A 121,896-nucleotide genomic window follows, 5' to 3' on the forward strand; every position below is an offset into this window, starting at 1 on the left:
GGGCTCCGCAACGGGAGAGGCCACAACAGTGAGAGGCCAGCGTACCACAAAAAATAAATAAATAAATAAATAAACATGTTACCTGCATACTTCAAACTACATAGTCCCAAAATACATGAAACAGTTCTCTATAATGAATCAAGTACCTAAATAATAAATTTTTCGTAAAGTAAAAGCTCACCATATACTCTCTCACTGAGAAAAACAATGAGATTTGGAGTAATTGTTAAATGACTTGGCTATAAAAGAATAGGATTTATTGTCCTACAAAAGCTAACTTTTTGACGGAATTTACTCTGTTCATCTCACGAGAAGAAAAATAAAATCAAAGCAAAGTGTCTGCTCTTGTCCTCCAGTGCGAGTCAATGTCATCTGAAACCTTCTCATTACTCTGTAAAGGCCGAATCCATGGACTTGCACCAACCACTATACTTGAGTACATTAGAGGAGAAAAGGAAAAGGCAAGACGTGTGGTTATGGACGTGTGGTTATATATTGTCCCAGCTGACATCACTGTGACTGGGGTTCACCCATCTCCTGAACCACAGCACAAACATTAATACATTGTGGGATATAATTCCTGGTCCAACTTAAGTAGTTGCTTAAAGTGGATTCTACAGTCTCTAAAATTCTCTGACCTAAATAAAACAAAGCTCAATAACTTTTGATTTTATTTAAATTGTCACATTGCCATCTTGTGGCTGCAGTTGGTAGAAGAGGCAACTGATGATCACTGATGCCTCTCCCTCTGCATTAACCTTGGGTTTGAACTTTGAACTTGAGTTATAAGGGCATGATCTCATCTCAGCTGCCTGAGTGAACCACTGAAGGCTAAAAATGCTCTGTTGTTCTGACTGGGAGCTCTTGGATCTGATAGAGGACAGCAGACCTTCTACATAATATGGGGATGTGACTGCTGAGAAGGGAAGTCTTCTCCTAAACTAAGTATAAAATAAATAGAAACGAAGTTAAAATCTGAAAAGGACTTGGTATGAAACATCATGAGGTCAGATGTGCCCAGGAGCATCTACTACTTTCTCTAACTCAGACAGTTACAGAATGAGTGCTTTTCAACAGCACTAACAGATTGACATCCAACTCATGGAGCTGCAGATAAGTTTAAAGTAGAAGCTACTCTAAGCAAAGTCTCCCTGATTAGCTGATTTGAGAGCTCCACTAAAACATATATAATTCCCATGCCCGCTTTATTGCCTTAAATTCCCAACCTTATTTTGAGGGGTTTTTAAAAAATCTTTATTTGAAACAAAAATGGTATGCCCTAGTATGGCTGCATATTAACGTCTAATTATATTTTCCTGTGGATTCATTAATTCACCAAAATTTGTCAACTTTCGTATCGGCTCTAATTGGAAAAGTGTGAATTTTGTAAAGTAGAGGTTGTCTTTCTAGTATACTCCTGAGCAGAGAAATTTTCAAGAGAAAGAAAATGCATCTGCACGACCAAATAGGCAGTTTCTGCTAAGTTAGCTGGAGAAGAGCAGGGTAAATAACGGTCTAGGGAGCCTGGGAGGAGGGAAAGAAGAACAAAAGTCAGGGCAGGGCATTTCAAGAAAAGTTACAGGATCTGGAATACTTCATTTTAGACTGCCTTACTTGGGGTCTGCTTTATAATCTAGGACTCATGACTATCTCTATGATACTCCAAGAAAACCTGGTAGAGAACAAGAGGCAGTTCCCAAGAATCTGGCATCATGGCCAAAGTGAGTAATCACAAGGCTGAAGAGATTCAAAGACCTTCACCTTACCTGGTAGAGCTCTTCTGCTACGGAATGCTCCAGAAACACAGCTTAGCTGCTCTACAGATACGTTATTATTTCCCAAACCTTATTCAACATGGAAGAATTCTGCTGATTAATAACTTCAAGGCAAGAAAGAGTTCTTGCTATTTTTCAACTTGCCTTGGCTAGTCATCAAACTGTGGGGAAGATGTAAACTGTTTATTAGGTTTAAAGTGCCATTCTCCATTTCCTTTAAATCCCTAAATTTCCACTAATCTTAAAAATATTTTATGTTCTTACTACAGTCCTCTATTCACTCAAAAGATGATGACTTTTCTATTTTTTTTTTTTTTTTTTTTTTTTTTTGCGGTACGTGGGCCTCTCACTGTTGTGGCCTCTCCCGTTGCGGAGTACAGGCTCGGGACGCGCAGGCTCAGCGGCCATGGCTCACTGGCCCAGCCGCTCCACGGCATGTGGGATCTTCCCGGACCGGGGCACAAACCCGTGTCCCCTGCATCGGCAGGTGGACTCTCAACCACTGCGCCACCAGGGAAGCCCAGAGATGATGATTTTTATAATCAGTAGAAATACATCTCTCTATCTCCACTTCAGTAAATGATTTATACCCCCATATTTATTGCCTACTGTTAAAAGATACATAGTCAAGATTATAATGTGGAGAACATTTGCCGTCCTTAAACGCATGGATGCTCACTTTAGAAGTCACAGAGCTATCAGATAATGGCCTACACTTTGATCATTATGGTAATTGCCTGACAATGGTCAGCAGATCACGAGAGACATTTGGAAATAAAATTACAAAATTGACTTGCTCTTGAAATAGAAGGAAACAATGAAGAGAAATCATTTTAATAGAAATAGGAATTCTACTTATCTCAAATATGAATCCTCTGAGGATATTCATATTAGGGATTTAGACAAATATCATTACAAGGCATTTTTGACTTAAGGAAACTGAATATAACCTATAAAGAGGAGACATTCTGAGAAACTGAAGCACTGGCTTCAGTCTTAATAGACATCTTTATTTGCATCTAGTAGTTGCTCAAAGGAATGAACTCCAGAAAGTGAGACCACTGGGTCAATTATAATTTATAATTTTTACATTGCAAAATTTATAAAACACCAACTTAGGTGAAACTTAAAATGTACTTGTGCATATTTCTGTTACTGTGCTGCAGAAGCCTCAGCTTAAGCCTACCTTGTGTCCTTTGCTAGGAATCAGAGTTGGCTAGGCATGACAGATATCTGAGGAACGAGGTGGGCAGTCAGGTAAGTTTTGTGACCTGAGCTGCTCCTCATGAGAGAGATGGATGCACCAAGTCTTAGCCCACCCCCACACCGGAATCTGAGCCACGTGGTAAGGGGGGCTGGAGGCATATATAACTGAGCTATATTCATGACATTCTAGGTTTGGCTCTAGTCTTTCAGTAAGAAAATATAAGCTTGAATCAGAAAATCAACATTCTCCCCAGTTTCTGATAAATACTCAGCATAGTTCCAGGGACTGTAGGACCCACCACTTTGGGTCCCAACTTTGTATCAAAATCTAGGTTCTGGCACTGAAACTGGCATTATCAAGGTGGCCATCAGCTAAAGTGACAGACACATACCCATGTTTTTCACAGCCAACAGCCATCATGGAGACAGCCGGAGCTGCAGAGGAAGGATAGGGCCAGTGTTCACCAGGTAACTGAAGAAAGACAAGCTGATCACCTCTTCTGTCCTCTCCTCCTCTTCTGGGGGCTTGGCATGAGTGGCATTATTAAGAGCAAGGCTTGGGCTTCCCTGGTAGCACAGTGACTAAGAATCCGCCTGCCAATGCAGTGGACACGGGTTTAAGCCCTGGTCCGGGAAGATCTCACATGCCACGGAGCAACTAAGCTCGTGTGCCATAACTACTGAGCCTGCGCTCTAGAGCCCGTGAGCCACAACTACTGAGCCCATGTGCCACAACTAATGAAGCCCGGGCACCTAGAGCCCATGCTCCGCAACAAGAGAAGCCACCACAATGAGCAGCCCGCACATCGCAATGAAGAGTAGCCCCCGCTCGCAGCAACCAGAGGAAGCCCACGCACAGCAATGAAGACCCAACGCAGCCAAAAATAAATAAATACATTTATGAAAAAAAAGAACAAGGCTTCTAATGTATAGCAGCAGCCTTTAATTAAGCTGACATCTGATAAAGTAATTTCTCTAGCCTGGAATTTTACCTTGTTACAAAGCTATAGCCTAGCCCCTCCTAACTGCTTCATCAATATGTAGAGCAGTATAGGTGCAGTGACTCCCCCAGGCCTTTATCAAGAGAAAAATGAGTATTGCAAAGCAAGACTAGCCCTTTGTGTGCTAATCTTCCTGTATCTGCATAATTGCCATCTTATTCAGACCCCAGTTTTTATTATTGGTGGTTTATTAATTTGAAAAGCATGCAGTCTAATTTTGTGATCATCAGTTGAGTTCACTATGTAAGCTCTGAAAAAATTACACATTTGGTCTGACAGTACAACTGATATGAAAATCACAATTGGTTAATGAATATAGAACAATTGGATAACATTCATTTTTCTGATTACTTTCACACGTTTTCTTCAATTGGTTTTACTATTATCACATATTCCTTTTTAACTTCCATTTACCAAAACAGGAAAGATATAGACGCTAACTTGAATAAGGCTCAGAATAACATGAGTATATACATCTACAGTTGCCCTGAACAACAACAAGCAGGAAGCTGCTGGTGTTCTGGCTCCATTTGGGGCCTTGTTACTGATGACTAACACTCTTCAAGTCGCAAGATACACAGATCTGAAAAAAGTTTGTAAACTCTCAGCTACCCAAGAAAATTCTCAAAGTACATGAAAGTCTAGTTTTAATCCTGGTGTCTTGCTTGTCTTCTCATGTTGCCTTTCTCTCAGCAGAAGCCTGAATTGGGTGGGTGAGAAACGCACTAAGTATAGGATGAAGAATAGAGTTAAAACTGTAAGACACTGATGAAAGAAACTGATGACACAAACAGATGGAAAGATACACTGTGCTCATAGATTGGAAGAATTAATATCGTTAAAATGACCATACTACACAAAGTAACCTACAGCTTCAACGTAATCCCTACTTAAATACCAATGGCATTGTTCACAGAACTAAAACAAATAATTTTAAAATTTGTATGGAAACACAAAAGACCCCAAATAGCCAAACCAATCTTAAGAAGAACAAAGCTGGAGGTGTCACACTCCCTGATTTCAAACTGTGCTACAGAGCTACAGTCATCAAAAAGTATGGTACTGGCACAGAAACAGATACATGAATCAATAGAACAGAATAGAGAACCCAGAGATGAATCCACCTTTACTTGGGCAATTAATCTATGACAAAGAAGGCAAGAATATTCAATGGAGAAAAGGCAATCTCTTCAATAAACAGTGACAGGAAAGCTGGACAGCTACATGCAAAACAATCAAAATGGACTACTTTCTCACAACATATACAAAAATACATTCAAAATGAATTAAAGACTTAAATATAAGACTTGAAATTATAAAACTTCTAGAAGAAAACATAGGCAGTATGCTCTTTGACATCTTAATAGTTTTTTTTTTTTGGATATGTCTCCTCAGGCAAGGGAAACAAAGCAAAAATAAACAAACGGAACTACATCAAACTAAAAAGCTTTTGTAGTGTGAAGGAAACTATCAACAAAATAAGAAGGCTACCCACTGAATGAGAGAAGACATTTGCAAATGATATATCCAATAACGGTTAATATCCAAAATATACAAAGGACTCATAAAACTCAACATCAAACAACCCAATTAAAAAACGGACAGAGGAACTGAAGAGACATTTTTCCAAAGAAGACAGATGGCCAGCAGGCACATGAAAAGATGTTCAACATCACTAATCATCAAGGAAATGGAAATCAAAACCACAACGTATCTCCTTACACCAGTCAGAATGGCTATTATCAGAAAGACAAGAAATAACAAGTGTTGGAGAAGGATGTGGAGAAAAGGGAACCCTCATGTACCACCGGTGGGAATGTCAATTGGTGCAGCCAGTATGGAAAACAATACAGAAGTTCCTCAAATAACTGAAGGTAAAACTACCATACAATCCAGTAATTTCACTCCTGGGTGTTTATCCAAAGAAAATGAAAACACTAATTAGAAAAGATATGTGCACCCTGATGTTCATTGCAGCATTATTTACAATAGCCAAAATATGGAAGCAACATAAGTGCCCGTTAATAGATGAATAAAGATGTTGTGTATATATACAATGAAATAATTCTCAGCCATAAAAAAGAATGAAATATTGTATTTGTGAAAACATGGATGGATCTAGAGGATATTATGCTTAGTGAAATCAGTCAGACAAAGACAAATACTGTATGATTTCATTTACATGTGGAATCTAAAAAACAAAAATAATGAACAAACATAACAAAACAGAAACGAAGTCATAAATACAGAGGACGAACAGATGGCTGCCAGAGGGGAGGGAAGTAGGGGGAGGAGAGAAATAGGTGAGGGAGATTAAGAGGTACAAACTTCTAGTTGAAATAAAAAAGTGTCACAGGTACAAAATGAATAGTGTGGAGAATATAGTCAATAATTATGTAATATCTTTGCATGGAGACATTGCTAAATAGACTTATTGCTCTTTTTGAAATGTATAGAAATATCAAATCACTATATTGTGTAACAGGAACTAACATATGTTGCAGGTCAATTATACTTCAAAAACAAGCAAACGAATGCCTAGAAAAAGACATCAGCTTTATGGTTACCAGAGACAGTGAGTGGGGGAGGAGGAATTGGATGAAGGCAGTAAAAAGGTACAAACTTCTGGTTACAGGATAAGTATACTAGGGATGTAAAGTACAACATGATAAATATAATTAACACTCCTGTATGTTACATATGAGAGTTGTTAAGAATAAATCTTGAGTTCTCATCACAAGGAAAAAAATTTTTTCTTCTACATCTTTAATTTTTATATATATGAGATGATGGATGTTCACTACATGTACTGTGGTAATCATTTCATGATATATTTAAGTCTAATAATTATGCTGTACACCTTAAACGTATACAGTGATGTATGTCAATTACATCTCAATAAAACTGAAAGAAAAAAAAAGAATAAAGCCAAGACTGGGCCGGATGACAACCTAAGCAAGTTGGAGAAATTTGACTTTGACCACAGATAACCACTAAAATGCGCAAAGGCAGGTATGATTGAAGGTTAAGAGTGAATTTACCTACCCCAGCAGGAAACTACAGAAACCTATCTTGCTATGATTCTCAACTCCTGACTGAAACAACAGTCTGCTTCTCACCTCTACCCTCTCCCCCACCCAAGCTCAAAAGGCCATCCCAGTTTTGCAAATTCCACATAGACTAGGCAACCACTTTTTCAAATTTTACTCAAGACATATTATATTTAAATATGAACCATTCAACCAAATAATTCAGGGAAGTCAGAAAAAAAATCTAAGCCTCTAAATTGTCTTATGCTATGTCTAAATGCATAGACTAAAAGAAGTCAAAATTGTATTCCACGATTATGAAAAAAACAGAAAAATTCTCATCCCCACCTAATATTAAAAACTATTCCTTTTCCAGTTAGATTTTTCTGACCTTTTTAATAACACATTTCCCCTTGTTATTGATAATCGACCTCACAATCATAGTCATTTGTAGTTTAGGAGACATAGAGTCACTGAAATTGATTAAAACTACATGTTTCTTTTCATTCTATGGCAGTAGCCCTCCTCATCGCTGCTTTGTCTAAGATTTTCTTTGTAAAAATCACAATTTCACTTCCCACCTGCAAAAGTGTACTTAACTGAGCTCTAAAGACACAAATTTGTTTTTGCTTTTTATTGTGTTTCATTAAAAAATTAGAGATTTTATATAAATTTCCATCAAAAAATCTTCATTGCAGTTTAGTTTCTTTAATTATTAGTGATGGAAAGTGGTGCCTTCACACTATTATGAAAAATATATTTTGATTAATGCTGGCCATCTGGAATGGTCTTGGAAAATATTAAAGTAAGGAATAGGATTCCTTTAATCAGCTCCATCATCTTTCCCCATGTGTTTACGAGTTTCTTAATTTTTCTGGTTCATATTTTACTTCAATGTTTTCTAATCATTTATTGAACATTTCTTTTAGGCCTAGTATGTAACATTTGGCATTTAGGGAAAATATTCCATGAATACATGAAATTTGTATTGATTACACCACATAAAATACAACATACAGCTAGTGGTTCTGCTTATTTACTGAATTATTTATATCAAATTAATTACATAAAGATTATTTTGGTGCTTATTATATGGCAGGTTCTCATTTAAATTTTATCTACATGACCAGTCACAGATTCAATTTTTTTAGTCTCCAAATACAATTATATACCTGTATAAATTCTTTGTTTCCTTATAGAAATTTTCATCTTCTATATTTTTATTTTATATTATTCAACATTAGTACTTCCATTTGTTATTACATAATGATTATTGTTATTGTACTTTATTACTTGTTATCCATGCTTTCTTTAATTTTAGTTTAATTGAATTCAGTTCACTATATCTTTCATTGGTATTTAATGTTTTTGTCAAGATCTCTAGCTTGTAAATGCCATGCTGTTGAAATACACTGGTTGTAAACAGTCAAATCTGAGATTCTTTACCATCAAGCAAAAAAGTCTGGACCACTTATACTCTCATTACTATAATAATTACATTAAAATTGATTCCAGTTTTCCCATTTGATGCTTTTCCCTTCCATGTTGGCACTTTAAAAATTTTGTTCTCATTGTATGCACTAGAATATATATTTTTTACTTTTCACAAATATTCTAGATTTCTTTACTACTGATAATTTCAAAACACATAATTCACAAATATTTTAATAAGTTGTATATTTGTGAAAATCTAATAAGAAAAATGACTTTAAATTTACTTTTATAAAGGGCCACTATAAAGAAATGTCTTGACTAAACGTGAAGATGGTGGAGTAGAAGGACGTGCTCTCACTCCCTCTTGTGAGAGCACTGGAATCACAACTAACTGCTGAACAATCATTGACAGGAAGACATTGGAACTGACCAAAAAAGAAACCCCACATCCAAAGACAAAGGAGAAGCCACAGTGAGACGGTAAGAGGGGCACAATCACAATAAAATCAAATCCCATAACTGCTGGGTGGGTGACTCACAAACTGGAGAACACTTATACCACAGAAGTCCACCCACTGGAGTGAAGGTTCTGAGCCCCACGTCAGGCTTCCCAACATGGGGGTCTGGCAACAGGAGGGGGAATTCCCAGAGAATCAGACTTTGAAGGCTACTGGGATTTGACTGCAGGACTTCGACAGGACGGGGGAAACAGAGACTCCACTCTTGAAGGGCACACACAAAGTAGTGTGCATATCGGGACACAGGGAAAGGAGCAGTGACCCTATAGGAGACTAAACCAGACCTACCTGCTAGTGTTGGAGGGTCTCCTGCAGAGGTGGGGGGTAGCTGTGTCTCACCATGAGGACAAGGACACTGGCAGCAGAAGTTCTGGGAAGTACTCCTTGGCGTGACGCCTCCCAGAGTCTGCCATTAGCCCCAACAAAGAGCCCGGACAGGATCCAGTGTTGGGTTGCCTCAGGCTAAACAACCAATAGGGAGAAAACCCAGCCCCAACGAACAGAAGACAAGTGGATTAAAGTCTTACTGAGCTCTGCCCACCAGAGCAACATCCAGCTCTACCCACCACCAGTCCCCTCCCATCAGGAAACAAGCCTCTTAGATAGCCTCATCCACCAGAGGGCAGACAGCAGAAGCAAGAAGAACTACAATACTGCAGCCTGTGGAACAAAAACCACAATCACAGAAAGACAGACAAGATGAAAACACACAGAGATATGTACCAGATGTAGGAACAAGATAAAACACCAGGAAAAAAACTAAATGAAGTGCAGATAGGCAATCTTCCAGAAAAAGAATTCAGAATAATGAGAGTGAAGATGATCCAGGACCACGGAAAAAGAATGGAGAGAAAGATCAAGAACATGCAAGAAATGTTTAACAAAGACCTAGAAGAATTAAAGAACAAACAAACAGAGATGAACAATACAATAACTGAAATGAAAAATACACTACAAGGAATCAATAGCAGAATAACTGAGGCAGAAGAATGGATAAGTGACCTGGAGGACAGAATGGTGGAATTCACTTCTGTGGAACAGAATAAAGAAAAAAGAATGAAAAGAAATGAAGACAGCCTAAGAGACATCTGGGACAACATTAAATGCAACAACATTCACATTTTAGGGGTCCAAGGAGGAGAGAGAGAGAAAGGACCCGAGAAAATAGTTGAGATTATAGTCGAAAATTTTCCTAACATGAGAAAGGAAATAGTCACCCAAGTCCAGGAAGCACAGAGAGTCCTATACAGGATAAACCCAAGGAGAAACATGCCAAGACACATAGTAATCAAATGGGCAAAAATTAAAGACAAAGAAAAATTATTGAAAGCAGCAAGGGAAAAATGACAAACAACATACAAGGGAACTCCCATAAGGTTAACAGATGATTTCTCAGCAGACTCTCTACAAGCCAAAAGGGAGTGGCATGACATATTTAAAGGGATGAAAGGGAAGAACCTACAACCAAGATTACTCTACCCCGCAAGGATCTCATTTAGATTTGATGGAGAAATCAAAAGCTTTACAGACAAGCAAAAGCTAAGAGAGTTCAGCACCACCAAACCAGATTTACAACAAATGCTAAAGGAACTTCTCTAAGTGGGAAACACAAGAGAAGAAAAGGACCTATAAAAACAAACCCAAAACAATTAAGAAAATGGTAATAGGAACATACATATCAAAAATTACCTTAAACGTGTATGGATTAAATGCTCCAACTAAAAGACACAGGCCCGGTGAATGGATACAAAAACAAGACCCATCTATATGCTGTCTACAAGAGACCCACTTCAGACCTAGGGACACATACAGACTGAAAGTGAGGGGATGGAAAAAGATATTCCATGCAAATGGAAATCAAAAGAAAGCTGGAGTAGCTATACTCATATCAGATAAAATAGATGTGAAAATAAAGAATGCTACAAGAGACAAGGAAGGACACTACATAATGATCAACGGATCAATCCAAGAAGAATATATAACAATTATAAATATTTATGCACCCAACATAGGAACACCTCAATACATAAGGCAACTGCTAATAGCTATAAAAGAGGAAATTGACAGTAACACAATAATAATGGGGGACTTTAAAGCCTCACTTACACCAATGGACAGATCATCCAAACAGAAAGTTAATAGGGAAACACAAGCTTTAAATGACACAATAGACCAGATAGATTTAATTGATATTTATAGGACATTCTATCCAAAAACAGCAGATTACACTTTCTTCTCAAGTGCGCATGGAACATTCTCCGGGATAGATCACATCTTGGGTCACAAACCAAGCCTCAGTAAATTTAAGAAAGTTGAAATCATATGAAGCATCTTTTCTGACCACAATGCTATGAGATTAGAAATCAATTACAGGGAAAAAAACGTAAAAACAGAAACACATGGAGGCTAAACAATACATTAAATAACCAACAGATCACTGAAGAAATCAAACAGGAAATCAAAAAATACCTAGACACAAATGACAGTGAAAACATGATGATCCAAAACCTATGAGATGCAGCAAAAGCAGTTCTAGTAGGAAGTTTATAGCAATACAATCCTACCTCAAGAAACAAGAAAAATCTCAAATAAACAATCTAACCTTACACCTAAAAGAACTAGAGAAAGATAAACAAACACAACCCAAAGTTAGCAGAAGCAAAGAAATAAAGATCAGAGCAAAATAAATGAAATAGAAACAAAGAAAACAATAGCAAAGATCAATAAAACTAAAAGCTCGTTCTTTGAGAAGATAAACAAAATTAATAAACCATTAGCCAGACTCATCAGGAAAAAGAGGGAGAAGACTCAAATCAATAAAAGTAGAAATTAAAAAGGAGAAGTTACAACAGACACCACAGAAATACAAAGCATCCTAAGAGACTACTACAAGCAACTCTATGCCAATAAAATGGACAACCTGGAAGAAATGGACAAATTCTTAGAAAGGTATAACCTTCCAAGACTGAACCAGGAAGAAACAAAATACGAACAGACCAATCACAAGTAATGAAATTGAAACTGTGATTAAAAATCTTCAAACAAACAAAAGTCCAGGACAAGATGGCTTCACAGGTGAATTCTATCAAACATTTTCAGAAGAGCTAACACCCATCCTTCTCAAACTCTTCCAAAACACTGCAGAGGAAGGAACACTCCCAAACTCATTCTATGTGGCCACCATCACCCTGATACCAAAACCAGACAAAGATGCTACAAACAAAGAAAATTACAGGCCAATATCACTGATAAATACAGATGCACAAATCCTCAACAAAATACTAGCAAACCGAATCCAACAACACATTAAAAGGATCATACACCAAGATCAAGTGGGGTTTATTCCAGGAATGCAAGGATTCTTCAATATACGCAAATCAATCAACATGACACACCATGTTAATAAACTGAAGAATAAAAAGCAAATGATCATCTCAATAGATGCAGAAAAACCTTTTGACAAAATTCAACACCGATTTACGAACAAAACTCTCCAGAAAGTGAGCACAGAGGGAACCTACCTCAACATAATAAAGGCCATATATGACAAACCCACAGCAAACATCATTCTCAATGGTGAAAAACTGAAAGCATTTCCTCCAAGATTAGGAACAGGACAAGGATGCCCACTCGCACGACTATTATTCAACATAGTATTGGAAGTCCTAGCTGCAGCAATCAGAGAAGAAATAAAAGGAATACAAATTTGAAAAGAAGAAGTAAAACTGTCACTGTTTGCAGATGACATGACACTATAGATAGAGAATCCTAAAGATGCCACCAGAAAACTACTAGAGCTAATCAATGAATCTGGTAAAGCTGCAGGATACAACATTAATGCACAGAAATCTCTTGCATTCGTATACACTAATGATGAAAAATCTGCAAGAGAAATTAAGAAAACACTTCCATTTACCATTGCAACAAAAAGAATAAAATACCTAGGAATAAACCTACCTAAGGAGACAAAAGACCTGTATGCAGAAAACTATAAGACACTGATGAAAGAAATTAAAGATGATACCAACAGATGGAGAGATATACCATGTTCTTGGATTGGAAGAATCAACATTGTGAAAATGACTCTATTACCCAAAGCAATCGACAGATTCAATGCAATCCCTATCAAACTACCACTGGCATTTTTCACAGAACTAGAACAAAAAATTTCACAATTTGTATGGAAACACAAAAGACCGTGAATAGCCAAAGCAGCCTTGAGGGAAAAAAACAGAGTGGAGGAATCAGACTCCCTGACTTCAGACTACAGTACAAAGCTACAGTAATTAAGACAATATCGTACTGGCACAAAACAGAAACGTAGATCAATGGAACAGGATAGGAAGCCCAGAGATAAACCCACACACCTATGGTCAACTGCTCTATGACAAAGGAGGCAAGGATATACAAAGGAGAAACGACAGTCTCTTCAATAAGTGGTGCTGGGAAAACTGGACAGCTACATGTAAAAGAGTGAAATTAGAACGCTCCCTAACACCATACACAAAAATAAACTCAAAATGGATTAGAGACCTAAATGTAAGACTGGACACTATAAAGCTGTTAGAGGAAAACATAGGAAGAACACTCTTTGACATAAATCACAGCAAGATCTTTTTTGATCCACCACCTAGAATGGAAATTAAAAAAACAAACAAACAATGAAACTTAAAAGCTTTTGCAAAGCAAAGGAAAATACAAACAAGACAAAAAGCAAGCCTCAGAATGGGAGAAATTATTTGCAAACTAATCAAGGGACAAAGGATTAATCTCCAAAATATATAAACAGCTCATGCAGCTCAATATTAAAAAAGCAAACAACCCAATCCAAGAATGGGAAGAAGACCTAAATAGACATTTCTCCAAAGAAGACATACAGATGGCCAAGAAGCACATGAAAAGCTGCTCAACATCACTAATTATTAGAGAAATGCAAATCAAAACTACAATGAGATATCATCTCACACCTGGCAGAACGGCCATCATCAGAAAATCTACAAACAACAAATGCTGGAGAGGGTGTGGAGAAAAGGGAACCCTCTTGCACTGTTGGTGGGAATGTAAATTGATACAGCCACTAAGGAGAACATTATGGAGGTTCCTTAAAAAATTAAAAATAGAATTACCATATGACCCAGCAATCCCACTACTGGGCATATACCCAGAGAAAACCATAATTCAAAAAGACACATGCACCCCAATGTTCATTGCAGCACTATTTACAATAGCCAGGACCTGGAAGCAACCTAAATGCCCATCGACAGGTGAATGGATAAAGAAGATGTGGTATATATATACAATGGAATATTACTCAGCCATAAAAAGGAACGAAACTGGGTCATTTGTAGAGACATGGATGGATCTAGAGACTGTCATACAGAGTGAAGTAAGTCAGAAAGAGAAAAACAAATACCGTATATTAACGCATATATGTGGATCCTAGAAAAACGGTACAGATGAACCTGTTTGCAGGGCAGAAACTGAGACACAGAACAAACATATGGACACCAAGAGGGGTAGCGGCGAGGGGCAGTGGTAGTGGTGGGATGAACTGGGAGATTGGAATTGACATATATACACTAACATGTATAAAATGGATATCTAATAAGAACCTGCTGTATAAAAAAATAAAATAAAATTCAAAAAAACAACTGTCTTGTCACATATTATAACAAAAATGTCATCAGAAATATAGTGTTGAATTCAGGCTGACTAAATTTAAGACTGTGTGATATGCATTGTCATTGATCTTTACCCTTAGAAAACAATTCCATTTCAATAGCAAAAGACATGTGCATTAGCATTACAAAGAACTCTACCTCCCCCTTGTGTTTACCATGTTTTTTGATGGGTAAGTTTATTTACTTAGTCATGACGCTGGACACAAATCTATGGCTTCATCGTGATTCCCCATGTATACTTATTTCTCTCTCACAACAATGGTTGCCACATCCTTGTTACTTCTCTATTTCTATCTTGATTAGGCAACTGTTGCTAAATTATCTTAATTCTCACTGTCATCTTACACAAAGGAAATCAACAGTGCTCTGAACTTTACTTCAAGCAGTTTATATCATTTACAGTCTTATGATGTAGATGGCTACCTTTTCCACAAGTGCAAATCATCTTTCCACTGTTAAAATCGAAAACAAATGAGACCAGCCTCGAAAATTCCCTGAGCAGACAAAACGAGTTTAGTCATATAAACAGCTTAATTTAGCTTATTTTGCAAGACTACCTTAAACAGAGTCATTACTTGTTTGTCCCTCTGGAAATCATAAGCAAAACTTTAAACAGTTTCCCAAGATTGATATGAAGTAACCACTAACCAATTCCCTGTCATTTAAGATTCTAATATCATAACCAGTCACTGTGAATAATCAAAGTCACAGCCTTCTCACTATGCTGCTTTATAACAATATACCCTTCAGCCTCATTCCATTTTTTAGTTTGCTCCTGATTCACAAACTGCCTTTCGGTGTGTGCAAAATAAGCTTTGATTAAGTACTACTTCGTTGATTCGCTGGTTTTACCGTCGTTTTTTTCTGAACTTTTGACACCACCTCCTCCAAAATTCATGCTTTAAAAATATCGTTGTAGGAATTCCACCTCTAACTACAGAGGATTAAGTTGTATCAGGTCAACCTTCCTATGAGTAAAACATTTCTGACAACATCAAGGACCTACAATTGCGGGCAAGACGGCGTTCTAAGATATTTGTGGCAGACCGATGTCAAAAATGCCCCCAGTTTTCCACTCTTCCCGTGTGCACCCACTCCCTTTGCATTTGGACTTTGCAGACCCTCCCATTAAAGGTGGAATCGTGTCCCACACCCTTGGGTATAGAGGTGGATTTGGGACTTGCTTTTGGCCAAGAGAATGCAACTGAAGACATGCTGTGCCAGTTCCAAGCCTGATCCTCCAGAAGCTTTTGAAATTTTCTCATGGGTGCCCACCACTGCCACGTTAACGTCTTTAATGAATGACACACACGTAAGATGAGACATGTGGAGAACAGCTAAAGTGCCCAGGCTCTCAGCCAACCAACCTTCAGAAGCACAACTGTCTAGTTACTTGTAACTGTTTAAGATAAACGAGGAAACCCAGCTCAAAGAAAAGAAGTCCTCGGCAGAGTCCAGCCTAAACTGCAAGCCTACAGAATCATCGTTAAATAAATGTTTGGTATTTTAAGCTGCTAATTTGTGGTGTGGTTTGTTTCACAGCAGTTGCTACTAGTGTGATCCTGGAAGAAAGGAAAGTACAAAAACCGAAGTCTAGTGAAACTATCCTTCAACCAGAAAGGAGAAATATATTCTCAGACAAAGGAAAATTAAAAGAATTTATCACTAGAAGACCGACCACTGAAGAACGGCGAGGCCTCCCAGGCGCCCAGGAGCGACCCTGAGCCCCGCGCCCCTTGCCCCGCGCTCCCGCCCCAGCGCCGCCACCCGCCTCGACCATCTCCCACCTGTCCTCGCGCCTCTCCGGGGCCAACGGCGCGGTCGCAGTCGCTGTCCCGCTGCAACGTGGCCTTGTCTTTCGGCCTGGCCCGGCCTGCCGCCGGCGTCCATCAGGCTGGATCTGAGCTCTCCGCGCCGTGCGCCGACGGGAACAAGACCATCCGCTGCAACAAGGAGCAGCTGCGGGGCCTCCGCCTCCCTTCGCCCGGAGAAGCTGCACCACCTGGAGATGCTGAACGTTAAAAGTTGCCTCTGAGAAAACCTCCCAGAAAAGGGGAAAGTTTTGAAGACGTATGTACTTAGTACATCTTAGTATGTACTAAGAAAACCGAGAAATCAAATATAGAAGAAAGCACCATTTCAAGTCAAAAAAAAACAACATAGAATTCTCTTGCTTAAAACAAGTTAATGCTTGAGATGGAATGATAGGCATTTGACTTGTTAAACAGCCTGTTCCTGAACCAAAACACCTGTCACCACTATGTCTTAAAAGTTTCAGTCTCCAAGTTAGCATTGAATACTTACTTTCTCTAGTAAGAAAACCACACCTTAGATTGGAGCAAACTGCAGTTCTAGGGCAATCAGAGAAGTTACCTAAGGATTCAGCTCTCTCCTCTAAAGCTCAGCTTCCCAGCAATAGATGATTCAGGTACAGGGGAAGCGCAAACTAAGGTGCTTAATCTGTGCTCATCATCATTTGCTGTGAATTAAAATTAAATCTATATTCATGCACTAGACCCAACCCTTACTCCGCTGTATAATCTCACTACCGAGGATAAACCAATCATCCACGACTGACGCTGTTACTGACAGGATTCTTGGCCTCCTTAATCAATAGAAATTGACCGAGGCTGCGCAAGAAATTCAGGCAAAGCTTTATTGGGGCCCCTGCTGCAGCAGTGGGGAGCAGAACAAGAAACAGTTTCCTTTGCTGCCTGGCTCCCCTGGGGAGTGGGGGAGCTTATTCCTTATATGGGGTGAGGGTTGGGGTGTGTCTAGGGGGTCAGCCGGAAGGGTGGCTTAGGTGGTCTGCCCACCCCTTAAGTGGTGTTGTGTGCAGGGGCATGCGCAGTACCCACAGGGGGGCATGTCACTCTCAGTCAACATCACCAGAAAATATAAAAAAGAAATCTTTCTTTTTAATATCCTGTAATAAACCATAGTAGAAAAGAATATAAAAAAGAATATATATATGTATATGTCTAACTGAATCACTTTTCTGTACACCAGAAACTAACACAACGTTGTAAATCAACTATACTTCAATACAAAATAAGAAATCTTTCTCTTTTCTAAGAGTCTTGCCCAACAGTTTTCTCATTGCTACAAAGTTGGTGGAGTGTCTCTTTTCTGCTGGAGAGGAAGAGATACCAGAGATACCAGAGAAGAGACACACATGCTCCTACTTGCATGCTAGGAAGTAGATTCTGGACAGCTGAATTTTCATCTGTCCAACTGTGTAGCAGCTGCAGTGCCCAGTGTTCCAAGTATGCCAAGTTGACGCAGGATTAATTCTGTCAGAGTCACTTCTACCTGAGCTAAAGAGTTGCCATGTGTCTGTTGCACATCTCTATTAAAAGCTCTGTGGTGATACGGTCGTGATGCTTTTATTGAACTTTCTTACCCTAGCACATGCTTCAATAGTTCAAGGAACTTGAAAGATGCTTTTCACTTCTTCCTTTCCCTTACTCCATTCCAATCTTTACTCCCCACACTTAAGTAAAACATTAGTATAATAAGAATTAAAAGTCACAAGAATCCCACACACACACACAAAAGAATGGCTATAACAGTTCTTCAAAGACAAAGCAAATGATAAAAGAAAGAATCTTGGAGCATCAGGAAAGAAAGAATAGTGGAAAGTGCAGAAAAATGGGTAAATGCAATAGACTATCTTTCTTCTCATGAGTTTTCTAAATCATATGTGATGACTAAGATACAAATTTTAATGCCAACTGATACTCAGGACAGTGATGCTTAAAAATGGAAAGAGTAAACATCCTCAGTGGAAGTAAGTTTTCCACCCTTCACTTGAAATGGTAGAGCGTTGATACTGGTAAACTCTGATAAGTCAGACATGCATACTATAACACTCAGCATAACCCCTAAGAAAACTATACAAACTATACACTCAAAAACACTATAAATTAATCAAGATGGAATCCTAAAAAATGTTCAGTTAACTCACAAGAAGGAATGAAAAGAATAATAGAAGAATGGGAAAAGGAAAACAAATAAATAAATGGCAAACTTAAACCCCAACATATCAATAATTATCTTAAGTGTAAACGACTTAAATACACCATTTAAAAGGTAGAGATTAGCAGAGTGCATTAAAAATAAAACAAAGAGAAATGTGACAAATGACATTAAGGTAACATCAACTGTAATGTTATCTTGATAAGATGTGAAGTAAATGTCACATTACTTCAGTGGTATTTCCCCCCAAACCCATAACCCCAGTCTTATCTTGATTTAAAAAAAATAAACATACCCCAACTGAGAGACATTCTACAAAATATTTGGCCACTAATTCTCAAACCTGTCAAAGTCATCAAAGGAAGGAAATTCTGAAAAATTCTGAGAAAATATCACAATCAAGAGGATCCTGCCAACAAACACATGAAAGAATGCTCAACATCATTAATCATTAGAGAAATGCAAATCAAAACTACAATGAGATATCATCTCACACCGGGCAGAATGGCCATCATCAAAAAATCTACAAACAATAAATGCTGGAGAGGGTGTGGAGAAAAGGGAACCCTCTTGCACTGTTGGTGGGAATGTAAATTGATACAGCCACTATGGAGAACAGTATGAAGTTTATTTAAAAAACTAAAAATAGAACTACCATAAAACCCAGCAATCCCACTACTGGGCATATACCCTGAGAAAACCATAATTCAAAAAGAGTCATGTACTGCAATATTCATTGCAGCTCTATTTACAATAGCCAGGACATGGAAGCAACCTAAGTGTCCATCGACAGATGAATGGATAAAGAAGATGTGGCATATATATACAATGGAATATTACTCAGCCATAAAAAGAAACGAAATTGAGTTATTTGTAGTGAGGTGGAAGGACCTAGAGTCTGTCATAAACAGTGAAGTAAGTCAGACAGAAAAACAAATACTGTATGCTAACACATATATATGGAATCTAAAAAAAAAAAAATGGTCATGAAGAACCTAGGGGCAAGACAGGAATAAAGAGGCAGACCTACTAGAGAATGGACTTGAGGACACGGGGAGGGGGAAGGGTAAGCTGGGACAAAGTGAGAGAGTGGTAGTGTATATATGGACATATATACACTACCAAATGTAAAATAGATAGCTAGTGGGAAGCAGTCGTATAGCACAGGGAGATCAGCTTGGTGCTTTGTGACCAGCTAAAAGGGTGGGATAGGTAGGGTGGGAGGGAGATGAAAGGGGGAGGAGATATGGGGATATATGTATATGTATAACTGGTTCACTTTGTTATAAAGCAGAAACTAACACACCATTGTAAAGCAATTATACTCCAATAAAAATGTTAAAAAAAAAAAGGATCCTCAGGAAACATGACTACTGGATGATCCTGGTAAAGAAAACAACATTAGGAGAAAACTGAGGAATTCTGAGTAAAATATAGATTTTAATAAATAATAATGTCACAATATTAGTTCATTAATTTTGACAAATGTACCTTAATAGTTTCAAATACTAATAGGAAAGAGTGAATGGAGGATCTATGGGAACCCTCTGGTTTACTTGTAAATTTTTTGTGCAAAATACTATAAATCTAAAATTGTCCTGAAATTTAAAAATTTTAATAATTGAATGATCAAATGATAATCTATTGAAATGACTGTCTTATACGCTTCCTCCTTCATATCCTAGATCTGACTGTTTTATAGCAGTCCTAAACTAAGCAGTGCTCATGTGTCACAGCAGAATGTTGTAATGCAAACTTCATTGTAAGCTTCAGCTTGATATTTAGAAAGGAACACTCTGCCAAAAATCTTACTGCAATATGTTTCACAGTACATGTGTACATCATATGTCATTGTCAATATGTCAATAAAGCCAAATGCCACACAACCCCCAGACTCCCTTCTATGAGGCAACACATTTACAGTTATCGAAACTGAGTTCATATTAACCACCAGATAAGTATGTGTCTACTAGCTTCTCAAAGAACCCACTTATAGGTGGAATGAAGTCAATTAAGTGATGCCTGGCCTCAACCCCTTTGAATGGTTTTGTTGATTTTACAGTTGGGTTAAATTTGAGTGGGATAATTGATTTATATGTTGTCATGTCATATGTATCAGATCTGCAGACCATTTCTCCCTCTTTCTTTGTGGTTTTAAAACCAACAGCACAAAGTGCACTTGGGGCTTTGCTTTTCATAGCTAAGACAGGTATAAGACTGAGCTGAAGGGATGGAGTTCATGGCTCATTTCACTACACATTATGAAACACTTATAGGATAATAACCATTTTCAATTACACCCAGTCAAGCAGCAATATTCAAAAATGATTTTAGTAAAATCTCATTCCTATTCTTCCAAATAAGCAATGCTTTTAATCTAAAGTCATATTTTTCAAAATGGAATCAAAACTTCCAGGGACATCTAAGTTTTTGCCGAGGTACAGAGCTCTGAGGCAGGCCTATATCTTTTTTTTTTTTTTATTCATTTATTTATTTTATTTTTGGCTGCATTGGGTCTTCGTTGCTGCATGCAGGCTTTCTCTAGTTGCGGCGAGCGGGGGCTACTCTTCGTTGCAGTGGGCGGGCTTCTCATTGAGGGAGCTTCTCTTGTTGTGGAGCACAGGCTCTAGGCACATGGGCTTCAGTAGTTGTAGCATGCAGGCTCAGTAGTTGTGGCGCACGGGCTTAGTTGCTCCATGGCATGTGGGATCTTCCTGGACCAAGGCTCGAACTCATGTTTCTTGCATTGGCAGGCGGATTCTTAACCACTGTGCCACCAGGGAAGCCCGGGGCCTATATCTTGAATCTGTCAACAATTCCTATGTTTTCTCTCTCCATCATTTCTTTCTTTGCTGCCATAGCGATCCTTATTGCTTTATCGGTTCATTGGTGTTGCCATACTGTCTTTTCTCTCTTTCTTCCTCCTTGGTCTTCTCTCTTCCTCCCCCTACCCCTCAAACACACCCACAGGCATCCTTTACTTCCTCTCCCTCTAAACTATAGCACATAAAGAAACCAAAGCTGAACTTCAAGAAGAAGTTTGTTCCGCTTACACAGGGTGACCTTAGGGGCAAAGGAAGCTACTCATAAACACGTAATGACACTTGTGCAGCAGCAGGAGTTCTTATCATGCAGATGGTCCATGGAGGACAGATATGAGCAAGGCACCTCACCCTGCAGTTCACACACAGCCAGGAGTTGGGCAAGGAGCATAAACCAGGTTAAATGGAATCACTCCCTGGTGAATTTTCTGTTGCTGTTGATGGAAAAAAGCTTCTTCCTCTCAGGACCTGTACTAAAAGGACACAACCCCAGGCATGCTTGAGGCCAGGCCTCTCATCCAAGGAAGAAGCCTGAGGGCATGAAGGTGGCACTCTGAGAAAAGAAGTGATGAGATGCAAAGAGAGAACCTTTGTTACATACATTTCCTAATTTGAGTCTATGAAGACAAAAGAGCTTTGACCTTGCACAGTTCTGGGCAGGAATAACCTGAGACCATGAAAACCTGCAAAAGACAACATGAGAGGCTCTATGGGAGCTAAAGGATTAAAAATACAGATCATGAGGACCCACAATTAAACAACTAAAGAAAAAGATCACTAAAGGAAAATGAACATTACTGTTCCATTTTAGGGATGATTTAATGATTGAAAACCTTTCATGGTCTTTACCACTATGTTAAACTCTAAATAATAAAATCTGAATTCACCAAATAGGGTTATTTATATTTTTCTAAAGACTTCTGCACTTTCCATTATAAATTATGATTGAATTACTTTAACAGTGAAATTTTCTTGTGTGTTAAATGATATAAAACAAAATATTAAAGTGAAATAAAATAATGTATAAGTAAGTACTTACTGGACAAATGAAGAGTACAGTACTTTACTACACAGAGGATGATTATAAGCAGCTTCTTAATTGGAAATAATATTAAGATATGAGGTTAAAGTAGTTACTTTTTATAGTACATATGGTAATAGCCACAGGGATGAGCTATTACAATAATGAAATTTCCTCCTCTTTAGTTTTTAGAGCAAAATATGTACTCATTTTTCACAATGTTGGAGATACTGTTTTGTTACCTGCAATTCAGTTCTCAACAGATACTTTGTTTTTCAGTTTTATTTCTTTCATGCTGCTTGCCTCCCACTTTCTAGTCTAAGGAAGTCAAGGAGAAATATATGAGAAGTGAAATAGTTTTAAATGAGTCACATCATTTAAGATTATAGGAGGAAATAAAGTCAAGAAAGTCAGAGTTGTTAGCTCATTGCTCTCAGAGCAGACCATATACCTGGAAGGGATTGAGAGTCTTCAGGACATTCTCAGAAGTTCTCCTTCGTTGATTTCCCCACCTCTGCCTGGGGCCAGACATCAGGATGATTCACCTCAGCAATCCAAAACCTCATCAGAGATCTAATAAAGAGGGCTTTGGGTTTCTCATTATCTTGACTCATTTCCAGCAGAGAGACAGATCATCCAGAATAAACTGACATGTGTAAAAGTATGAGAATGTAAGTAGATTGGATCAGAACCATTACTGTCATCAGAGTGAGGGGGTAGCCTAGTATATCAGAGCTTTTCATAAAATGCAGGTGTTACACACTGGGTGTAATTGTGTGAAGCTATTCTTTATAGTGGGAAAGTTATCCTAAAAAAGTAGAAATTTATTCATTAAATGCATAGATTGATGGCCCACAATTCATACAAACTTTAAAGTGATAGCCCACTGTTGCATCTTATTTGTTATATTTAGGTCTAGAGGTCTTATCTTCCCCAATGTAATATACATGAAGTAGTATTTCTTCCCCTCAACTCTACAACTTAAGTCACTTAGAACACAGAAAATTATTATTGCATGGAATTGTGGTCTGAAATCCTACTAGGGTTTGTGGTAATACCCAAAAGTTTTCAATCTATAGTCACCAAGTCATAAAAACAATCTTGTTTGGTGAGTTCTCATATGTATAATATCAGAAGTTAATAAATGTCATCACAAATGACTGTCCCTTCCAAGTTTATTTTCCTGCTTTCACCTCACTCTTTACTCGTCAGCTAGCAGATTTACTTGAAGTTTTTGTAGTGAATTAACCAAATTGAGCTGAAATACTGCTCCAGGTGAGAAGCTCTGTTGTGTCGGCCAGGGTGGCAGTAGTGGAAGACTTGAGAGTTAATCAACTTCAAGATATATTTTTGAAGATTAAGAGGACAGTATTGCTCGTGGTTTGGACATGGTTTGGTTGTGATGTGGAAGGTGTCATTTACTGAGACTGAGTGACTATCAAGTTTGTGGGAAAAAAGGGGTTTAGGATAATGAAGTTTGATACAGAGGTCTATTAAACATTCAAGTCCAGAAGTCAAGAAGGCATTTATAGTTATTGAAGCTTGAGTTCAGCAGCACAATGAGCGCCTGAGATATAAAGTGGGGAATTACAGGTATAGAGATGGTATTTGAATGTATGAGATTAGATCAGGTCATCCAGGACCTGAGTGTAAATTAAAAAACTAAAGTGCAAGAATGAGTACCAGGTGCTCTGATATTTAATGATTCAGGAGAGGAAGAAATCAGAAAAGGAGTCTGAAAAGGAGCTACTAGTGGGTAAGAAGAAAAGTGTGCAGGGTTCTGAAGAATGTTGCAGCCCAGAAGTCAAGGAAAGAAAATATTTCAAAAAGGTGACATAGATCAACAGTGTTAAATGTTATTAAGAGGTCTAGTAAGAGAATGCTGTGGATGGTGCGTTGGGCTTCAAAGATGGAGATCACAGAGCACTTACATAAGAGCAATTTTAGTGGAAAAATGGAAGTGAAACTCTGATTGGAGGGGACTGAGGAGGGAATAGGAAGTGAGTTAAGGGAGAGAATGAGAATATATAATGCTTTAGGGGGGACTTTGGCTATAAATGGATGAAGCAAAAGTAGCTAGAGGGCCATGTGGATTTAGGAGGATTACTTTTAATGGGAAATAATATATTACATATATATATATATGCATACGTATAATTACTGTATAATATATAGCTAATATTTACCCAGTAGAGAAGAAGAAATCAAAAATGATGAGGAGTTATGGGATAATTACAGAAGGTTCTTGATGTTAGAGTGCATAGTAGCCACTGGTCACATCACGGGCAGACTTGGTTAGGAGCTTGGACTATTCAACCAAAGTAACAAGAGAGAAAGCAGAGTAAATACATAGTGACACAAATAGGTGTGCAGATTTGCAGGTGGAAGATAAGACAGCTTCCTTTGGATTGCTCAGATTTTTTTCAGGGAAATAAGAGATTAAATTAGCTGAGATTAGGAATGGGGAGAGTGAGTAGAGGTTTGGAGTGAGATGAGAATAGCGGAAACAGTTTTCTTGGAAGTAAGAGACAGCATGGATACCCTACCTATAAATATGGTTGAGGAATCCATGCTCCTGCCCACATCTTGCCCATCACATGACCAATGGATACCATCTACTCTAATATCAAGAACCTCTACCAATTATACCACAGTTCCTCAACATCTTCAACTTCTCTTTCCCTACTAGGTAATAGTTTGTTTTGTTTTGTTTTGTTTTGTTGCAGTACGCGGGCCTCTCATGTTGTGGCCTCTCCCATTGCGGAGCACAGGCTCCGGACGCGCAGGCTCAGCGGCCATGGCTCACGAGCCCAGCCGCTCCACGGTATGTGGGATCCTCCCGGACCGGGGCAAGAACCCGTGTCCCCTGCATCGGCAGGCGGACTCTCAACCACTGCGCCACCAGGGAAGCCCCACAGTATTATTCTTAACATGTCTTTCTGATTTACTTTTCGCTTATCTAGATCATTCATAATCATAATGTTTTACTTAATTTGAGAAAAAGAGAAATAATTCATGTGAATATTAGCATTACTAGGAAAAACAATGTAACGCTCGACTCTTCAAATGCCTATTTACTGTCATTTATTTATATAAGTAGGAAAAGTGAGCCACGTGAAACAAGTACAATGTTTGTTGAATACCTCCTGATTTACACTCTCCTGTTTCTAAGCCTATTTCTCCCTCCCAAGGCCAACCTGCCAGTAGGATCTCAAGAAAGGAAACAGAATTAAATATGATTACAGAAAGAAGAGGTTGATTTAAGAGAATTCCTAGAAGACAAGATGAGAATGGGAAGTGCCCCCAAGTCCCCTGAGTCTCTTGAGATAAAAACAGGAGACATGAAGGTGGGAAGAAAGGTCAACCTATGCCCTCATTTTTCCTTTCTGGAAAATTCCTGCTGGGAATGGTAGATCCTGAGAGTAGGAGAGGGGGAGAGAGGATGGTGACATGTTTACCCAGGATACTCAGAGAAAGGCTGCAAGGCTGTAGGGCATGAGTCAACAAATCTTTTCTGTAAAGGTCCAGGTATTAAATAGTTTAAGCTTTGTGGCCTATATCATCTCTGCTGCAATTACTCAACTCTGCCCTTGTAACATGCAGGCAGCCATGGACAGCACATAAATGAATAAGTGTCGTGGACCAATATGTTTCTTTACAGTATCAGGTGGCAGGTGGATTAGACCTAAGACTGTAGTCTGGATATCTCTGCTCTAGGGAAGCTGTGCATGTGGCCATGTTCAACCTGGCATGTCTGGAATCCTATGTCAGTATTGGCAGAGGGAAGCAGTTAGAGAGATAGCCTAAGGTAGCCCCCTTCCGGACCGCCTCCAGCTGGGGTGCTGTGGAGGGACGTCAGTTTTGTTACACCCTGGTAAAGAGATAGACACGGGGTACCATCAGAAGCATGTGGGACTGGGATCAAAAGAATGCTATGTGTAGGGACTTCATGGGACCGTTCACCCCAATAGGAAGTTTCAGCACAATGCCGTGTTAAATTAATTAAACAAGGAGGCCATTAGACTGAAGTGGCTCTAATGCCCTGGCCGCCTATGTAAGCAAACCAAAATTTAAGCCTATAAACACCTCAAGGTTACAAAATTGAAACTTAAGGACAACCAATCACAAAGAGACAATGGGCTTTAAGCTACAGATAATCAATAATTTCCTTTCTTTGTGTACACCTTTACTCCATAAGAATCTTTCCCCAAGCTCCTGTCAGTAGAGCACTCCTAACCACTTCTGGTTTGGAGCTGCCCAGCTGGAATCAATTTTTGCTCAAATAAAGTCTGAAAAATTGTATTATGCCTCAGTTTATCTTTTAACAGCCCAAACATTCATGGATCCACCACAGCAATCACTAACTCAAGGAATATATAGGACTAGTCACTCCACAGCAGAGACCAGAGAAAATCAAGAGAAGAATCATTTGTTTCCACAGACCTTGTAGCCTGACATCACCATAAGGTCACATGAGCCCCACGTCACATGTACCAGAAGGCATCTTGACAAACAGCTGGGGATGACAAAAGTATTTTTTTTAAATGTCAAATCATCTCTAAGAGAATGTTACCAAATTATGTAGAGAAACTGTTAAATTGCTGAATTTGAACGAGTTTACTGTATTGTAAATTAATAATAGTAAGGGAGGAGAGGGAGGACGTGAGACTTGTGTTCAACCCTACAGTCAAGGCATTGCAAGGAAAGCCAGACAAATTATAGGAAGAAAAGAGACACTTTAAGTTGAGCAGATCATTATCAAAAATAAATATTCCACCCTATTATACAATTTCACACAGGGTATTTCTTATTCCTTGAAAATTTATTTTGTGAAAAAAGGATGTTAGTCCAATGCCTAATCCTCACAATTCTGCATCCTGCCTACGTATCAACATAGAAAAATAATCCCTACGCAACTTTTCATCTTTAGATCAAAGACTGATACAAGGCTTATATAGATACAGGGCTTTTTTCCCTCTAATAGGAGTAGAAAAATTGAACAAACAATGTGAGCCACAGAAGAAGAAAAAATATTCAAATAGCTCGATTTATTTGCACGCTTAGGAATTTACTTTCTCTTAATACTAGCTTCTCCATTCTAAATTTCAAATGATAAAATGCAAATTTAGGAATACTAGGGAAGATCAAAAGGATTTTTAAAGTACATGACTCTAATCAAAGCTAGATGATACATTAAACTGAAAGCCAAAGTTTGATTTGGTGAAAGTAGCTTTTCCATTTCTCAGCAGGCTTGGCCTTGCTTTTATGACACTGACGTACTGCCTGCTGCACTAAGAAGGCACTTGGCCTTTGCTTTAGATTAAGCGAGTCTGGTCCTCACTCCTGATGGCTCTCCCATGTCATCTTTGTACCATCGGGATGTTATGGAAGAAAATACAAAGTTGGTTCATATCATTCTAAAGGCAATCTTTCTTTAATTATTCATCGATGGGCCAGTTTCTAAAATATTATAACTGAAGATAGAAATTAAGATCCATTTTCCCAGATGACTTGTAAAATATCAATGACAGAGATAAGCAACAAGAAACTGGAAGTATGGCAATGCTTTAGAGCTAGAATTTTGTTTTATATTTTCATTATTTCTAAAGTTTCTCTATTAAGATGTACCTTTAAAGGCTTAGTCAATGATGTCAAGAACTTCCCAGAAACCCCATGTCCTGTAATTTTATGACTATAATAAACTTTTTGCAAAGACCCCTGCTATTTATTTAATTATTGATTTTTTTTTTTTTTTTTTTTTTTTGCCACAGAAGAGGCGGCTCATTCCTGAAAGCAGAGATTCTGACTTGATTTTTTTAAGCCATCAGAATATTATGAAAAATAAAAGTAACAGATCCCTGGATCCCTAAACTTACAGGTAACTAACAGTATATGAAAGAACAGGACTAAATATTCAAAACAAAAAATAAATACCGTATTATTATGGTAATTATTATTACAAACAAAAATTTATACTATATTGTTATGATAATACCACATTTAGTTATATAAATCCATATCTCTTCTCATAATTTCAGCCTAATTGAAGGGTGAGTGGCATGCAAGCATCTAGGTTCTGATCTATGGCTACTCTTAACAAATCCTTTAAATCTCACCATTAAATCAAGAATGATGACTGCATTTAAGAATTCCTTTTAGGGACTTCCCTGGTGGCACAAGTGGTTAAGTACCCACCTGCCAATGCAGAGGACACAGGTTTGATCCCTGGTCCGGGAAGATCCCACATGCAGCAGAGCAACTAAGCCCGTGCACCACAACTACTGAGCCTGTGCTCTACAGCCTGTGAGCCACAACTACTGAACCTGTGTGCTGCAACTACTGAAGCCTGCGCGCCTAGACCCCGTGCTTCACAACAAGAGAAGGCACCGCAATGAGAAGCCCGTGCACTGCAACGAAGAGTAGCCCCTGCTCGCCACAACTAGAGAAAGTCTGCATGCAGCAACGAAGACCCAATGCAGCCAAAAATAAAAAATTAAAATAAAAAAAAAGAATTCCTTTTTATTTAAGGGCATAGCTAATTAAAAATAAAAGAGTACCCTTAATCAAGATCTCCATTTCCTCATATTTATTCCTCTTAACTACATAATTCCACAGAGTATAATGTGTCTAATCATGAGAAAAGAAAGACAAATCATCAGACCTTTCTTTTCAAGTTTTAAATTTGGAATTTTCAAGCAATTTTGTTTTCAGGGATAAGGAAAAACAGATGCTTCTCCAATTTCAAGGCTGTAGCCAGATCTTTAGTATTTTCTTGCTAAGAGAGTTGTGCAGAGTAGGAAGACAAAATCTTGTTGAAGCCAAGACTTTCCTCTTTCCTTTGAAAAATGTTAGTCTCATAAAGAGACTATTTTAAGTGTGATGAGGTAGGGAGAGAAAGAGCCAGATCTTCCAGAGGGTTACGACCCTCAATATTGGGAAGTAGTAAAATGAGAAGTAAACCTAAGTAGTATAACGAGAAGGAAAAAGAAGACAAAGTAATGGAATTTTCTCCTCTCTGAGAAGACAACAGTCCTGCAGAGTACCTCTAAGAATTTTCAACATTTTCCAGCCCTTCACATTTGTCATATGAAGCAATAAAAGCCAAGAGAATGGATTGAAAGGGTAGGGAAAAGGTCACTTGGAGATTAGGGGAAGATGAAAAGGCTTCTGGCAGAGAAAGCAGCATTCCTATTTCCATTCTAAATTCCCTGTGTGTGGCAATGGCTGGGTTAGTTATCTTTGATGTAATACAACTTCATTTTGGATTAATTTTGTGAAGAGAGGTGAAAGTTATAAAAGGTAAATAGTGATTACAATCGATGTACCTCATATTGCTGTTTCTTTCAGTTTATCAGGAAAAAAATGTCAAATGTTGTGACATAACCTAAATGATTTCCTATGGTCTTCTACTTACCCAGGGTTTCTGTTAGTATGCAGTAAATTTTATGATGGATGCTACTATTTCTAACTATTGAAACTCATTTCCTGAACTATGCCTAGTTACAGAGCTGTTCAGAACAATTATTTACTGGATTTAAGGCTTCCCCATAAAAGATACCTTTCATGTGTGTTGTGTGCAGGGAAGAGAAAGTGAGGTCTTCATGTTACTGTGCCGACACAGCTCTAAAGTGTATTCATTCATTCATTTTATAGTGGTTAGTTTGAATAATAGTCATTTAACCTTCTCAAATCTCTGTTTCTTCATTTATTAAACCCATCTCAGGGGCTTCCCTGGTGGCGCAGTGGTTGAGAGTCCGCCTGCCGATGCAAGGGACACGGGTTCCTGCCCCGGTCCGGGAAGATCCCACATGCCGCGAAGCCTTTAGGCCCGTGAGCCATGGCCGCTGAGCCTGCGCGTCTGGAGCCTGTGCTCCGCAACGGGAGAGGCCACAACAGTGAGAGGCCCGCGTACCGCAAAAAAAACCAAACATCTCAAAAGGTTCTGTGGACTAAAGGAGTTAATATACGTGAAGACACTTGGATTGGTTTCAGGAACGTACAGGTTTTGAATTTTTCTAAACTTTACTGATTCATTAAGTAGGAACTATGAGACAAGTGATTTGAATGCACGCAAAGAAATATATGACGCGTTCTCTGCCCTAAATTTCTGAGGCACATTCATGACTGGGTCAGTTGCAGAACTTAAAACATGACCAATAAACTTGGCACATACTAGCATTCTGTCCCTGACAATGATTTACGAGGGGTCCCTTACATACTTCCTGCCTGGGCCATGGGGAGAATTTCCACCAGGAACCCAGAACTGTTTCAGCACTAACTGGCCAGCAACAGCAGTGTTCTTTCAGTTCAGGAAGACTCAAAGTCACCTGGGCTAGAAGACTGTGAAAGGTACCTGCATCAAGTTCCACCATGCTTCCCTCCTCTCAGCGCATGGTGCTCCATCATCATTCTAGTCATGACCTTGCTTTATTGCTTAGGCAAAGATTACTAACAGGTCATGGATAAGCTGTATAGAAAATAGCAAGCTCATAATAAATATGCCGTGGAACAAAATCACTGGCAGACAATGCCCTGGTATAGGAATTAGGTGGATAGGGGACCCATTCACTAGATCTCTGTGACAAGAAATGTAATTTTTATGATTTAAGGCAGGGATTTTCACATCTTGTTTAAAAGAATGAACAGTATGATCAAAGAAATGCATGTTTTATGCTAGCACCATGAGCACACTTTGACATTTCTTTTCATTTCCTGACAAATGTTTTGCAAATTTCTCTCTAATATTTCCATAAATCAGTAGCTGAGCATATAAAATTGTGATTACATAGTCTCTGCAAAATCGGAGAAAAACTTCTTTAGGTGACTAACTTCAGGATTTTCAAAAGTCTGTATATTTTACACATTTTAGTTTAAATTATAAGCAATCAACTTCCTGGCACTTCCATCCTGCTCCATACCTGGGTCAAACCTGCTTCCGTGACCAGAGAATTTCCTCAGGATGCCAGCAAGTAAGACAACGGACTGTGTAAGCTCCTCGGGGTAGGCTGAGGGAGGTGGCTGGGCACTGACAGTACCCTGGTACAGTAAGGATGGTAAAGAGTCCAAAGTATTTAGGATGGTTTGAATTTGTGTGACTTGAGGCAAGTAATAGAATAAGTATAGTCAGAAAAAGAGCAGTGTGTAGACTCTAAACCCAGTTTTGGTAGCACTGGGTTTGTGATGCTAATGAAACAATCGAAAACGTGTGTCTGGGACTTGAGAACTGATTTGGGTCAGTATTATACAGCATAAACAAGAAGACAGACTGCGGGGGAACTCCCTGGCGGTCCAGTGGTTAGGACTCCACATTTTCACTGCCGAGGGCCCAGGTTCAATCCCTGCTCGGGGAACTAAAATCCCATAAGCTGCGTGGTGCAGCCAAAAAAAAAAAGGCTAGGAACAGGAGAAAAATTGGCATCTAGGAGACAAAAAGAGCTGCCCCTTAAAAAAGAACAAGCTTAAAGGTTGAGGAGGAACCAGATATTAATGAATTGGGTTTTATTGGCATAAAACTATTGGCATAAAACATAATAGTATTATGCCAGTTTTGCTATATTAGAATTTTTTATCCAAGATAATTTGCTTCTAATATTAATTTGGAGATGTAACAAAAGTTTATGGAATATTTGGTTTTGCAATATTAAGTTTCATCCATCACTGATGTGTAGGATTGGCTATAAGAGGAAATGTGCAGACTAATTTTTACAAAAGTAGGCATTGTTTCCTGAGACTTGAGTTTTCAAAGATTGCTGAAGAAATATTTCTTCATCTTTCAGAAAAAATACCCTCTGGAAAGCCTGAGAACAAATGTGAAAAAGTTATGTCAAAACTAGGTTTTATTTTAGTTAATTCCAAGTGAGTGAAAATAGGTATTTTGTTGAAAGCTAGTTTGTAAACTTAGTTATTGTATTCATTATCACATACCCCATAGTAACAGTCATTTGGTCCAAATGACTTTCCCTTGCCTTTGTTTAATAAAAATGCTGTTCCAATTGTTCCTTCTTCAAAAATAACCTGTAATAACATTGCCACTGCAAAGTCGGCCACTGTTGGGATTGCAAGGGTTGCTCTCCTGATCAGGATCAAACTTCAAGTCCAGATGCCTCGCATTTCTGTGACTAGAGAAAATATGATGCAATCAAAGCATGTCAGAAATGTACCAGCAGGAGGAAAGAGAAAAAAGACTATGAGGTCCTTTTGGGGAGATTCTTTAGGCTTATTATCTCACATGCTAGTATCTTAGAAGCATAATGAACAGTTTTCTTTTTATTAGTTTAATGATAAATCTTCTGATAACTAGATATTACGTGAATTCAGTGATGATTTTAGTAGATTCTCATTTTCTCACCTTAGAGCTTAAGGCTGCTTATCAGTAACAAAGAAAAATAATTACTTTGATTTTCAATTTTAATGTTACTTACACACTTTTTTAATTAACAAAGTTGTGGAGCACATAACTTTAATGCACACATTGAGCTAAAATTTATCGCATGTGAAAAAAATCACAAAACTTGCCTTTCTCACCAACTCCTGATTATTTTCCTGCCATAAGCTGTGAGTATTCAATCAAATAACTTTCAGGTTGTGCTTCTGATCATAAAAATGAAGTATTCTATTTCCATGTATTTCTATTACTGTGGTCAAGAAATTTTTTAAAACTCAGGATTTGAATTCTATGAGGGAAAGAAAAAAAGTGTGTGTGTGTACGTGTGTGTGTGTGCGTGCAAAAGTTTGGAGGTCTATTTAACCATTCCATAGCAAATGCATTTAAAACTCAGTAGCATAAATGCTAGAAAGCACTGAATTTGTATCTATACAAGATGGAAAAAACTTGGCAAAGAGTCAAAAGCCTTTTTGCATTCCCTTGACTGACTAAATTCTTCCCTTTTTAGCTGATTATTCTGGCATCCTATGCAGACATAATGTATCTATTCCAAATTTTTAGACAAATAACAAATTTCAGAAAATCTTCAAACTGTGTGTTTTACTTTGAGATCCATCAGTCTCTGTGCATCTTTTTCATAAACACATAGGAGAAGCAGAATGAGAGGACAGAGTATGAAAGTTCTATCAAAGTTTAGGCAATTGTACTGAAGGAAAATTTTAGACATTCCACTGAAAGACCCACAAAACTCTTTGTAGGTCAACGTTTTTTCAAAAACAATCTGTTTTCCTGTATGGATCAAGAGGCTTTTAACTTTAATCTTTGTATACATAATATATACACAGAGTTTGAAAGGTCAAATAGTGCTGAAAGCTAAATGAAAACAAGAGTTTTTGTGAAATGTCAGAGAAAGACAGAAAACTGTATGATTTCAGTTATATGTGGAATCTAAAAAACAAAACAAATGAACAAACATAACAAAACAGAAACAGAGTCATAGATACAGAGAACAAACAGGAGGCTGCCAGAGGGGAGGAAGCTGGGAGGAGGAGAGAAATAGATGAGGGAGATTAAGAGGTACAAACTTCCAGTGACAAATGAGTCATGGGTAGGAAATGTACAGTTGGGGAATACAGTCAGTAGCTATGTAATATCTCTATATGGTGATGGATGATAACTAGACTTATCATGGTGATCATTTTGAAATGTACAGAAATACCAAACCACTGTGTGTAACAGGAACGAACACAGTGTTGTAGGGCAATTATACTTCAAAAACAAACAGGCAAACAAACTCAGAAAAAGAGATCAGATTTGTGGTTACCAAAGGCATGGGGTTAGGAGAGGGGGAATTGGAGGATTGTGGTCAAAAGGTACAAACTTCCAGTTATAAGATAAATAAGTACTGGGGATGTAATGTACAACACGATAAATATAATTAACACAACTGTTACATTTGAATGTTGTTAAGAGAGTGAATTCTAAGAGTTCTTAACACGAAAACTTTTTTCCTACTTCTTTATTTCTGTTTCTATATGAGATGATGGATGTTCACTAAACTTTTTGTGATAATCACTTCATGATGTATGTAAGTAAAATCATTATGGGGCTCCACCTGTGTTATGTTTTTTAAAATGCTCTGTGGTCAGTTTTTGGCAAACACTGTCCTGCAAGGGAGAGTATCTTTCATGCTTTTTAAAAATTAGTATGTTCTTCCGTGATTACTACTGGATGATTTTTAATGCCACTATTTAGTCTTTATTCCAATATAATCTTGTCCCCTTAAGGTTCTGCTCAAAATTTGTTATTCCTTAGGAATTTTTCTAAGATTTCAATCTCAGGTCTATGAAGTTGGATGACATGGTTTCAAAAATATTGGCAAAGAAAACTTTTAATTTTCTTTTGATTTCTTTCATTTTTATGTTCTAAAATCACTTTATGTCCTACATAAAGTACCACATCTACCAGATGTGGTACTTTAAGTACCACATAAGTACCACATCTACCAGAAAGGTTGTATTGCATACCACAATTGTTTCTCTCTTGGTAACTGATAGACTCATCAAATTTATCTCCTCTGTCTGATGCAACTTCTACTGCATTCAAATCCATTTAAAGATATTGGCCTGTCATATTATTTTTCATAATATGGAAAGAAAGAGTAAATTAATCATGATAGTCATACATTAGAAATCTATGAGGTTGTTTAAAAACTAGGTTAGATCTATCTAGAGAGGTACTGACGTTGCCCATGATATAGTAAATGAAAGGGGGGAGAAATAGTGCAAGATTCGTTTTACAGTTTTATAAAATTAAATAGACAAATAAATAAGAAAACCCTTGTGAATGTGTGTGTGTGTGTGTGTGTGTGTGTGTGCCTACATGTAGGAAAAAATTAGAAAGCCTATGCCCTATTACACTAATTAATTAGGGGAGTTAGATTGTGAGGGGTGGGAAAATCGAGAAAAGAATGGTGAAGGGATGGAAAGATTATTTGATTTGTGTCTATAGCCATATAAAAATGTTATAATTTAAACCAGAACAGAAAATATCAATAAAGCATAGTCTCCTGAAAGAAAAGTTCCAGGACCTTACTTGAATGTGATTTCTAATGTCTTACAAATTTTAACACGCAGGAAGATTTTTTTTCTCATAATTTAAGCATATTTCTTCTTTGTTAGTCTTTTTTTTTTTTTTCCTGGCTGGGTTAAAGCTTTATTTATTTATTTATTTAACATCTTTATTGGAGTATAATTGCTTTACAATGGTGTGTTAGTTTCTGCTGTATAACAAAGTGAATCAGTTATACATATACATATATTCCTGTATCTCCTCCCTCTTGCGTCTCCCTCCCACCCTCCCTATCCCATCCCTCCAGGCGGTCACAAAGCACCGAGCTGATCTCCCTGTGCCATGTGGCTGCTTCCCACTAGCTATCTATTTTACATTTGGTAGTGTATGTATGTCCATGCCACTCTCTCACTTCATTCCAACTTACCCTTCCCTCTCCGTATCCTCAAGTCCATTCTCTACATCTGTGTCTTTATTCCTGTCCTGCCCCTAGGTTCTCCAGAACCATATATTTTTTTAAGATTCCATATATATGTGTTAGCATACAGTATTTGTTTTTCTCTTTCTGACTTACTTCACTCTGTATGACAGACTGTAGGTCCATCCACCTCACTACAAATAACTCAATTTCGTTTCTTTTTATGGCTGACTAATATTCCATTGTATATATGTGCCACATCTTCTTTATCCATTCATCTGTTGATGGACACTTAGGTTGTTTCCATGTCCTGGCTATTGTAAATAGAGCTGCAATGAACATTGCGGTACATGTGTTAGTCATTTTTTAAAAAAAAAACCTTCTTTCATGAAGTTGTGGAAAGTGTGATGAGATACTGAAATCTGGGTGCTGAATTAGACTCTCAGGCAAACCATATACAATGAGTTTTTTAAAATAATCTAAAAGAATAGCTGTCATATCCATTCTAGATACTAACCTTGTCCTTTTCCTGGCAACTCACATAATCCTTGTTAGATTCTTCTTTGTCTCTAAAATCAGTTTTTAAAAAGGAGTGTGATATCTGCCTTCTAACTTGTAGAAGGTTGTGGTAATGTTATGGGATACAAATGATCTCTTCAACATATAAAAAAGTGAAAATGCCTATAAGTATAAATCTATGATAATCATAACTTGTTTGTAATATTTGAACCAGGTAAAAACATGGAAGACTACAACCTTTGCATCTAGGATCATATTCTGAAACTAAGCCCAAGATCTTAGAGAAATATAATTAAAAATCCCCTCCCTACAGGAGAAGACAGAAGGAAGCTACAAGTACAAGTTTTCTAAAGATTAAATGCTCTTAGAAAAGGGAGGGAAAAGAAGTCTCTTTCCTTATTCCCACAGGGAGAATTAAGCATCTAATTTTTAATTTGTATTTGCTCTTTACATCCCAGTATGCCACAGCAAACTCACAAAGGCCCAGTGGGATATTTAAAGTTTTTAAGAAAACAGCACTACTCAGTATCTGTTGTACTCTGTACAAGCTGCCAGCTTGAGAAATTCAAAGTCTTAATATTTGATTGTACTATATTCCTTTAGATGATGTTATTTGCAAAGATGGGTTTTCAGCAATCACTATGATAATAAATGCAAGTACCTGTGAATATCAGTGTAGGAAAGGAAACAAGGATGACAGTGTCCAATCCAATTCCAAGCTTTGAGAAGGTATGCAGTGTCCAACAGGTGCACACATTAGTAATTGTGATTACTGAAGAATGAAATAAAAATATAATTGTTCTTTAAATTTATGTGTGTTGTGTTTTTCAAATAAGTATTAAACTTTTAGGAAATAAATAGTTATTAAATTTTGGACCTATCTTCCTATCTAGTTAATAAACACAGTTGTTAGCTGTTTCTTTGGGTCTAGATGTGCCATGAAAAAATTACTGAGACGCTAAGTTTGTTGTGAACTAAGAAAGTTTGGGAACCTCTGGATCAGTACCTAATCTCTGCAAAATTACTGTGTAATACAGGAGTACAGTAAACTCAGCTCAGTCTATGCCTCTTTTCCTCATAACTTAAATGGTAGAAAGGAAGATATTTGCTCCCTCCCACTCTCTGAGAGTTAAGTCCATATTCATTAAAATGGGAATAATTCTAAGACAATCTTAATTTTTTTATCTAGGACAGATCAGAGATGGCACCAAATTTAAGTTTTATTTCCCCTCACTAATGACAGGATCCACTGCTATCTTTTTTTCTTTTCCTTTTTTTTTAATGAATTCTTTATATATATATCCTTTTTTTTTTTGGCCACACTGTGCATGTAGCATAGGCATACAGGATCTTAGTTCCCTGACCAGGGATGGAACCTGTGCCCCCTGCAGTGGAAGCACAGAGTCCTAACCACTGGACCATCAGGGAAGTCCCACTGCTATCTTGTCATAGGAATAATAAAGCATATTATTCACATTTATATATGCATGAGAATGAATTAATGAAAAAATTACTTTCCACCAAAATGGAGACATCCACCCGACAGAGGGCCAGACTTCTTGGGCCTAACAATTCACTGAAAATTGAGAAAAAGCCCTGACAACGCATTATTTCATCAATTAAACAGTTATTAATGTGTAAATCCAGCAGTGTTTTGATTGGTGAAGAGGATATAACATTGGAAAAGTCTGTCTTCACCTGGATAAGCATAACCTAGTGCTTTAAGGTTTCACGTGTACAGATTGTAAACCTGCAATGTAATTAATTATCTAAACATTAAAGAAAAAAAAGGAAAAGGAAAGAAACAGAGAAAGACCAAAAAAAAAAAAAAAAGACTAACCTGTATACCACTGATGTGTCTGTGTTCTCTTATAATACTGGATTCATGAACTATTGCCAACCAAGGTCATTCACTTCAACTGGAATGAAACACGATAGCAATGTAATTTTCTTAAGCTCCTATGTGACCTTCCTTCCATGTGTTACATTTTCATCCCTCATTGCTTTTGTCTCATTTCATGTCTTCTATTATAAGGGGCTTTAATATGCTTACTCCCCAGTCTCTTACTGGCCCACATTCAAACCACTTACTGTAAGTAATTAGCTTAGTGTGTCTGAGCCTGTGTTATCTATGCCTGCTCTGTTCACAGCAGTCTTTTATGTGTATTCTTCTTATATCAGAATTTTAAAGAGTCAAAATAAGCCACAGTGTCCTCAGCAGACATTGGTCCTATTTTTTTCAGTTCCTAGCAACTAACGGCTCTGTTACACTCTTTGAGTAAAAACACAAATCCATCGACAGATGTATTGTTTAATTAAAAACTAAAAGGTTAAGTCAGACTAAAATGTATGAAGGGCTACTATATTACAGAGTCCCTAAGTCCAAAATGAAATACCAAGCAACTATAAAAATATGCTATATAAAATGTGCTCAGAGAGGATTTAAGGAAGATTGAAATGAAGTCAAAGAATCTGTATCCTTTTGACAAATACATCCTCAGCATTTCCCTCAGCTTGACTGATCTTAAAAAAGTTTCTTCCTGACTCTAGGCCCTGACTTCCCTTTTCTTAGAATATTTACTTTTAGAAAACTGGTGAGTGTAAATTTTCTCTGCCCCTTTGAGATGTAAACTTTTTAAAAAGGTTCTTGCTATTTTACAACCTAGGGATGTCTTTTTCAAGGATTTAGGAGCCTTTCCTTTGAAATGCATTATCAAGGAAGATAACAACCCTATTCATCCCTCCCTCACCCATTTCTGTGTAAGGATAGGAGATTAACTTCAGTGGGCTCCTTGCTCTGAGTTGTAAAACTATCTCACTCATGAGAGAAAGTTTACTTTTCCTTGGGTTAAATAAAGCCCATTGGCAAACACAGGTGGCCTATATCTTCCCCTCACCCCACCTCTTACAAACCACACCACCTTTTCTTTCTGCAGAGCTGAGTTCAGACTGAATTTGGTGTTTGTCTGTCTCTCCCCTATTGCAACAATCTTGAATAAAGTCTTCCTTTCCTGTTTAACTTTGCTAGAGCAATTTTTGCTTTGATACCCTAATGCCTGATAAAATTATTAAAAAAATATTCAAAATCATTGATTTTATTTCATAGTTTTTTCCCACCTCTGACCAATCAGCTGAGTACTGTGGAGCTGGGAAATAAGAATTTAAGAGAATAAGCATTTCCACTGACAGTTTATATCATCAAGTAATTCATATTTCAGATTATTAAATTATCATACATTCATAAAATAATGTTTGAAAATAAAAATTAAGCCAAGAAATTAAATTTAGTGTATTATCGTTCTTGATTGTTTAAAATTCAATTGTCTCTTGACAATACATATAGATAATGAAGAAATAAAAATTTACTCTAGATGTAGACATGGCATTTTGTTTATTCTACTTTCACATAGTATGACCCAATACATATTTATTGAAGAAATTTAAAACTGTGTTTGTATGTTATTTTTTTTCCCTTGAAATTATAGTCATATGCACTATTTGTTGCTAGTTTATAATCAGTTGTAGAGATAGGGATTGTTTATGGATTTAGAAAAGGATGCTGACAGGTTTACAATGCAAAGGCAGGTGTCTGGGATTCAGCTGGATCCAGTCATCAATCAAAATAGAGAAAAGGAGAGAGGTAAGAAAAGAGGGAGGGGCAGGGCAGATGGTGAGTTCAGCTGCTGACAAATTGAGTTTATGATGCCTGTGATTTAGCCCGAGAGGTGTCCACTAAAACCCTAAATATTTAATGGCTGATCAGGGCTGGACTTGGGCATTTGGAAAGCAGGAGGGAGAAAGATAATGTCCTACAGAAGGGGAAACTCTGAACTCTTTAGATGTGAAAGAAATGGAACAGAGAGAGATTAATATATTCCACAGAACAGAGGAAAATTGAGCAATGTCCTAAGAAGATCAGGGGGCCTTCAGAATAGAATGAAGGGACTAGGTTGGTAGATAACTGTTTAAAACGACCTCTTTTCCACTGAAATGGAATGAAAGATAAACGTTAATTTGTAAACAGGGTGTAACGAGATGTAAACAGAAGCTGAGAACAGTCCTATTTAATAGTCTCTGTCTACTCTGAAAAGCAAAAAGCACTATCACCTGTGGAAAATGAGGTTAGGATGCATAATCAGGGCTTTGAAATGTATGTTCCTTGATGGAGACAGCTCTAACTGAACCAGTTGGGGCACAGAGCAGCGCAAATCATTTGTGATCAGGCATTGCTTTGTAACGTTACATCAATCCATCACCTTCTGAATCACTAACACAGCTGTCACTGCCCTGCATGACTTGTTGTGTCGCTCCCATTGTGTGTTCTGGTAACAATTTGTAACACCATATTACACTCCCATATATTTGTTAACTGTAAGCACCGGCTTGCGAATGGGGGCTGAGAGAGGAGGGGCTCTACTTCCATGTTATCTGTGTTATGCTTGACATCAATCTCCTCTACAAAAAATGCCTGGTAATAACATTGAACTGTATTTTAATATAATTGATTAAATACAGTTCTATTTACTAAAGTCCACAAGCCCCTAAGGAATACAGACAGATGGCCTCTCTCTCCATCTCTTTCTCTTTCTCATTCCACCCCAACCCCCAATTTTTAGGGTTCCTGGCATTAAGTAAACTGTCAATAAACGTTTCTGGAAGCTGAATGTTCTGACTTTTTGTTTAAACCTTTAATTGCTTTACTTTTTTTTTTTTTTTTTTTGGTACTTGGGCCTCTCACTGTTGTGGCCTCTCCCGTTGCGGAGCACAGGCTCCGGACACGCAGGCTAAGCGGCCATGGCTCACGGGCCCAGCCGCTCCGCGGCATGTAGGATCTTCCTGGACCGACGCACGAACCCGTGTCCTCTGCATCGGCAGGCGGACTCCCCAACCACTGCGCCACCAGGGAAGCCCTAACTGCTTTACTTTTGAGGAGAGTAACTTTAGTCACAAAACTGCATACTAAAGCCCCTATTGGCTTAAAAAGAAAACCTTAAGAGGCAGTTTTGTAAGAAAACTACATATAACATAATGCATTTCTTGGCTAGCCAAAAAGCGTTTGAGCATTATAAACACAACTGGTATCTCCTTTTAATAGCAAGTATAAATATGAGAGCATATTATTTATGTTCTCAGCTCAGACTTGTTCTTTTTAATTCGATTTTGAGAAGGTCTTACAGATACTGATGGGATGAAATGCCAGCCTAACAGTAAAAGAATGTTAATAATTTCAGGATGTACAGAATTCATGCTTACCCATGGAAAGACAATCTGAACAAAATTTTGAAATTTATTATTTTGGGGTTTTTTTTTCTATGCTTTTTAAGGATCAAATTCTTTTTATGAAAGATAATTTAAATAGCTTTTTGGTATTTTAAAATAAAATATAGAATAATATGAAAAATTCACTCTTGGTCAATATCTGGAGACAAAACCCATGAAATCAGAAATATGTGCCGTCGTATTTCTAACCGGGTAAAGTCAGCATAGTGAAAACCGTTCTGCTGCATTTGCCAAATAATTCTCGTTAGTTACTGAATAGTGTCACTTCTAACTGGAAATATTTCCAATGATCTGCATGAGAAAAGAATTCTGGCAAAATTACTAAAAGGATAGGAAATGAATAAATGAAAATGTAATTTTTACCAAAGAGCCAGAAAGAATCCTCCATCAAGAAAACGTTCACCTCTTGCACTGTTGGTGGGAATGTGAATTGATACAGCCACTATGGAAACATTATGGAGGTTCCTTAAAAAACTAAAAATAGAACTACCATATGACCCAGCAATCCCACTACTGGGCATATATCCTGAGAAAAACATAATTCAAAAAGAGTCATGTACTGCAATGTTCATTGAAGCTCTATTTACAATAGCCAGGACATAGAAGCAACCTAAGTGTCCATTGACAGATGAATGGATAAAGAAGATGTGGCACACATGTACAATGGAATATTACTCAGCCATAAAAAGAAACAAAATTGAGTTATTTGTAGTGAGGTGGATGGACCTAGAGTCTGTCATACAGAGTAAGTCAGAAAGAGAAAAACAAATACCATATGCTAACACATGTATATGGAATCTAAAAAAAAAAAAAAAAGGTTATGAAGAACCTAGGGGCAGGATGGGAATAAAGACGCAGACCTACTAGAGAATGGACTTGAGAACACAGGGAGGGGGAAGGGTAAGCTGCGACAAAGTGAGAGCGTGGCATGGACATATATACACTACCAAATGTAAAATAGGTAGCTAGTGGGAAACAGCTGCACAGCACAGGGAGATGAGGTAGGTGCTTTGTGACCACCTAAAGGGGTGGGATAGGGAAGGTGAGAGGAGGGAGATGCAAGAGGGAAGAGATATGGGGATATATGTATATGTATAGCTGATTCACTTTGTTATAAAGCAGAAACTAACACACCATTGTAAAGCAATTATATTCCAATAAAGATGTTAAAAAAAGAAAATTAAGAAAAGGTTCAAAAAGCAAACCACCTTTACTGTGGTAGCCAAGCCAACACTACCACCTGCTGGTAAAAATATAAATTGCAAGCCTGGAAAGGCTATGAAAGGATTTTAACACTTTTTCTGGAGACCAGCTTATTTTCATGTCTAAGTGCCTTAAATTTGCTTACCGACTATAACTTCATAAAATATAATTTTAGAATTATTATTCTATTATTATATTGGGTAATCACCTAACTAAAATATGTGTTTGAGGTTTTTTGTTTGTTTGTTTAAATCTAATAACCTCAGCATGTTCCAATGAAAAAGAAAAAGCCTAAGCTTTGGAGCCAAAGATACCTGGATTCAAGTTCTAGCTCTGACACTTATTAGCTTTGTGGCCTTGAAAACTTAATTTCCCTAGGCTTTAGTTGTCTCACATGTGAAACAATTGATAGGACTGTAGTGAGTATAAAATGTGTAACATGTCCAGCTCATTTCCTCATACCCAAGAGATAAACAAAACTGATATTTTCAATAAGCAAGAGCAGCCTCATTTTCACTAGAATTTACCTGATCTTTGCTATGTTTTTTTAAAGTGTTTTCATGAGTAGTGTTACCCAACAGGTTTGCTGCTTATAATTTTCAGAACGTCAAATTCCTTGTCAAAGACCTATGGTAATTATCATTACACCACTTACTTATAGAAAGAAGAAAGCCAACAATAACCTGATTTACTCTAACCAAGGCAAAAGCAGGATGTATATAAAGCAAGGGAAAGAGAGAGGAGAAGGAAAAAAATTCAGATACATTTGAATCAGTGATGTATTTTTCCTTTCTGTGGGCAAGCTTCTGCTTTGCTGACAAGTAGCAAAGACCAGCCAGTGTCCTGTCATTGGGAAACCAGATGGATCAGTTTTTTCCATATTCTTTAAAGGATCTCAGGAATATTGCTGAGGAGCATGTGCCAGGATGTCTTTGTTTTATGTCTGTCAATGTCTTTCTCCTCTCCACTTAGTTATGTCAAATCTGCTCTGTTTTACTTTATTTATCAGAATTTCTCATGTCCCATCACCACATGATGCCATGCACTCAACCCCACTATTCTTGGATCCCTCCATGAAACAGGCTGTAGTAAATGTTAGGTCCACATTATTACTGAAGTACCTCCCTAATACTAGAAAAGGAGTTCATCAAGTGCTGTCTCTAATTTTTTATTTCTGAAAGGAATAGCCCTGGGAAAATTTTAGAACAGGTAATTTCTCTCCATTGCTTTCCAACTTACTGTCACCCTTTCTTCCTCAACTCACTTTACTGCATCCCAGAGTAACACATGCTTCTGTGTTTTTTTGTTTTTTGTTTTTTGCGGTACGTGGGCCTCTCACTGTTGTGGCCTCTCCCGTTGCGGAGCACAGGCTCCGGACGCGCAGGCTCAGCGGCCATGGCTCACGGGCCCAGCCGCTCCGTGGCATGCGGGATCTTCCCGGACCGGGGCACGAACCAGCGTCCCCTACATCGGCAGGCGGACCCTCAACCACTGCGCCACCAGGGAAGTCCCTGCTTCTGTGTTTTGAGAAGAAAGCCCCAGCAGCAAAATTACCCAATTATTTCTTCTTTCTCCTTTACTTTCAAACCAAACTTGTATTTTCTTAGAGACCAAAATTAGAAATAAGAAAACATAATTAAATCACTGACCACAAAATGCGATTCATGCTCTTCCCCCATCTTCCTCAATGTGTTAGTTCATATTCAGAAGTTTCCAGCCCTGATTTCACTTTAACAATCACCTAGGAAATTTTTAACGAATTTAATTGGTCCTGGATGGGGCTTGAACATTGTTTTAATGTTCCACAGGTGACTTCAATTATAGTCATCTTAGCCAACAACTCAATCCAAACACTAGTTAATGAATTTCAAAAAGTTAAGAAATAAATATTTTCACAGGTTAGAGAGGAAGAAATATACTAAACCCATAATGTTTATTTCCTTTGAATAAGTAAAAGGATACAAAAATAGTACAGTAATTCAAAAAGGTGAAACTCATGAAAAACATTTTAATCCCATTGTTACCTTCAAGTACATTCTGCAGGATCTGCTAGCTCTACCCCTTGAAAACATTCTTGGATAGATTCCATAGCTATGTGGCCATTTTTAGGTATCAGAAAGGTTCCATTTCTCTCTGGCCCCCGAATTAGAACTGACTTGTGGAAAAGAGTCCTAATAAGAGCAGTAGGTTAAATTCCTCACTACAGATGGGCCCCAACTTACGATGGTTCCACTTACCGTTTTTTCAACTTTAGGACTGAGGTAGGAGATAGATGGGCCCCTGGGCTGGACAGCTGGTGTCTGTCAGGTGGAGTAAAACTGAAGCTTTGTTCTCACCCAGACAATCCAAGACAAAGCTAGTCGCAGAAGCTGAGCTCTGCTCAAGTAAAGAGATAAGATGACCACTCCTGAGGTCAAGGAAAACTTCCCTGTCTGCACATGCGCAGGAAGGCTCCCTGGGGGTCAAAAAGGGAGGGGCCGCCACCCCATAATAAGTGTGGATATGCACCCACAGGCCTCTGTGGTGGGATCCATCTTAGCAAACATTTGCGCATGCATGTTGGGGAGGATCCTAGAACAGGTCACATGTGGGAAAAAAGAAACAAACAATTGGCCAAAGTAAACAAAGACCCGGAAGGACTGTCCTATGTAAGTGATTTAAATCACCTCTTTCCTGCGCTCCTCATTTAGGACGCCCACGCTCCGCTCCGCGTGTGTATCTCTGCCTAGTTTCTGACTTACTGAGCTCCTCCTCAGTAGAGAGGACGCCCACACCCTTTCTCTCCGGGTGTGTATCTCTGCCTAGCTTCAGTCCTAAACTGTTTCTCTGTGTGCTCTCCCATACATTGTGCTGTGTCTTTAATAATAAACATTGTACCTGTTTTTACAGTTTTTGCCTCCTTGAAACATTCTTGCTTTCAAATAGGGGAAAGAGCCAGGGCCACTTTGCTTCTAGCCTCCAGCCCCTGGTGGTCTAGTTACTAGGATTCCTGGTTTTCATCCAGGCTACCCAGGTTCAATTCCTGGGCAGGGAACTAAGATCTCTTTTCAGGACCACTCACTGCCGTCTCTCTGAGATCAGGATGGTGGGAAAGTGATACTAATTCAGTAGAAATTGTACTTCGACTTTTGAATTTTGATCTTTTCCCAGGCCAGCGATATGTTGTAGATACTCTGCTGCCACGTGGGCAGCAGCCGCCACAGCTCCCAGTCACGTGGTCACTGAGGTAAACGATACAACCATTTTGTACTCATACAACCATTCTGTTTTCACTTTGTGGAATTCAGAATTCAATAAAATCAACACTTTATTATAAAGTAGGCTTCGTGTACAGGATGTTGCCCAACTGTAGGCTAATATGTGTTCTGAGTGCCTTTAAGATAGGCTAAGTCATGATGTTTGATAGATAGGTGTATTAAACATTTTTTTGACTTACAATACTTTCAACTTACAGTGGGTTTATCAGGACATAACCCTGTTGTAAGTCAAGGGAGATCTTGACTTTTCATCTTCTGTATTCTTGTGCACTGAGGAAGCGGTGGAAGGAATAGAGGAAGAGAGGCGAAAACCTGACACCACCAGGACCTACATAATTTTCTCTTGACTAGCCCTGGCTGACCTCCATGCCCTCCATTATGGCAAGTCTATAAAAGCTGGTTTAACAATGGGGTGCAATTGTGGGTCAATACTGACATCTGAAATTATCAATTCCCAGGCAGGCTGACGCTCCCTTGAGTTGATTTCTTACAGACCTACCCACCTTACTTTCTTCCTGTAGTAGGCCCTCATAGCAGGCAGCTCTTTTGGGCAGAGTCCCATCAGGGCAGCTCGAGAATGTCACATTTCATGGCATCTCATGATCTCATGGCACATGGGAAATTCTCATTTTCAGATGTTATGAGTGCATCTAACCCTCTGAGGCTTCCTCTCTTTGCATTGTGATCCCTCAGCTTAAGCCAGGAACCCAGTTCTGTGTTCCTGTCCTGCCTTAACATGTTGGGGTACATACTCCATTCTGACGGGAGGGACTGAACTCAACAAACATCCAAGTAAGGAGGAGATACCAGCCTCCTTTCTTAGAAATACCCTCATCACTAGCGTGATTCTCTTAGGCTTTCTCATTTGACTTCGAAACACCCAGCAATAGTTGTTTTTTTAACATTGTTTCTAATATCATTTCTTCTTTGCAAATCAACTCTTTGGGGGCATAATTTACTATGGCAAAATGTACCATTTTAATGTGCATAGTTCAACAATTCAAAAATAAAACTACCATCATAGTAAATAGTTCTGCCACGCCCTTTTGCAGATGTGGTATTAACTGATTTCCTGGTTTAGGTCATTGTTCTATGGATATGTAAAATGTCAATATTAGGGGAAGCTGAGTAAAGCTTATAGGGGAATTGTATTATTTTTACAACTTTTTAAGAGTCTAAAATATTACAAAATAAAATTTTTAAAATAGACAAGTTAAATCTAAAAAGAAAAAACTAGAATGTCAATTCTTGATAATCTTTATAAGCTATATTCATTTTAGGTAAAATTCTAAAATGTTTTGATCCAATTTACCAGATCTGTTTTTGATTTCTTAGTTATTTTTCATCACTCACATGTAACATATGTTAATGTTTATTGTTTGGGGTACATACAAAAAAGGCTAAAGGAACCTGAATGTGCTATAGTGAGGGGAAAAGAATATTACATCTCAAATTAATGTCCAATTTGATTTCTTTAAAGATATTGTACTGAGAATTTTGATAACCCAAGATGAATTAAATATAACCTTTCCAAGACACATTACTTTTGGTGTCAGATACTTCACAATAAACCATCTGTAACACATATCCTACTCATATAAATCCTATATATTCATCTGTCTTACATGGAAAATGTTATATGAAAGAATTTTAGACTATATTTCATAAGGAATGGCTTATATTGAATTAAATACATCCATTGAGATAGCAGAAATTACTGGATTAATTAAATTACATTCACCAACTTCAAAAGTACAGATTTTCCCTCTCCCAGCCATCAAATGTATGTGTATACATAAACAGAGACAAATCATATTTCAAAATCTGTGACATTTAATAAGGTTAAACACTTAAAACAAACTAATACAAACATTTTGATATTTTAAAAATATATATATATTTTCCATAATTATTTATAATAAAGAAAATCTTGAAAAAATAAGAGCCAAAATTTTACTTGTATTTTCTGTCACTTTACATAGCTAAACAATTATATACAGTTATTTCCATGTATAAGAGTTTTACATTTGTATTTCCTACAATTAAGAAAATCCAAATGTTAAATTTTAAGACATATATCCAATTATGTACAAAAATCACCATAGTCAACTTACAGATTCAAACTTACTTAAAAATCATTATAAACTATGAAAAATACATATTATGAAAAATTATGTTCTAAGAGTAGCATAATACCAACTCATATAATCTAGGTAAATCCAAAAGTATAAACAATGTTTATAAATTACAGTAGTGTCTATACTGCCCTATCATAAGAGGAGGTATTCTTTGTAAATATGTATGTTATAAATAAAAGTCTGACTTCTTTCAAGTGCCAAAATTATTTTCACTTTAATCATTTTCATTTAAAGCTTTGTAAAAATGTTTATCATCTTTAAAATTGAGTATGCTGAATACAGTGAAACCCTTGATAACTAAAAATCATTATGAATGCCAATTATTTAGTGACTTATTCATCGAACTATATCTACGAGTGGGGTGATTTTTTTTCTTTTCTCTAAATTAAGTGGCTTTAGGCTAATATGTTTTATAATTATTGTTTCCTCTCTTTCTGTTGTTTCACATCTCTAATAATGAGTTCCTGAGGATTTGCCATTATTTTACAGCTAGAAAATGTTTCAATTCCCTACTTCTACGTATAGGATATAGAAAGCCTAAAATCTCCTTTTAGCCTTGGCTCGAAGAGGAATTCAAAATGTGTCCGTCTGGGTGGGAGGGAGACTGCTTCTGAATTGAGGTATCACGTGTTTGCTCCCCTGCCTACCTTGAACTGTCTCTTTGGTTGTTATGAATTTCCTGCTTCTCAAATACCTGGGTTTTTGACCACCCATCTGGCTTTGATCTCTGGTGTTTATATGTTCCTGGTTTATGTAGGTCTGTCCCTCTGATTCCTGACCCACTGCTCCTATAATTCTCTAATATTCAAGTGTGCTTGCTTGCCTAACTCTAATGCATTCCTTCTTGCATTTCAATTTATAAATGCTACTCATTTCTTGAATCATCACTGGCCACTAATTACCACCAAACATAATCTCCTAAACTCTGTGAAGTACTAATGCTTCTGATCCTGGTCTCCTATCAGGCCTTTACTCTGTTTGTTATTCTGATCACAGTGTATATAAAACACTACTTGTAAAAAGCTAACCTAGGAAAAAGCTGATAATGAATCTTATTAAATTAGTAGCCGTATTTTATGAAATTTCAAATGGGTATGAACTTCAGCACTTCTCTTAATCAGTAAAATTCTTGACCAGGTAGCAGTTATTTTTATTGATGTTCACTGATCTATCTCCTCCACATTCTGAGTAGACAAAGTTGGCCTAAGTCTGATCTGAAAAAATGGAATTATAATGTTATCATATATGTGAAATACTTAATCTTTAAATAAGTGGATCAGTTAAAGAGTAGAGTTCAATGTTTTAATCAAACAACAATAATACGTGCCTACTATGAGCAAAGCACTACTGAAGTGCTATAAGGAATGTACTAGGTGATCAGTTTTTAAAATGAGAAAAGTTAAAGGTGATCAGTTTTGAAAATGAGAAAAGTTAAAGTACTGAGTATACAAACATTGATCAGTAGTTCATTAAGAAATCTCTTCAAAGAATATCAATAAAATGCATGTAAGCCATTAAAAAAAAAGAGATCTTTTCCTGTCTAATTGGCACTTTTCTTTACTGAAGCTGGCACATCCCTCTGGAAGACATGTTATTGAATAAAACTATCACAGAGTAATAAGAGGTAAGTGTTAAAAATCAGCAATATCAACAAATCACTTTCTGGAATTCTTGAGTTAAAGTGAAGATATGTGCATACAATGCTAATATTTCTGAATTCACTATGTACTGGGACACAAAGAAGGTAATTAACCAATATTCTAATAGTTCAGTAACTTTCTGTAATAAATCCAGGACAGATTAGTATATGTATATTTAAAATCAAATAATATTATTTAGATGGTTTTAAATTCATGGTCTTTCAATAACAGTTCTTGAAACTTCGAACATAAACTTGATGAATCTAAATTTTTACACCATAAATTTTCTAAAAAAGCCCAAACTATTGACAATGATAATTAAGATAAGACAAGTTGTAAGAGGGATAGAAACATCACTTTGTTTTTAAAATGTAAACTTTTAACTAATCATTGGTTTTATGTTTCTAGTATAGTTTATTAGTTGGGGATTTCGTACCTAGATGTATCTCTGTGTGTATATGTGTGTGTGTGTGTGTGTGTGTGTGTGTGTGTGTGTGTGTGTGTGTTTTGAGGCTTCTGATGGGCCTTGAAGGCACAGGTCTGTTTCTTATATTAAAACAAAACCAAATTAAGAGTCCATACATATACAGAAAACACATTTAATTATAAAATATCAATTTTTAAAATATGATTGTCCATATTGTATAGTTAATGCTGCAGTGACAATGTGTATTCTTACAGATGGAGGCCAATTTTCAATCTTCTTTTTTGCTGTTTTACCCATCATTCCCTGCTTTGCTGAGATCACATTCTAATGAAACCGTAGTCACAACTGAATCCTGATTTTGATATGGCACATCTGTGCCTAATGGTGGCGGTTTATACAAAAAGACTGCAAGCCCATTGAAGAAAACGGTGGTAATTTTACAAGTAACACCTAAATATAGAAACAAATATTAATCATGCATTTGGGCCTTTAATTATTACAAAAATTAATTCTCATTGAAAAATTCTTCATGAGTAGAAACTCACTACTTAAAGAGAAGTATATAAGCAATTAGTTTTATGTTTTAAATTTTTAAAACTTTAGTGAGAAAGTTGCTATTCTTCAGTAGAACATCTGTCCATAATTCAATGAACTAGTCCTTATTTTCTTTCTAAACAATGAAAATGTACAATAATTATTCTATTTTTGGTTACAATAATACATTCTTAACCAAGGAAAAATAGCTTATGACATCCTTGAACCTGAATAATAAGTTGCAACATTTTCATGTCCATGATGAAAAGTAATTCTAAAAATAAAAAAGGCTTTGGAGTTCTTAAAAGAAAGCCTCTATGGGAATATATAACATTCAATACTCTTCACAGGCTTCAATTTGTCTTCAAAGAACTCTGATTTTAAGCTCAGTTATTTGAAGAAAAACTAGTTCTGGTCACAGTACAAGCATCAAAGTGCCAGCCAAATAAATTAAATGACCTCACAATATGGTTTTTGCAGTAGCTAATTTGTGTTAATCATTAATATTTTACTCAAACGGTGTATTTGAAAAACAGGAATACTCACTGCGCTAGCATTTCTAGATTTATAAGAAGAACAATTACATAGGTACTACTGTTACAATGTTCTTGGAATATTTAAAGGTATATATGTTTTGGGGAAAAAAAGTCTCATATTCACTACAGAGTAGGTAAAGGAACAATTCGTTATCTATATTTTTTGGACAAAAAGTACAAACATAACCAATTAAATAAATTTTTAAGCATAAAAATACACTGAATAAAAATGTTTTTTAACAGGTAAAAGTGATGGGAAGATTAATTTTGCCTATTCTAGTCAATATTTATCTTCTCATTATTTTGCTAGATTTATATATTTATTTCTTCAATGGATAATTTATTATTCTGTCATTATAAATTCAGACAGCATACTATGGATTTAAACACATGTAGGAGAAACAAGCTATCTTGATACATGTGTGAAAATAATCACACCACAATCACAATGAAAATCACACATTATTTTAAATACACACACACACACACACACACACACACACACGCAGTTGACTCTTGAACAACTCAGGGGTTAGGGGCACCGGCAACCCGTGCAGTCAAAAATCCTCATATAACTTTACAGACTGCCCTCTGTATTTGCGGTTCCAGATGGTGGATTCAACCAACCTGAAGACTGTGCAGTACTGTAGTACATATTTATTGAAAAAAATCTGCTTATAAATTGACCCGAGCAGTTCAAACCCATGTTGTTCAAGGGTCAACTCTGTATGTGTGTGTATTTATATCTAGAATTTCTCTATTTTTAAATACTCTAATTTCTTAGGTTGTTTTTTTAAATTTTATCATACTCTTTCAAACTAGATGCATTGATCTGTTTCCTTATTCTTAATTTTCATTGATTGCTTAACCAAGACTATGGAAGACAGACTACCAAAGGCAAAAAGGGTTAAACATCATGGCTAACCTTGTAAACCATAAAAAGGTTTTTCACAACTTGCCTTAGAGCCAGAAAATACTTCCCTACCTCAGCTCTGTGTGCTTTCCAAAGCCCAGGTGCCTAAATGATAATCGTTTCAGTTTCTTAGAATTCTCTTTTAGCTTTTTGTTATACTTTCCAAAAAAAGTTTGAGAGAAGTTGTTAAAAGAAAATTATGTGATATGTGATATGATGAAAGCTAAAATGTTACTCTCTTCTATTTTAGACTGAGCCTCGCAGACTCCAGGTAAGACTTTTATAATATGCTATGATAAGTGATCTCGGCTTCAGGACTATAGGATAATCCAAAAGCATGGACTGAACATTTCAAAAGCTAAGTAAGTAACAATAAGATTTTTTTTCTCTTGACATAATCCATTTATTCTAAAGATATCAAAAAGTCACCACTTACTTATGGCCACTAGCATATAGGCCATCTTGATGTTATTATAAATCCAGCAAGCTCCTTTAATTCCACATTCGTTGATATCCCAGAGAATACATGTGCTGTCTATTGTGATGCCAAATATAATAGGCCCAGGTATTGTGCCTAGAAGAATTACATGTGAAGATTATATATAAGTGATTATATATATATATATATATACACATAAGTGAAGATTATAGTTTATAATTACAAATTTTTTATATATGATTATGTATATATTTTATATAAATATAGGTATTAATCTGCCCATATGCAAATCAATCAGTTCATGTACAAGTAATAGGAATATAAAGAAACGCAGATAAAACATTCTAAAATAATTATACATATTATATATTTCTAATCAATTCAAGAAATTATTTTAATAAACATCTCTGTCATGTATTGGGTTAATATTTAGTTAAGTAAATATTCTAACTCACTGCTTTTCTAATTTAATAAATGTCTTTGAAATTAGCTATTATACTTTAAAAAAAAAAAATTATTGATGCACAGAATAAGTCTCCTAAACTACAGCATATATATTACACGTGTGTGTGCGGGTGTGTGTGCATGTGCAAGTAAACTAATGTGGGTGTGTGAGTATACATATTTATATATATATATACATACATACGGTGACATAAATGTGCATGGGAATGTACATATGTACATGCACACAAACATTCACACTAACATGCCTAGTTCACCATTAATTGTGCAACTATGGGCAAATCCCTGAATCTCTCAGGTCCTTAATTTACTCATCTAAAAAACTGAAAAGTTGGTCTAGGGGATCTCTTAATGTTTCCTGCTTTTTATTTTTATAAATAATCTTAATATTATGGGTATAATATTATACGTAAAATTATACACACATATAATTACGTGTAAGACATGTTTCTGCCTTATTATTCTTCCTACATCTGGAACCTTAAAAATTTTCTGGCATAAATTATTTCTTCCATCAATTCTTAACTAGATACAATATTCACAGCACAGTTTTTATTGAAACATATAAATTCATCATTTTTCAATGCTAATGTAACATAATTATGTCCTAAATGGAGTTAAATACAGAGAGGAAAAGGAATTACAATAGTTATAAATAAGATTTTATCATAATTTATGTTGGTGATGGGTTTTATATGAATAGAAAAAAAATTATGTCTTTTACTTGCTCTATTAGAAATGTGTTGATGATAATATGTTATATTTTAAATAAATATAATATACTCTTTAGGATTATATTTGCAACAGAACTGGAAACAACAGTTAACCAATCAGGTAGGTGAAAAGTAAAGTCATTATTTTCCTATGTGATATATAAATAATGCCACATCTTAAATAGTGAAAAACAGCTCTGTTCAATGACAATTGCAGAAACTAATTGCAGTTCCACTGCAGTTAAACTAATTGTTTTCTTGGCACATACTGTAAGTGAATAAATCAATAACAGTAATGAATAAAAATAACCAACAGTTACCAATGCATTAAGAAAAATGGCATACCTAATAATCGAAGCAACACACACTGTATTCCCAATGCTAGAGACCGCTGCTTTTGATTAACACACCTGGATATATTAAATGCATATAAGACAAAAAATGGTAGTATAGTATATTTACTCTTTGAGCAAATTCATTTTTGTAACAGCTTAGCATTTCTAGATTAAAGCAAATACTATACACATGAAATAAACAAATTATTCATAACAGCTTATATACAGTTCAACCTTTCTGGAATTATAAGAGAAGAAAAATGTTATCTCAACTAAAATACTGCAAATAATACCAAAAAGGAGTCAAATGAGTTTTAACAAATGTATTGAATACGTATGAATTTTAGCAAATGTAAAGAAGAAAGGACATTCATTAACAAGACTTCTATTCGACTATCCCATAAGTTACAAGTCATATGGCTTAAGTTGCAAGCAAATAATTCTTATTCTCTTATTAACTTTGAGACAGAAATCATACCTGTGAGTTACGGTTACAAATTTGAGGTAGTGTAAAACAATTTCTGATGCTCAATTTGATTCAACAATAATTCTTTAAGTAATAACTCTCAGAGATGAATGAGACATGATGTTGGCACACAAGAGAGTTAGATGGGAGATAGAAGAGATCAAGTAGTCTTTAAAAAAAATATACGTAGGTAGAAAGCGACATAGATGTAATAGGTGTTATGTTAACAGACTTAATGTTTTTAGACAAAATCTCTGAAGCTTCTGTTTGTCAAAAAGTATGTGAAAAAGCAGTGAGTATCAAGGAACAAAAATTGAAGACGGAAAAAGCTAGTTTGTTAGGAAAGATATCGAAAGGCTGATGAGCTTATGGAAGGGCAAATAGGAAATATTTTTACAAAGGGGTGTGGAAGGAAGAAGAGCCAATGAAAGCACAAAACACTGAAGAGCCAGGGGACAGCCAGCATATTTTACTGTTTACAGGAAGGTTTAATATCACAGCACCTACTGTATAAGACAGAATGCACATCATTCTGATTCTGACACATGTGGAATGCACTGCCATTTCCACCATACTCAAATGCAAATGATTATAACTCCAGCTTACAACCGAAGTCTCATGAAAGAAGCAGAGAAACTAGCATCGAGTACATGCCAAGTAGGCAATGTTAAGACACTTTCACAACCATGATCTTGTTAAAGCCTCAAACATCTTGGGTTCAATGAGGTAGCATTCCCAATGCCACAGAACTAATGATCTTGTAAGGGCTGAATTAGTATTGGAACCAACAGTCAATATAAACCCCAAATAAATCCCTAAGTCCATTTTTTTTTCATTCAACATGTTGGCTTAGGGATGGCAAATTTCACAATATAACACATACCTTAGGATAGACACAGTTATAGGAGTACCAGCCATGAAGGTAAAAACAATTGCAGCAAAGAAAATGCCAAGGAATACAGGCAAGTTTTTACATTGACTTGAACACTTCCCAGCTTGAGCTTCAAAACTAAAACTTGATGGAGTAGGTGTTACTTCTGTTTTTCTTTCAATACATGAACAGTTATAATATACCTGGAAATATTAGACATAAACATACTAAAAGTGATTATCTTCAAAACATATTTTATCATTGCAAATTATGTGAGTTTTAGACATGGCAAACACTTACACAGTCTTAATTCATACACATCAAATAGTGATAAGAAACAGTAATAACCCTTAAGAAATCAAGCAAGTGAAAACAAGGGGCCATAGTTACAAAGCAGAATAATCTGTATTTGACTTTTGTGTCCATTATTTTAACTTGTAACCTGTTATTGATTCATGTCTTATAAAACAAATTGACAAGAATATAACAATTAGATGATCTCACACATTCTAGGCTGCTTTCAATAGATCACAATTGTTCAAATAGTTTTCCTAACTTTCTTCTTTTCCATTATTAGGACACAAAGAAAAGCATGCATAGTGACAATCTCACTATCTATGCTAGTTTGAAAGAACTAACTATAATTTTAACAATTGCCACAGTAAATTAACTAATACATTACAAGAGTTTGGGGAAAAAAAAACTACTTTCAACTAAACCTTTTTACTATAATTTTCTGAACTTTTTGAATTGTTTTACCAAAAGCAAACTGGATCCTTCTTAAGATGACATATTTATGATAATCAAAAACTAGAAGTTATTATGTTATCCTGAAGGCTATTTTTTATTAACATATTAACTATTTAATATATATATACACATATATATGCACATATATGTATACATATAAATTAATAATATGAAATGTTGGAAAGTAACATGTTTAAAAATCACAAGTATTACTTTTGTAAGAAAAGAGTTCAGGTATTTGAAAAGTTAGGCATAATCATTTTTTAAAGGCTTTTTACATCTCAAGCCCATCCTTACTACAAATCTTTTTATATGTTTAAGGCCTCAGTAAAGTCAGAGCAGAGCTAGAGAAGTCAAAGTGAAGTGGTGCTTTTACTGTCCCAAAGGCCAGAGACCACTGGTACTGATTCAGGAAAATCAAATATGCAGGTGACATTCCTAAAATGAAATATTACATACTCAGCAATCCGATATGTCAAGTAATGAAATAAAGTAGCCTTTAAAATTTTTAAGAAGGAAAACTGAAAACAGTATTTTGTATCTTAATGAAGCTTTACAACTCTCTTACATAAAAAAGTATACATTTGCCTATAATATAGATAGCTGCTAGTCAACATCTGTTTTTGTAGTTCAGATCACTGGTAGGAAATATATTCTATTTCTGTGAACAAATGTGCATAGATATTTATTACATTATTATCAATGCATTTTGCCTATCTGATATATTTCATAAAAAGATCCTGTGAAAAAATGAGTTGTTACATGGACTAACTAGTTGGACATAAAAAAGCCAGGTCAAAAAGAAAATTTGGAAGTCAAAATAACTTGCTTTTCTGAAACAATCCCTAGAAGACAATTTATTGTTTAAAATGGTGATGATAATATTTGGTGACAAATATAAATATCGAATTAACCATGTCAAAATAACCAATACCATTTAAGTGTGCTCTGGGTATTAGATTTTTTATTTATTTACTTATTTATTCATTTATTTTGGTTTCCTTGTGCAGGACGGTATTTGTGTCTATACATTTTGCTATGTGAGTAAAACCTTTCCATTAATTTAATTCCTTGTCATAATCTTCTAATTAGAGTTAGTCAATAGCACTTATTGATTGATGATATTTTATATACAGGAAAATGCTACCTACTTATCTGCCTCTCAAAGGAATAGTTTACCTTCACCTATGATATGTATTATGCTCACTTGTGGAATCTGATTCCTTATAACTGACACAAACACCTAATTTTCTCAACCTGTTTTGAAACTAAAGCAACCCCAGATGTCCACTGGTTTGAAGGTATGGTAATCGTTCATTAAATTTTCACAGGAACTTTATGGTAGTTATTTAGTTAGTTTTACTCCAAGGATTAAAACTGCACGTCAACCCAGTCTATTAAGTCTGCTATGATTCACCACATTTTTTCTGGCATATTTTTCAATGTTCTTAGACAACTATTTTTAAGTCTATAAGCTAGGTAATATGAAAAAAAATGTATACTGTTTCTCACATTCTGGTTTACCCCTAGCAGAAAGATGAAATCCTACATCTCTGTTGAGATAAATGTTTGATGTATTTATTACACACAAAATCATTAAAGATATGTATACATATGTACAGACATATAGTTATGTGCATATATATGAACATATAAATGTGTATAACCACACACACACATACAGACATCTGTGTTAGTTCTAAAAGAAAGCTTAAGTACTGTTACAGGTTATTTCAATTAATGATTTCTATTTATGTAAAAATCTTTTCTTGCAATCTTAAAGTTATCTTTATATAGGAAAAGGAATGCCATTTCACTAATACATATTTCAAATATCCAAGATTGTGCTGTTTTGTCATATAATTCTTACATACCTTATTCATTGTAGTCTCTTATATCATATTACATATTTCCCTCAGGTCTTTTTAAAGTTATCACATTATCTATTAATGCATAACATTACCTATTATGTACTACTAGTAATGTGAATATTATTTCTTCCCAGGCTATTAAATTTAACGAAGATAAAATCTTTAGAGTGTAGATGTAGTACAACAAAATTCTATTGGATTTTCTTAAACCATTTAATTGTATTAAAAAGAAATCATATTTAGGTAAACTGATATGCATTCTTTTTTTAATTTTATTTATTTTTTGGCTGTGTTGGGTCTTCGTTGCTGCGCGCGGGCTTTCTCTAGTTGCAGCAAGCGGGGGCTACTCTTCGTTGCAGTGCACGTGCTTCTCATTGCGGTGGCTTCTCATATGTGGAGCACGGGCCCTAGAGTGCGCAGGCTTCAGTAGTTGCAGTGCGTGGGCTCAGTAGTTGTGGCATGCGGGCTCTAGAGCACATGGGCTTTAGTAGTTGTGACCCACAGGCTTAGTTGCTCCGCGGCATGTGGGATCTTCCCGGACCACGGATAGAACCCGTGTCCCCTGCATTGGCAGCCGGATTCTTAACCGCTGCACCACTAGGGAAGTCCTGATATGCATTCTAATCCACAGCTAAAAGTAAACTTGCATTTGAGAACAGATTAGTGATCTGTATATATTTTTAATGTGTCCATGGTGTATCAATTAAAAGCAACAAATATTTACTGTGTTTTTATTATATACACCGTACTCAGTAAGAGTAAGAGAAGTTCCCTGACTTCCAGCGACATAAAGTATAGTTGAGAAAAAATAAAACAATGTAAAAAGGTAAATAATATTTCACTTCTATAACAGAAGTGATGTTATAAAGATGTATGTGAAGAACTGCTAAATTGATTTTTCAACAGTAATTGAATGTGAGGTATAAAGGAAGAAGAATCTTTTTCATATGGAGTGGTCAGGGGCCTTTTTTTTTTTTAATTAAGGTAAGAACACAACAAATTTTAAGTGTACGATGCATTATTGTTGACACAGGTACGATGTTGTATAGCAGATCTCTCGAACTTATTCATTTTACTTGACTGAAACTTTATGCCTGGCTTCTGAATGGAGGAGGTGGGCCAGGAAGGAAAGACTAGGCACAGCATAACACCACTAGAGGGATAAGGAAGGGCATCAGAAATAAACATACTGCCTCATTAAGGTAAAGGAAGTAAGGTAAAGTAAGGTAAAGACCCAAGTTACCTTTGGATGTCTTTTGGAAACAGAATTTGTACAACCTGCATAGCAGGGAGAAAAATATTGGATTCCATTTCCTCCACAGATAGGATAATAATATGATCGCAGGCAGTTACAATTGGCATTACAAGGAGCGATCAAGTTTCCCAGTTCTCCTGTCCTGTCAACAAGAAATAAAAGATGGGTAAATTATCTATGTTATAACTTTTAATGGACAGTTCAGAAGCATTGTTATATCTTGCCATTCAATCATTTATTCACTTACTCAACACTTCATTTAATTACTGAACAAATAAAACAAACAGAATGTCTACCTTTTCACATACAGCTTAATTAACTTCTTGTGGAAGAGACAGGCAGTAGAAACAATAGCTATATAATATAATGTCTGTCAGTGATTTAAAAAACATAGGCAGAGTAAGCAAATAAAGCAGTTTCTCATTTGGTACCAGATAATTCTTTTTTTTTTCTTTCTTTCTTTTTTTTTTTTTTTTTTTTTTTTGGTGCGGGGTGAGGGAGGGCTGGTTCTGTGGGTTGTACGATATTTAGCAGCATCCCTGGCCTCTACCCACTGGATGCCAGTAGCATCCCCTTAGTTGTGACAACCAAAATGTATCCAGACACTGCCTAATTTCCCTGGGATGTGAGTGAAATTTTAAACCTGGAAGGATGAATACAATTGTAATCTTCAGCATACTCACTTTATCAATGGGAAAACTAAGTCCCAGAGAAATTAATTTACTTTTCTTTCTTTTCCAAATATAATACTCCTGGTTCCCAGGCTCGGTGTTGTTCCATGCTGCCTCTTAATAGGAGGAACATCTTTTAAAATATAAAGGGTTACCCTAGGCAAAGATACTTCTCCAATCCCTTATTTATTTGTTCATTAAACCAATATATATTGAGCAAGTGCTAGGCCCTATGCTAGGTATTGGGACTACAAAGCTGATAAGACAGTCACCATTCTCAAAGATTTCACAGTCTAGGAGTAGAGTGGACACAAATTTATACACTAATATGGTTATAGACTGTGGTTATAGATATCAACAAAGTGTATTTTATATATCTGCACTGAGGAATGACACTTAAAACAAGCCAAAGTTTAGATAAGAGGGTCTGAAGGAGCATCTGTCTGAGATGAGTCTTAAAGAATGAGTAAGAGTTAGCTGAGTAAATGGGGAAGGCGAAGGGTACTTCAGAGAAGCTGATAAAAGTCAAAAGGTGAGAAATAACATTCTATATGGAGAAACATGAATGATGTCTGAGGCAGAGAGTGATAGGAAATGTAGTTGGAAAAGAGTCATGGACCAGATTGTTGAAAGCCTCATGGGCCTTGTTAAAAAACAATGGGCTTTAACTTAGTTTGAAAAAGTAATCAAGTATTTTAGACTGAAAAGTGGCAATGTGAAAAGTACATTTTAAAGAAATAACCCTAGGAGTTATACAGAGTTTGAATTTGGAGGAAGGGGACCAGTTACAATACCCTAGGCAATAAATTATGATAATGTGTAGGAGAACTAAAATAGAATTTTGATTTAAAAAAACAGATTTGAGAAATATTTTGGATGTAGAATCAGTAAGATTTGGTGTTTGGTTGACTGAAGATAGGAACAGGATGGAAAAGTCAAGAGTGACTCCTAGTGTCTAACTTGGCATTTTGGTGGAGAAGAACTAGTTCTGGGGAAGAGGTGATGGGTATGGTTTTATACATATTGAGATTAACAGTCTCAAATTTGGTGAAGAAATCTGGCCTGGAGCCAGGTATCTTAATATCCATTTGCATATAGATGTAGCTGAAACTCTGAGAATGATAGATCAACCATATAAAGAGTCGAAGAGTACAGAGAGGTCTTGGGAGTTCATTTATTTCATGAATACGTAGTGAGCTCCAATCATGTGCTAGACTCAAAGTGGTGGAAATATATCTAAAATAAATAAAGAAATAGAGATAAAGATAGAGGAAGGAAGGGAGGGAGGGAGGAAGGAAGGCAGGGAGGGGGAAAGAAAGGAAGGGAGGAAGGGAAGAGGGAGGGAGGGAGGAATAAAATTCCCTGCAACCATGAAGCCAAGTTTCTTGCAAAGGGGATCAAAAACAGTAAATGAGCGATTTATCTAAGTATCAGAAGATAATAACTGCTATGCTGCAAAATGATGATACCTAAGGAGTAAGTGGAGAACAAGCAGCTCATGAAGGAAACAGATTAAAGAGAAGAATATAAAACAAATGGGGAACAAATCAGTAGGGAGTTTGAAGGAAAGGGTGATCAAAGAGTAAATTTTAAGTAATTCATCTCTCTGCTTAGAGTCTCTCTGTCTTCAAATCTGTTCCACAGGCTGCTGCTAGATGTCTTTGTCAAGCATGATTCCATTCATGAAAGCAATCAGGATAGTCTCTGCCCACATCTAGTTTACAATATAGATGTAGAAATAAGGTGACAGAAAAACTATCCCTGCAACTCTAGAAATAGCCTCAACACAATAATTTTTGAGTTAAAAATTTCCAATATATAATCCCCATATTATTGATAAATGATTACTAAGAACATGAAAGTTTAAGACAGTCTGAGGCAAACTACAGTAGAAACAAAGAACTATAGAATATATTCTTTATTATCAAGGGCTAATCACCTTAGCCTACACATCTTCTAAAGGTTTATTTCATAAAGTAAAGGGGAAACTATTACCAGGAAAATAGCCAGTGCTTGTGAAGTTTATTAAATTTTCTTAATATATACATATTATTTTTTTAATATACAAAATATCTTAAATTTTTAAAAATTGAATATTAAAAATATTTAAAATATATCATTTTGATTATATACAAAATATATATAATTTAAAAAATACACATAAATGTGTGTTTATGCATACATATATGTATATATGAGAAACATGTTTATCACGAATAGCTGAATTTAAACATTAATGTCTTATTTGAATCCAAACTATTATTCTATAATTATGTTTCTACAATAAGCAAAGATTTCCCTAAATCTACTGCAACTCCTTGATAGACATGCCTCTTTAAGGCGCTGTTTCAGATAAGCAATGAAATTCTAGCTATAGGTCAGATAGGGAAAAAATACTGTGTGTACTTACTACAAACCCTGCATCTTCACAACCTCTCTTTCTCCCACTTCACTAAGGAGGTATTTCTTGAGTTTCTTTTTTTTTTTTAATTAAGGGTACTTTAATTAATTAGTTTATGTATTTTTGGCTGTGTTGGGTCTTCGTTTCTGTGCAAGGGCTTTCTCTAGTTGTGGCAAACGGGGGCCACTCTTCATCGCAGTGCGCGGGCCTCTCACTGTCATGGTCTCTCTTGTTGCGGAGCACAGGCTCCAGATGCGCAGGCTCAGTAGTTGTGGCTCACGGGCCTAGTTGCTCTGTGGCATGTGGGATCTTCCCAGACCAGGGCTCGAACCCATGTGCCCCTGCATTAGCAGGCAGATTCTCAACCACTGCACCACCAGGGAAGCCCTCTTGAGCTTCTTAGTCTGTTCTTTCATTGTACTTTTTCTTATACACATGTTTCTTGCATAAGGTTATTATGACTAAGCTGTCCATGATGTGGACATTTTAATATGCAGGGCACATAGCTAAATTAAGAATCTGGGACCACAGAGAAAAATGATCTGACAGGGCTTCCCTGGTGGCGCAGTGGTTGAGAGTCCGCCTGCCGATGCAGGACACATGGGTTCGTGCCCCGGTCCAGGAAGATCCCACATGCCGCGGAGCGGCTGGGCCCGTGAGCCATGGCCGCTGGGCCTGCGCGTCCAGAGCCTGTGCTCCACAACGGGAGAGGCCACAACAGTGAGAGGCACACGTACCACTAAAAAAAAAAAGATCTGACAATTTCACACCTCCACTGTGACTTCAAGCCTTATCTCTTTATTAATAGAATCTACACACACACGCACACACATCCCGTGTGTGTGAATGTGCGTGTGTATGTGTGTATACTCACTTTCAGTTTTTTTTCACCACTGAGAATGTGTATGTAATTAAGCTCTGTCTCTATGTCCCAGACCTTGATACCTCTCGATGACCAGCCCCCACATGTACCTCAAACTAACACCACTTCACTTGCTTTCCCTTCTGATTAGGCTAAGGCCACTCATCTGGTAGTGACTCTTGCTTAAGGTAGAAAATATCAGATGGATTCACATCCACATCATCTCTGCATCAAGGTGATAGAGTAGTATTAAACTATCCAGAAGTTTCTGTACTCCTAAAAGGAACATACAAAAAAAGTGGTTTCTTGGGGTACATTTGGGTAAAGTTTATAGGTGTCAGTCAGTTTCTGCACAACTTACCTCTATCTATCTTTCGACCTTTCCAGGTATCTTTCTACTATTTCCAGACACATGACCTAAGCGCCATTCAAACTGGTACCTTCACTTTCTAGCATTTATGCTTTGGCTTAACATATTCCTTTGCCATTCCCTCTCTCCCAAATCTTTCTCTCTCAAGCTTTTTGTATACTTAGAGGATATTTTAGCCCTATTTCTCTATTATGCCATGAAGCCATTCCTAAATCTAATTAAAGAAACTGAAAAGCTCTTTTTAATTCCATAGCCTTTTATATCTCTCACCACCTAATTCATTGTTCATTCACTGTTTTGTTTCCCAATCTATCCTGCTACCCTGGAAACTCCTTTAGAGTAGGAATTTTGCCATAAAAGTCTGCCAGAGGAAGCAGTCGACGAATTGTTGAACAAATGTAATGGAGCTGGACTAAACATTGCTTTCGAACATTTTTCATTAATATAAAAGAATGACAGACATGAACAGTAGCTACAAATCATGATAATTGTTACTGGCAAACTTTTCAAAACAAACTTTTCCCTTTATTTAGGTTATCTGAATACCATATTAATACAAAATTAGAGAGTCCTTGACCTGGAGCACCATCCCCTTCAACAGTCTCAAACACATATATTCAAACAATTAAAGCAGCACCGTGGGCCATAAAACACACCGCTGGGCAATGTCCTACAGCCTGATCCTCTGTTGTGGCTTAGGATTTCAAAGCAAAACAAACAAGGCAAGGAAAGATAAAATGGTCAAACCAGTTATAGGTAGAAATATGTTTACAGGTCATAACAACAAGAAGTTATTTATTTCTCTATAATAAACATGAACTTCTAAAGTAAACACAACAGTGATTAGTATCACCTAGTTTTAGCTTCATTTTAATTTCTCTACTAGCCTATTTTCAATCCATCTAATAGGAGAATTTCACCATAGGGAGTTTTAAAATTTAAATCAATAGGAACATATAATATGAAATTCTCCCTAGGATGTTGAAATCCATTACGGACAAAAATTCTGTAATATTAATCTTTGTATCCCCGAGAATAGTACTCAGTACAGAATAGTTGTTTCTTAAATTCTTTCTGAAAAAATGTCCAACTATTAATATGATATCAATTATTGAAACTAAAAGTAAAAACTACATATTCTTACATAGGAAAAGCAGCCTTCCAATTTTTTTTAAAAAGCCAATTTCTTATCATTTTATTTAAGAAAGCAAATACTTGGAAATACACACATAGTTTATTACTCTGATATTAATATCAAAAAGCAGTGAAATATATTTACCCATTATATGATTCAGATACACCTGCAAATGGCTCATTTTCACAGTTGGCATAAACAAATACAAAAGTCAGTGTAAGTGCAGTTATAGACATGAGCAAAGCGAACTTCATTATGTTTTTACACGTCATTTTGAATTTCGAAACAAGGATACCACCTAAAATCTGACCAAGAGCAGCTCCGGGAATTAAAACAGTCCCTAATGAGAAAGAAGACACAGTGAGAAAACATACACGTATACTCAGTAATTTATACCAACAATTGGAAAACATCAAAAACAAGTAGTACTATGGTTTTAACATATGAAGCACTCATGTGATTTAGAAACAACATGAGTAAATGAGTTAACGGCTATATTAAGAGATTAATAAAATTAATGTTTTGAATATTAAGATTAATATATATTCGCTTTACCTCTGTATATAGCATTTGTATCTCTCAAATTCATACAATAGATTGTCTAATGTCAGAAAATTGGAAACGTTTATCAAAATCAGTGTAAAGTTTAAACTTCAAGGAGTGGGCTATCCAAAATTTTATGCTATTTTAATAAATATCTAATGTGGTAAAGTAAGATTATTAGATTAAGCTAGAACAAAGAAAATGTTTTACCTGCAAGGATAGCTGCAGAGCTGGAAGACAATCCAAACTGATTTTCTATAAATTTAGGTAAAAATGTAGCAAATCCAGTAGTAACTAAGGCTTCTGAGCAAGTTGATAGAACTAAACACATAAAGACAGTATTCCTCATCAAATTCTAAAGAAAAAATACAGTTCACCAAATGAATAACTATGATTATACTGCAAAATGCAGCATTAGAATGGTAGGTACCATGATGAAATAGCACATTTTAAATACACACAATATAATTATTTGTAAAATTTCAGCATTTTCTTTAGCACAAAAGTATAAATACTGATCACTAATAGTTTTATACATACGATGTTGAGAAAATTTACACATGGAGCACCTAGAAAATTGACAGATGATTAATCAGTAGGGTGAATGTGCCTTGATCATATGCAAGGGACCAGGGAAAGGAGGTAGAAGCTGGCTTGGAAAGTTCTCTTCCCCAGTCTTACTATATATCTCCATACAATAAATCTACCCCATATTCGATTTTTTAAAATTGTGTTCTGAATCCCTATGTCCAGTAAATGAAGAATTGACTGTGAGCAAAGATGAGAGTGGTCTCTAAGTATCAAACTTTTGGTATTGCTCCACAAGTATTGCTCTCAGTAGTTAAGAACCTTAGGTATAGAGTTAAGCAATTTTCAATAAGGGTCTATATTGCTGGAGTTCTCAGAACCTTATTAATCTACCAGAGGGGAGTGTAGAGATTCAGTTATTTCACAATATTTAACCATAAAGTGAAAAACCACAAAGTATAGTTCTAGAATATTCAATGCAAAAAAATTTAATAAAACTGAGCAACACACACACACAAAGGAGTCACAAAAAGGCAAGATAAGAGATTTAGAAGTCAGGGCCAGATGATCGAACATAAGAATAACAATAGTGACAAAAGGAAAAAAAGTACCTGAATGAAGAAATGCAATAATTTTTAAAAATAATGAGTAGAAAATATTTAAGTTTTCAGATTGAAAAAGATAATGGACTCCAAGCAAGGATTAATGAAAAATGATACATATTTAGGAATAAACTAGTGAATTTCCTGAAATCAAAGAGAAATGAAAAAATTTACAAATTTGCAGATAGAAATAACTAAGAATCACATTAACTTGAAACTTCTCAACTGCAACATATTTAACTAGAAAAGAGCCAAACAACATCTACAGACTACTAGAATTAAAGGAGTATGATCTGAAAGTATCCATCCAGTCAGAAATATCATTCTGACATTCAAGGATACTTAGATGGCATCCTATCTGAGAAAAACCAGCAATAAAATGCTGTATCTATAGAGATCTGAATCAGAATCAAGATCTCAAAGCATGAGAACATAAGGATAAAAAAAGCATTGGTGAGTAATGACTCTTGATACATATAAGAATTTATAAAATAAATAGTAATATATGAAATAGAACAGAACTACTATAAAAGAAAATAACAGTAATTAGAATTAAAAATTATAAACAATCTCAGCAAAACACAAGAATGTGCCTGTATGGAAGAGGAGGAAGGAGAGTTAAAAAGTAGGATGAATGGAGTAAAAACATGTTAAGGCTTTCATTTGAGGAGGGAAAAAAATAATGAAAAGTAAATAAGTTCAAATCTTAAAAAGGTAAAATTATAAATTCCCTTAAAGTACAAAACTTTTATGATGCTAAATAGAAAGAATACTTATCTGCCGAGTTCAATAAAACAGACCATAACACTTTTGTTTCTTTAACCTCAAATTCAAAACAAGTAACCACTAACCGCCACTTCTTTCACAAGGGAAAAATATTGGTTTGGCATTCTCAAAAACATTTACAATTCAATGATAATTGATCCATCCATTACACAAGGGAAATGGCATGGGATAATGGACTACATGCTAACGTGGAACCACTGAATATTGATATTGCCAATAAGACAACTCATGTTCTTCCAACCGATCTACTCTGGAATAGTTTTCATTTACTCAAAGCACAATACAATTAAATCTGAAGAGGTTTTTATAAGAGCTAGAACTATAGTAAATAAGCCAGCAAGAGTGCATTATGATAATATTTGTGTGTATGGATATACTGTTTACATATATTTGTAATATATACATATATCTACATATGTATGTGTGTATAGTTGTGTGTGTGTGTGTGTGTGTGTGTGTGTGTACAGTGTTATTTTACCTTTAGAGCAGCTGGAAAATCTTTAAAACTTTGTCCAAAATTCCCATCTGTATGTTGTAAAGAATTACTCTGATGAATCTGGGAAGCTTTTCCATCTTGAATTTCTGCTGTACCTAAAAATATAGTAAATTTACCCGTTCTATCTTCTTGCTTTCTAATGATTTTTCTCATCCTTTATGCATTAAACAAAGAATGTTTAAAGCTTTTCTCTTCTACTCTAGTTCTAACATGTTTTTTAAATGAAATAATATTTACTACCTATTATCATGTCTAATTTTTAATAATAGTACCGTGAATAAATCTGAGAAAACAGTCAATACATAGACTCATAAGTTGGATGGCCCAAGGTAGAAAGAAATCAATGAGTCCATCTACTTCTACTCTGCCTACTTTTCTTCTGCCCATTTCCAGAAGTTAATCATCTATCCCGTTACATCTATTCTGTTACATATAACAGAAACAACTAAATGCCTTCAGCCTGGAGAAAAATACTTCTATAGATACGTATATGAACCACATGATTATAAAGAAAATCTCACAGACAAAGGAATAGATATTCTTTTCTATTAATCTTTTCTTTTAGGACAGATTTTTAGTATTGAAATTTGGTGAAAATAAGTATACAAGGGCTTCCCTGGTGGCGCAGTGGTTGAGAGTCTGCCTGCCGATGCAGAGGACACGGGTTCGTGCCCCAGTCCGGGAAGATCCCACATGCCGCAGAGCGGCTGGGCCCGTGAGCCATGGCCACTGAGCCTGCGCGTCTGGAGCCTATGCTCCACAACGGGAGAGGCCACAACAGTGAGAGGCCCACATACCGCAAAAAAAAAAAAAAAAAAGTATACAAAAGCATGACTTTGGTGACAATTGAAAAAAAAGTACTTGTACTATCATTAACAAATAATTAACATCAATAATTTAAAGCCGATTGGCTCTTGAAGTTACTAACTGAATACAAACTAATAGTTTAAAAGATATTATATCTCACATAAACATAAAGCAAGATTCCAGATAACACATAAGATATAAATTTAATAAAGAGGTGAATATGTACAGTTTTATTGGGTATTAAATGAAAATAAAGAAAAACCATGAATATTAAGATTGTTACCCAATATTTCCTAAAATAAAGACAGATATTCAAAAGTTTGCATAGGCAGACAACTGAGATTCTATTAAAAAAAATAGTGAATTTTCTAGGGTTCTTAGTAATAATGTAGAAAGCAACACTTGGCCTAGAATTGGAATAAAACTCCCTGGTTTTAAAGAAAATATTTTTACCTGGTAAGTGTTTTGGAAAGCAAGCAAAAGGTATTATCAAAGACCAGGCAAAGAGCCAAGACATAAGAAATCCAATCCACCATGCCCCCAGCCATCGTGGATCATCCTCAGTGATATCAATGCTATATGACAGAAAAACAGGAGGTAAAAGTCAACTCTATCTTGTTAATTAAAACTCAGTCATGATAATTATATAATTTATCATTCAAATGCATATATAGAGAAATATTATTATATTATCCAAAATTTCTAGTGGAGCCATTTTGAAGAATCACAATGGATAGCAGGCATAAATGAGAGCTCTAAGAATAATGATTTACAAAGTATTCCACATGGCAAATACAACAGAAGTTTTAAATATTTAATAGTAAATATATGTATGTTGACTATTTGAAAGCATGCATGGAATTTCTGAACATTCTTTATCTAACTTTGGCTACATTTTTCTTCTCTGAATATTATAATATATAGTATATATATAGAATACTAAATACATCTCACAGCGAATCACTGATTTTTGTTAAACGCCCATACACTATGCCCCAATTGTGGCATTCATTTGAATGTAAAATTCTTCTTAAAGTGATAATATATTAACAGTTTGTTATAATGGTTGTCATATTTTTATATCAACAGGCTCTTCCTCAAAACACATCATTTCTACAACTCATTTCACTCCACTGAAATTAAAACCCAGCTTTCTGCTCAAGAGCTTCCTCTGTACACCTTTTTATACAGTCTGGAAAAGATTAACCTAGGGCTACAAACATCAGTATCTTTGTATTGTACCACCTTCTGAAATTTTTTATTAACCTATAGTCTCTAAAAGATTAACCTAGGGCTTCCCTGGTGGCGCAGCAGTTGAGAGTCTGCCTGCCGATGCAGGGGACACGGGTTCGTGCCCCGGTCCAGGAAGATCCCACATGCCGCAGAGCAGCTGGGCCCCTGAGCCATGGCCGCTGGGCCTGGGCGCCCGGAGCCTGTGCTCTGCAACGGGAGAGGCCACAACAGTGAGAGGCCCACGTACCGAAAAAAAAAAAAACAAAAAAACAAAAAAACAGATTAACCTAGTCTCTAAAAGATTAACCTGGGACTAACAAATCACATACTGTGACCACATTTTCTTATTCATTGCTCACAGTCATGCAAAGGACTGTGAAGTTACAGTAAAATGAGAAAATATGGCCTCAGCAAAGGCCACTAACTTCTCTATTCAGGAAAAGGAGATGGTAACTCAGTGGGTAAGAAGGGGATTTTGGAGTCAAAAAGATCTACTTCATTTCATGCCTTGGCCACTTACCAAGTTCTGTGTATCAACTACCTTATAAGATTATTAAGAGGATTAAATAAAATGGCATGTAAAATTACATTACACACAAAACCTATGTTGTCTAGAACACAGTACGGGATAAATAAACATTACCTATTATTATCCTCCAGTGTTACAGTTGTTAAAGCTGAACAGTTGTGATCTCTATATTATCAGAGCTACTATAGCACTTAGTCTGAGAATCATAAACTCTCGAGACTCTTCAGGCTATCTACCTACAGTTAAATCTATTGAAAGCACAACTAATTTTAATTAAACTATTATTTTTGAACAATGCACAAGGTACTGGTTATGTATTTTGAAAATTTTCACCATCTAACTATTAAGCATCCTTATTTGTAAATAAATACTCTATACCAAGAGATGGTGTGGCATTAATTCGTGAAGCAATGCAGCCAAAATAGTACATAAAAATTGTGTGTATTCAGTTTTGTTTCCCGAAAAATCCCTCATGATATTCTGAAGAAATATTATAAAAATATTCCGTCTATGGTACTAACATGATTCAAATAATATAAATCTAAATAAAAGAAAAATAGATATTGCCTTGCCTTTGTCCCAAATCAGCATCAATGTACATGGTTAGCAACTGTCCTCCCAACACATAGCCAACAGCAGGGCCTAAAATTGACATGGAATAGCCAATTCCTAGAAAAAGAACAAAGACAATGAAAAAGGTCATCTGTGGAACTTTGCTTTGAATGTCTGACAAATGAAGAAAGAGAAATATTTTACTATAGAAAAACAAAATGATTAGAACTATATGAAAATTACACATATTTGTCAAGGAGCTTAAAATACATAATTCAATGTCAAATTTTTTAGACTACAATAGTGATGGCAACAAATAACAATAATTATAAATTTATGAAAGTTATATCATGTTAACTCACAGCAGGGGTAGTTCATCTACTATTACCCTTTGTGAACAGTGATAGTAATTACGGGCTACAATTCTTACTGAAGAAAACAAAGTGAAATGAGAAGGCTTTTATATTCTATACACATTCCAAAAGCATTCTATGGCAGCTGATTTAAAACCTGGATCTGGTTCATTAGTCTGTTTCTTAAAAGTAAACCATTAAACTCCTCTTAGTGAATCTCCCATTTTAACTTGCAACAGAATTAAACTGACCTTATTTCTCTGATATTTAAAACTTTGCCATATATAACTTTTTACTTTTTGTTAAAAAATTATGCATACATCAGTATCTTCATATACTACCACCTTCTGAATTTTTTTATTAATTACTGAGATTCTCGTTCTCATACACAAAAGAAAAGGAATATACCATACACAAAGTGAAGCATACATCAATGGTAAAAATGACTTATGTACTAGATCAAGGCTCCAAAGTAGAGGTCATTCAAGATGATCTGAAAACATATAAGAACTTTTATTTATCTATCAACTACCCTAATTTATATTATAACTATATATATATATATATATTATTTTTTTTTTTTTTTTGTGGTACATGGGCCTCTCACTGTTGTGGCCTCTCCCGTTGCGGAGCACAGGCTCCAGACGCGCAGGCTCAGCAGCCATGGCTCACAGGCCCAGCCGCTCCGCGGCATGTGGGATCCTCCCGGACCGGGGCACGAATCCGTGTCCCCTGCATTGGCAGGCGGACTCTCAACCACTGCGCCACCAGGGAAGCCCATAACTGTATTTTTGAATGTAAAAAATGTATTGGTAGAAAATTTTAAGTATATAATTTATAAATAAGTATATATATATATATATATATATATATATGACTCATGCTCAAAAAATTTTATAGCTAAAAGTACATGATTAAAAATGCTGGAAATCTGGAAATCAATGATTCCCAAATTATCTTTGGTGATAGATCCTTTTATAAATTATTTCCAAAAGGGTTTAGACTGATACATTTGTAAGAATACCTTATAAGTTTTGTGGAAGTATAAAATTGCTATAGGGCTTCCCTGGTGGCACAGTGGTTAAGAATCTGCCTGCCAGTGCAGGGGACACGTGTTCAGGCCCTGGGCCGGGAAGATCCCACATGCTGTGGAGCAACTGGGCCTGTGCGCCACAACTTCTGAGCTTGCACTCTAGAGCCTGCGGGCCACAACTACTGAAGCCCGTGCGCCTAGAGCCCATGCTCTGCAACAAGGGAGGCCACCACAATGAGAAGCCTGTGCACCACAATGAGGAGTGGCCCCCACTTGCCGCAACTAGAGAAAGCCCACGAGCAGCAACGAAGACCCAACACAGCCTAAATAAATAAATAGATAGATCTATTTTAAAAAATTGCTATAAAAGTTTCTAAAAGTTTATTTTCATTTTTTGACTTTCTTCATGTTAGCATGGATCTATGTAATTCACACTGAATAGCACTATCTATATCACCTGCTTTCTCAGTCCTCAGCAATTACTCCTTGGTTAACAATAAAGAATGCTTTGCATATGTTCACAAATATGTTCATAAAAGAAATATATCAAGAAAGCAAAGAATTTAAAGTTTTCAATTGATGAAAGGTGAATTTGCTATGACCCCAAAATTAAAAATTCTGGTAATGGTGGATGGACTATGGTAGACTAGCATTTCCAACCAAATTGCCCACTAAGAAAAACTTTTAAAAACTGTAAAACTTATTTTTAGATATAAGGCAGATAAAAATAGTGAAGGACCACTGTGTTAAGATTCTTAAGAAGAGAGAGATTTAACAAAAATTGGGACTGATTTTTTTTCCTGGGTATGTTGGCTAATTCTATAAGAGGCACTGGGAGGGTAAACTGTCTTTTGCTAGTCTCTAGGAAGTAGGGAAACAAAAGTTGCAGTTTAGGGAGTAGAGCTTATAAACTTTCCCTGTCCTACATTTTAAGTTGGCTCCTACGAGGCTATACTCTAAAAGCAAGGATGAGTTAGAAGTAGACTGGCTCACAGAGTAAGTGCAGTTTAGCACTTACTCAGTCCCTGAAATTAGATAAAGGGCATCCCAGACTGTAGTGTTCCCATGTACGACAGAGGTGGGAAAGTTATTAAAAGACACACAGAGTGATTCTGAAAAAAAATTCTAGAACTATAAAATGCATTTGTCACAATAAAAATGAAATGGATCCACAGCAGATTACTTAGAACTGAACTGAGTATTACTAAACTGGAAAATATATTATTAAATCAGTAAATATTTATCAACAAGCACAGAAAAAATACAGGATAGAAAATACAGAAAAGACAGTAAAGGAGAAAGAATACATTAAAAAAAAACAAAACCCACAAAGGCCTACCATACATGTAATTGGAGTAACTGGAGTCCCAGGAGAGGAGACAATAGGGCAGAAGTTATATTAATAATCATAGGAAATATTCCAAAACCAATGAAAAGTATCAAGCAATACATTCATGAAGTCATATAAGTTCAAAACAGATGAAATAAATGTAATCTTTCACCTATACACTCATAGTAAATAAAACAAATGAAAATCAAATACCAGAAAAGAATCTTAAAAATGGTAAACATACATAAGAAACAGTGGAAGTGAATACAGTAGAATAGCACTTTTAAAGTACTGAAAGAAAATTAATGGCCAACTAATTATCTATTCCCAGTAAAAACTAGATGAAAAACTAAGAGAATTCATCACAAGCAGACTGTTCCAATAAATTAACTCAACACTGTTCTTCATGTTAAAGGAAAATGATCCCGGACTGAAACTCAGAGTAGCAAAGGAAAGAAGAGCAATAAAAAAAGGTAAACATGTGTATAAAAGTGGATCAATATTTTTAAATAAAACAATAATACTTATTTCAGGAATTTAAATATAGAAGGGATTACAGTACACAGAAATAATTGAATAAATGTTGGGAAAGGAATAAATTTAAAGGGTTTTAAGACCTATGTGATGATTAGGAATGTGGTAAAAGTATCAATTAACATTAGAATTTCATAAAATCAAGTTTGCATATAAGGTAATTAGCAGATGAACAGTAAAAGAGCATATACCTAGGAAGTTAATGGAAGGGAGAAATGAAATAATAAATATTAAATTATCAAAAAGAAAGAAAAAAGGGCAAGAAATAAGAGTGCAGAGCAGATAGGAAGCACATATTAAGATGAAAGATTTAAACACAAAATAACATTAAACGAATTTAAAAGTTCAATTAAAGGACAAAAATTGTAAACCCCAAAAAAGCATTTAAAGAGGAAAAGGTTGTGAGGCTAGAGATGCTGTGTAACCACTTTTTTCCTTCATTCTAATAGGTAGCAAATTTTGACTGTTTTCATTTTGCCCATGTTTGCCTTGTTACATAAAATTGTTTCACATAGAGGAAGGCATGCTACCAGTAATATATACTATTTTAAAAGAAATAAAGAAGGGAGGAAGATTTTGGAAATGGGGAAATGTATACAAATATAAAAAGCATACGAAAGGATTTCAATCAACAAAACCTAATTACCCAATGAAAAGTATCAGTTAACTGAAATTGAAAAAAAACTAAAATGAGTTTCCCAGTTTTGTTACTTTTTGTTTTTTTCCTTTACTCTCAAAAATTACCATTTAATGAATTCCTACAGTAGAAGAAAAAGATAAGGTAGCAGGCCTTGTGGCTGCTATCTTTAGAAAGACCTGCTTGCAAGTTTGGCTTTTGTCTGGCACCTGGGATCTTAAATGTCCAGAGGGATGCCACAGTTCCCTAACTAATAAAGGTGGCTCACTGTGCTCAAACTGTTCGTATAAACAATGTGGTTTTGTTGAACACTTGTATTCCTTCTGAGAGTCTAGAAATTTTCTATGTGCAAGGCAGAGGGTTCCTACATGATCAACTACCAATAAAATCCTTGGGCGTTGAATCTCTAATGAACTTAGCTGGTAGAAAACATTTCATACATGTTGTCACAACTCCTGGCTGGGGGAATTAATTTCAATCCGTAGGGGGCTCCATGAGGAGGGAGTGGACTCTTGTAAGCTTGCAGCTGGTTGTCTCTACTTCACCTCATGTACCTTTTCCCTCTGCTGATTTTGCTTTGTATCTTTCTGCTGTGATAAATCATAGCCCTGAGAACTGTCAAGTCCTAGAGAATTTCAAATCTGGGATGGTCTCGTGGGCCTTCACCCCACCTTCCCATGCTTAAATAATTTTTGAATAACTTCGTATTTTGTGTGTTACTAAAATATAAAGATTGAAGTTGTTTTATGAGAAGTACTGATTAGAAGCGGACCTCAGAAAGAAAATCTGTGAACTGGAAGAGTGAAAAGCATCACTAGTAGCTAATTGAAATAAAAGCACTGTTAAATTAGTAAATGGAGAAGTTGTACAGATCAGCCAGAACGTGTAATGAGAGCATCAGATCTTGTGGAGAGACCAAAGCAAAGCAAGCAGAGAAAACAGGTAGAAGTGTAGTGGTTTCCATATTAAAGATGAGCCTAAGAGATTAGTACCCTCTATCAGGGCTGCACTGAACACACTTGGCTTCCAGTGACTACGGCAATAGGTCTTTGTTATAGACTAAGAGTTTGTGTCACCCCAAAATTCATATGTTGAAACCTAATTCCCAATGCAATTGTATTTGGAGGTGGGGCCTTTGGGAAGTGATTAGGTCATAAAAGTGGAGCCCTCAAAAAGGGACTAGTGTGCCCTTAAAAGAAGGCCCCAGAGAGCTCCCTTGTCCCTTCTGCCATGGCTAAAAGTCAGCTATGAACCAAGAAATGGGCCCTTACCATATACTAAATCTATGGGCACCCTGATCTTGTATTTCTCAGCCTCCAGGATTGTGACAAATAAATTTCTCTTGCTTGGAAGCCAAATAGTCTATGGTATTCTGTTATAGTAGTCCAAATGGACTAAGTCCCCTACATTAGAATAATAGACTGATAAAGTGAAAATTCATGTGCAAATAAATTACACATTAATTTGGATGTAGGGCCATGCATGGTCTAGTTAACTCTACCTTCCAGGAACTTCAGGGATGGAATTTAAGAGAAACTTGTACTGCTAAGTATTAGTTCACAAAGGAAGAAAATTGAGTCATACATAAAAAGCATTAATCTGAAATAGAGAACTCCACAGCAGTTTCTGAGTACCATTGTGTGGTTTCTTTTGTTGACTCTAGTCAAGTCCACGTAGGATGAAGTAAGTCAGTAGAACAGCAGAGCTCTATCCCCACACCTGTGTAAATTAGCCTGGGGTACATTCCAGCAATCTAGACAGCCTACTGCTTGGATGGCACTTGCAGGAAGGCTGGCATGCCCCCCACAGGAAACAGAGCAGGATGTCAATAAAAATCATAACCGCATTCAAATAAAGGACATGATACATCAGCATATAATTAAACAAAAAAAGTAATATTGCATTTACCAAATGTACATAACTATGAAATCATAACTTCTTAATAAGTGTATGTTATGCTTTACTTATAAATTAAACAAGCAATAAGATAAAATGACACCGAGACATTAACATTACAGAGCAAACTTACCTATATAGAGAGAAGATTTGTGGGTGGGCACAGAATCATCAATAAAGGCTGTTCCTAGGGTATAAAGAGGAGTTCCTCCTGTTCCCAGCAATAGTTGTCCCAAAATAAAGACATACAAGTAGTAGAAAAGTGAAGAACTTGAAGCAGTACAGGTGGTTTTATTCTTTGCTGTTAAGCATGTATCTTTAGGGGAAAAAAAATTGTGAATTTATCAAAATTTTAGCTAATAATTTAAATATCTTACAAATTATACTTGCCTAACATAACCTTCCTTATTTCTTCCAATCACTTCACTTTGATTATACATAAAATATTTAAAAATACATACATTATTAAAAAAATTTATGAAACATTACATCAAAATTTAGAAAACACAGAACAAAACTGAGAAACATTACTTAAGAACCAAAATTAACAAATTGTGTAAACACAAGTGAATTAAGTGGTGCCAGGGAAGGACAGTTTTCAAATTGAAGGGAAAAAACCCACTACACTTGATTTTTTTACAAGTCATAAATACAATATGACAACCGTATTGATTTTTTCTTTAAAAAGATTTTTTTTTTGTTACCACCATATTGATTTTATCAATCAGCATCTTAAACACATTTGAAAAGTGTACTTAGACTATAGGATATTTTGGCCAAAACAGTAATTCTCAATATTCACTACATGAGACTCCCATGGTGGCACAGTGGTTAAGAATCTGCCTGCCAATTCAGGGGACACAGGTTCGAGCCCTGATCTGGGAAGATCCCACATGCCGCTGAGCAGCAAAGCCCGTGCGCCACAACTACTGAGCCTGCACTCTAGAGCCCGTGAGCCACAATTACTGAGCCCACGTGCCATAACTACTGAAGCCCGTGAGCCTAGAGCCCATGATCTGCAACAAGAGAAGCCACTGCAATGAGAAGCCTGTGCACCGCAACCAAGAATAGCCAACGCTCGCTGCAACTAGAGAAAGCCTGCGCACAGCAACGAAGACCCAACGCAGACAAAAATTAATTAATTTTTAAAAATATTCACTACAAAGCAGTAATATTTAGAAGTTATGTCTACTTCATTTTTACAGGTCAAACTATTTTATTACATTTATATTTTGAAGCAATCTTTGGGTCCATAGGATGTTTTTTTGAATATTTTAAAAGGAAAAATTGTTATCTATTTTTTTCTTTTTTTCCTTTTATTGAAGTAGATTTACAATGTTGTGTTAGTTTCTGGTGTTTAGCAAAGTGACTCAGTTATACACACATATATATATATTCTTTTTCATATTCTTTTCCATTATGGTTTATTACAGGATATTGAATGTATTTAGCTCCCTGTGCTATACAGTAGGACCTTTTTGTTTATCTATTTTTATATAGATTGTATCTGCTAATCCCAAACTCTTAATTTATCCCTCCCGCACCCGCTTTCCCTAAGGGGGGTAACCCTAAGTTTGTTTTCTATGTCTGTGAGTCTGTTGCTGTTTTATAAATAAGTTCATTTGTATTGTATTTTAGATTCCACATATAAATGATATCATACGGTACTCATCTTTCTCTCTCTGGCTTACTGCACTTACTATGGTAATCTCTAGGTCCATCCATGTTACTGCAAATGGCATTATTTCATTATTTTTTATGGCTGAGTAGTATTCCATTTTATGTATTGAGTCTTCTTTTTCCATTCATCCATCAATGTACATTTATGTTGCTTCCACATCTTGGCTATTGTAAATGGTGCTGCTATTAACATTGGGGTACATGTATCTTTTCAAATTAGTTTTCTCTGAATATATGCCCATGAATGGAACCACTAGATCATGTGGTAACTCTGTTTTTAGTTTTTTAAGGAAACTTCATACTGTTTCCACAGTGGCTGCATCAATTTACATTCCCACCAACAGTGTAAGAGGGTTCCCTTTTCACCACACCCTCTCCAGCACTTGATATTTGTAGATTTTTTAATGATGGCCATTTTAACCAGTGTGAGGTGATACCTCATTGTAGTTTTGATGTGCATTTCTCTAATAATTAGTGATATTGAGCATCTTTTCATAAACCTATTGGCCATGTGTGTGTCTTCTTTGGAGAAATGTGTATTTAGGTCTTCTGCCCATTTTCTGATTGGGTTGTTTTTTTTGTTATTGAGTTGTATGAGCTGTTCATATATTTTGGAAATTAAGCCCTTGTTGGTCACATCATTTGCAAATATTTTCTCCCAGTCTGTAGGTTGTCTTTTTGTCTTGTTTACAGTTTCCTTTGCTGTGCAAAAGCTTATACGTTTGATTAGGTCCCATTTGTTTATTTCTGCTTTTATTTCTCTTGCCTTGGGAGACTGACCTAAGAAAACATTGTTACAATTTATGTTAGGGAATGTTTTGTCTATGTTCTCTTCTAGGAGTTTTATGGTGTCATGTCTCGTACTTAAGTCTTTAAGCCATTCTGAGTTTATTTTTGTGTATGGTGTGAGGGAGTGTTCTAACTTCATTTATTTATATGTGGCTATCCAGCTTTCCCAACACCACTTGCCGAAGAGACTGTCTTTTTCCCATTGTATATCCTTGCCTCCTTTGTCGAAGATTGACTTTAGGTGTGTGGGTTTTTTCCTGGGGTCTCCTTTCTGTTCCACTGATCCATGTCTGTTTTTGTGCCAATACAACACTGTTTTCATTACTGTAGCTTTGTAGTATTGTCTGAAGTCTGCGAGAGTTATGCCTCCAGCTTTGTTCTTTTTCCTCAGAATTGCTTTGACAATTCTGGGTCTTTCATGGTTCTGTATAAATTTTAGTATTATTTGTTCTAGTTCTGTGAAAAATGTCATGGGTAATTTGATATGGATTGCATTAAATCTATAGACTGCTTTGTGTAATATGGCCACTTTAACAATATTAATTCTTCCAGTCCAAGAGCATGGGATATCTTTCCATTTCTTTAAATTATCTTCAGTTTTCTTTATCAATGTTTCATAGTTCTCAGCATATAAGTCTTTCACCTCCTTGGTTAGGTTTATTCCTAAGTATTATATTTTTTTAATGCAATTTTAAAAGGGATTGTCTTTTTACTTTCCCTTTCTGATATTTTATTGTTAGTGTAAAGAAATGCAACAAAGTTCTGTATGTTAAACTTGTATCCTGCTACCTTGCTGAATTCTTTTACCAGTTCTAGCGGTTTTTGTGTGGAGTCTTTAGGGTTTTCTATATATCATATCATGTCATCTGCATATAATGATAATTTTACCTCTTCCTTTCCAATTTAGATACCTGAGAAATAGTTATCTTTAGGATTTGATTAAAATCTTTTTTAAAAATCACATTCAGTGGCTTCCCTGGTGGCGCAGTGGTTGAGAGTCCACCTGCTGATGCAGGGGACACGGGTTCGTGCCCCGGTCCGTGAAGATCCCACATGCCGCAGAGTGTCTAGGCCTGTGAGCCGTGGCTGCTGAGCCTGCGCGTCCGGAGCCTGTGCTCCACAACAGGAGAGGCCACAACAGTGAGAGGCCCGTGTACCACAAAAAAAAAAAAAAATCACATTCAAAGCCTGGGTATTAAAGTAAATCCATATTTCCTAAACTCATCATATAATATTAATGAACTAAGAGATTTGTTAAAAATATATTTCCAACCCTTTCCCTTTGAATCTGGTGTAGTATCCAGGAATTTTCATTTTAACAATGGCCTCAGCTAATTCTATTTTCATTTCCTTGATATCAGATCAAGATTTATTATTTCCTGATTGATGAGACATAAGGCCCCTAAAGCACCAATCCTGAATATTCTTTAACTGGTTCACTGTCATCAAATTTTCAGATGCAAATTCTATGCATAAAAATATATTTTTTTAATTTTGTATTTAAAATATACTCTATAATACTGTATATATTCATGTTATAAGAGGTTGATGGATATTTTGGCAGAAAATTTATTTATATTTATAACTGGGCTAGGTCTGCATTATTTGTGATATTTCCCTGGTCATGTCAAACATTTGAATTATAATTCTTGGTTTCAATATTCACTTTCCTGGAGGTAGTAGATTAGACTAACAATCTCTTATTATTTGCTTTGTTATTTGCAAATTGTTCATTTTGCAAAACTGAACATATGTACATGCATTATTTTCTCCTATTTCCTTTTTATAATAGGTAAATTGCCTTTAGGAAAATATCTTTCTGTAGTAGTCTGGTAGACTTTTTGATTATAAGAGTATTCTGTGGGGTTTTGGTGTTTTTTGCTTCTCCCAGAGGAAGTAATCAATGGGTTTCAACCTGCTTGTTTAAATAAATTTTAAATAAAACAGAAGAATACCAAGAAAAAAATCCAAGCTCTCCCTTACCTCTGCCTGCCTCTATTTATGCTCTCACATGTCACTTAGATGAAGGCAATAACCCCTGTTAACAGTTCCTTTGATCATTTTTCAGACATTTTCTCACACATTCACATGCTTTATATCCATTTACATTTTTACATATGTATGATCATATGAAACATACTATCCTTATATTCAACAACTTCCAGTTTTCACTTCTTATGTCCTAGAAATCCTTGATGTTGGAACTTAAAGCTGTATTTAAATTTCTTTGTTGGCACTGTTATAATATTCCACAGCATAAATGTGATTTATTTACCAAGTCCACAACTTCTATTTTTTTTTTAAGTTTGCTTGTATGCTTTTTTTTAACATCTTTATTGGAGTATAATTGCTTTACAGTGTTGTGTTAGTTTCTGCTGTATAACAAAGTGTATCAGCTATATGCATACATATATCCCCATATCCCCTCCCTCTTGCATCTCCCTCCCAACTTCTATTTAATAATAATGTAACATATATTATTAATATTATATTATACATACATTTAGGTCAAAACAATGTTGTGATGAATATTTTTAAAATTTATCTTGGCATATTTGTGCAAGCCTATCGTAGGACAGGTTCCAAAAAGTGGAACTGCCAGGTCAACGTGTATAAATATTTATATTTGATTTGCCAAGTTGCCATAACAAAGAGTTATAAATATGTCCATTCCCATTAGCAATGCAGCAACACTTTTGAAAAAATCTTCAGTGAACTTAAGTATTTTTCTGTATGTTTATTGGCCACCTGCATGTTTTTCTGTGAACTAACTTCTCAAATTTACTTCAGAGCTTCTGAGTTTGATATCTGACTTATAAAAGTCTTCCCTTTCTCCATGATTACATATAAAGTTATTTATGTTGGGCTTTATCCTAGCATTTTTACTACTTTATTTTTTAATTCATATGTAATATATTTTAGTGGGAAAAGATAGGGATTATAGCATTGTGTTGGATTAACCAAAGAGTACATATTTTGTTAGATTTCCTATGTATGGGTTTATTTCTGGATAATCAGTTTCATGTCACTGATCTTTGCAGTCCCTCTCCACAGATCTGTTTTAAGTACTTCAGCTGTCTAAGGTTTGTGGGTATCAATATTTTAGCCCGGCTATATCCCATTTTACAGTACTACATGAAAGGCTGTAACAGTTAACAGATCTTATTTTATCATTTTTCCCAAATAAACAAGGCCTAAGATCTACTTATGAAAACTACTGTATCCAATATATTACTCTCTCTGCATTACTTCTGAATAATTTCCTTCTTTTATTTTTCCTAGAATTGATAAAAATTGATAATGAGATGTCGAGCCACAGAAAGGCATGGATGTATCTTAAATGTTTATTGCTAAGTGAAAGAATCCAGTCCACAAAGGATACATACTTTATAATTCCAAATATATGACAATCTGGAAAAGTAAAACCATAGAAATAGTTGCCAAGGGAAGAGGGGAGGGAGGGTTGAACAGATGAACCACGACAGGATTTTTTTTAGGGTAGTGAAACTATTCTATATGATGGTTTGATTGTGGATGTACGACACTAGTCATATATTTGACTAGTATTTGTCAAAATACATTGAACTTTATAGTACAAAGAGTGAACTTTACACAAATTTTTAAAAATCATTTGAGGCCAAAAGTTTCCAGGAGGAAAGGCAGAATGTGACAAAAGGACCTAACTGTAATACAAATATATGAAACAACCTCACTAAGGAGAGTGGGGGTAAGGGTGCTGACCTAAGTAACTTTGGAATGAGTGGAGTCTGCAAGACTAAAGTCAAAAGTAACTATATATAATCACTGTATTCTAGATGATAAAGTTATTTCCCATTCCGTAATTAAAGAAACCAGGGCCCACTGGAGAAATAGCTGATTTTAGGACTGGAGCAGGAAATATATAGGATGAGCCTGCAGCACCTCAGAGTGCAAGAAAATAAGGAAAACAAACAAAAATATCTGCAATGATGGAGGTATGTCAAAGGTACACAGGAGCCAGCCGAAAAAACTCCAGGTAGACAAAGCTGGAATAATTTGAGCAACGAAATAAAGTTGCATTGGATTATAATCTAATGTAAAATATAAATCCATGCAGCCACACTGAAAAAAAATAATTGAATAAATAAATAAATGTGGGAGAAGAGACAAATGTCTAACGCAGAATAACTCCGAGTAATTTATGTAGATACTGCATCCTCAAAGAGATGGCACATAACACTCCATTTCTGAAATGTTGGGTGCACATAGTGACTTTCTTCCAAATCAAATAGTATAGAAAGTAGGAAAAGAGTTACTTCACAATGGATTAACCTGAAAAATACTACCTGAGTCAGGTGATCAAGGTTATCATCAAGAGTGATAAGTGATGTTGATAGCATGTACCCTTCATATGATGTGATGAAAATGGCATTTTGCTTGTGTGGTCCTCCCCCTGAAAATCCTATAAAGCCAGTCTAATCACAGGAAAAACATCAGACAAATCCCAGCTGAGGGACATTTTACAAAATATCTGATCAGCACTCCGCAAAACTGCTATGGTCATCAAAAAAAAAGAGAAAAATCTGAGAAATTATCACAGCCACAAAGAGCCAAAGGGACATGACAACTAAATGTAATAAGGCATACTGGATCAGATCCTAAAATAGAAAAAGGAAACAAGGTAAAACTAAGTAGATCTACATAAAGTTTGGACTTCAGTTAACAAGTAGAAAATTTAATAAATGATGTACCAATATTAATTCATTAATCATAAGAAATGTAGCATACAAAGTAAGATGTTAATAATAGGGGAAAATGGTTGTGGTATATATGGAAACTATACTATCTTCACAATTTTTCTGTAAATCTAAAACTGTTCTAAAAAGGCAAGTTTATTAATATTTTTTAAAGTATAGAATAAAACAGCCAATTACAGATAAAGGCTTAAACTTTCATAAAAATTAAAAATAAATAAATAAATAATATAAATATACAGCAGCAATTTTTATTAAGCAGATACTACCAGAAATGCCAAAATAGACATAAAAAGTTAAAACAGCAGACTAATTTTCATCTTTCCCAGTCCAAGACAGCAAATTGTTAAAAATAAGCAACAATAGAGCAGGCCTAAACAGTATAATTAGTACCACTGAATTTAGGAAAACATGTCAAATTCTACTTTCTTATAAAACTGTGTCTTCCATTTTTAGGTACCATGGACAATTCTAAAAAAACCTGACCAAATATTATGCAACAAAAATATCAGTATACAATCCAAAGAGTAAATAACAGTAATACTCTATGACCAAAATGGAAAAAAAAAAAAGCTAGATACTTTTAAGACAACAGAAAATGAAAAGGCCCTTCTATATGGAATTCAAAAAAATTAAAAACTCTATTAAACTATTCTTTGATCAAAAAATTATAATTACAAAATTTCTCAGAAATAATACTAGAAACAAACCACATCGAAATTTATACGCTATAACTAAAGTAGTTCTTATAAGAAAACCATCTCATTGAAACAAAAAAAGACCCCCAAAAAAAGAAGTCAAAATAAAAAACATATAAAAATAAATTGCACATTAATGAGTTGCCCCCAGCACTAACACCACTGGCACTAGATGAGTTTATCCTAGAATAGCGATGGAGAAGATAACATGCAAAAGAATAACTAGGAAAAAGAAATATCTAGGAATAAACCTACCTAAGGAGACAAAAGACCTGTATGCAGAAAATTATAAGACACTGATGAAAGAAATTAAAGATGATACAAATAGATGGAGAGATATACCATGTTCTTGGATGGGAAGAATCAACATTGTGAAAATGACTCTACTACCCAAAGCAATCTACAGATTCAATGCAATCACTATCAAACTACCACTGGCATTTTTCACAGAACTAGAACAAAATATTTTGCAATTTGTATGGAAACACAAAAGACCCCGAATAGCCAAAGCAATCTTGAGAACGAAAAAAGGAGCTGGAGGAATCAGGCTCCCTGACTTCAGACTATACTACAAAGCTACAGTAATCAAGACAGTATGGTACTGGCACAAAAACAGAAAGATAGATCAATGGAACAGGATAGAAAGCCCAGAGATAAACCCACACACATATGGACACCTTATCTTTGATAAAGGAGGCAGGAATGTACAGTGGAGAAAGGACAGCCTCTTCAATAAATGGTGCTGGGAAAACTGGACAGGTACATGTAAAAGTATGAGATTAGATCACTCCCTAACACCATACACAAAAATAAGCTCTAAATGGATTAAAGCCCTAAATGTAAGGCCAGAAACTATCAAACTCTTAGAGGAAAACATAGGCAGAACACTCTATGACATAAATCACAGCAAGATCCTTTCTGACCCACCTCCTAGAGTAATGGAAATAAAAACAAAAATAAACAAATGGGACCTAATGAAACTTCAAAGCTTTTGCACAGCAAAGGAAACCATAAACAAGACCAAAAGACGACCCTCAGAATGGGAGAAAATATTTACAAATGAAGCAACTGACAAAGGATTAATCTCCAAAATTTACAAGCAGCTCATGCAGCTCAATAACAAAAAAACAAACAACCCAATCCAAAAATGGGCAGAAGACCTAAATAGACATTTCTCCAAAGAAGATATACAGAATGCCAACAAACACATGAAAGAATGCTCAACATCATTAATCATTAAAGAAATGCAAATCAAAACTACAATGAGATATAATCTCACACCACTCAGAATGGCCATCATCAAAAAATCTAGAAACAATAAATGCTGGAGAGGGTGTGGAGAAAAGGGAACACTCTTGCACTGCTGGTGGGAATGTGAATTGGTTCAGCCACTATGGAGAACAGTATGGAGGTTCCTTAAAAAACTACAAATAGAATTACCATATGACCCAGCAATCCCACTACTGTGCATATACCCTGAGAAAACCAAAATTCAAAAAGAGTCATGTACCAAAATGTTCATTGCAGCTCTATTTACAATAGCCCAGAGATGGAAACGACCTAAGTGCCCATCATCGGATGAATGGATAAAGAAGATGTGGCACATATTTACAATGGAATATTACTCAGCCTTAAAAAGAAATGAAATTGAGCTATTTGTAATGAGATGGATAGACCTAGAGTCTGTCATACAGAGTGCAGTAAGTCAGAAAGAAAAAGACAAATACCGTATGCTAATACATATATATGGAATTTAAGGGAAAAAAAATGTCATGAAGAACCTAGGGGTAAGACAGGAATAAAGACGCAGACTTACTGGAGAACGGACTTGAGGATATGGGGAGGGGGAAGGGTGAGCTTTGACAGGGCGAGAGAGAGTCATGGACATATACACACTAACAAACGTAGTAAGGTAGATAGCTAGGGGGAAGCAGCCGCAAGGCACAGGGATATTAGCTCGGTGCTTTGTGACAGCCTGGAGGGGTGGGATAGGGAGAGTGGGAAGGAGGGAGACGCAAGAGGGAAGACATATGGGAACATATGTATATGTATAACTGATTCACTTTGTTATAAAGCAGAAACTAACACACCATTGTAAAGCAATTATACCCCAATAAAGATGTTTAAAAAAAAAAAAAAAAAAGAATCCGCCTGCCAATGCAGGAGACCCGGGTTTGAGCCCTGGTCCAGGAAGATCCCACATGCCACAGAGCAACTAAGCCCATGTGCCACAACTACTGAGCCTGCGCTCTAGAGCCCATGAGCCACAACTACTGAAGCCCACACGCCTAGAGCCCGTGCTTCACAAGAGAAGCCACCACAATGAGAACCCTGTGCATCGCAAGGGAAGGGTAGCCCCCACTCGCCACAACTAGAGAAAGCCCGTGTGCAGCAACGAAGACCCAATGAAGCCAAAAATAAATAACAAAATAAATTTATTTTAAAAAAAGAAAGAATTAACAAAGGAATAGAAATCTGATTAATAAAATGTAATAATAAAATTCACACAAAAATAAATCCTTTGAAATATTCAGTAAAATAAACCACTAGCTAACATAATGAGGAGAAATTACATATATACAAATAATACATGAAAAAAGGAAATAAACTATGAAGAGAAGAAATTTTTTAAAAATCACAAGAGACTACTTAGAACAAATTACTAGCATATTAATTTGAAAATCTAAAATGGTTAATTACCAAGCCCAGATAGTTTCAGAGATGAATTTTACCAAAACTTTATACATTAAATAATAATCATGACAATAATAATAAATGATAAACTTAACACTACTTAATCTATTCCAGAACATAGAAACAAGATAAAAATTACCAAAATATTTTTACTGATTACAAATTGATAATAACATGTGAAAAACATTAACAACACCAAAGAAAACCATAGACCAATCTCATACCTGAATATCAACGCAAAAAAATCATAAACAAAATATTAGCAACAAAATCCAACAACATATATGAAAAATACAGCATGTCTTTTTAAAGAAGCACATTAGGAAGTCTATTAAAATTTAACATATTAGATCTAATTAGAAAAATCAAATGATCAGTTTCATAGATTTCAAGTAGAAAACTGACAAACTGACAAATGTCAACATAAAATAGGAATAGACATTTCTTTAACATGATCAAACATATAAGTGTGTATACATACACGTGTATGTATATGCACACATACAGACTGCTAAAATCAGGAGTAAGACAAGGATGTGCCCTAACTCTGCAACTTTTCATATTGTATTGGAAGGAAAGAGAAAGGAACTAGAGGCCTATGAATTGGAAATCAAGAGGTAAAACAATTTCTATTTGCAGAAATTATAATTGTCTTTTTGGAACACTTAATTGGTTCCAGAACCAATGGAAAAACTACTAAAAACAATAAAGGAATTTAGTAAAGTAGTAAAACATAAAATTAATTTTGAAAGAGATAAAAAAAGAATATACAAAAAAATAAGTTAGCTTCACATGCATAAGTTAGATGACATGATGGTAGAAATACCAATGTATAGTAAGAAAGATCAACTAAATACACTTAGAAATAAATGTGAACATCCTATATGAAGAATACTTGTCTACCTAGCATCATTGAGAAGCAAGCAAGGTGGGACAGAACAAGGAACAGTATGTCATAGAGGCATGGTGCCAGAGAAAAATTCTAAATCTGAACAGAAATCTTTCTATGTGGGGAAGAAATAAAAGCTAAATAATTTATTCAGAAGGAACATCTGTCTCAATCAGAGAAAATCCCCACTTGTCCAGACAGAGTTCCAGTCCCTCTACTGCATGCATACTATGTTATGCAGGACTCTAAAGTGGTCCCCAAGATTCCCCATCCTAATTCCTGGGACTGTGAATATGACAACATCACACCTAATTCTGTTACAGTGGCAAAAGGGATTCTACAGAGTAAGTTCACCTTACTAATTAACTAACTTAAGTTACTAATCGGTTGATTTTGAATTAGTCAGAAAGGAGATTATCTGGCTGTGCTCAACAATCTAATCACATGAGCACTTTAAAAGCAGAAAGCTTTCTGTGGCTAGCAGAAGCAATGAGAGAAATTTAAAGCAAAAGGGCTCTGTGAACCTTTGCTGCCTTTGAAGATGGAATGTGGGGAGCTTCTAGGAGCTGACAGCAACCCCCACTGACAATCGTCAAGGAAATGGGGATCTCGGTTCAACAATTACAAGAAACTGATATTTCACGACAGTTTAATAAGCTTGGAAAAGAATTCTCTAGAGCCTCAAATGAGAATGCAGCCAGCTGACACCCTGAGTTTGAGACTCTAAGCAGAGAACCCAGAGCTGTGCCAGACTCTTGAACTATGGAGTGTGTAAGATAACATATTTGTGCTTTTTCAAGTTGGTAAGTTTGCGTAATATGCTATGCAGCAAAAGAAAGTTAATACAAACATCTTACAAAAAGCTGGCCAAGGAATAATTCACTTCATTCAAAGGTAAATAATAACCAAAAAAGAAAAGCAAATGCATAGCAGAACAATTACCATATTGCCATCCTTTAAAGTGATAGGAACAATTGCTTCCTAAAATCAAAAGGTGAAAACAGGGATTTAATAAACTCATGAATGTGGTGAGATAAGGGATTTTAAAAAAAGGAAAAAAAATGGGCTGAAAGAACTCTGGAAAAACATCCCCAAACAGAAATAAAAGTCACACTGCAATGGACAAGAGAGACTAGAGACTGAGAATTACAAGGACAGACAGAAAAGCCTTGAGAAATACAAACAAAATTAAATGAACAAAACCTAAGACTTAAAAGATTAGAGAGAAAATTATAGAAATGATATTCAGACAAAGAAAATAAACATGCATAATCAATCAGAATAGAAAAAATATATATATATTCAAAGGTAAAACTTAATAAATGAAGACTGATCTATAATTTTAAAAGGCATAGAAAAACCCTGGAAATTTTGATGCAGAACTTTCAACACTAAAAGTCACTGAATTTTAAAGATGAAGAAAGACTTCTTTGAACAGGCAGGAAAAAAGATAGTCACTTAGGCAGAGAAAAAAAAAAAAAAAAACCCTTAGCTGGCATCAGACTTCTTTAAAGCAACATTAATCCCATAAAGGCAGTAAAGGAATGACAAAAAAAATCAGTGAAAGATAATGTGGCTCAGAAATTTTACACTCAGCCACACTCTTATCCAAATATAAAGGCAAAAAACAAATATTTAACATATTTAAAATCTCATGGAATTAACCTTTCCTTTAAAAACAAACAAAAAGAACACTTACTAGAGGGTACATTTCAGCTTACCACGAAATAGTCATTCAGAGATGCATCATGGGGACCTAAAGAAGACTATTCATCTTAAGTAATATTAAATAATTTATTAAATTGTGTCTGTTATAATACAGCTTTACAAGATAGATAGATTTACCCCCATATGAATTCTGAGGTATTATTGCTTAAGGAAACTATCTGACCCTCGAATTTCAACTCCTAACGTGAAATCAAAAAATTTCTGACAAAATACTTAACGCTAAATTAAAGGCATGTGATTTGACAATACACCACAAGAGGGAGCTTCTATGTTGTTTATGAACACAGAGGAGTGTTGCCAATAAAATTAAGGCTTAGAATTTTACTTAATGAACAAACCAGTGTCTAGTCCTGCCCAGTAACATGTGCAGGAACTAAAGGCAAAAAGGCAAAACGGCAAAAGAAAATCCATATACCAGAATATTTAGAAGTTAAATATCAAGCTCAGTGCAGCCCTCACCCTCACCTAGACATCCACAGCCTGCTCCCCGCCAAGCATTTACCTTCAACACCTATAAGTTTAAAGAGACCACCTTTTCCTCTGGCCCATCTTGCTACCAGGGGCAGGGAAGGATGTTGCAGTCCTGATATGGTATTCCACTCCCCTAGCCACACTTTTCTGACAGTATTTCCAGGAGGTGCCCGTGCCTCCTGAGAAGCACTGTTTTCTGGGGAACCCGGTTGTCTAATTACCTGCGTCAGGTACTTTGAGGTGGCTAAATTTAATGAAAAGCAACCTCTCTTTCTCTCTTCCCAGGAAGTGACTGTAATTTTCTCCCCCTGGCTCCACTTCCCATATTCAACCCCCAGCCCTGAAAAGGGAGAAGGAGCTGCTGCTTTTCTTTAAACTTGACCGTCCCCAAGTCTATGTAGCAGCTTCTGGCCTGGGGATGGTAGCTCATCCCTACCTCCCTCTCCTATAACCTCTGTTCACTTATCCTGTGTACCAATCTTGCAAAAATCTTTCTCACGAAACTTTAAGAGAAGAACAAATTATCTTTGAATTTCAGTGTCTGTGATATGGGTCCCTCTAAGCACAGGGCTCAGGGCAAGACTTTTCTTGTCCGGACCTAAGGGCAGGCAGCTGGTGGCAGCTTTGATAAAGAGGGGGAAAAAATACTCTTCTTGAAGGTGGGGAGCAACACTCAGAAGTCCAGACTTCCCTTGCCTGAGACAACTGATACAGGAACAGGAGATAGGCCAGGTGGCAGCAGGGAATTCTTGGGCTGCTTTGGTTCATAAAAATAGATAGCGTGGGTGGGAAGAGGCAGCACAAGGAATCTCACAGACAATTTAGGACTCTATATTTATGGGTGATAAAAAGTTGAGAGAGCCTTTGCCTGTGCAGCTAACCCACCTGGGATGCTGACCTGATCACTCACCTCCCATGGGAACCTAACTCAACCAATAAAGTGATTTTTCAAAAAGAAACCTATCACGGCATCCATACAAAGATGTTGTAAGAAAAAAGACCAACATACTTTCATTAAAATTAAGATTAGGACACGGACCACAGAAATATTTTCATGGAGCAGGTGAAAAATGTGAACACATCATAATGGCAAAGCAGAAATGAAATAACTTAGAAAAGAAGTGGTGAGAGGAAGAAAGAGGATATGAAGCTTGCACTGGTAGAACTCAGAGAAAAAAGTAAAAGGGAAAAACTAAAATCTCATAGAAAGGAAGATAAAATTGAAAGGGGTACAAGAGTGAACGAATTGAGAAAACACAGTAACAGGCACGTAATACAGAAATTAGAAAAGTGAGTAAAATGAATGATAAAGAAAAAAAGCAGAGGAAATGCTAAGGATATAAGGTGGCCAAAGAAGATCATACATACACATAATTGAAGTATCTGAGGAAAAAAAAAAACTAACATCATGGAACAAAATACTCAGATATGTAGTTTAAGAAAATGTCCCTAAAATGTTAATATGCATGTAAATCTATATACTTCAATCTGCATAACTGGGTGCCAGGGAAACATGACATCAACAGTCATCACCAAGATAGAGCTTAAACTGGACTTTGAGGAGACTCCAAATTTCATAGACATATGGACCCTTGAGAATATTCTTGGTAGAAAATATGAGCAGTATATTATATATCCAGTGTCACAAGCACTTCTAAATGATTTCAGAATACACAGGTGGAAAAAGGCTGCTGAGAACTTAAATAATATAAGAATGGATAAGAAATTCCCTAAAAGGCAATGATCAAATTACGAATGTAAAAAAGAGAAACAGTGAAGTCACAAAAATGAATAATACCTTGTGCCAAATAACATATTAATCTTTAACTACAATTAAATCTATCCTATTTTACTCACATTGTATTGTTCCAGAGGAAAAAAACTATAAGCTTTCACATACACTTCCTAGCCTAATCTTTACAACTTTCTGCAATCATTTTACCAGTGAAGAAACTGAAGCCCGAAATCACATGCTATGCATAGTCAGATTTTGCAACACAGCCTAATAATCTGATTCCTATTCTTCTGATCCTCCAATATATACTCCATGATCTTTGAGCTATAATTTAATGAGCTGAACCATCATCTAAAGAGGTACAAAGGAAGATTTCCCCAAGTATAATTTATAGAACCCTAGGCTTCTGAGAATTTCCATAAACAAAATGATGCTTTGGTCAAATTAGTTTGGGAAACACTCTATTATAGCACTTCTCCTCTTAGATTAATAAGCATGCATTTATATGTAATATGATAAAGTTTTATACATTATTTATTGTATATTCAAGTTACTTTTTTCCTCCATTGATGTCTAACAGCTCACAGACTAGTGTTCCATAAAACACACTTTGAAAAATACTGGTTTGAAGTATGACAAAGGTGTCAAGTAAAACAAAACAATCCTAGATAATTAAAAATTTTAAATGTAACCCCTGTATAGACAGACATAAATCTTAAAGGGTTAGTGTTATCAATGATTGCTTAATGATTCATAGTGTCAAGATTCAGGATTTTGCTTCCCACCTTTTCTATTACTACCCATCTCCTTTGGAGTGAACATATACTGTCACAGATGTAGAAACTGTGAGGATGGCTCCAAATCTCAATTTTGAACGTCCAATGTCTTATGTTCTAGCGTTATATTTCTAATGCCAAATTTCTACCTCAAAATCTAAAACAAAATTCACAATCTTCACCACAAAACCAACTTTTCTACCTGATTTTCCCATATGTGTTCATAACATCCATTTTCTAGTCATCAAGTTTAAAACACAAAAAGCATTCAATAATATATTCCTTGTCTATAATGACCATATCATATGCTTTTCCTACTGATATCATACCCATTGTTCAAGTCTAGCTAAAACTCCACTTCCTATTAAAAGCTCTCACCTGAGTTGTCCAAAGGAAACCCTTTCTTCATTTACTAGTATCTTTCTTCATTCAGTGACAATAAGCCTGTATGACTCACTAGGTTCTTGATTACCATGCCTTACTTTTACCTTATCCTCATTTATGTTAATAGCAATAATAATAGTAGTAATACTTATGGGGTGCTTATCTTATACAAGGTCCTTCACTGGCATACATTATCTTCTCTAATCCCCAGAAAAAATCCTATGAAAGAGATACTATTATTTTCCTCATTAACGATGAGTAAAGTCAGGATTGGATTAACTTCAAAATCTCTAAGATTTAAGAGCCTATGTATTTAAGAGATTCATCTCATGGTTAACAGTGACAAAGTAAAATTAATCAGTTACTTAAATAATTTGGGACGTAAATTCAAAACATTTCTGTAAGAGCTTCTGACTATCAAGATAGACAAAAACTTTTGATATAAGATCTAACAGTCAACCTCCTTATGGTCTCTAAAATACAAACTCCTGACCTACCAGGCTATTAACCCATTAAAAGATATGAAAACCAGAATCCAACATCATGAATATAATAGGAATGACCACAAATGCATAAAAAAAATTTTAACATTAGAAAATTCTATGTATAATCATATACCAAGAAATTTGAAAATCTCTTAAAATAAAAATATTGACTATAAATGATATAAAATTTGAATGAAGATATGATTCTGGAATAAATTGAAATGGGAATCAAAAGTGTACCTCAGAATCAACATATCCAAAATGGTTTTTCTGGAGAATTTATATCAAAGCTCCATCAAAAAAATCAATCCTTGTGTGTTATTTAAATTGTTCCAATATAGAGAAGAAAATAAAAAGTTTCCCAATTTGTTATGAAGTATTAGCACAATTTCACTTCAAAACAGCAGTCATGGGCTTCCCTGGTGGCGCAGTGGTTGAGAGTCCGCCTGCCGATGCAGGGGACACGGGTTCGTGCCCCGGTCCGGGAAGATCCCACATGCCGCGGAGCGGCTAGGCCCGCGAGCCATGGCGTCCAGAGCCTGTGCTCCGCAACGGGAGAGACAGCAACAGTGAGAGGCCCGCATACCGCAAAAAAAATAAAAATAATAAAAATAAAAACAAACAAAAACAGCAGTCATTTGTAAGGAGGAACTTACTTAAATCAAAATATTTGTTAAAATACTCAAGTTAGAATATGTGTATGGATATTTTTACGTATTAGTTAAGGTTGCAGTAGGACACAGACAAAAGAGATAACTGAAGCAAATTTAAAAGTTTTGTATGGATGTGGATTGTTTTATGGGTGGATTTTTTACAAAGGCAGAGTTAAGGGAACAAACAGTGGGTGCTACTAGGCAGTTACCGAAACCCTGCAGCAACGTGGCCTTAGGTAGAGACACACAGCAACTCCCACACTAGGTCTTGTGGGGAGCACACCAGGGAAATAAGCACAAGAACCTCCTTCTTCCCCACATGCAAACTCCCACTGGCTGAACCCAGCTAGAAGCTGGAAGGCAAAAGTGCACGGCAATATAGTCCGTGAGGCTTGTTCTAATAAAGCAGTAAGACAACTGACAAGCTTGATAATGCTCCTGTCTGTAATCACTTCTTTTTCTATCATCCAGATCATGTTTCCTTGACCTCCTGCCTATCCCTTAGCTGGTGAGGGATTTTACAAAGTTCTTACAAGTCTTCAGCTGTTCTGTCTCTATTGGATTGCCACAGTTTTCCTTTCAACAAGTACTATTGGGTTGGGGATATTAAGAGGCACAGGAGTGAATTCCCTCAGTCCAAAATACACTCCTCCTTGCCTCTGTTAGAAACAACCCAATTTCCCCTTCGTAACGAGGATCCATCACTTCTGTCAGTTCAGTGACCATCTTCTCTTCCTGTTGATTATTTAGTATGAAGACCAAGGCAGGAAACAAAAATTCTGTAGGTGGATTTTTAGGTACAGTAGCAAGAGGCTCCAATCCATTGCCACACCCTAGTTCACTACCCTGTGTATGCTGGCTATGGAGGACCCAGCAACACAGAATGGTTTCTGCCTTATTTAATGCATATACCATATTCTGTAGAGAAGGAAATCTTATTCTGCAAGTTTTAACACAACAGGCACTATTCTACCGAGTCAGCGGCTTCTGGGTGTTGAGGTACATAGTAAGACACACAAGTGAATTTCATGAGCAGAAGTTTGTTACCATAATTCTGCTGCAAATGAATTTCTTCATCAGAAGTGATGCTGTATAGGTTATAATAATGAATAAGGCATTTTGTAAGTCAAACAACATTGAGTGTTGGTAGAAGTATTGCAGGCAGTGAAAATAAATTCATATTTAGAATATTTACTTGTCTTGGGAGGACAAATTGCAACCAGGATATATATTTTTTCGTTGCCCTGGGGTATAGTGGTTGCCCTAGGGAATGTTACCAAATCACTGCTCTCAGGACGGACCCCTGCAATTGGTAAACTGAGCAACCAATCTGCAGTACAGGTAGTTAGACCAGCCATTATGAGGGAAAGGGCATTTTTGGAACCCATGTTTAGCTTCCTTTTATGCTATATGGCCATTTTTTTACATGGGACAATTCCACAAACACCACAGTGGCTGGGGAAAAACACTGATTGACACTCACTGTACAGACCATCTTTTCTTCCTGATTGAGAGCCTCTTCTACAAAGGATGCCTTCAAGTGAGTATTAACATGTGGGAAAAATAGCTTTACATTCTAGGCCCATGCCCAGAAGCATACTACAAATCTCTTGGCTGGAACTCCTCATACCTTGTAAACAACTTTCATTTTTGTTTTCTTCCAAGCTTCTGACTGGCCAGCTTATCTATTAGTGTTGTGCATGAATCAATATAAATCTGTACCTCAGGCCTTCCCTTCTGTCAAGAGAATTTCCACTGACGATTGCCTTTTAGGGACATGCCTGACTGGGGTTTTTCTTCAAAATGTTCATCTTTGGTGTGTGCCAGCAAAAACCCACTGTTAGCCAGGCTACACCTCTTCCTCCTCTGTTAGCCAGCCACAAGGAACTCTGTGAGATCCTTTTAATAAGGACATCTAGGTTTTTGTAGTAAGACCATGCTAACTTCTGCCTATAATAACCTTTCTCTATTGAAAAAGAAGGAAGTGAAAGTCAATAAAAAACAAGCAGGATAGTAGTATGAGATACCTGCCTATATAGTTATTTGTGCCTTCCAAATCTGCTTGCATCTACCAACAATGAGATGTCTAATTTTCACATGTCTAATTTTATGATTTGTTACAGTAGATAACATACACTTCATGATGGGGAGTCCAGGTTGAACGGTGTTCATAATCCTGTTTACCAGCATTAAAGAGCAAACCAATAGCTGCTTTTCAAAAGGAGAATAGTTAGGCAGAAAAGAAACCCAGGGGTCCTCACTGGGATTTCCCTATTGGAGACTTGCCCGAGGCTTCCTACATCTTCCCTGTCTGCCATAAACACTGTCATAAACACTGTCCATACCTGCTGCAAGAACTTCATCTTGTTCCAGAACTCAGAACTCAGAAAGCCTTTGAGCAGCAAAGGTTAATTAAAACAGCCTGTGATGTAGATAAAACCAAGGCTATGGCCCCACTCCCTGTTAATGCCATTGAATGGATTAAGGTGGCCCCAAGCAAATACTTTTAATTGGAAAATATGGCTCAAGGCAAAGTACCTAAGGGTATGACTCTCCCATTAGTCTGATAAGCTTAATTAAGTTCAGAGAGACAGGAGGTTAAGACAAGATATAATGCAAAACTAAGTGTGTGGTTATTGGCACATATATCTGAATCAATTAGTTTTTGAAACATCTGCACTATCAGATGAACCATTAACCTCTTCTAGGAGAGATTATGACAGAATGAGTGTTAAAATGTCCCTTAGTTCCCAAATTTCTACAGGCAAGAAACAGACTGATACAGCTTCTAAGCATCTAAGTAATATGTTCTCCATTTGCCCTCTTTAAATATAGCCAAGGATAATTTTTTAAAAAGACCAACAGAGAACAATGAACTATGAAGCCCCTCCCAAGAAGCAGAAGGAGAGTTTACTCAAGGAACAAGCATGACAGCTTCCCAGTGGGATTTCAGGATTTCTCTGAATCAGTGACTCCTGTGTATTTTCCCCTTTCCAACCGGTAATGATTATTGTGACAAATACATTAGTTATACATTTCTGTTTTTAAAAGGAGTAAACAGAGAATGTTATTTGGAAATATAAAGAGAGTCAAATCAACTCAAAATGTATCACAGATTTAAATGGAAAACAATAAACTTTTTGAAGAAAAGAAATAGAAACTCTTTGGGATCTAGGACTAGGTAAAGAATTCTTAGACTCGACAACAAAAGGAAAAAAGTGATAAACTGAACCTCACCCAAATTAAAATCTTTTGCTCTGTGAAAAACCCTGTTACGATGTTGCAAAGGACCAGCTACAGACGAGATGAAAATATCTTCAAACCATCTATCTGACAAAGATCTAGTACTTAGAATACATAAGTAACTTTCAAAACTCAACAGTAAAAGGTAAACAATATAGTTAGAACATGGGCAAAAAACATGAAAAGATATTACATGAAGGACAAACAGATGGCAAATGAGCACAAGCAAAGATTCTCAACATCATTAGCCATTAGGGAAATGCAGATTAAAAGCATAAGATTTTACTACAACCTATCAAAATGGCTAAAACAAAAAATAATGACAGCACCAAATGCTGGCAAGGGTGCAGATAAACTGGATCATTCATACATTGCTGATGGGAATATAAATTGGTACACTCTGGAAAACAGTAGTTTCTCAAAAAACTAAGTAGAGAACTATCATATGACCCATTGGTTTTACTCCTAGGCATCCATCCCAGAGAACTAAAAAGTATATTTGCACAAAAATCTGTACACAAATGTTCATAACTTTATTTGTAATAACCAAAAAACTGGGATCAACCCAAATGTCCTTTAGCAGGTGAATGGTTGAACAAACTATGATAAATCCATACCATGGAATACTTACAAGTTAGCAATAAAAAGGAAAGAGCAACTGATAAATTCAACCCTGATGAGTCTTCACAGAATTATTCTGAATGAAAAAAGCCAACTCCAAAATGTTAAATACTGTGTAACTCCCAAAATATAGTAAAATCTTGAAACAGAAAAATGTTATCATGAGATGACTTACAATGGAAAACTTTTAAAATGTAAATATTTATGAGAATCATTAAAATATAAAATGGAATGCTATGCAAGAATAAGAATGCTCACATGCTGCAAACTATGAAAAATATTATACTAACTCTACAAGAAATAGGCACAATAAAAATATTAAGACAATCTCAAAGTTGTTCTCCTTGAGAAAAGAATAATAATGAATTGGGTTTTTTTCTCTTTGTACTTCTTAGTATTATCCAAATTGTCTGCAATGACCAGTAGAACTTTTCTAATCAGAAAAATAAAATGTATTAATAAAAATCACAACAAAGGAGGGTTGATTGAACATATTATCTATAAAATGAAATAAAATAAAAACAAATATTCTGCAGTTTTGTCTTTTTTAATATTTACAATATCCAATATATATTCTAAGTTAAAAAAAAGTAGATATCCATAAGTTCAAAATCTTGTTTCTTTAAAAATGTGCATTTGAACGTATATGTGAAAATGTGATGTAAAGATGTATGAATATGTATAAAGGTTAGTAAGAGGGTGTGAGAATGTGTGTGCATGAGTGTGTGTTAATGACTATGTAATGTAAAAGTGTAATTATGCATAACTATTTGTGAATACATGTATGAGTGTGTGTATATATTAAAAAGTCTGAACAATACTGACAGTGTTATCTAGGCTCTGTTATAAACAAATTTTACTTCCTTACTTTTTTATTCCATATATTCCATTTTTTCCCCTTCTATTCCATTTTTGTTTGTATTTTTCTATCTTCTGATTGGCTTGCAAAGGGACATATCATGTTTAAAATTAGGAAAAAAAATTAAAAATATTTAAGAAGAGTCAACTTGGCTATCTAAAAGGCAATATTTAATATGTCATATTGAGTAGCTCCAATTAATCTGAGCTACAGCAAATAAATTTATTTTCTTATCTCATAAAAAGAATACAAGCTTGGAAACATAGCTAATTAAAACCTTTTCTAATATATTACTTTGAAAGTGTTTAGCCAAACTTTTGGGATATGTCAATATCAAGTGGCACCTAAAAAAAATTATGTATCATATTGAAAGATTTTTAGTTGTTCATATTATCTTGTAACTATCATTGACAATAAGTAAACAAACCAAGAAAGGCAGTTTTTTTACATTAATATAGCTGTTACTTAATTATCATGAACATCATTTTTATTCATTACTACTATTTAATGAGCACTTACTCACACCAGGCACCGCCTTATCACTATTTGTGTATAATTTCCTATGAAGTAGCAGTTACTATCCCCATCATGATTTACAGTTGAAGAAACTTGTCCAGGGTCACAAAGCTCTATCATACAGTGCTTGAGCAAAAATTTAAACTGTTTTGTCTGATCTTAATATCCCTGCTATACTTTCACTCAATGTAATGTGCTAACAGCATTAAAATAAAAGAGAAAAATTACATTAAAACACACGTTGGTTATTTGTGCATTTTTAAGAACAGTGACTAAGAAAAAAGAATTTCCTCATTTCTTTCTTACCACAAACCACATTTTTACCAACCTTTCTGATGTAAGCAAAAAGCATTACTTAATCATTACCTCCCATACATTATACCTGGTTAGACACAACTTTGCCTATGGTCCACTTGAATGTCCTACCAGAGCATTTCTTTTTATTTCATACATGAAGACAAATAAGGGTAATCACTACTAACAGTCTATGAAAAAACAACTCTGACATTTTATCACCACTTTAGAAGTACAGTAGATACATAGTGAAATCAATATTTTATCAAGTAATTAAGATGAAAACCAAAAATAGAATATCACTGCATTTTGCTTCTATTTCTGAATATGCTTCTCATTTTAGCTTCCTTTTTCATACTGCAAATTTTTCAGATCCAAAATCTTACCCGAAAAGATCATCTATGGCAAATAATTTTTGCCTCTGATAACTTACAATTCTTCCCAAGTCAGTGGCCAAAAGAAAATTCTTTATGGAATATGTTTATTCCATAAAGCCAAGTTTATGGAAAATGTGAACAGAGAATCCCAGATCGCCTTTATCTGCCATTACCTACTCTTACTGCCTTCTACAGAAGGACAATTCATCAGACTCCTAATATGCCTCCGTTGAAGGGATCCAATCGTTCATTTATATATTTGACAACTCAACAAACATTTCTCAGGTACCTACTATCTATCACACGCTGTTCTAGGTGCTGGCCATAAGGAAGTTTCTAAATTCAGCAAGGGCTTCAAAATCACATACTTAGACATAAGACAGCATAGAGCAGATTTTTCCAAAGCCTGTTCACTGAAATACTAATCTGGAGGAGAAAATGTAAAGTGAGTAGTTGAAGCAGGGTAAAAGGGACAAGCATATCAATGGAGTTCTTGGTCAATAAGTTCAGAACTATACATTTCATATTCCCTAACTAAAGAGGCACACAATGCATTCACTTTTACAGTGATGCAATAGAGACGCCTCTTTAACTTTCACCTTTTCCCAAACTCATTGAACTACGGAACCCGTGTTTAACATACTCTTTTTTTTTATTAGTAATTTATATTGGAGTATAGTTGCTTTACAATGTTGTGTTAGCCTCCACTGCACAACAAAATGAATCAGCCATACACATACAGATATCCCCTCCCTTTTGTACTTCCCTTCCATTTAGGTCACCACAGTGCATTAGGTAGAGTTTCCTGTGCTATACAGTATGTTCCCATCATTTGTCTACTTTATACATAGCATCAATAATGTATATGTGTCAATCCCAGTCTCCCAATTCCTCCCTCCCCACTCCTTTCCCCCTTGGTATCCATACATTTGTTCTGTATGTCTATGTCTCTATTTCTGCTTTGCAAATAAGATGATCTATACCATTTTTTCTAGATTCCACACATATGCATTATCATACGATATTTGCTTTTCTCTTTCTGACTTACTTCACTCTGTATGACACTCTCTAGGTCCACCCACGTCTCTACAAATGACCCAAGTTCATTCCTTTCTATGGCTGAGTAATATTCCATTGTATATCTTAATACCTTCAGAAACTCTGCTCAGCAGATCATATTTTGAGAAATGCTGGGATGTTACTTTCTCTTGTTCAAGGCCACTCATTTTAAAAGTTATACCTATCTGCAAATTATAACTGTGGGCAGAACAGAGTTTGTGCTAACATCTCATTGACACATGCTTTCGTACTTATTTTTCTCAGTGAGTTTCCTCTATTTCAAAAGTTAGGTCATTTGAATTTCAACAAAACTGGCTACATTAAGGTATGTAGTATTTCATGATGGTTGTGAAACTCCTATTTTAAAGGAAAATATAAAGCAATAATCCTGAAATGAAAAGAAACCTTTTTCTCTATGCCCACAATTGACTTTACAAAATAAGTAAACACTAAACTGGACACATATTTCCCAGATGCCAAGCAAAACTAAGGCATCCTGTATTGAACTGGTGGTTGAAAAACTCTAAGATTCTTGGCCCTAAGTCTTCTCCAATCTAGGCAAGCATTCCATATTAAAAAAACAAACAAAAAAACCTTAAGAATACAAGACAAAGACAAAACAGTAACTAAAAATTAAGTCTGACTTTGAGTCCCACTCTAATCATTTTCCTAGTTCAACATTTTTAGGTAGTCAGCCTGTGTAACCATAGTCCTTTAACGCAGAATTCTCCCTGAAATACCATTTCTAAAATATTAGAAATTTAGTGATGAAGCAAAAGGGAAGTGTTGAGAGTTACATTCTTTTGAGAGAAAGGGATGGAAAAGAGAAACAAGAAAATAATATAACTTAGGAAAATTTATCCAACTATTGGTCAATAAAAAAATAAAGAGCTTTACTGGATTTAGTAATTACTTCTCTACAATTCCTAAGTATTGCTATTTACTAATGGCCCCTGTCACAAAGTTTCAAAGAGAAGAAAATATTATTTTGTTTACCAACATTAAATTAACTCATCCAAAGGAAATTAAAAAGTGCTTGAATGAAAACAAAATGTTATGTGGTAAAGATTTATTTATTTATTACATTTTTTAAAATATTTAAAAGTTATATTAAAATATGATGTGTTATGTTAATGGTCTATTAAAATATATCAAAAGTGAGTGGCAAATATGATTTACTTGAAAATGTTTTATGACATTATTCTATCTTCAGGTTAACACATACCAAAATTAGCCCTTAGAAGCATTTTTCTCTGTTAAATTTAATTCTTCCTTTTTCGTGTTTGTCCAATAACAAGCAAAACTTCTCTTTGATAAATGTTATCTCCATTCAAAGACAGATAATCACCTCTAAACCTTATGTGTCCATTAAAACTTCCCTTAAGAAAATACTTTCCCAAACCTACTTAAATTTATTTTTTATAGAGTAGAAAATTCAAGCTGATTCCAAACACATTTTTCTACCTTTTTGCTAACTCTTAACCTCCTTCTGTGTAATTCTCACACCTGTGGAAATTATACAAGCTTATCATATTTCATATTTTGTTTTCTTCTACTTACAAAATATATTACATTACTTTAATATCCTCTTACAGAGATTATTTCATCCAAACTGAGCCTGAGTGTGGTTTACCTCAAGTTCAAAAAAACAACAGCAACAAAAAAAAGCACACAAGGGAATATGTTAATTCTCTCAATGTCAGTTTCAAATTAAATTACATGTATGATTTCAATTAATAATATTATTTCTTAATGTTATACTCTTTAGGTTATTTATGTAATGTTACCTAAGAAGATTATACATTTCCTTCCTTCTAATTTATTTACAAAAAGCTTTCAACTAATTTGTTTTCCTTTTCTCACTTAAATCTCCAGTTTTCCTCTATATTCTCCTTAGAGTTGGATAAATAACTCAGATTTTTGGTTACAGAATCCCATATTTGCAAAAGTGGGTTAATTCACGTGAGCAGACAAGTATATAAAATAATGTAAAAATTTCAAAATAGCAACCAGGCATTTTCATATATTGACTGTGGGAGAGTAACTGGTATATCCCTTCCTAAAAGTCAGTGTGACATTATCTATCAAAAATTAGAATGAGGAAGCCCTTCAAACCAGTATTTTCATTTCAAGGAATGAAGACTAAAGAACAACTTGCACATTTACATAAACATACATGTCCAAAAATACATATCGCAACACTGGATATACAGTATGCAGTTCATACTTAAGTCCAAACCTGAATTCTTGATTTCCACTCCCAATTCTGTTCTAACCCAGTCTTCCACATTAGAGTAAATGGCTCCAGTTGGTCAAACCAAATATGAAGGAGTCACCCCTTCTTCACAATCAATCCATTAGAAAGACCCATCTCTTTTTCCTTTAAAATACATTGAAACCCAAAGTGGACAGAAGGAAAGAAATCATAAAGATCAGAGCAGAAATAAATGAAATAGAAACAAAGAAAACAATAGCAAAGATCAATAAAACTAAAAGCTGGTTCATTGAGAAGATAAACAAAATTGATAAACCATTAGCCAGACTCATCAAGAAAAAGAGGGAGAGAACCCAAATCAATACAATTAGAAATGAAAAAGGAGAAGTTACAACAGACACCGCAGAAATACAGAGCATCCTAAGAGACTACTACAAGCAACTCTATGCCAATAAAATGGACAACCTGGAAGAAATGGACAAATTCTTAGAAAGGTATAACCTTCCAAGACTGAACCAGGAAGAAATAGAAAATATGAAAACACCCATCAAAAGTAATGAAATTGAAACTGTGATTAAAAATCTTCCAACAAACAAAAGTCCAGGACCAGATGGCTTCACAGGCGAATTCTATCGAACATTTAGAGAAGAGCTAACACCCACCTTTCTCAAACTCTTCCAAAAACTTGCAGGGGAAGGGAAACTCACAAACTCATGCTATGAGGCCACCATCACCCTGATACCAAAACCAGAAAAAGATACTACAAAAAAAGAAAATTACAGACCAATATCACTGATGAATATAGACACAAAAATCCTCAACAAAATACTAGCAAACAGAATACAACAACACATTAAAAGGATTATACACCATGATCAAGTGGGATTTATCCCAGGGACGCAAGGATTCTTCAATATACGCAAATCAATCAATGTGATACACCATATTAACAAATTGAAGAATAAAAACCATACGATCATCTCAATAGATGCAGAAAAAGCTTTTGAAAAAATTCAACACCCATTTATGATAAAAACTCTCCAGAAAGTGGGCATAGAGGGAACCTACTTCAACATAATAATGGCCATATATGACAAACCCACAGCCAACATCATTCTCAATGGTGAAAAAGAGAAAGCATTTCCTCTAAGATCAGGAACAAGACAAGGATGTCCACTCTCACCACTATTATTCAACACAGATTAAGAAAACACTCCCATTTACCACTGCAACAAAAAGAATAAATACCTAGGAATAAACCTACCTAGGGAGACAAAAGACCTGTATGCAGAAAACTATAAGACACTGATGAAAGAAATTAAAGATGATACCAACAGATGGAGAGATATACCATGTTCTTGGATTGGAAGAATCAATATTGTGAAAAAGACTATACTACCCAAAGCAATCTACAGATTCAGTGCAATCCCTATCAAATTACCAATGGCATTTTTTACAGAACTAGAACAAACAATCTTAAAATTTGTATGGAGACACAAAAGATGCCAAATAGCCAAAGCAGTCTTGAGGGAAAAAAATGGAGCTGGAGGAATCAGACTCCCTGACTTCAGACTATACTATAAAGCTACAGTAATGAAGACAATATGGTACTGGCACAAAAACAGAAATATAGATCAATGGAACAGGATAGAAAGCCCAGAGGTAAACCCACGCACATATGGTCACCTTATCTTTGATAAAGGAGGCAGGAATGTACAGTGGAGAAAGGACAGCCTCTTCAATAAGTGGTGCTGGGAAAACTGGACAGCTACATGTAAAAGTATGAGATTAGAACACTCCCTAACACCATACACAAAAATAAGCTTAAAATGGATTAGAGACCTAAATGTAAGACCAGACACTATAAAACTCTTAGAGGAAAACATAGGAAGAACACTCTTTGACATAAATCACAGCAAGGTATTTTTTGATCCACCTCCTAGAGTAATGGAAATAAAAACAAAAATAAACAAATGGGACCTAATGAAACTTCAAAGCTTTTGCACAGTAAAGGAAACCATAAACAAGACGAAAAGACAACCCTCAGAATGGGAGAAAATATTTGCAAACGAATCATCGGACAAAGGATTAATCTCCAAAATATATAAACAGCTCATGCAGTTCAATATTAAAAAAGCAAACAACCCAATCCAAGAATGGGCAGAAAACCTAAATAGACATTTCTCCAAAGAAGACATATAGACGACCAAGAAGCACATGAAAAGCTGCTCAACAACACTAATTATTAGCGAAATGAAAATCAAAACTACAATGAGGTGTCACCTCACACCAGTTAGAATGGGCATCATCAGAAAATCTACAAACAACAAGTGCTGGAGAGGGTGTGGAGAAAAGGGAACCCCCTTGCACTGTTGGTGGGAATGTAAATTGAGACAGCCACTATGGAGAACAGTATGGAGGTTCCTTAAAGAACTACAAATAGAACTACCATACGACCCAGCAATCCCACTACTGGGCATATACCTAGAGAAAACCATAATTCAAAAAGACACAGGCACTCCAATGTTCATTACAGCACTATTTACAATAGCCAGGTCATGGAAGCAACCTAAATGCCCATCGACAGATGAATGGATAAAGAAGATGTGGTACATATATACAATGGAATATTACTTAGCCATAAAAAGGAACCAAATTGGGTCATTTGTAGAGACGTGGATGGATCTATAGACTGTCGTACAGAGTGAAGTACGTCAGAAGGAGAAAATCAAATATCGTACATTAACGCATATATGTGGAAGCTAGAAAATGGTACAGATGAACCAGTTTGCAGGGCAGAAATTGAGACACAGATATAGAGAACAAACGTATGGCCACCGAGGGGGGTGGTGGTGTGGTGGTGTGCTGAATTGGGACATTGGGATTGATATGTATACACTGATGTGTATAAAATGGATGACTAATAAGAAAAACAGTAAATAAATAAACATTAAAAAATAAAAAATAAAATACACTGAAAATCAATCACTCCTCTAGATCTCTACTGCTACCAACCCCATCCCAACCACCCTTATTGCTCACCTGAACTACAATAAAAACCTCCTGGGTGATTTCCTCCCATCTACTCTCGTCCCTCAGAACAATAGAAGCCAAATGATCAATTAAAAACATAAATAAGATCATGTACCTCCCTGTGTAAAACTCTCTCATGAATTCCCATTGCACTTGAAGGAAAATCCAAATGCCTCACACTGGGGTCTACCTGACTCTCAAATTCATCTCATGCCACATTCTCCCTCGCTTTGATCATGCTGGCCAAAACTGACAATTCCTAAAACCAGCCAAGTTGTTTCCTGCTCCAAAGCCCGTGATCATTTTTTCTCCTGCCTGGATATCATCTTCCTTGGCTGGGTCCTCATTAACCAGTTTTCAATCACAATAGCCTTTCCTTGCCCACAAATTTTCCCTTTTGTACACTATTACTTCACACTACTTGTTCTGTTATACACTCACCTCAATCTTCAGTTATCTTGTTTGTTTATTTTGTATTTCCTCCCACTAATATATAAAATCCTGAGGGCATGAAACAGTTTCACTGCTATTATTTCAGCACCATGTACAGTCCATATCAATAAATATTCCTCATAGGAATGGCAGAATAATGTAAGGGCAACCTGAGTTTTTGCTTTTATTTGCCACAGATAAACTATTATTTAAATTATGAGTCTTAGAGTAAAACTTTTACAGATCAGCCAATTCCTCTACCTAATCTACCTCAATTAAAATAATGAAAAATATCAATATGAATTTTGTGAAAACTTGCACAATATACAATAATGTACTAAAAGTTTATAACCTGGCTTCAGCAACCTTCTTGGCTTCATCTCTGGCCACAAACACACCTTAATTTGTGGCCATTTCTCTTTAGTAAATATAAATTATTCAGACTGGCTGCAACTCAACACATGTATGGCAAGAGAAGAAGCTAAGAAGACGGCTGAGGACAAATCAGGCTTTTGCACTGGACTAGGTGTTTATGTTTTAGTTTAGAGAGTCAAAGATTTTTTTAACAAAGTCTGTATACTTTAAGAACAAACAGGGCATCTGATCAACTGGAAAAATGAGGGATTAGATTCAATACAAAGAAAGATCAACACCTAAATACTATAGACACAATAATATTTTTGCTATCATAGAATCAGTTTCGTATTTCTTGTGTGACAGACTAAAATTAGCTTTTTCCTTTCCTCTTTGAAATTAGGATTTCAAAGGTATTATACTAAAGTCTACATGTGTTTTTCCCAAATCTACCCCCAGAGAAAGTATGTGAAGTTGGCCTGATAAAATCCTGTGGAATCTTAGTTAATATACTAGAATCTAGTAACTGTTCTTTCTACTGATAACACATTCACCTTATCCAATTCATTCCAAACTCTATCACATTTTTAAAACATCCTCTCTTGGTCCATATGCTTGCATATTCTATTTTTATTTCCAAAATGACGTCTGCTTTCTAAATAAGTGCACCCCTAAAACGCTGCAAGGTATATACTTTGTTATTGAAAATATTTTCCCATTTGTTGTCATTCTATAATTGGGAAATAGATTTTGGGAAATGTTAACACTTTAATATGAATTTTCAAAATTAATACAAGTATAACAATCTTAACTTTTTAAAAATAATGCCTATTGTGCAGGAGGCCCCAGTTCTCCTTTCTTCTTACTATAAGCCTTTTCTTCACTTACCTAACCTATCAAAACTTCAGATTTTGTAGCCCTCTGATTTTATTTCAATACTTGCTATTAAAAGTCTCAGGAAGGACAAAAAACGTTAAGGTCTACTTTCATTAGCACATTTCTTGGGCTCTACCATAATTGTTTTTCCATTAAAAAGGATTATTTGGAGAAAAAAAGGAAGAAATATAAATAATCAAACTTCCTTTCTGAGCCTTTAAATAATGTACTGACCAGAGCAACACTTTAGGTAACTCATGAAGTTCTGTGTCTCTAAACTAGAGTCAAAAGTAAAGCTAGTTGCAGTTCTCAGGAAAAGCCCCACTCCTACAAGTTTTACCTCTTTCCCAAATCAGGAGTCAGCATGTCCAGGGTGCAGAGCTATAGGCACAGCAAATAAAACCATAAAGGGAAAAACTAGATCTTAGAACCCCAGTGAAGTCACACCACCTGCAAACCAAAACAAGTCATGTCTTTTCTGAGGAAGATTGTGTATAATATGGGGAATGAGTATTAGAGGATTAAAAACTTGGAGAACCACTGAAGGGATGAATAATGTGCAATCTGTCTCAGGAATCTCCTAACACAATTCACATCATAACAAAGCAGTAAGCAGTGGAAGAGACTAGCCCTTACCCTATTTACCCATACAAGTGAGCTGCAATATAGAGTTGCAGTATAACATAGTTTCATACTACTTGTTAAAATAAGCAAAACACAACAGAAACTTACCTTCAAAAAGGGACCCAAATTGGTATTTTCCACTAAAAAATTTTGGCAATGAATATACAAGTGCTCCCAATCCTATCATAAAGGATGCAAATGCAAGCCATCTTGGTTTGTGTCCTCTTTCACCAATGAATGATACAAATAAAGACAACAAACAGAATGCGATATCATAGCTTGATGATATCAAGCCTGTCAGGGAACTCTTCAACTCATAGCGCTTCTCAATAGTGGAAATGCTAATATTTACTAGGCCATTTACCACCATACCTAAAAGAGAGAAGAGGAAATTTAAGTGCATTATTACAACTTTACCATATAGATTATGATTATTAACGACATACTAAAATTTGATTGTTTGTTTCTTTTAATATTTTTAAATGTACCAATTTTAAAAATCTCAAAGTTTCAAAGCTAAGCAAGCCAAACATATTTCCTTTACAAATCAGCTCGCTTTTAAATTATACACTTGTGAATTTTCAGATGTTAAATAAAATTGATGCTTATCACATACTGAATTATAACTAACTTCATTTTTCTTTAAATGACAAAAAGACCGGTAAAGTCTCATGAGGCTGGTTTGCTAGAGAGTTCCAGGTGTAGCATAGTCCCATGGACCTCGCTTGGAAGAGTACAAAATGTAGAAGTGATTGAGAGGTCAAATACTAAAACTGCTCAAATTACTCAATCTTTAAACATATTTATAACATGAGATCCTTGACTTAGTCTTAAGAAAGGTGAAATTGAGTTCTCAAACCTCTATTTTCTTCTAGCACTCTTTAAAGTTATCATTTAAAAGTTCCTGGAGCAAAAATAACAAACTGAAAGTCTTATTTTCACCACTGGCATTCTAAATAAAAGGCAAAGTAACAGAAAAAAGAAAAATAAAAAAACATTATACTTCATCTGCTCATTATAACCATGATGAAGGAGTACAAGATAAACAAGGAAAAGCTGAAAATCCAATTTTGACTGACAACGAAAATATCCTGTTTGGATATAGATTAAATATACAGAAGTTTAAATATTACTATAAAGTGAAAATAAAAAGCATCTGATCAAATTACAAAGTTTTTAACTGATTACTCCTTTTACTTAAGAGGCTGCCATGAATTGTTTTCATTAATTAATTAATAGAAAGAGTATATCCAAGTCATGACCTCTATAATCTCTTCAAATTTTGCTTTATCAAGACTGTAACTAGGAATGTATTTCAAGAAAATTTATATAAGCTTTAAAAGTCCTAACATGATTTTTACTTTTATGCCAGTTTAATAAATCTATAAGCCAATTTATAATTCTTCATGTTTTAAGAAAAAATTTCTAAGGTACCTAGGAATGACACATTTATAAGGAGATAAGGTTGTCTGAGAATTTGAAAATTTCCCATCTAAAATCAACTTTCCGACACCCTTGCCATACTGATTAAAAGTCAGTCATTAGAACTCACTGTTTTTATGGTAAAAAATTTTCTAAGAAAGCAAATTTGCAAACTCTTGTGGAAATATAGCACTTTAAGCCTATGATCCCAATGTGAATTCTATGCTACACAAATTCCAAGAACTTTGCTTTTAAAAAAAAGAAATTTCATGAAACATTGCATACTATGTCTATTGTAAATGCATGAAGCTATGAGGTACATTAGGAAATTAAGTGCTAAGAGAAATCCTGTTTATCTCTGAGAAGTGCTGGGTTAAGTAAACTCACTTGACAAGTTTTGGGTCTTTTTACCAATTAATCACCTATTACTATATCATGGAAATGGTCTTCCCAAGGATCTTGTTTGAAAAACACAATAATAATGTTTTCAGTCATTCAGACTCAAACCCAAATAAGAACTTACTGGGTCACTTTCATCTCAGATTATGCTTCTGAAATTGGAGATTTCTAGGTAGAGTAGCTCCAGGCTAAACTTGACACATTTCTCTAAGGATTTCAATTATATTCAATAATAATTTTAAACAATATTTTATATTAAATGTAAAATGATATATTCTGGAATAATATTGAAATTTCAGAATACGTTTAAGATAATCCACAAGACAAGGAATTTTTTACTTGTGCCCAATTTCTTTGAACTTTGCATTCCCTTGACACTAAGATGCTTCACAATCAGATGTCCTGATTTTGGACAACTGAGATCAAGATGTTGAGAGAAGGCCAACTTTGGTGGGGACAAGAAAGGTGGAAAAGGAAGTAACTCTTTAGCACAAAACTGTCCCTAGTAGAAGAGCTTCAGACTCACAATCAACAAATATTTACTCAGCACCTAACCTGTGCAACGGTCACTGAGTTGCTTTAAGACAGTGGAGCAGGAATAAGAACAGGAAGAATACATTTAGATATAATCTTCTGTTAATCTTAAAAAAGAGCAATTTCAACCCACCTCCTCCCCCCATTTTTTTTTTGGATTAGATTTCTTTCAGTCAGTCCTTGATTGCCTCTTTACAAAATATTTTTAAACTATGACTCAAGTGACCAAAAAATATCTACATACTATCAAATTCTAGCTAACCATCAGCATGTCCTTGAAGATGCTGCACTTTAATGCCCCCCTCCTTAATTTGTCGCCTTAGTGTAACTTCCCATTTCTTTCATTCCCTGTATGCTTTCTTTCAGGAGAGTCATAGGCCCTCTGCCCTACTACTCACTCCTCCAAATCAGGCTTAGATTGCAGACTCCTGAGGGTATAAACCTGGACTTTATCAGTAACTCCCAAGAGAATATAAAAGAGATCCTTGAACAACCTTACCAGTTAACAACGCCTGAAGCCTTTGCGGATTTACTCACTGGGCTCCACGTGTGCATCCAATACACTCAAACTATACTCACAAGACACGAATGCCTAGATCTAACCGATACCATATATTTTCAGCAAGTTTCTCCTTCGAGAACCACCCTACCTCAACTGCAAAGTTATTAATTCTTCTCTTCCAGAAACAACGTAAAAAAAAATCCTTTTAATAAGGGGATTTAGCAAAATGTATGTTTTTGTAACGTACAGTGGATCTCCCCCGCCCCACCCCCCAGCAAAAGGTTCCCGAAGGAAGGCTCCACTCATGTTCTTTGTAGGAATCGAATCTTCTAGACTGAGGTAGAACACTAAAGAGAAAAAGCTTGCATGGCCAGTTTTAAATGTTTCCATAAAAGAGAAGCTAAAATGTAGATGCCTGAACCTCATTGGTTGACGTCGGTGCGAGCGCTTCCAAGTCCCAAGCCTGGGGCCACCTAGCTCGGCGCGTCGACCCCTCGGGCTCGCGGCGCATCTGCCCTCTCCTCCCCGCCGGCCCTCCGCGCCACCCTCGCCCCGCGCAGGCCCACCGCCCTCTCGAGCCGGCTCTGGACCTTACCTTGCGTGAGGGCCAAAAGGCAGTAGTGAAACAGAAAGCCCTGAGGCGTGTTGCAGCACTGGAGACACTGGGGTTGGAAGTTGCCCCACCCGCAGGGCCCCTCCTCATACTCTGACAGTGACTCTGGCCCGGACCGCTCCTGGGAGCCAGGAGGAGTTACTGAAGAAAGAGGTGGCTCCGGGGACTTCTGGGGCTCCTGAGGCTCCTGCGGCTGCGAACCCTCTCTCAGCGGATTGGTGGACAAGACAGAGACCTCAACGGAAGAGGGCGATGGACACAAACGGCGCGGGCTGTCTGGACTGGAGGCGACGAAAGCCGGGTTCTCGATGCCTTTGCAGCCCTTCATGATCAGGGTGGGTTCTCCCGACTCCCGTGCGTCGGGAGCCGCAAAAAGCTAGGTGCCGCTCTGGCTCCTCCTCCGGGCAGGTGGCAGCGCCCCCGTGCGGGAAGAGTTCCCGCCTACCGGGCGTCAGTCTGCAAGGGCTCTCGCCGCCGCCGGGACACTCCTCCGCCAACTCGCGGCCGCCTGCGGCGCAGAACGCGGGCGTCTGGCCCCGCGGTTGTGTAGTTGGCACTCCGCCGCGCCTCACCTGTCGCGTGGGCGTGCGGCCCGGCGGCCGCCACGGGAAGGGGAGAGGGCCCTCAGCCCACCTCGCTGCTTCCCAGAGCCCAGGGACTGAGAGCCAAATAAAGGCTGTGAGAGTCTCCTGGCCCTAAGGTTCCCCCTGGGTGCTGCCGGGAAGGCTGTAAACACAGTTGCATCAGGAGATCGTTCAAGAAAGTATCTGGCGGTTTTCTTCCCTTGCTGCTTACCAAACCAGGCTAGGTCTGGACTCCAAGAATCAAGCAGCCGCAGGTACAATACTTTGGATTCCATGAACCACGTGGTAAGACTTTCACCTGTAACCCTCCCTAGAAACGAAATCCCCAGCCGCCCTTCAACACCGCAGCCATTAGCATCACGACAGAACCCCTTGTTTTAGCTTTCACTTCCCCCAAACTGAAGGAATAGGAACTCAGAAACTTTAAAGCCGTATATATAATATTCTTTCTGCTGTACATTGCCTATCTTAAGATTAACAATAGTGATAGTCGTGTAAATAATTTCTACCTGTGGAATAAATAAGAAAAACACTTTGAAGAACTGAAACCATTATGCTAATTGTAGTTAAAATTCATTCATTCATCCTTTCATTCATTCATCAAAGCATATGTATTTCCTGAGTGCCGAACACTGTTCTAAGTTCTGGGGTACAATAGTGCACAAAAACTGACAAACACTCCTACCCTTATGGTGCTTTCATTCTAATGGGAGACAGAAAATAAGTAATAAATATGTAGTACATCTCTACAAATGCTATGGAGAAAAGTAAAGCAAGGACAGGCTGGAAAGTGTGCGTGTGTGTTAGGGGAAGGGGGAGAATTTGATGCAATATCTTAAAGAGGGTGGTCAGGGAAGGCCTCGCTGAGAAGGTGATATTTGAGCAAAGAACTGAAGAAAGTTAAGGGAGGGAGCCTGGTATATTGGGGAAGTAGTGTGACTACGGTGGAATGAGATGGTTGGAGAGCAGTGGGAGTTGAAGGCAGGTAAAGGGGTGCAGGTGGGGTGAGGGAGAAGTGATTGGGGCCAGACCCTGTAGGCTATTATAAGGACTTTAGCTTTTATTGTGATTAAAATAGGAAGGTTTGGAGCTAAGGAGTGACATGCTCATGGTATGATTAGATTTTCAAAGGACTCATTCTCTGTCCCTTTCTAAAGATATCCTAATACATCCCAAAGTAATATATTTTAAACAGAGACATTTTGAAAACTATATATTACAGTCTTGGAACGTTTATCTTTCCCTAAATGAACTATTTATTCCAATAAGGAACATAATAAAAACCACAAATATTTTCTTTTTGCTATGTAATCAGGACTACATACACAAAGCTGTTATGCTTCATAAGACTGCAGATTGTTAAGGAACCTACCTCCTCAAATCTAATTGTTGGCTGTAAAACTTCTCAAAGAATATGTCTGAACTACCTTTAGCAAAGTTAATAGAGGTCTAAGATATTACTGGATACTATACTGGTATATGATATTTTCAGCACGTTAGTACTATTATTCATTTATAAGGGTCCTTTCATCGAAAGTTAGAGTACTTCACTAAATATTAATTAATCATGCTATCAAGTTCTAGAGATAGTTTTCTAGTCTTCCTATCTGCATTTAACACCTGGCTGGTTGCCTGGCCAAGAAGCTACTTCTAGATTCAGTGCTAATACCTCTCAAATAGCAATGATTTGGTAGCATATGATGGTCATATCCAAGTGTAGCCTTAAACCCAGAGAAGAGAGTATGGTGATGGAAAGTTTACCTCTCATCCTGAAACAAGATATAACTGTAGACAGTAGGCTCACTTAAAGTGGCCTAGAGGAATGTTTTCCAAAGACTATTACCTTTTAATGAAATAAAGTAGAATTCAGAAGAAAAAAAATACACAGTGCATGACATAGTACATTTTCACAAGTACTATTTTGTGAAAATTTTGTTTCACTTATATACACCTATTTTACTGAGTTGAGGATTAAGATATAAAACATTTATCTTATTTTGAACAGACATACATTCTGTTTTTTATTCCCTCACAGTCAAAAGAGGTCTAGACTGGCCTAGAACCTAAGGAAAGAGCAGAAGTAGGAGCTAACATTTTTTAAATGTCTGCTATATATCCCATTATTAATCCTTACAAAAGCAGTATCTATTAACATCTTCATTTTACATATTAAAGAAACGACATTCCAGAGAGGATTAGCAACTCTTCCAATGTCATATAGCTAATAAATAGCCAACCTTATTAAGGATTTGAACTTAGTTCTCTCAGTTAGGTATCTTCCCTGGACTTTGCATTTTCTCTCTTATAATTGTTACAGCCTGTCTTTGTGGTTAGGATTATTGCATAGCAATTCTGAGAGATCAAAACTCCTATTTATCTCATATTGATGAGATTTAGAAGACTAATGCTGCTCTGAATTCCCCAGATTTGGCAGATATTCAAATTAGGCTTGGTATGTAATCCTCCTAGGCTGTAATCCTCCTTCTATCGAAAAAAGTTTCGACAAAAATAAACTTACAGTGGTGTTTAAATGTGTAAATAGATATGATCACCATTTTATCTATGAAACATGAATTAATTTAACCAATCAGCAAAGTTTGCTTTGTTGAGATGTAAATACATTCATGGTTTAAGACTATTTTGCAGCTTTGAATGAACAAATTCAAACTATCAAAATCAAAGTAGCATAATCTTTATGCACCTAAATCCATAGTGTCTAAGGAGAAATCTCCACTGTTGCAGTGAGGAAGAGTAGAATTTTGTTGAAATATTAGCAAAAGCGCTATTGCTTCGTGCTGAGTACTTCTTGGTCTTCATGAGATAGTTATCAACACTACTTTCCTGTTCCCTTAAGTTCAGGTTTACAACAAAGAAAACAAAACAACTTCATGGATTTTGTCTGTGATAATTCTGTGGAAAATTGTCATTTAAAAATTCTTTGTTCAACCTAGCGTAAATCTAATGAGCATAGTCAAAATACCATCTTAAGTTTCAGGAAGTAATTAATAAATTGCTATTCTTTTAGCAAATTTCATTTGCTATATTTTTAAACTGTGGAGAATGGGAGAAAGAATAGTATCCAGATTTTAAAGTAGAATTCCACCAATGTACACAGAAGCAGATGTCCCTGCCTATGGGTTTCATTTTCTGGGATGTGCAGCAGGTCTTCCCTATCAGGAACTGGATGAACCTTGGTAAAGTGGCTTAATGACAGAAGCTTCCAAGACTATCCCACCAACTCCCCTTGCTCTGATTCCATGCTGAAAAGCATTCTAAGGATTATATTTTTGCCTTCCAAGTAGGTATGCCTATAGGGTGAAAATGTACTTATATGCCTATTTGAGTATTTTATCATATTCTTTTCTGTTTGCTTTTAATTCCTTATTAGTTCCCTTCCAGTTTCAGACTGCTGTGAAATCTTTAGCAGTATACCACTATGAGGCTCATAGAATATTAAAATTGGAGGGATCTTGAGGAAGGCTGAATGGAAAGATGGTCAAACGCAGATATTTTCGAGATAATTTAAAATTTCAGCATTCATATACACAATATTATACATAAAATGGATAACTAATAAGGACCTACTGTATAGTCCAGGAACCCTTCTCAATACTCTGTAATGACCTATATGGGAAAAGAGTGGAGATATATATATATATATATATATATATATGTATAACTGTACAGCAGAACCTAACACAACATTATAAATCAACTATACTCCAATAAAAAATTTTTTAAAAGAATAAAACAAAGCAAGACAAACAAAACAGAAGGAAGCAACACCAGAAAAAAATTTTTTTTAAATCCCAACATTAGGAGAGGACTGGGGTTGGCGGCGTGAACACAGCCTGCAGGGGGTTAGTGCACTACGGCTGGCCAGGAGGGAGTCCGGGGAAAAGTCTGGACCTGCCGAAGAGGCAAGAGATTTTTTCTTCCCTCTTTGTTTCCTGGTGCGCGAGGAGAGGGGACTAAGAGCGCTGCTTAAAGGAGCTCCAAAGACGGGTGCGAGCTGCGGCTAACAACACGGACCCCAGAGAAGGGCATGAGACGCCAAGGCTGCTACTGCCGCCACCAAGAAGCCTGTGTGCGAGCACAGGTCACTATCTACACCTCCCTTCCGGGTAGCCTGTGCAGCCCTTCACTGCCAGGGTGCCGGGATCCAGGGACAACTTCCCAGCGAGAACGCACAGCGCGCCTCAGGCTGGTGCAACGTCCCTCCGGCCTCTGCCTCCGCAGGCTCGACCCGCACTCGGTGCCCCTCCCCCTCCCCCCCCCCCCCCCCCCCGCCCCGGCCTCAGTGAGCCAGAGCCCCCGGGTCAGCTGCTCCTTTAACCCCGTCCTGTATGAGCGAAGAACAGATGCCCTCCGGCGACCTACACGCAGAGGCGGGGCCAAATGCAAACCTGAGCCCCGGGAGCTGTGCTAACAAAGAAGAGAAAGGGAAATCTCTCTCAGCAGCCTCAGAAACAGCGGATTAAAGCTCCACAATCAACTTGATGTACACTGCATCTGTGGAATACATGAATAGACAACGAATCATCCCAAATTGAGGAGGTGGACTTTGAGAGCAAGGTTCATTATTTTTTCCCCTTTTCCTCTTTTTGTGAGTGTGTATGTGTATGCTTCTGTTTGAGATTTTGTCTGTATAACTTTGGTTTCACCATTTGTCCTAGGTTTCTATCCGTCCATTTTTGTATTTTTTTAATTAAAAAAAATTGTTTTTTCTTAATAATTATTTTTTATTTTAATTATTTTATTTTATCTTAATTTATTTTAATTTCTTTTATCCTCTTTCTTTCTACTTTTTCTCACTTTTATTCTGAGCTGTGTGGATGAAAGGCTCTTGGTGCTGCAGCCAGGAGTCAGTGCTGTGCCTCTGAGGTGGGAGAGCCAACTTCAGGACACTGGTCCACAAGAGACCTCCCAGCTCCAGGTAAGAGCAAACGGTGAAAATCTCCCAGAGACCTCCATCTCAACACCAACACCCAGCTTCACTCAACGACCAGCAAGCTACAGTGCTGGACACCCTATGCCAAACAACTAGCAAGACAGGAACACAACCCCACCCATTAGCAGAGAGGCTGCCTAAAATCATAACAAGTCAACAGACAGCCCAAAACACACCACCAGACGTGGACCTGCCCACCAGAAAGACAAGATCCAGCCTTATCCACCAGAACACAGGCACTAGTCCCCTCCACCAGGAAGCCTGCACAACCCACTGAACCAACTTTAGCCACTGGGGACAGACACCAAAAACAACGGGAACTACGAACCTGCAGGCTGCAAAAAGCAGACCCCCAAAACAGTAAGATAGGCAAAATGAGAAGACAAAAAAACACACAGCAGATGAAGGAGCAAGATAAAAACCCAGCAGACCGAAAAAATGAAGAGGAAATACGCAGTCTACCTGAAGAAGAATTCAGAATAATGATAGTAAAGATGATCCAAAATGTTGGAAATAGAATAGAGAAAATGCAAGAAACATTTAACAAGGACCTAGAAGAACTAAAGATGAAACAAGCAATGATGAAAAACACAATAAATGAAATTAAAAATACTCTAGATGCGATCAATAGCAGAATAACTGAGGCAGAAGAACGGATAAGTGACCTGGAAGATAAAATAGTGGAAATAACTACTGCAGAGCAGAATAAAGAAGAAAGAATGAACAGAACTGAGGACAGTCTCAGAGACCTCTGGGACAACATTAAACGCACCAACATTCGAATTATAGGGGTTCCAGAAGAAGAAGAGAAAACGAAAGGGACGGAGAAAATATTTGAAGAGATTATAGTTGAAAACTTCCCTAATATGGGAAAGGAAATAGTTAATCAAGTCCAGGAAGCACAGAGAGTCCCATAAAGGATAAAACCAAGGAGAAACAGGCCAAGACACATATTAATAAAACTATCAAAAATTAAATACAAAGAAAACATATTAAAAGCAGCAAGGGAAAAACAACAACTAACACACACGGGAATCCCCATAAGGTTAACAGCTAGTCTTTCAGCAGAAACTTTGCAACCCAGAAGGGACTGGCAGGACATATTTAAAGTGATGAAGGAGAAAAACCTACAACCAAGATTATTCTACCCAGCAAAGATCTCATTCAGATTTGATGGAGAAATTAAAAACTTTACAGACAAGCAAAAGCTGAGAGAGTTTAGCACCACCAAACCAGCTTTACAACAAATGCTAAAGGAACTTCTCTAGGTAAGAAACACAAGATAAGGAAGAGACCTACAATAACAAACCCAAAACAATTAAGAAAATGGGAATAGGAACATACATATCGATAATTACCTTAAATGTAAATAGATTAACTGCTCCCAGCAAAAGACACAGACTGGCTGAATGGCTACAAAAACAAGACCCATATATATGCTGTCTACAAGAGACCCACTTCAGGCCTACAGACACATACAGACTGAAAGTAAGGGGATGGAAAAAGATATTCCATGCAAATGGAAACCAAAAGAAAGCTGGAGTAGCAATTCTCATATCAGACAAAATAGACTTTAAAATAAAGACTATTCGAAGAGACAAAGAAGGACACTACATAATGATCAAGGGATCGATCCAAGAAGAAGATATAACAATTGTAAATATTTATGCACCCAACATAGGACCACCTCAATACATAAGGCAAAGACTAACAGCCATAAAAGGGGAAATCGACAGTAACACATTCAGAGTAGGGGACTTTAACACCCCACTTTCACCAATGGACAGATCATCCAAACTGAAAATAAATAAGGTAACACAAGCTTTAAATGATACATTTAAAAAGATGGATTTAATTGATATTTATAGGACATGCCATCAAAAAACAACAGAATACACATTTTTCTAAAGTGCTCATGGAACATTCTACAGGATAGATCACATCTTGGGTCACAAATCAAGCTTTGGTAAATTTAAGAAAATTGAAATTGTATCAAGTATCTTTTCCGACCACAATGCGATGAGACTAGATATCAATTACAGGAAAAGATCTGTAAAAAATACAAACACATGGAGGCTAAACAATACACTACTTAATAGCGAAGTTATCACTGAAGAAATCAAAGAGGAAATCAAAAAAGACCTAGAAACAAATGACAATGGAGACACAACGACCCAAAACCTATGGGATGCAGCAAAAGCAGTTCTAAGACAGAAGTTTATAGCAATACAGTCCTACCTTAAGAAACAGGAAACATCTCAAATAAACAAACTAACCTTGCACCTAAATCAATTAGAGAAAGAAGAACAAAAAAACCCCAAAGTTAGCAGAAGGAAATAAATCATAAAGATCAGATCAGAAATAAATGAAAAAGAAATGAAGGAAACGATAGCAAAGATCAATAAAACTAAAAGCTGTTTCTTTGAGAACTTAAACAAAATTGATAAACTATTAGCCAGACTCATCAAGAAAAAAAGGGAGAAGACTCACATCAATAGAATTAGGAATGAAAAAGGAGAAGTAACAACTGACACTGCAGAAATTCAAAAGATCATGAGAGATTACTACAAGCAACTCTATGCCAATAAAATGGACAACTTGGAAGAAATGGACAAATTCTTAGAAATGCACAACCTGCCAAGACTGAATCAGGAAGAAATAGAATATATGAACAGACCAATCACAAGCACTGAAATTGAAACTCTGATTAAAAATCTTCCAACAAACAAAAGCCCAGGACCAGATGGCTTCACAGGCGAATTCTATCAAACATTTAGAGAAGAGCTAACACCTATCCTTCTCAAACTCTTCCAAAATATAGCACAGGGAGGAACACTCCCAAACTCATTCTACGAGGCCACCATCACCATGATCCCATAACCAGACAAGGATGTCACAAAGAAAGAAAACTACAGGTCAATATCACTGATGAACATAGATGCAAAAATCCTCAACAAAATACTAGCAAACAGAATCCAACAACACATTAAAAGGATCATACACCATGATCAAGTGGGGTTTATTACAGGAATGCAAGGATTCTTCAGTATATGCAAATCAATCAATGTGATACACCATATTAAGAAACTGAAGGAGAAAAACCATATGATCACCTCAATCGATGCAGAGAAAGCTTTCAACAAAATTCAACACCCATTTATGATAAAAGCCCTGCAGAAACTAGGCATAGAGGGAACTTTCCTCAACATAATAAAGGCCATATATGACAAACCCACAGCCAATATCATCCTCAATGGTGAAAAACTGAAAGCGTTTCCTCTAAGATCAGGAACAAGACAAGGTTGCCCACTCTCACCACTCTTATTCAACATAGTTTTGGAAGTTTTAGCCACAGCAATCGGAGAAGAAAAGGAAATAAAAGGAATCCAAATCAGAAAAGAAGAAGTAAAGCTGTCACTGTTTGCAGATGACATGATACTATACATAGAGAATCCTAAAGATGCTACCAGAAAACTACTAGAGCTAATCAATGAATTTGTTAAGTAGCAGGATACAAAATTAATGCACAGAAATCTCTGGCATTCCTATATACTAATGATGAAAATTCTGAACGTGAAATCAAGAAAACTCTCCGATTTACCACTGCAACAAAAAGAACAAAATATCTAGGAATAAACCTACCTAAGGAGACAAAAGACCTGTATGCAGAAAATTATAAGACACTGATGAAAGAAATTAAAGATGATACAAATAGATGGAGAGATATACCATGTTCTTGGATTGGAAGAATCAACATTGTGAAAATGACTATACTACCCAAAGCAATCTACAGGTTCAATGCAATCCCTATCAGACTACCACTGGCATTTTTCACAGAACTAGAACAAAAAATTTCACAATTTGTATGGAAACACAAAAGACCCCGAATAGCCAAAGCAATCTTGAGAACGAAAAAAGGAGCTGG

At 36.2% G+C, this 121,896-nt stretch overlaps 1 protein-coding gene across 2 annotated transcripts; it reads right to left on the bottom strand.

The window, feature by feature from the left end:
- Positions 1–46,985: 46,985 nt before the first annotated feature.
- Positions 46,986–113,466, bottom strand: SLCO4C1 (solute carrier organic anion transporter family member 4C1). Of its 2 annotated transcripts, XM_022592133.3 has the most exons (13): positions 112,419–113,453; positions 109,075–109,338; positions 76,882–77,064; positions 70,986–71,082; positions 69,105–69,226; positions 67,827–67,939; positions 65,643–65,787; positions 65,034–65,229; positions 59,439–59,592; positions 55,587–55,777; positions 54,248–54,312; positions 52,722–52,859; positions 46,986–50,752 (listed from the first exon to the last, which is right to left on the bottom strand). In XM_022592133.3, the coding sequence occupies exons 1-13, from the start codon at positions 112,762–112,764 to the stop codon at positions 50,592–50,594; spliced, it is 2,175 nt and encodes a 724-aa protein (XP_022447841.1). In that variant the 5' UTR covers positions 112,765–113,453; the 3' UTR covers positions 46,986–50,591. The 2 variants fall into 2 exon arrangements, 1 of the variants encoding a protein (XP_022447841.1); XR_002647157.3 differs by lacking the exon at positions 54,248–54,312 and having other exon boundaries at positions 50,638–50,752; positions 112,419–113,466.
- Between the last annotated feature and the right edge of the window lie 8,430 nt (positions 113,467–121,896).

The sequence above is a fragment of the Delphinapterus leucas genome, chromosome 3 (genome assembly GCF_059928025.1).
Source record: "Delphinapterus leucas isolate spDelLeu-1000000601 "Yukka" chromosome 3, BTC_Dleu_Yukka2, whole genome shotgun sequence".
NCBI classification, from domain to species: Eukaryota; Metazoa; Chordata; class Mammalia; order Artiodactyla; family Monodontidae; genus Delphinapterus; species Delphinapterus leucas.

Coding starts and splice junctions, on each gene's coding strand:
- SLCO4C1 (XM_022592133.3), bottom strand. CDS start 112,764: ATGAAGGGCTGCAAAGGCATCGAGAACCCGGCTTTCGTCGCCTCCAGT. Junction 67,940..69,104: donor CTTTCCAAAACACTTACCAG/GTAAAAATATTT, acceptor CTATATTTTTAG/GTACAGCAGAAATTCAAGAT. Junction 50,753..52,721: donor CTATATGCTAGTGGCCATAA/GTAAGTGGTGAC, acceptor TTCTATATTTAG/GTGTTACTTGTAAAATTACC.